Here is a 110,155-nt window from a genome sequence, read left to right on the forward strand (position 1 = left end):
ACCTCCACTGCTGGGACTAATCTAATTGGAGTGGATGCAGACTCCCCGACTGCTAAAGAACAAGGGAAGACAGACATGTCTGGGAGATCTTCTTTAATCAATAATTATCTACAGATTACTTCATATTATCTTCATTCATACATTCACTCTATCTAAAATAAAAAAGTCAAGTCAGCATGCACGTTTCATGATTTTTCATCAAATTACTGAGAAAAAATGTTGGGGTTTTTTCTGCTCACTGAAGACTGAAAGCCCAGTCATTTCGAGGTCGTTGTCCTCACTGCTGTTAAACTGGGCTTACACTGTGTGGAAAGTATGACATTATGAAGCCCACATGCTCTCCATGAGGCTCAGCAACAGATTTAGATTTAGAAATATGACTCAGGGAAGGCAGTGCAGGGTTTGTTGAACGGGGGACATCAGCTGTGGCGAAAGTCTGTTATTTAAAGCTCTGAAAGTTTGGAAATCATGTTATAAACAAACATATTTACTACAACTGAACCCTGATACTTGTCGTGCGTGGAGATTGAGAAGCTCTTGCATCAAGTAGACAGCGTTAATTACTCAAGCATGAATTATTTAGCTTCTAAACGATTGAGGGAAATAAAAATGCCTGCAGTCGATAGTTGTTAACACTTGAGAAGACTTTGGACTCCCTGTGGGGGGATTCCACAGTCAGTGATGGGTTTCATCTTATACACAGGACCAGAAAATGATACCACAGCTAAATCTTTAGCTGGCATGCTGAATCAGCATCCAGGGTCCCTGAATGCATCATTGTCTCGAGTATTGACTGACCATATTGAATGATCGGTAGAGGGTGTGAGGACAACAGGTAGAAAGAAAAAACATTGGACAATTTGGGGTAAGTTCACATGATGTTTAGCTTGTGATTGCTTTAAATAATATAAATAATTATCAATATATCTTATTGTTAATACTTTACATACTGTTCTCTAACATGGGCAAATAAATTAAGAATAGTGCAGAATAAACACTTTTGATCTCAGGTACATCGGTTCTATGAAATGTGTTGGGTACTGACAGGACAGGTCCCATCTCCCTTCAAAACAATAACTGTATAACTGTATCAGGGATGGGTATGTAATGCCAGGTCAACAGGTCTGAGGTATATATAGGGGCAGGTCCATTTAAAGCTCTGAAGGTGAACAGAAAGATTTTAAACTCAGACATGCAGTGAACTTTATGTGTCCAGCTGGTTGTGAATGAAAGACATTCACAACCAGCTGGAGAGCAAAGATTTGACCCAGTGGAGTTGAATTTGTCCCAACAAACGAGCAAATAAAATTTTTAACTAAGTTTTTATGTTTACATTAAAAAGTATTTTAATTTACAATGTATTTTAGTAAAAATATCCACACAATAAACAGATGCCGACTTTTTCAGTCTGTCAATTTCCATTTATGCATTTACACAGCTGTAAGAACTACTGTCGTCATTAACCTTTTGGACTTGTTCATCATGAACTAATACTAACTAATATTTCTGTGGAGGTTTTTCTATCAAATCTTCTTAATGCCATCTGAATTTAGTTATATTATGTGAACCATAAACTGAAAGCATGAAAGACAATGCAACAGTATATCCTGAACTGTGTATTTCCTAAACTATTCTGAAGAGATTTAGTTCAGTTATTGAAAAAGGAGTGAGACTTGATGTTTCTGCAGTGAACCTCGTCTGACAAGTGATGTGGCGCCACCTTGTGGTAAATCCTTCCAAGTACATTTTTTAAATTCCTCTGGCTTGGCTTTATGCACTAGAGATGTTTAAATTTTAGGTTTTTCTAAAGAGATGGCAGCATTTACATTTAATTCACATTTCCTTTTGAGAATATAAATATTCCATTAAAAAAAAACAACATTGGAAAAAAAAACATTTTTTTTAAATAAAGTCCTGCTCAATTCATGCCTGGACCTCAATGAAGTTATATTTATTTAATACAAAACTGTTTTTCTGTTCCATAATGGTCACCACTATTCAAATATGTCACCACGGTATACAATTAGTATGAAAACTAATGCAAATAATAAAAAAACACTTTATTATTATTGTCAACAAGCTTTTTCATGTCCATTATTTTAGTTTCTTAAAACTTGTGAACATGAAGAAAACACAAAGCATTGGGTGGCTTTTTTCAGTTATGTCACCCAATCCAAATCATATATTAGTGACAAATACATATAGAGCAATTTGTAAAATTGTGCTATATTTATCCTTTACTTTTTATTATTTATGCAGATTTTTTTTCTCTCTGCAAAATGTCTCAATGTCTCACATTGAGGCCTTTTACTTTGTGCTCCAGCAGTTTAGGATAAACCATAAAGAAAAAATCAAGGAAAAAAAGGGTTAATTTGCTTCCATAAGCAAAGAGAAATCATGACAAAGTTTCACAAGATCCCTGCAACCTTTTCAGTTTCTGTAACAGTATGCACTCTCCCTGCCCTGACTGACTTGTAGCTCAACATTGTTTCATTGCCATTATTTGTCAGTCAACACATTTGATACAACTGCAATTTTTTGTTCACATGGATGTTGACTCAGTCAGGCAGATTGTTTTTCTTTTTCTCTGAACAAGCACACATCAAATTGTGAGTCCAAGTGTGCAAACACGGGGTTGTACTTTGGAGCTGTGGCCCAAAGTGTTTCTGTTGGATTTACACTAAAAGTTAGGATGGCACGAGCTTTTCTGTTTTTGCTGCTTTTGGACTTTCACCTTGGCTCGACAGGTATTAAACAACTTTCAAAAAAAAAAATTTTTAATGGTAATAAGAAGACCCAGTCTGTGTATTGTGTTTTATATCTAGCCTCCAACACTGTGCTCCTCTCTGAGAAGACAGCCGACAGCTTCCTCAAGAGACACAAACGTGAGAACGCTGGGATGTTCGAGGAGTTTCTGCAGGGAAACTTGGAAAGAGAATGTATAGAAGAGAAATGTAACCTGGAAGAAGCCAGGGAGATATTTGAGAATGATGAAAAAACTGTGAGTATTTTATCATTATATTTGGAACAAATTCTCATAGTTTGTGGCCGTGGTCATGACTTACTCTGTGTTTTAGATGGCATTTTGGTCAACATATGTAGGTAAGGGATCTTTTCAATCTGATATTTTAGGTAGAAGAAAGTGTTTATTTCAGGATAACATGGATGACAAAAAGTTTAAATCCTGTGTTTGACTTTCTTCAGATGGCAATCAGTGCGCCTCGAGCCCATGTCTGAACCAGGGGTCATGCAAAGACCATCTGGGCTACTACATCTGCACATGTGTGTCTGGCTTCACTGGCACAAACTGTGAGATCGGTGAGGGCATTTTTCTTTAGCCCCACTCAAGTTTTTTGTTTTTTTACCTAAGAAAATTTGATTTTTCTCTGGCATACAATCCAAATTTGTTTACAGCAAGGTATCAGTGTCAAAGAATGAAAAAACTATTTCTCTTGTTTCTAAATTGTTTCTAAATTGAATCAGAGACTCATATTGAGCATCAGTCTGGCTTTGGGTTACAGTATTGGATTGTTTGTCTTTCTCAATGTTCTGAAAACAACGACTGAATGTTTTGTGAGCTGCAGTCAAACTGAAAATGTTTTGTTTCTTTTGCAGCATGATAGGTAGCAAAATAATTTTTTTAATTGCAATAAACAAATGTGTGATGACAGACATACAAAGTGCAGTTTGTCACAAGACGTGTAATAAATACAGATGAGACCCAATATGGCCTGAATAGTACAATACATGCCACATTTTATAGGTAGTGCATATTAGCTTGAACACATTAGTCCATGATGAAACATGTTGGTGGCAGGATCAAGCTGTAGTGATGTGTGGGAAAGCTGGTCAAATCTGAGGGTTGGTGTTGCTAAATAAAAGGTAACTTCTTTATAAAATCTTATTAAAAACGAAGCTATATTTGAAATTCCTAAAATTGTAATTGATTCTTGTGAGTTTATAAAAAATGAATACCATACTTCTTAGACATTTTTAAAGGATTTAGCGCCAGGTCTTTGAAGGCAGTGTGAAAGGAGAAGCTTAATCCCGGTTCTTTTTTTCTTGTCTACACAGTCTTACAAAAAAGATGTGACATAAACAATGGAGACTGCAAACATTTCTGTGGCACAATAGGAACCTTTGGGGCAAAATGCTTCTGCGCGACAGGATATGAGTTGATGTCGGATGGGGTCAGCTGTAAAGCAACAGGTTTGGAGTTAAACAGCTGAATATCATGAAAAAGTAGAATTGGTTCCTATTAAAACCTCTTTTCCTTCTTTATCAGTTGAATTCCCCTGTGGGAAAACTGGACTAACCGTTGTGAAGCCAGTCGTAAGGTCTTTCTACAACCCTGGGCTGTCAGACCACCTGAACGCCACGTCTCCAACCAACATGACGCCTGCAGCAGCACCCAGCACCACAGAGCCAGATCTGGATTTGTATGACTATGATGACTTTGGTCAGAATCAGTCTCTTAGTGACCTGCTTTTATTGGAATTCAATCGCGCTGAAAACATCTCTTTGGAGCCACAAACACCTTTCAAACGTATAGTTGGTGGGAGGTTAGTCGCTCCAGGAGAGATTCCCTGGCAGGTACCGTTTAGACGCACAAATATCAGGAACACTGTGGCATCCAGATTCTGTTTCTATCCCCTAGTGTGTTCATCAGCTTTATTTTTCCAGGTCGGACTGATAGCAAAACCCAGTGGTCAGTTATTTTGCGGGGGCTCCATCCTCTCAGAGCGCTGGGTCATCACTGCTGCTCATTGTCTGAAGGAGGTGACTGGCTCCTTCTCAGTCAGAGTGGGTAAGAATCACAGACGACACACTGAGCTGCTATTTAAAGCTAAATATCTGCAACAATACAGCCCTTTCCAGTTCCCTTTCTTCCCTGATAAATACATTTACTCAATTTTAAATCGGATTTTCTGGTGTGAGATTCTTTGCAACAATATAATTTACTTAGTGGCTTTTTTTTCCCAGGTGGGCAGAAATTGTAAAAGCCACTGTACATGCAGAAAAATTTTATTTCTTTTTCTATTTATTGCTGTCAATTGTACTTCATATGATTTCTTTTCAAGAGCACAAACGGTGGTTAATTTGTACGGAGCTTAATTCATATTAAATTTCTCTGCCAACAGGGGAACATAATACTCAAATCACGGAGGGCCGAGAGCAAGACTATGAGGTGTTGGAGGAACACGCACACCCACGCTACAACGCAACCTTAGACACGTACAACCACGACATTGCCTTGCTCTACCTCAAAGACCCCATCAGCTTCTCAGCAGCGGTCCGACCGATCTGCATCGGGCCCATGGCTTTCATCGAGGCCTTGGTGAAGCAACCTTCCCCGGCTACGGTGAGCGGCTGGGGCCGCACTCGCTTCCTGGGGTTCACTTCCAACATTCTGCAGAAGATCGAGGTTCCCTTCATAGATCAGACTGAGTGTAAAAAAAGCAGCAACGAAAGGATCACTCCTGTCATGTTCTGCGCTGGATTCTACAATGTGGCCAAAGATGCCTGTCAGGGCGACAGCGGAGGTCCTCACGCTAAGAGCTACCTTAACACTTGGTTCCTGACGGGGATTGTAAGTTGGGGGGAGGAATGTGCAAAAGAAGGGAAGTACGGCGTGTACACCCGGGTTTCTGTTTACTACAGCTGGATAAAGTATGTGATGAGTGTAACTAAACGCAGGCTGTCTTCCGATGTGGAATACCCAGACTCATGACTTGCATGGATGTTGATATACAGCGCAGGCCACATTTTTGGCACATCGATTAGCAAATCACCTTAAAATAAAGCAATCTTTCATTACAGCAGCATAGGATCACACCGAAAAGAAAGTGGAAGAATCCAACTTAATTGTTTTTCAGTGAGATGTAAATATGAGACGAACCATTTCCAAAACTTTGCTGGTAATACCATACCAAAAAAATATTTATGCAATACGAAAAGCACTTTGTCGTATTCTAAAATGTTTTTGCATTCTTTTTTATTCTCTCTTTAAATCATGAGTCTAACTCCAGTCCTCCACTTCTAATGTCCTGCATTGTTCTGAATCAAACGGCTGGGTCACAAGCAGACCTTGGTAGAACCTGATTGGTGAACAGGATGGTGGTCGTCCAGGTGTGGAGTTTGACATCTATGCTTTAATATTCTACAGTCCTCTCTTTAGATCACCTCTCAGGGTTTGTAACAGATTGTGGACTGAGACGGTCTTGGAAGAATATTGAATGTGTTTCTGGTCAATCATTTCTATTGTGTGTTTTGGAGTAAGGACCCAATAATTATGCTTCTTAAAACAGTTTGTGAGACCAATGCCATGAACTCTAAAGGGCTCCCACTGAATTTGGATGAAAAAGAGGCCCAAAGCGTTACAGATCCTCCACCGTACATTTTAACGTAATTGTCATTTGCTTCACTTCACACCAGGGATCTGCTAAAGAAGAAACTTTTTACAAAACTTTTAACATTTATCTTTATTTTAAAATCTTGAAAGAAATAAAGATGTTGGTTCTTTAATAGTAGTTTTTATTGGACATTTAAAATATCTCATATTACATTTGCAGCTCTAAGCGAGTCATATTTACCTTTATGAAGGCATAACTGGTTCTTTGGAGTGTAAAGGTTGCAGATCCCTGTTCTGGACCCATCGGGAGTGTTTGTTGCCAAAAACTCAGAAATAAAAACGTTTGCAATTAAAGTTTACGTTCATAACAGTGAGAATGGAAAGTTGTTTTTTGTTTGGCGTCTATCCCAATCAAGCAGTTGAGTTGGTGGCTTCAATGTGTTTTTTTCTACAGTTCTCTAAAGATCTATAAGGACAAAAACATGAGTAAGTTTAAGAATAAATAAACTGCGATAGCTAAATCTTTATACAACAGTAAAGCAGCAAGAGCAACAAATAGAAGCCACCAGCCAAATGAAAGAAAACAAACCTTTCAAGGCCAAAGCTTCAGATACTTTCCAAACAATTTTAAAAATATCCAGGATAGATTTATTATTTACATGTTTTTCTGAAACAAGAATACAGACATATTAGTTTACATCCATTGTGTTACCAATGAAATTCAACTACACTAAAAACTGTTATTGCAGTGTATGTGTTAATATTATTAGATTACTTTTAAAAGAACCAAAGATATTTTAAAAAATCAAATTTAAACTGCCATGCATTTTCAGTATAAAAACAAATGTTCAGCAACAAGCATATGTTACATGGCTCAGCAGGATTCAAGCAACTTTTTTGCCTTCTGTAGCGACATCTGTGCAAATTGTGCAGCATTTTGGATTAAAAAAAAGGGAAACCATCTTGATATTGTCACATCCCTTTAACTAAATGTCTAAATAGTTATGCATAGCTTATTTGAACATATGGAGGTGTGATTTCCTTAGGGACTTAACAGATACTTCACAATATGACAGAAAAATAAAGAAATTACCATTTTAGGAGGTGCGAGGTGTGCAGCAGTCACTGCCACTTTCTGGACTCGTTTCCATTTCAACAACAGCCTATGACAGCCACTCAGTTTGGTGTGATGAATTGTATAAATCTGTAATCAATATTTAATTAAGTGTTCAACACAAAGCATATAAATTTCATGTTGGCTCTAAGGGATCCCTTTTAACGGGGAAAGAAAGAGTTACTGAGCTATAATGCTAAGAGAGGATTCATTTTTCTTCTGTTGATTGAGCACAGCATCGTTTTCTCTCACCCCTCCTACATCCTTCTTATCTGTGCTGTGAATGACGGTCACCTCTCTGGAAATCTTCAGTAAGATGACAGCATCTTGCGCTCGGCTACCCTCCAAGGAAAACGGTACCTTCAGTCTCTATCATGTTAATCAGTGTCTTACAATATCATCCTCCAAGTGCCAACTGCTGCCATCTATGCAGGGCGGTATTGTCTCCCCTGCATTTCCAATACCTCAAACATTTGGGGATAAACAAAGAAGCACAGCAAGAATAACAGAAACACAGTGAAAGAGGTAAAGCAGCAAGCAAAGAGCACATTCAGTAGAGAAAAGGTGGATTTGTAGTTAAAGGCCAAAGATCAACAAATTTTATGGCTGGAATACCTAAAAATGTTGAAAGAATGAAAAAAATAAATCACAGTGAGTTTTTGCATTGGTTTTCCAACGAGACAGGGACATTTAAAACACACTTTTATAATAAAAAGTAGTTTAAAACATCTGGAAGCATTTCTGCTTCCACAGATTTTGCTGCGTCTCCAAATTACAAACTCCCAGACAACATTTAAACCCATTTCTTCCACATAACTTTACAAATCGGCATACAGATCTTTACTTGAAGAACTCACATTCCAGCTTGAGACATCACTCTCTCTACTTTCCCTTTGGGTGGACATTGTGCCATGCAGTGGCACCTGCCTTTGGCATTAAACCATAGCATCATCCATCTTCAGCAACTCTTAACTGCATTCTTAATTTGTTTTTGCTTTTCTTTCATAGTTCTCAATTTGAGAGTATAATATATATGATGAGCTACAAGCCTAAATGCAGCAATAATGATAAATGGCCTTGAAACATAACAAAGCCACCTTTTTAAAGTGCCTGATGATGTTTTGTGAGGTCAGTTAGAACCAAGAAAACGTACATACAAAGACTTTTAAAGAGCAGGAATAAAAAGGCAATAAGGCATGGCACATTTTGGCATTTAAACTCTTAACTGTACAGAAGAGTGGCGACATGAGGAAAAAAGAATATTTTACACAGACATGAACATGAAATACATTAAAAGTTTTTTAAAAAAGGATGCAATTTGTAAAACAGTTTAAGGATTAAATCCTGGCTTTCATCCTTTCGAAATAAAGCGAAAAGACAAGCTTTTAGAAACAACCTCAAGTATTTGCTGGGAAACACTGAGTCCACAGTTTGTGAAATGAGACACTGCTGCAGTGGCAAACTCACATGCTGACTGCATATGTTGCAGAGGAAGCGCCAGAAGAACAAGAGTTATCACCCATCAAAAAGTGGGAAGAACATGAACCAGGTCAGCTGTTGATTGTCCAGTAGGGCTTTAAGTGCTCTTGTGATCGCTACAGTGATCTTTATCATCAGAAAACGTCTGTTCACGAGGTCAAAAATAAAAACCGAGGGAGGAAATCGGCTCATTTGATTCTGCCTCTTCTTTTAAAGAACTGAAGTGTGCTGAAGGAAGCAGCCTCTATGAGGAGAGGAGATATTGGCAGCCTCAGTTATGAGACAGTAATGACTCAGTCTGCTCATCATCCAGCATGAGATTCATCCTCTGTTCTTTGTTCTCTATGGGGAGCTCAGCTTTCTCACCTTTAGGTTCCCGGGGTCTGCAAGAATAAAGCGCAGGTTTTGTAAAGAAGAAATCAAAATAAAATGGTATCCATGACTCAACAAAGAAGATAGCGTTTCTTTACCTCCCAGTCTGGGAGAGCGCTCGTGGCTGCTGCTTCCTATAATGAGCTGCAGGCTGGCAGCTGCTATGAAGCCCTCCTGCTGCCGACTCAGATTTTTCACAAGCCTTTCCACCACCATGATGAATGGGGGAATTGTTTTGAGAAATATGATGAATGAACACAGTGCATTTTGTGTAGTTTCATTGTTTTCAGAGGCTCTTTAAGCCTAGTTTATTGAACATTCCAGTGAGGCTCACCAGCGCCCCCTGTTGTCTTCACATTGTAGATGGATGACATCTCCACGCTTGATGATGATGCTGCCTGGTCCGTTTTGGGGACAGTCAGCCATAGCTCTGTACTTGCCTGGAGTCTAAAACAGATTTTAAAAATACCTAGTGACAAACAAAAACCTAATTCAACAGAAAATTGTATGGTTTTAAAATATACAAGAGGCACATGGTAACGGGACGTGCAGCACAGATTTACAGTTCAGATGTTGACTGGATAACTATTAGTTGTGCACTCTATAAATCAGGCATTTATTGAAGAGTGGCTACACAAAAAAGCAATAAAACTTTCAACTCATAGTGTGTCAAATTATCTAGTAAATAAAAAAAAAAACATCTGGAAGTAGGTGCTGGGGTTGTCAGTTTTGAAAATGTCACCTATAAAAACATTTTGTTTGGTGAGAAAGTGTAGCACATCTCCCTGAACACATCTCCATGGTGAAATATGACTGTTGGTTTGTCCTGCAATATTTGCAGGAAAAAACATTTCTGTCATTTCTGCATAGAATGACACTAAAAGTACCATTAGGAAATTGTTAAACTTGTTGTTGAAATGATGTAGAATCTATCTGCCTTTCACATCATTTTCCATCCCATAGAAGAAGAAAAAGGTCTGTCGTCTTTTTGCTAAATTTTATGTTTATCTTTCAATTAAATCAGAAAAATACAGACAAAATGTTGGTTCTTGAAGGAATGACAGCAAATTTTCTAGAGTAGATATTTATCTAAAATCCTAAGTTGACTTTTTTCAAAGAAATATTTTGACATTTATGGTGCTAAACAAGTTAAATTTGGCTGACCAGAGAGTGGAAATGGCACTTTAGGATGTAAAGGTTGCAGATGCCTGTACTACTGAATGACATCCTGAGCAAAGGATGCTGATATGTTAGAGCAGCCTAGCCAAAGTCCAAACCCTAATCGTACTTACAACCTGAATGAACTTAAATTATCTTGCAATAAAAAAATGGGAAAATCTCTAAATCTCCAGATGTGATACCATACATTGCTGCAAAAAGTGGTTCAAATGCACATGACTTTAAAAATGCTGATTGTAAAAGATCTTTAAAAACCATGCATCCTGCATGTGCTATATTGCACTTGTCCATTACATCTGGAGAGCAAATGCCTTTGCAAGACAATGTAAACAGGAATTTACTTTTTTTTTTCCCCCTTACCAGTTTGACCATGTTTTTCTCCTCCGTCTCAGATGGGAGGAAGGCGTCCTGATCTCCAGGCCACTCCTCCAGACCCTCGCAGATGTCTACCGAGTGATGAGCTCCGGGCCAACCTGGAGACAGACGTTCTGCTAAAGCTTCTCAAAAAGCCTTTTGTTTCTGCAGTACACCATAACCAGCACCATGTAGATACTTAGTAACTATGTTGACATTAAAACTTACTGGGACATTAAAAAGAATGTAGAATCAAAAGCTAATCTCAGTAGCTTTTTCCCACAAAGTCCTCGATGTACCTGGTTCTTCAGATCAAAGTACACCTGAACTGCTGAGGATGAAAAGTCAAATATCTAAATTAGTTTATGGCGGCGGGGCAAATCAGCACTGCAGCAGTGTGCAAAGCAAATATGTTGGGCATCAGCTCCCCTAAAATTGATTTCTATGATTTTGTTACTAAGTATCTACTTGATTATAAAACATGAATGTTGCAGCAGAGACATTTTACTCACTCCGACGGTTCGGCTGGTGTTTAGGGGAGTGAGACTGGGGCTCTGGACTGCTCCTCCCTGACTCAGTGTCCTCTGAGCTCACCGACGCCCTCTGCTGTTTGCTATGAAAACAAACAAATAAAAACACATCACAGTCAGGCTCAGGATAAATGTCTTCCTCAGGGGTTTGCTTTATAATAGATAATTATCAATAACAGCTCTGTCCTCATGTTTCTCACACAGCCACAATCAAATATGCACCAGCCAGGTTACACAGAGCCTAGACAGCCATTTTTAAGCCTCCCAGTTCAACGCAGGAAGCAAAATTTACAGATCTTTAACAGAGTGATCCCTCAGGATTCACATGTTCACAACAGCTAAGATCTGGTCTCGATTTATAAGGATCCAAATTTAAGGAATTGATTGTCTTTTTTTATTAACTACTTGGTAAATAAATCATTGATCTTCAACACTGCAAAATCAAGCAAAAGAAACTTTCCAAGTACTTTTATTTAGTTTATAGAGAAAATATCTTAGTGTATTTGAAATAAGATAAAACTAAAGTTTCAGCAAGAAATAGGAGCTTGTTTTAAGTTGTTAATGTCAATGAAAAAGTTCTAGTTCTACTGGCAGATTATTTAACTTACGACATCGGAAAAATGTTTTAAATGTAATAATCTACCAGTGGAACAAGTACGTTTTCATCAATAATAACGACTTTTGGACTTAAAAGAAGCTCCTATATTTTGCTAAAAAGTTACTTTTAAGTTAGTTTTGTCTTATTTCAAGTGTACTACGATATTTGAACTAGAAACTAATTGGAAGGATTTTGTGTTTTGCAGGGAAGAACAGTCTCCCTGCCTAAATTTGAAAAGCTCTTACCTAAAAAAACAAGCCCAATCTTGATAAAATAACACAAAAACAAATAAAAGTAAACTAAAACTCCATATTTTGCATAGCATGCAAATCAGCAGTTCTAAAATCCCCCCAAATTAGGGAGTTTTTGATACAAAGCGACAAAGCCATGGAGGACCTGCCAAGACACAGATGCTGCAAGGTGAAATGAGTTTTAAACCACAGTGGAGGCCATAGGAAAGTAAGGGGGAGCAGAAAAGGTTTTGTAGTGCAAAAACACAGCGGCGAAGGGTTTCCTGTCCTCATGCCATGATGAGGCGAGCCAGGCAAAGTTTACCACTGAGCGTTACGGCAGGTCAGCAGCGCTGGGAGCAGCGGGGGCGCGGCCGGGGCCGTTGCCTGGGGCTCCGGGGACGGGGGCTCCGGGACCGCAGGCACACAAACACATCAGCTGACAGAGAGACAAAGTCCAGCCCCGGCAGACAGCCCCTGGGGGCCCCTCTGGACGGTCGCATGCCCCTGCAGGGTGGGGATTTGAAGGAGTGGGGATAGGCAACTACACAGCAGTGGACATGAACAGAGACGGGCCTTTGCCTGTTCACATAAAGTCACCATGGCAACATGAAAAAGAAATCACATTCACTGAAACTTTGATCTCCTATGACAAAGCAAATAGTCTTGCACAGGGATGCCTTTGTGCTTTGGCTGTATATTTTTATGCTTATACAACCCACATTCACGCTCCTACCGCACTAACAGCTTCCAACGGTACTGACCTCTCAGTGAGCGAAGGAGAGAGCTGCATGTGTTCAGCCACGGGGCCGTGTTGATATGCTTCATCTAGGAGAAGGAGAGGAGCAGCTGGTTGTGAGGAGACATACACAGAGCTTTTTCTAAAAAAAGACTTCAAAGATGCTATTTCAAGAAAGAAAGAAACGTGTCAGCAGAAAAATCCAGTCTGTAATCTTATAATTTTGAACATTTTGTTAACATGTCTATGTGCAAAGGAAATTAGTTAGTGTCTTTAAAGGCCAAATTCATTGTATTTTTATGAAAATATGAAAAGACATCTAAAATTAAATTTTTAGCAAAACCGTCAAAGTAAAGGTTTTTTGCCATATTTTTATATTTCTTACCTTAGTTTGGATATGCGTGCTTCAATTTACAGTTACCATGCTGCTGATACACCTGCATATCCCCACTGTGAGACAATAAAAGATATTCTACCCTATTCTATATTTTAATATTCCAGGTTGTTGACGAACCTCTAAGCAGCTTCTGTTGGTTGGTCAAAATTCGACGAAGTTCATTGAGCCAGGCCATCTTTACCTCCATTGTGGGAGCCTGAAAGACAGCCCAATTAAAAATCATTCCTATTTTATGAACAAATATATTCTGATTATTTGATGATTCTCATTATTTTGTAACATTTTGGTGCTTAAAATGAAAATGTTGCCTGAAAATCAATCATTTAATACAATCAAACCTCTTACCTGAACCACATAAACTTCCTCCCTGCCGCTGTACCAGATCTCAAACTTCTTCACATCACCTTTGACATTTTCTGTGATCCCCACAGCAGTCATCTGCCCAAAGACAGACACAAGGAGTTTTAGGACGAGCAACACAAACAATGCATCAGAATTACACCACACAGCACATCTGTCCCGTTTCAACCCAGAAACTCCTGCTCTTTCAGTCACAAAGCGCTTCCTTCCCACATACTCAATAATAAATCAAGGAGATGCAGTTGGTGAGAATAATACACCAGATGTGACTCTCTGCACATCAACAGATTAAAAAAAAAGTGTCAAAGGAAGACATCCTGCTCTGTGGCCAGGAGGGTGGCTCCATGTTGAAGACACTAAGACTGACACCACTTTGATCTGAGTTATCTGCAAACAGCTTCCCTTCATCTCTATGTGATTAGTGAAGGGAAATGAATTTGGAGGATTTTATGAGTGTGTAAAATTTAAGATTCTTCATAAAACAGTGTCTGAAACTTGTGGCAGTCTATGTTCTAAACAGGTTTACAAATCTAGAAAGACAACATCCAGAAGTTCCACCAGGATTAACCTGTATATGGGAGGACTGCACATTTATCTGCAACATAATTTTACACATTAATTTTGTGAATTCCCTCGGATGCAGTAAATGTTAGCTAGTTATTTAAGAACCATACTTTAAGGCTCTCTGTGTCTTCAACACTTCTCATGGATCTGCATTCAGCCCTTTTACTCTGATCCACCTAAATAAAATACAGCCATCTGCCTTTAGCTGTAACTTAATTGCTTAATGCGTATCTATGATTTCATTTCAGAAAAATGTTTACAGGGCTGCACAGTGGCGCAGTTGGTCGAGCTGTTGCCTTGCAGCAAGAAGGTCCTGGGTTCGATTCCCGGCCGGGGATCTTTCTGCATGGAGTTTGCATGTTCTCCCTGTGCATGGTGGGTTCTCTCCGGGTTCTCCGGCTTCCTCCCACAGTCCAAAAACATGACTGTCAGGTTAATTGGGCTCTCTAAATTCTCCCTAGGTGTGAGTGTGTGTGTGAATGGTTGTGTGTCCTGTCTGTTTTCTGTGTTGCCCTGCGACAGACTGGCGACCTGTCCAGGGTGACCCCCGCCTCTTGCCCGGGACGCAGCTGGAGATAGACACCAGCAACCCTCCCGACCCCATTAGGGAAGAAGGTTGTTCAGATAATGGCTGGATGGATGGAAAAATGTTTACAATTATGGGCTACTTTGTGTTAAATCACACAAAATCTACAATTAAACACAGTGACATTTGTTTTTGTAACAAGACAAATTGAAGAGGTGTGAACACAAGGCGGTGCATCATCCATGAATTAATAGATTATGATGGAGGAGAGTTTTAGAAAATAACAGTATTCAGAGGTTAAATGTGTTTGGCTTCTCCTTTTAATAATTCTCTCAAGATTGTGATGATTGATGGGAACAAATAAATGCTCTGTCATCATCTCCTTGTCCAAGGCTGGTGAATCACGGCCAAACACTTCAATCCAAAGCAGTGCACAGACCAACCTTGAGACAATGCTTGAAGCTGTAGGAAGGCGTCTTGTCGCTGCCGTCTCCATGATCCTCCCTGCGTTTACACAAAAGCAGAGCCCTCTCATACAAGAAGAAGTGTCTCTGCATTGGTTTGAAGCGAGCCAACTCCTTCATGCGTGTGGGGCCTCTCTTGTGGCTGATCCACACGCTGAAAGAGCCCTGCATCAGCACGCGGCCCAGCTCGCAGATTTCCCCCTGAGGTGGAGAGGGAAGGATTTCAGGTTTTTGTAAATAATACTGAGAATTAAATACAAGATAGGAATTAAGACAAGAGAAGAAAAATAATACTTTAACCTCGTATCCTGTAATGGCAATCTGATGCATGGAGTCATTGACTGATTTGAGCAGATCTAGCATGGCTGTCAGCGCCCCCTGCAGTTCAGAAGTGCCTTCACAATCTGGACTGTACTTCAGGAGTTCCTGAGAATATAAACATGCAGACATATTGGAAAAGATGCACATAAAATCACATAAAACACATAAAATATTAAGACTAAGATATTTAAATTAGATGTTTGGGTTTTTTGGAATTGGAAATTGTATATTTAATGAATAAAGCAGCTCATGAATTTCCAACCTTGAGAAGCAGCTGGTATTTTGTGAGGCGCTGGACCGGTTTGAGCAGGTAGGAATCCAGGCCCAGTTTGTGCTCCAGCTTCTTCTGACACTCCTTCATGTGGAAGATGAACATGACGATCAGATGCAGCTCTGGTTTTAACTTACTGAGTTAATCACATTTATTTAAATTATTAGCATTTGTTAAACACACACTGTGCAACAACTACACAAATATTTTCTGAAATATTTCTTTGATATTCTTTTTTATTTTTACTATTATTTGTTTTCATTTATACAAACATTTTTAAAGTAATTTTTAAAAACTTAAAGTTTCCCCAGACAACAATAAGCCAGTTGAAAAGAGTAATAAATCTGAAAAACCTACCTGAAAATAGGCACAGTCTGAGAATTGTCTCCATAGCGCTTCAGAACGTGGCTTATTCTGACAGTACATCTCATACATCTGGAAGCTTTCTTTCTGAAGATTGAGAAGAAATGCATTTTTTAATAAAAAAGGAGAAAAATTCCCAAAAAATAATAAAATATATATATTTTTAAAAATATTTATAATCTCACCCGCTGTAGAAAACAAGCTCCAACAGTTTCAGGAGCCTCCAGGCATCCTTCAAGGTCTTGTAAGAAAACTCTGAATTATCAAAAAGATTTTTTTAAAAGCAGCACATTTATTCTCAAGACAAAGCTAGTGAAATAAATATGAATTATATCCTGTAACTCCGCTTTCAGATATAGAAAAATACCAGAAATTGATAAATCTCCACTCCACCAATATCAGTCATAAATAAACCTCTTGGATATTTTATTCAGTATGAAGCTTGAACAGTTAATTGTCGTCTCGTTAATGTTAATTTAATTTAGCTGATTTTATAGTGTTGTAATTGTACTTAATTTTTATATTTTTTTCCTATTGTATTTACTTTATTTATTAATAAGTATTTTTTAACACTCTGGCAAAGGGTATATTGTTTTATATGTTTTATATGTTTAACAGATACATGATTTAACCAATAATCAACAAAAGATGAAAGATCAGAAACTCTAAAACAACAACTTCAAATAGATATTGTACGTATTGATATTTTATTATGTTTTACTTTGTTTATTTGGCTGCAATGACAAAAGTCAATAAGTGATACAGACAATTATTTTGATAAGTTTCAAAATTTTAACTAATATTCCAACTCAGATGGTAGCCCTAAGCAAAATTACTCCTAATAAATCTAGAAATTAAAATTGAAGTGAAATTAAAGTTGCATTTACTAAAAAGCTTGTTGTTTTTCACTGGAACTGACAAGTATGGACAATTTAGATATAATAGGTTTGATATTTGTATTTTTGTATTTATCTGTTTAATTAAGACATGAAGCTTTACAAAATGTGTAGTAAGGTCTTAAAACCTTACTGAATCATTTTGTAATGTAACATAGTTTAGATGTTCAGTAAGCTTGTGACTTTCCAACAACAGCGCCAGTGTTACTCTGTTTTGGGACTCGTTAATAAAACACACCTGCTGTGAAAGTTGTAGATCTCAGGCATGTTTCCAAAGAGAATGTCTTTCTTACTGCGTAGTACTGGCGGAAGAAGCCCCGACAGAGCTGGGTTATCCATTTCAGCTCTGTAACCCTGCAGTTTTTAAGAGCAGCAAAGTGTGTTCAAGGAACAAATATAGGTGACAAAAACAAATATCATGAGGTAAAATCCAACTATGAGCCTCTTTGAACTGATTCCTACCAGCAGCACTGACAGCAGCTCCTCCACATAGATTCTCTCAGTCTCTATAAGTTCCCTCATTACACGTCTGAGACACAAACAAACGTAGGAAGACAGAGAAAGACAGCCAGAGGCCATCGTTGGCACAAAGCAAAGAGAACCACAGACTAAACATCAAAAGCAGTGCTGAGGACAGACAGACAGACTAACAGATGGATGGACAGATTTCTCCTTCTTACCGCTTTAAGAAATCCGGGCTGTCGTCTCCATCCAGACTGTATGAGACGCAGCTCCGACTCTCCTGGTAGTCATGAATCACCTCGATCTGAACAGACCGGAGAAAAGTCAGCACTGAATTCACTGTCTCATATTAGAGGGATAGCTGAACTTTTGGAGTTAGGCTCAAACGTTACAGGCAGTTAACGTCATTCTTGCAGTGGAATCATTTTTAGTATAAATTCAGATTAGTTGGAACAGGAGGGTAAAGCTAACGGCTACTTTGCAAGGTAATCAAAAAGATCTTCAAATAAAACAACTTTAATTTCAGCAGCTTCACAGTGGTTTGACCTCCAATACATCAAACTGTTGTCACATTTCCACTGGCAAGTTTTTTCATTTTATTTTTTATTTTTATGGAGACGAACATTTGTGGCTTTTACTCGCACATCGTCTCACCAGATTCTGTCAATAACTACCATATGCAAAAGCGATGATGATCTAAAGCAGAAAAACTTGCTGACATGCCAAGGAGGTAAATCAAATAGCTGGATTACCAGGAGATCTTATCTACTGCAGGTAAGATATTAAATCTCACCTCACAACTCCTGAACTATCCTTTTAAGGAAAATATCATTAGATTAAACTGACAGTTGATATAAAATTTTGTAGTTCTAATCAGGAGTAAAAATGAAGGAACAAAGTTTTCTCACTTTTCTGGGATTTGGACTTTTCCGGGATGATTTCTTGCCAGGAAGTGAAATGTCAAATGTGAACTTCAAGCCATCACCTGTAAAACCCACAATGATTAATAACAGTTTAATAACTGTGTTAATAGGAGTCAAACTGAGAAGAGAACCTATTTAAAACCCCAAGTTCAGAACATAAGACAATAAGTGTGAATGCAGAAGACTCAAATGGATTCCCAAGCTGATAAAAGAGAAACAGATCAACAGTATATCTTCCCCAAAAATGAAAATATCTGAAGATGTTCTTGCATTAAAAGGTTTTAGCTAACCTTTGGCTCTACTGTATGTTTGTTTTGTTCAGCCTCTCTAGAGACACAAGATGAGACAAAAAGTTATTTAAGTACATAAACAATTAAAGGTTGTTTAATGGAAGCTATTGAGCAGTCACTTGTTTCCTTCTGAACTGACTGATGACAATATCTGTCTTTTTCCTAACTCATTTGTAGGGGCGGCAGTGCAAACCCCCAAGGCCATTCAGGCAGACTGTGGAGAGGACCTGTGATGTGATAATCTAACCATGGGAGAAAAACTGCTGTCACTGTGATAGGAGTTGGATTGGACACTATGTCGAATCTAAAAAAACATCAAAGAGGTTACAAGAGTCGAATGCACAAGTTGCCAGTCGGGTTACCTGCCAGTGAAGATCAGTTTTATAATATGTCTCTGTGTGTTTACTAATAAAACCTGGTCTAATTTGAATACCGTGTTTAGGGGAGAAGAGCGGTGACTTGGAGCGAGGTTGGTTCTCGGGTCTGGGGGCCACCAGCTGGATTGGTCGCACATGTTTGTCAGCCAGCTTCCTTAAAGAAGCTTGTCGGTTCTGGATCATCTGCTGTACTGCTGCATGCTTTTCAAAAACATTCCCAATCTGAGTCTGACAAGGAGACAAAAGAAAGCAAAGATGAAGAGGAGAAAAGAGAAAATGTTGATTAGACTTTTTAGATAATGACTTGTAGCCAACCTGTAGCTGAGGCGTGATGACAGCCTCATATTCAATAGCCAGAATATCATGACCTGAGCTCAAAACAGACGGCGCCCCCTCCAGGAACTTCTCAATTTCCCTGAGAGACATCTGGGCACCTTCCTTAGACTGGGACTTGTCTAATAATTGGTTTGCTAACAAATACGCTCCATCATCACACCAAGTCTGGGCCTGGAGGCAGAGAGCAGAAAGATGCTTTGCAATTTCTCCACGTCTTTGTGTTTTTTTAAAAGTAAAAAGTGTGTTTTTTAATACCTGCCCGAGACAAAGCAGCAGTTGGTGTGTTTGCATCAGAAAAGAGTGCTTGGACTTCAACGCAGCAGAGAGTGTGTCACAGTGGTGGCGGAGCTCATTGCAGCGCTGCATGATGAGCCCCATGGCGTAATGGTGACCCGCTGACAGCTGGTGTCCGTGGAGGATGATGATCTGGGCTCGAGACATCACTTCCTGGTAGAGGCAAAAGGAAAATATATATTTTATCCGGATTTTATTTCATAGACCAAATGAAAGTGGAGCAAAAAGTTCCTTTACATATAGAAATCTGAAGAGTGTGACATGTTTGCATTCAACCTTCTTTTCTCTGAAAGTCCAAAGTAAAATGTGGTCCAATCAAATACCAACTTTGCAGCTGACAAAGAAAATTTCCATGGTAGGAAGTTAAACTGAACATCAAATTACTCTATCTGTAATGGCAGCATCATGATCTGGAGATCATGACGACTAAAGAGCACAGCAGACAGGGAAAATGTAAAAGTGTGGAAAAGTCTGAAATAGGGCTAGGCTATAAAATAATATTCTAAGCTTTGGACATTTTACCAAGTGAAGATTATGAAACAACGGCAAATCCACCTGGGAATGCAGCTTCACCTAACCTTACAGGCCAATAAGGAAATAAATTCAGCCCTCTTAAATTAATCCTAAAACTAGATAACTTTTAGAATCAAGTGAAGTAAAAATGCAGTACTTGATGACATGACATATTAAGATATAAAATCAAAATAATCTATATTTGTTTGGTTAAAAAACACATTAAATACATGAAATAAGAAACTGGAAATCAGACTTTAACATTGTAACTGGAGAAACACTGACCTGTGCATTAGTTTCCAGGTCGTTGAGTCTTTTCAGAAGCTGCTCTGTTTGAGCTGGAGTGTTCACATTTATGGACAATTCTCTCTCCTGATGCATGAGATGTTCAAGACACAATTCCATCTAAACAAACAGATAAATCAGACATGCAAACATTAAACATTAGTGTTAAAACCCTGCTTTTAACAGGTATCTTAAAGCACATCTGCTACTATTGCCTGCTTAAAACTTCAGAATTGACTGGTACAGAAAAAAAAATAGACATATTTCTGTCTTTCTGTCTGTAAGATATTTGGCCAATTTCTGGTTTGCAAAGACCTAAAGACCTGCAATAAAAGTCAACATAAGATATAATTTTCCCTTTTTATTGTTTTGCATACTTCACACAATTAGTTTTTTTGCATATTTTTATCAAATGACAACCTCAGGAATTGTACACAGATTTCCCTCTACTGCTCTAACAGTGAAAATGACGTAACAACATCACCTCCTGAAAGCTTTGCTCATATCTGAGCAGCTGAAGGTACTGATGCAGTTTCAGATGATGCTTCTCAAAGAAGCCATCGAAAGCCGACTCCATGTCTCTGAGCTGTGCAAGAAGCCTAAAAGAGGAACTGTCAGTCCATTGTAGCAGAGATGTAGTGAATAAACATATTATATGGATGCAGGGAATATTAAAGACACCATTTACCTCTGTACTGTCTCCCAGTCCAGCTTCACATCCCACTGGGAATCATCATCCTTCCCAGTTGTTTCCAAGTTGGACAGAAGATGGCGACCCTCCTTTGAAACCGACCTTATTGCATCCTTCCAGAGACCAATTTACGTTAAAAAATGCAGATCGAGATCAGATTTGGTAATGTAAGTAAATGGACCTTGCATGTAGCCTTACCTTGAGCTTTTTGTACTTTTCAGTGTGTGTCTCTAGGAGTTGCTCGATGGCTTTCCCCTCATCCGGCAGCTCTGCTTCTGCCAGCTCAGTGCCAAAGCCCTGCAGCATCTGAGCGATGTCTTTCACCGTCACGGCAAAACTTTCAATAGCCTGTAGTGAAAAGCAAACAAAAAAGAATGTTAAATTCTCTGAGATTTCTTAGACGAAAAAATCCTGTGATGACTTAATAAAACTGTTAATAGTTATAAATTAATGTTGGCCTCAAGCTTGTTAGTGAATCCTTTTACCGTCCGTAAAACAATCCAGTCACTGTGACAGTAGTCCAAAGTGCCTCCAAACTCTGATGTCAGCTGGTTTTCATCAATGTAGCGCAGCAGGTCTGTGACAGAACTCAGCATCACCACCTAAACATTAAGACAAATCTGAGAGCTCACAAAAAGACCTGCTTTCACATGACTTTTTAAGTCTTCAGTTATTCAAAAACATTGTTCAAAATGGTCATTTTTTTTTATTTATGCCCTGTTTATCCAATATGATGGATAATATGAAATTTTTTTTCACTTTGAACTACCAAAAATCTGCCAAATATCCCAAGGCAGCATGGTATAGTGTGATAAAACCAAATATTGAAACTGAAATTAGTTTACCAGAAAACATTTGACTCATGGAGCTCCCGTTTGTAACAATAATGAGGTGTACCTTGTCATGAAGTGAGACAAATTTGGTAACTGAAGAGTAGCTGCCTTACTGGCATCTTGAGCATGAAGTCATCCTGGCTGAAGCGGAAACCAATATCTGTTACAGTACGGTGGAAGAAGCTGGTGGGTCGGAGCACCAAGACCAGGTGGAGGTTCCCAGGAAAGGAGGCCTTGATGAGAGAAAAGAAGAACCAAATATAATCACACAGTTTAGCCCTTGGTGGACATCATGTTACCAATAACCCAACTCATTGTTCTTTTATGAATGCATCACTCCTGATATTTTCATCGACTTTCTCAAATGTAGTCTCAGATGCACTGTACTCCATTGTGCACTTTTATTTTTACTTTTGTTTTTACTGCAGTGTATGAGACTTTGTTGCTTAAGCAGTTGCATTTGATCTGGATTTGAAGTTCAGTTCCCACCTTTTTTTAAACACCATTTCAACCCTCGGTTGGTTGAGGTCATTGCTTGACCCCCAGACGGCATTCAGACACAATGAGGTCTAATGAAGACAGCAGCACCCGCCTACCGCACAGTATACTGAACCTATAGAAAATTGAGTGAGCCTAAAGTAAAGTCAAGGTTTTTTTTAAGCTAACTCATGCAGCAACATTTGAACGTGTGGTCATTACGCAATGCTCTATCTTTGTTTTAGCAGGTTGCAACTTCTTAGATTCCTTTAGCCTGACGCATTTTTACCTCCTTATTTGGAGATAAATATGTTATCTAGGAATCGGTTTTGTGCAGGACGTGCAGACAGCCAGCTGCATGACGAAGCAGAAGCTCCCTCTGCACCGCAGTGCTACAGTTTGCGCCGCTGCAGCATACACCCTGCCCGTCTAAAAACTTAACCCCAAACTCTTAACACCGAGAACCACAATACAGAAGGCGCTCGTTACCGGGCTCCTCCGGATCTTTGGCATCCCTCGGTGAAAAAAACAATCAGTCATTGTGTCGGAAGCCATTTCTAGTCAATATAATTTCCCGGTTGACCGCTGGAAATCGGTGCCAAGATAAGATGTGCGGCTCCTTCCCCCGACCGCCTGGCAACAGCCGGAGCTCTGCTGCCGCCCTGTGCCTCTGCGATGGAGGGCGGCAGCACATCTCTGCAACATTTCCTCCGCCCGCCCGGCTTCCTCCTCATCCTTTCTCCCCGCCTGAGCTTCCCGCGTCATCGCACAGTTTTTGCTTATTCATGCATTTGCAGCGATATGCAAACGGGACTCTCCCAACAGACGGCATGAACAGGATCCCCATTAAAACAATGCTTCACCAAAATTAAACAAGTTTAACATTAATATGCATAAATGAGAGGAGGAAAACTTGACCTAACAAAGATCTGCGTCAGGACCATGGACAGCAACTCCTCAATACAGGGTTCGGTTTAAATTCAAACCTTTTCCAGACTCACATTTTCCTGGGTTCATTTTTAAAAAATAATACACAACTGCACAGTGAATTTATATCAAATATGCAACCTGTAAAAGCAGACAACAAGAGAAAGACACAGCATGAAAGAAAGAAGAAACAAACAAAAACAAAGAAAGGAAAACAGCAAAAGAAACAAATAAACAAACAAAGAGAAAGAAAGAGAGAACTTACTGCTATCCTGGCTAGAGCGGTTTTGATAGAGGCCCATGTATCCAGTCTTCGGTCTAAAATTATGATAAATTTCACTCCTGGTTGTCTTGTTCTACAAACAAAAATATGCAACCTTGCTGTTACTTTCAGTTATTACATTTATGGCTTATTATACAAACAAAAACATGAATTCAAATAATACTATTTTATGTAATACCATACTAAGTGTTCTTCATCTAAATGGATTACAGTCTTTGAATAGAACATTTGAGAGGATAATAAGCCTCTGACCTTACAGTCTTCCCTAATCTCCAGAGAGATGAGGTTATGACAAAAAGGGCATCAGTAGGACATTTGACTCTGAGCTACAGATCAGCAGCGCCTGCTGTGCTCAGAATACAAGGGTTTGGTGCAGTGCAGAAAGAGGGAGAGAGTCAGGGAGGAAGAGCGGCTAAATGATGGAGGACGCACCGAGGGATGAGGGTGAGGTAGGTAAAGACTTTGGCTAAAGATTCCTCTGGAATGTCACTGAACGCTGAGCATTCTGGGAGGGTGATGATGACGCTTGAGTCTTCCCCGCGCCCTCCTGGAAAAAAACAAAAGCATAAGCATCACTTTTTATAACACATACAATATGTGGCACAGGTAACTGAATCACGAAGAAGAACATACCTGACAGATATGCAACTTGTTTCTCTATATATCCTCCCACTTCCTTCAGGCTCAAAGGGACAGTCACCTCTACACATGACACAAGTAGAAAGAAACTTGAGATGCACCACAGTGATACTAAGTGGGGATATTTATGAATTAATTCAAGTGTTCCTTAAGCCAATCAGTATTTAATCAAATTAAAAAGATTTAAACCAACACAATTTATTTTATATACTTTACTTCCAATGAGTCAGACCTCTTGTAATTTTTCAAAGTGGTTTTGAATTACTGCTCCTGAAAGATTTCTCTTTGACTCATTTTTGGTCTGTTCTCCAGAGCCAGGTTTCCAGAAAACAACTCTTTGGGGATCACCTTGTTGATGCTAAAATACGGCTTCAATTCCCATCTTTCAAACTCCACAGTTCCAGTGATGAAATGGAAATGCATGTCATTTTGACATTTCAGTCCAGGTAAAACTTGGTGAATAAAACTGATTCTAATTCAGATTACTATTTCTCAAAAACACACATGGTGCCCACTGAAAATATAAAATAAATACTTTGTTTATACAGGATGTGATGTTTAAATCAGTCTCATTTTTTCCTCATGAAGTCATGTATCTTGCACTTGGAACTGCAAAATATTTTATTTACTTTTAAGAGTTAGTTTAAGAGTTTCTCTAAAGTACGACTTCAAAAGGGCAAATAATGTAACAAAAATCCTAGTAGCACATCTGACTGCTGGATGCTAAAACTGAATCAAGGACTGATTTCTCAGGATCTTACATTAAAGGTGTGCACATTTATCCAACCTCATATTTTTTTTACTTAATCCCAAAAAATGTTTTTCGGTTTAATTATGCAGGATGTATATCACTCTGAAGGCAGAAAAAGTTGATAAATTGTTTAATTGTTGTGTACACATTTAAGGGTCTATCATTTAAGATCTCGAGTCCCTGCCTGCATTAAGAGAACATTGTACAGCAACATATTCTAGGATAAAGCAGCATTTAGATGGCCATCTTAATTCAGTTGATGTTCCTCTCAGTACTGGAGAGATAGTCATTGTAATTTATCCCAGGCTATTGTCTGCACACTGCAGTGCTCAGTCTGATAGACAGCAGATGCACAATATTGTCATGTCACTGTTAGCAAAGGTTAAAGTTGCGCTTCTAGTGCAGATCCTGGTTGATCCTCAAAGTAAAGAGAAATGCAGCAGGGATGTATTAGTTTATTCGAGTCTTACAAAATGTTCCCTTCAGCTGCAGCAGATCAGAGTGCAATGATTCGCTCAAATTTCATCATTTCCTCATAAAAAATTAATCAGTGCAGAGGAGCAGAAATAGACTAAAAAAGACGAGGAAAGGCTGGAGAGCGATTACAGGAGCAAACTAGGTGTTATTTTCCATGAGGCAACTGCAGTAATCCTGTGCAAGTAATAAGCTCCACTAGTAGCTGCTGAATATTTCATGTGTGTCAGTAACAGAGAGAAGCTGAGCCAAGTCAGACCAAACCAGCAGAACTGGATGCTGTGGAGAGACACACATCCAGGATAAAGTTACTGTCACACTTGAATAGCTGTGTGATCATTAATATCCAACCCTGGAAGACAACAGCATAAAGCGATATTATAGATTATTATTAATTCAATCTATGCTGTATGGTGGAAGTGCAGGGTTAAGTTTTTGCATAAACTGGAACAGATAAGTAGAAACTTTGTAAGCACATTTTCCTGACCTTAAGAGGGAAGTCAGCCTAATTAAGTCAACTTAAAAAGTGCAGAGCTCCAGGGTCTATCAAATGAAGGATGCCCTATGCAGCAAACCGCAGTGCTGTTAATAAACTTTGTAATTTTATGGAAACACCACACTCGCTCTTGACCCTGAAATACTAGCAGCTCCTTTAAAGATTGATTGCTTTGTGCTACTTCAGCGATCTTGCATGCTACTACCATAGCAACCTATCTATATAGTGTGCCTTTCATAACACTTATTCATCAGTATTCATAATACTTTTTCACATTTTGTCATGTTTCAAGAACAAAATATTTTTGCTTATTTCATGTCACAGATAAATTGAAATTAATGCATATTAGTAATAATAGAAATCTGGGATATGATTTCTGCTCCATAGCTCCATTTTTCCCCCTTTACTCAGACAACCCTAAATAAAATAAAGCATGACCAGTTCAGATGGGAGGAGCAGCCAAAAGTCATATGGTAACCACCAGTTGGTAGAGTAAGAATCCATAAGCTAGGGCAAAACCCAAACTGCTGCTACACTAGGTTAACAAGTTGTTGCTAGGTAACCAAACAGAAAGTAAATTAATTGATGCCACAAACCTTCTTAGCTGGCCATTACAGGTTTGGCGGCTGAAGTCTTTCATGTGCCTACATCACCCAGAATGCTGTGTAGTTCAGTGAAACAATTGAATATTCTATCAGGAGTATTATCTATTGATAATGTGTGTATTGTGATCTGTAGTGTTCTTGATTTATGGTCCAGCCCTACTGTAAGCTGTAATAATCACAATTACTTGAAGGAAATGCTTGCAATATTTCACTATACATCTCTTTGTAATATACAACTTTCACTTTCTGAAATGAGTGATTAAAAGTATTAAACTATTTTGGGATATTCAGATTTTTTAAGCTGCACTTGTATGTATGACTTTGTGTATTAAAAAAATTAAAAGAATATCAACCCCTTTCCGTTTTATTAAAAACAAACCTGGATGGGCTTTTTTCACATTGGAAATGTTTGAACATGACCTCTTTAGCCGACATGCAGCACAATGTAGGACACAGTGTCCAAAGCTCTGCTTGCTCTTCTGTTCTTACATATATAGAAAAAAGAAAAGTTTGCCAGTGTGAATGGAAACAGTGATTTACTTCAGACCAATCCCTCCAGTGTGCTTACAAAGCTAAGGACAGGAAGCTTATCTCTGTTGTCCAAACAATGATAACCATCTACATTTACTTCATCACATGCTGCACCTGTAACAAGCATTCTAACATTATATAACACCTCTTTTGATCCATAACATATATTAAAAATTACAATAAAATCATCAGTGAAGAAAATAAGAGAGAGCAACCATTTTCATTTTGTGTGCTCCCGGTTCCAAACATTGACAAAGAAGATCCAGTGAAGTGAAGAGGGTCTGGTTGAATGTAGAGAGAACAAACCCATAAATGCTGCATCCGCTCTGATTTCACAGACACCCAAAAGCAGAACCTCTTAATCCATAGCAGGCTAAGAAGCACACTCTCACACACAAACACTTTCATAAAACGCTGAGGCTGAGCCTCATACTGATTTTAGGTCATGAGGTTTTTGCTAAATGAAGCTTTAAATGCTTAAGGGATTAGATTGGTTGGTGGCAGGATTCTGGTAGGAACCAAAGTGGAGAAAAAAATCCACTAGGATACATGAAAGCTAGATTGGTTTTAGATCAGAAAAGCCAGAAGAAGAAACTGTACAGAACAGCACTGTGAAGTGGAGATGATGCTTTAAATTTTCTCTTTTATGGCCCTGCATCCAATAAAACAGTGGTCTCAAACTTCAACTTTTAGATGTGGCCCCTCTCCTACATGCTTGAATTAAATGGTAAAGCTGCTTACTAGCATCTACTGAGGTCCAAATGAGCTAACATATGAGCCAAGTGTGCTCAAAGTTGCAGGACTGGAGTTTGAAACCACTGCAATAAAATAATTTTCCTGCAGTTTTTAAGGATTTTGTCTTTATAGTAGTGTCATTTAAGTTGTTCTTAGAGCAAAGCCTCCATTATTACAAGCAGTGTGCTCCATCAACTGTAGATGAAAAAAATGCATTGATTTTCTTGAATGCTTTTTGCTCTTGCGTTTTCTAATTTCTGACTTCCAGCAAACCAAGCCAATATACACAAATGGAGAAAACATGGAACAGGAACCTTCCAAGAAATGGCCAGCTGATTTAAACTAATAGAAGAACGTGTTGACAACTCATCCACGAAGCCACAAAGAACCTAGAAAAATGTTTAAAAAATTTAAGGCAAATGAGGCTTGAAGCAACATCAACATTAATGACGTAACAATAAGAAAGATATTGAGCAAAAATGGAACTAATGGGGAAAGTTTCAAGGTGGAAACCACTGCCAACTAAAAATAAAACAAAACCCTGTCTCAAGAAAAAATATCTTTGTGGTCACCAAGACTGTTTGGAAAATGTTCAGTGCATTGATGAGAAAACTAACAAGATTTTACAACCAGGAGATAACATGAACAGTCAAACAGTGATATTAATGTGATGGTTTGGCATAATTTGTTGCTTTAACCAATTTAATCTTAAATTATCCTCTCAACAAAAAAATCCTTCAGTAAAATGCCCACTTAGGTTAATCAGCAAGACAATTAATCTCGATTGAGATTCTTGCCAATAAAAAAAACAACTAGTTGACTTCAGGAGGAGGTTAATTCTAAGGCAGATTTTGGTTTGGATAGCTTATTTTGCCAGAGTAAAGACTGTATCATATATTCACTCTATTTACCTTTGATAGTCCAAATTTGTTTGACGATCTGTGACCATGTGAAACAGTTCTACACACACTCTGTAAGAAGATTAGGGTGAATAGTGAGTGGAAAATGTCAGCGTATTACTCTCAGAAAGGCATTTTCTCTTTCAGCTGTCAAATCCAGGCCAGATTCAACAAGCAGAAAATGTCAAAAAATGAATCAGCCAAGCACTTTTTCAGTCTATTCTTCATTTTTCAATGTAAATCTCAATGGCCTTGTGCCCTAACAATAAATATCAACTTGGTCATACCTACTTTTATGAATATTTGATGAAAACTACAGGGAACATTAATCTCTGCAATAGTAATCTACAATATACTGATTCCGGCTACAAATCTTTCCTATAGATTGAAAATACATCCATCTGGGGTGGCTGAAAATAGCTCACATAATCCCTTCGCTGGTCCACTGCTGAAGCAAAGCTACAGGAACTAGTACATCAATAATAGTGAAGCTGCACATCTCCAGTTACCGTCTGTCGGAACTTGGGCTTAAAGTAAGCGGAGATGTGTTGCACCGAGTCTCTTTTTGTTAAATTGTGAAGAAGAGGATGAAATTCATAAAGGACTGTACTGAAAAGCATGATATAATTCATAAGGTCTGACAGCATCGATAACTTACGCTGCAGGGTGCTCTCCAGCTGGGAGCCGGCCTGCAGAAGGCAGCGGTAGCACTCCATCTCCGCAGACTCTTTGGCCAGGTCCCTCTCCTCCTGCAGCGAGGCCGGGCCCATTCCCTCTGCTTCTGCCACAGAATCAGGCTGGGATGACCGCTTTCTCACATCGTCTTCTTGCTGGTCCGGCCTTCCATACTACAAGTTTACCGACACCTTTATGTGCTACCACAAGAAATCCATGAAGTTCCCTAAAAGGTTGTCGACCTTGAAGCTGCAGAGAGCGCCTCCACACTGAAACACACGATTACATCACAAACACACAGCAGCAGCAGCAGTTCGTTGACCCGTCGCAGCCCCGACTGGGTGTGATGTCTTGTTCTCCTCTGGTTGATACACACCAGTCGACAGTGTGTCCTGCTCTCAGCAGCAGTTAGCTGCTTCAAAACAAACAGAGCTCCATCTGGCCACGGCTGCTTGTCCCTTCCCCTCCCCTCCCGGAGCATTAGTGCGTCAGCTCTGCACCGAGCAAAGCTCAAGAGTCCGCTCCTGACCGGCTGCCAGCTCCCTCCCTACTTTCCCTCACACTTCTTCATGCACTCTCTATGCAGGCCTCACTGTTTAAGAAAGCTGCCTATCAGTTAATCTCCTGTTTTATTATATAATAAATGCATGTTGAAAAGAACAGATTGACTGTTGAAAATAAACATCTTTCTCTCCCTCTGCCAACAAGTTTGGCCCATGTGAAACACAGGCTTTAATACAGAAATCACATTCAAAACCGCAGAACAAATAAGAAAGGGTGTCATTGTGTACATACTGTTACAGAGAGTCTTTCTCAGCTGAGCTGCCCACTGCTCAGCCCACATCTCATCTAAATGGATCAGCACTCAGCAGCTTTATACACACTAAAAAAGAAAGACACAGAGGTATGGAAATCTCAAAGATCAGGGTGGAGGTTTTCTTCCTTTGAGGCCACACACGGAGCAGCGGCACGCCGACCTAATACGGCGGCCACTCAGCTGATCCAGCTTAGCCTCTCGCCCATCTCATTACTGCACAGCATCTGCTGAGGGTGGCTACAAACCCTGCACACACACACACACACACACGCACACGCATATCTTTGCACCAGACACAAACTGCTGCCACACCTTCTACCATGATAAATCACAAAAGAAGGTTTCTTTAAAACGTTCAGCTTTATTACAGAAAATCTTCAGTTATTTTTGATATTTCAAAGAGGTACATTCAGCTCAGAGGTTTGGAGCGGTGAAGCTGGAGACTCAAAAGGCTGGAGGCGGCAAGGAATCCCTGCCTGAGGTGCCTGAAAGTGTCCACCTCCACAGACAGACTGACACCCACAGAGCCTCTTTCTCTCTCTCTTTTGTTGTTTTTTTTTTTTTCATATATATATTTTTTTCTTTAAAAAAAGTGCCTGGAAAAAAGTTGCATTAAAAATACAATCCATTCATTTTTAACAGGCAAAATATTAGATTCAAACATATTTAAGCTCTGAAAATAGCATTTCTGAAGTTATTTAAAGGTTTCTCATTTGTTAAAGCAGGCAGCCCCATCCAATGTGACCTTTTACTTCCTGTATTTTCAGTGACGGCTTAAGATTTTCTGTTCTAAATCTTTTATCATAGTGAGTAACAACCTAAAGATTTAAACAAGAAAAACACACAAAGACTGTTACAAGAGCTGGGACACAAATCATAAGCAGTAATCAATTTTACCTAAGTATTACAGTTCTGGTTAAACGTTTACATACACACTTCATCTGCAAGAGTGTTAATAATTGTGGGCTTTTAAAGACCAATTTCTAATCAATATTGCCAGAAGTATCTATAAAGCCCCACTAATATTTGGTTGAATGCATTTTAGCTTCTCTGACTTTTTACGACCTTCTGGTGTTATCTGAATTGGACATGTGAACATTCATCAAATCAGAACTGGGCGAGCTCATTTAAATTAGTTGATTTCCTGGTACTGACAGCAGAGTTCAGACATTTGGAATATGATTAAATATTCCAGAATCCTGATTAATCCTTTCCAAAACCAGTTTTGATGTGTGTTGTTTGGGATTGTTGTCCTGTAAGAACAAAGCTTAAAGCTGTCGATTTGAGGAGAAAAATTTAGACACATTCTCCTTCCTTCATGATTCCTATCAGTAACACTGGCAGTAAAACAATCCCACAGCATGATGCTACTACCACCAGGTTTGATAGTTGATTTCTCAAGTTTAAAAGCTTCTTAGCCATTGGTAGCACAATTATATTATTTTATCACTTTTTTTAAGCATAGTCTCTGCTGCTATTCCTCGTTTTCTTGCACTGTCCCTTCTCTTATTTCAATTATTGATTTATTTTTGCACTCAGCAGGGTAAAGGAACATATATATATAAAGTAAAAGTAACATCAAAATAACAGATTCGTCCTGTCAATGTTTTGTGATTTGTAACGTAAATACGCATGATCAGCAATACATTTATCTTGAATTGACCCCAAACACACCAAAACTAATTCTGGAAGGTCAACTACAAACATCCTGAATGAGCCTCACTTCAGTCACATTGAAAACCTAAGAATTAATCTTACAGAAGGACAATTAATTTTAATGAAATACACATGGTTAAATATCCAAGTGGGTACATTATATTCTCTTTGATGATTGCAAAGAGAATATAATTTAGGTGGGGCTTGATAGAATACACACGTTAGTGGAGGTGTTTGAATACATTTCAACTTATATACACAATTTCAATTTGTGCACCAAATTTTTTGTTTTTAAAAATGACTATACATGCTTTAGTATCCTTACATTTCGGCCGAAAAACAAGTGATATAAATTCACTTTATAAACAGAGGTGGGCATTTATATTGAAGAATGTACTATGATAAAAATTATGATTTTTATCAATAATTGATCTTAAATGAAAAACTGACAGCATGTTCGGAAAAATTATTGATGTTATGTTTTGCTATTTTCTCCACTGCTAATATAAGGAAATAAAAAAAAGATTAAATATGCACTCTATAGTTATAAAGGACATTTTTAAGTAAGTGGTGTCCCGAAGATGCCTGTTGTAAATGGGAATATTTTTCAAGAATATTAAAGTTACCCAAAAAAATCCATAATAAATAGTTTTTATTTTAATCATAATGCTTATTGCTATTACTGTAATGCCACTATATATATATATATATTTAAAAATATCTGATTTAATTCCCACCATTATCTATAAAGCTTCAAATTAAGATCACATTAAGGCCACAGTGAGCGAATGTAAACCTATGGCCAGGACTGTACTTACATAGGAAGATGAACAGAATTGGATATTGAATTGGGGAGTCGGGGAGTGTATTGGGAAGGGGCTGCCTGGTCTTTACAGACACAACACAGACTACTGAATGGGACTGATATTGTCTCGAGTTAGAGCCAGACAACAACATATGAGCTCTACTGGTACAAAGCTTAACATTCTCTGAATAATAAAAAGATACATGTAATAAAAATATAACCTCAGTGAGAAAAATTACACTTAAGAATAATAAATATGACAAGTAGATTTAATATGATAACGAGAGAAAGTAAAAGATATTACAAAAAGAGTATCAAAGTGTCTGAAATCATGTTATGCTTGGATGGAATGTATAAAGAACTACAGATTAAAAGTTAAAGGAGGAAATGTGAACAGTTCCCGCTATCAGCACCTCACAGTGACTTTAAGCTGTGCTGATTCTGCTCAGACACTTCAAACCGAAACTCATCCAAGGAAACAAAAATATAAACACTAATGAATATAAATATCTTATTGGCTATGTGACATTCTCTTATCTAACAGATACCGTATGCAAGTGATTCGATTAATCTAACATGACCAGATTCATAACAAAGAAACCAATTTCCCTAATAGTGCAGAAAATGTCAAACTGACCCGAATCAATGAAGTTCAAGTACACCTGCGCTTCTTTACACGCAGGCATTTGTGGCTATTCTCATCCAACACACGTATGCACTTCAGTACGACACAAACACACGATATGCACACAGGCCTGTCACCATAAAGGCCCAACCTGATTGCACTGCGTTCATCATTTTGGCTTTGAGCAGATGTTAACATACGTGTCTAAGCTATGTACATTACAGCACATATATTAATTTTCTTATCACCTACTGGAACCTATTAAATTATCTTTGAGGCTAGAAGATTTCAGCTCACGCGCCAAGTAACGTTTCATTGCTGGAGCTTGCGTTGAGTCTTAAATCTACTGCTCAATCTCACACAAACACACTTTTTGGGCTGAATAATAATATTTGACCTTTCTTATAAATTATCATTTGAAACTCCTCTTTATCCACAAAAACAAAGAAATAAGCTAAAACTAACACTAACAGTCTGTGTGCTGCTTTCAGCTGCACTGATATCACATTTAGTAATGTTTTACCTGGAATGATTTGGATTGGAAGGTGTGAATATTTAATTAAATTTTAAAATAATTGAAGAAAAGGAAAAAATATTGCAAAAATACAAGTGCAGCGATTAAGTTTAAATAAAAAGATTTGCAAAACACAGTGACTAAATATCAGAGAAGTGTTGTTTTTTTTGTTGTTTTTTTTCTTTAGCCTTCATGCAGATGTACCATTCTTGGAGTGGATATTACAACTGCTTAATGGATCAAAGTAGTTGTACTTAGCTACTGGCAAGGCAGAGCTTATTTGTAAGCAAATATCAAAAAAGTAAAAGGAAGAAGACTCATGCCCATCATCAGAGTTATTTTTATAAAATATAGAAGAGCACTGCTCTGCAGGCATGCGCTGGGCAACGTGACTGGGCAAAAACAAACAAAAAAAAAGGAACAGAAGTCAAAAGACTTCAAACACAATTTCAACTTCTCCCCCAAGTCTTTAAATTTCTATGATGTTTTTCATCCTCTTCATCTTGATCTCTTGTTTCATCTTTTAATATTTCTCCACCCTTTGAAGTTGCTTTCACTATGAAAGAAAATCAAAATGAGGAGGATTTCAGTGCCGTGTCCAGGCTGTCTTTTACTCGCGCTCCTTCAGGTGCTTGTAGGAAAGTGGTGTGACAGCAGCGATCTGGAAACAACACAAGACGACAGACTTTTACTTTGTGCTTTCAATCAGGAGCTGGAGGCGACAGGAGAAAATTGAGCCATGTAATGAGCTTAAAACACCACAGAATCAACAGTGAGTGGCTACAAAACAATGAAGAAGAAAGCTACAGTGATTACAGCATCTACACCACCGACAGCTGACACATATTAGTAAAGAAAATCATCCCATTTTCCCCTCCTGTCAGCTGATCTATTGAAGCTCAGAAGGCAGATCACGACACATAGTTAGCGCTGCCGTTGAGGTTTACCTGGAAGCTTGTAGGAGGCCACCCTCTGCCAGCTACAGGGAGAATAAAAACCAGGTTAAAAGTCAAACATTTTTACAAGAAGCTGCGTGCTACTGCTAGGCAGCCAGGGACACTGGTGAACAGTGGCAGTGAAGTGTGACCAATCTCCTTAGCATCAGGGGACAGACAGGTATAAACGTACAATGACCTGTTAAGGTTATTTACTGACATTTTTTGCATTTTGTCTTTTAACAACTACAATCTTCTATGTAAATTATTGTGATTTTAGACCAAATCAGATTAGTGCAGAACTGTGATGAGGATGAAAAATTACACATTGTTTTGGACATTAGATATAATTGAAAAATGTTTCACGATATAAGGGTTTCACATCAGTCGATATCAGTGATTATTGATTAGTTTTTGTTTTAAATATCTGAAACACTGCCAAACTGTTGAGATAGTCTTTTCAATGTTTTATCCACCTTCCTCTCGAGCTGTTGCACTCATTTTCTCCCTTCAATCCATATTGCTGTTTTAAAATTTTTACACAGTTATGAACAATGGAGGCAAAACCTTGAACTGCTGCTGTGCAAGTTACTCAACAGGTCGTTGCTAGGTAACCAAAGAGAGAGTGAGTTCATGCCACCAACCTTCCTTAGCTGGCTGTGAGAAGTTTAGTGGCTAAAGTCTTTCCTCTGCCTACATCCCCCAGAAGGCTTTGTGGCTCTGGGTCAGAACTCAGTGACATTGTTGATTATTATATCAAATGTATTATCTACTAATATTGATTACATGTCCATCACATCTAGATACATCTCTCAACTACCTAAGTTTGGGATCTCATAACATGAGCATCTCTCAAAATACTCCACAGCTACCAGTATTTTCCTGACCTGCCTAGTATTCATCAATGTCCCCAAACAAACCTCTGCAGACTTCACAGAACAGCTGAATCCTAACGGTAATTGGCTGAAGTAGATTTCACTTAAAGGTACCAGAGTAAAGGGAGCCAAATATAGTTGCGTAATACAAGTTTCAGATTTTTATGGGTATAATTAAAAAAAGGGTTTCCTTCCAGTGTATAATCATGTTTATCTTTGTGTTTGTGACTGTAAAAAGACAAGATGTAAAAAATTTCAGCTGGTATAAATCCTTTAGCAAGGATATATAAAAACACATTGAGGGACAAAGGAGTTTTTGGAAGTTTTGTCCATTTTTTCGTAATTTGGATGTCTGCATCCCATAATTCAGCAACATTTAGGCTAAGTTTGCATCAGAGAAACTTCATGCACCAAACCCAAGGACAAACAAGCACAAATGCATCCATTATTTACCAAACAAACAAGCAGACGGTGAATAACAGAGACGCCCTAACCCAAAGAAACAAAGGCAACATTGCAAATGGCACAAAAATACTGGAAAGTGGAGTGGTACAGTGACCAGCCCTGTAGTTTGACACCATGAGATACGAAGGAAAAAGAAGGACAGCTCAGACACCAAATCAGGAAAACAACTGACTGGAAGAAGGTAAATAAAGACGGAGACATCAACAGCACATGCAAATAGAAATTTAAGCTTTGCATCAAAAGGAAGGCTGAAAGGAGCATGTGTCTGTGCAAAAATGTGAACCCAAGTTTGCAATCATAGATGAAATACATGCATTATTTAACCATATCATACAAACGTTTTGGTCCAGAATGACAGAAATACAATAAGTGCCTCTCTTCAGCCAGCCTATCCAGCTTACACAACACAGACAAGAAGAAAAGCACTTGTTCATTATTGAATATGGTTTATAGGTCGTTGGGGTTTTGATTACCTTATTAGAACTTAGCATTAAAAATAAGATGGGCAGCTAGAGGGGTTTAAAATCAAGTGTGAGTCCCTGATTAAGTTGAATGACCTAAAAGTGGGATGGTACCTGTTTAAATGACAGTATTGGATTCATCTGAAAAGGTTCTCGTGAGCAGGGGCCTGGCTGAAGACTGGGGAGACTGGGGGTCCCCCACACTCGACTTTTTCTAGAAGGGTGAGGCAGAACAGACTGTTGACTTCACTACGCCGCCAGGCACAAACATGCTTCTCTTTCTCCGTATTCTCCTTCCTCTAGTAGACTTACACACAAACATATACATTCACACGACACTAAAAGTAGACAAATGGGCAATAAAAGTTAGTCCACGTGTCTTTCTAGACAACTCTTTGCAAAGTAGAAAAAAAACCTTCAGTTAAACAATTTTTTATAATGTATTTTTTCATATACTTGGATATTTCTCAAAACAAAATTCATGAGACTAAACATAGAGAAAGCTGTGGGCTGTGGGTTGAGGATCCAGGATGAGGTTGTGGACTCGTGCCTCATGCAGTTGCGTTTGGGTGCTTTGAGGTGCTGCAGTCACCCGATGAGACATGCAGAGGCAGCAGGCATTGGAGCAGCAAGGCAGCTGGGAGGAGACACTGAATAATAAAACTGGACAGACAAGGATGAAAGACTGACTGCACGCTCAGCACAGACTCCCTGTCCTACTCCACACTGCAGGAAGAGCTGGCAGCGCACCACTCCTCCCAATTTAATAAATTATAACTAGATTAAGCCATTTGAATCAATGTTTAAAACAGAGGCTTCCAAGCCAGCTTGAATAAATTTATATACCGAAGGAGACAGTGGGAGAGGGAGGACACAGTGAGAAGGAAACAAGCAAGTTTCCAAGGAAACAGAAAATCCTCAGAACGAGAATACAGTTTAAATGTCAACAGAGAGAAAACAGGAGACCTCAATCGCTCCATGAGAAGCTGTGAGTGCTAGCTGTCTGAGACAGCATGAAGATAGTAGAAGTCCCCGAGGACGGAAGGCGATGCTTCATCTTTGGGGAGGAAAGTACAGAGAGGAAGAGAAGGAAAAATAGGAAGGTGACAGGTAAGAATGTGTGACAGCACAGAGAAATCAGATTGGAAGCTAAAAAAAGTCAAGGTAAATAGGAGAACCAAGAACTTAAAAATCGACTGTAAGGAAATCAGTTAATCATAGAAGCAACAGTGCTACAAATCAAGCAAATCTTACATTTCCAATGGTGGTTTATAAGAGTAAAAAGGATCAAATGTTCAAGCAAATGTACCCTGTTATTCCAGTGCGAACATAAGGCTGACAGGATGCAAACTGGAAAGATTTGTGGTCCTTTACCTGGTTCTGTCAATTAGTATGAGTGACTCTTCTCTGCATTTTGAAGGTCAAAAAACTTTTGATAATTCTTTACCTCCAACAAAATTTCCAACAAATTCAGAATTATACAATTTTTCAGACTCAAATGTAGAAAGTACCTAATTTTTCAACAAACAGTAATTACTGTGAATAATTTCACAGAACACCACTTTGAAAAAAAACACACAAACTAAGACGATGGGTACATTCTGCACATATTCCAAAGATAAATTATGCAATCTAAAAATACATTAATTTAAAAAGATTAAAGTCTTCAAACAAATTTTCATGCTTGGTTTTGTTATATTGAAGAATACAGAAATGGAAAACTATCAGAAATTTTAAGTCTGAAGTCTGATCTTAATACATGTGCAAAAAGTATTAAAAAATTTGAGCCTACTGAACTCATTTATAAACACAGCACTAAATGTTGAAACAGATTAATTAAATGTGTGCAGCAGGTGGTTATAAAACATCAGTAGAAGTCAGCTACCAAAATATTACATATAGCTCTCTTGGTTTTCTATCTTACATTTTAAAACTGCAAGTAAGTTCTGTATTATGTTGTGCATGCACTTTAGAGATAGCTAGTCATAACAGCTACCTGTGAAACTTAGCATTAGCTGTAAATATCAGTCATAAATCTAGTCAATCATCCTTCAAAAGGTATTCCAAATGACTCAACTAGAAAATGTACCAACATAGCCCTGAGGAAACAAATTAATTTGCCAAAATGAGCGTTGAAAGTACACAGAAAAAAAATATTTTAAAAAATTGGTGTGAGTGTACGTGCAGTTCAGCGTTACCTGTCGAGCGTGGGGTCCACGGGGCTTGCGGAGCACCACAAGCAGGAGCTCTGGCAGTAGACTGAGGAGGATGAGCAAGATGATGACGAGCCACGCTGACACAGAGCTCAGCATGTTGGCGAACACAAAGTACAAACGCTGGTGCTTCAGGAAAGGCCTGCTGAAGAATACACACTTCAGATCACATTATCTGTTTCTGATAGCTGACAAAAGGTCGGCTGCAACAAAATTTTCTGTGAATTTTCTGACCATATGATTCCTCCCCAGAAGAAGCTGAAAAACACATAAAAAGCCAGGGAGCCCCATATTACAAAGTGGTTGATCCATGTCCAATGCCGTGTGTCCAGAGCCAGCTGTAAAAATTAAGAGAAGTTGATTAAAAACTACACACAAAAAACATGTTTACACCACAAAATCCTAATTTTACTCTGCTTTTAGTCTCTTGTTTGAGTTAAAGTTACAGCTTAGAACAGGGAATACATTTACCTTTAGCGTTACAGTGAAGACGAGGACAGTGAACACAATCGTTCCATATGACCAGTTTCCAAAAACCTGGACCCAAAAAAAGACAAACAGGGTGTGGTGAGGAGTCGGAGATTAATCGATCCGTTTGTCTCATTTATGTTCAGCAGTTGAGTGAAATCAAACCTGGCCATTGTCCTGCAGAGCTGGGTTACTGAACAAAAACCGAACACCAAAGAAGAAGACTAATCCATGGAAGATTCCAAGCGCAGTCCAATAAAGGAATAGCTTCCACCGCAACATTGCATTCTTAGCAATGTCTCTGAAAAGAATTAAAAGGGAGGAAAAAAAAATTGAGTAACTTTATGAACATTTACAACAGTGAGTTTAGGGTATGTTGTTTAGAGCTAATTAAGTAGCTTTTAAATACTTTAAAATATATCTTTCTAATAGTTTTTTTTATTAAAAGCACTATAAAAGTGGAGCTGAGGGACCAAAACCAAACCTTTATTTTGCAGAGGCTAAACTTAAAGTTGTAGCCAAAGGTTTACAAGCATTCATCTGCATAAATATGAAGTTTTAATGTTGAATTTGAACTTTTATTATTATTATTATTATTATTATTATTATTATTATTATTATTATTATTATTATTATAAAATGAATGAATAAATAAGATAAAACTGGAGTGTTCTTTTTTTAAACAAAAGAACTGGGTGGACAAGTTTGAATCTTTGGTGTATTTTCTCAAATCCACTGTCAAAATTATACATAAAGGCTGAAATATACATGCACTCCCACATCTTCTTAAATGTACTATGGAAACCACATAACTTCTGCAGCCATCATAGTTCTGGTTAGACATTTAACTAGTCTTACTAGAAGAACTGGCAGAGTCAGTTTAAATTGGTTGCTTTCCTGGCATGGAAAATACTTTCAAAGATGAACCAAACTTCCAATACAGTTCACTTTATGGTTACAAGAAAGGCATTAATATATACATTTATTCAGTCGTTAATAAACCCAGTAATTAGGTATACTTACTTAAGCATGTCTGTATAATGGATTTGGGAAAATTGTTAAAGGTTGATTGTTTGATTTTACAGTCAATTCACAAAAAATATTAAAAATGGATAGTTCAAAACCCCAAATCAATTTGAAAATAATGAGCACATAAAAACCACTAACAAGACCTGCAGTTTTAAAAAGGTGCAATACCACCAACTTACCTGTAGAGGGTGGAGTGTTCCAAAAGAACCTCAATGCAAATGTGCTGCTCCAAAAGGCTGTAAGCCAGGATGGGCATAGAGGTGAAGCAGATGTTGTACATCGTCAGATAGGCTGCATCATACAGGGGCTGGGGAGGACGGACCAGGAGGAAGGATTGAAGGGGGAGGATGGAGGATGGAGGAAGAAGGGGTGGGGTGACTGGGGATTAATATAAAGGAGTAGAAAAAAAACTCAAAACACCTAAAGGAACCCTTCCTTAAAAGGAAGCCATCTGGGGAAGCATAAATATTACTTTGAGGAACTTATAACAGATCTGTTTGTGGGTCACAAGAAAGAATAGCAGAGGCATGAAAAAGTGTTTGACGCTTTACAGACTTTTTCATTTTTGCATTTTCAGCACTTAGAGTCGGTGATATCTCAGTAAATATAAGTGATGATGCTGTTTGGAAGGGGGAAAGATCTACACCAATCTTTCCCTAAATGAAAATATGATTTGAGAGAAGAAGAAAAAAACCCAATCACACACCAATAGTAAAGCATAGTGGTGGCAGTGTGATGGTCTTGGTATGATTTGCTTATGCAGGGCCTGAAAAACTTGCCTCAATTGATGCAACTATGAATTATACTCTGTTGGAAAACATCCATCCATCACCTTGCCTTAAGATGAAGCACACTTGGGTTTTGATCTAAATGATCCAAAACACACCGACAAGACACGGCCGAAAATCCTCCACTGTTAGTTTGGACAGTTTTTTTCCTGTGGTGTATCCATATCAAAATTCTTGTTACACCTTCATAATGATTTGATTGCACAAACACATCACCAGGAATGTGATGTATGGATTTTTATTATTTCAACAAAAGTCAAAGGTCACAGGGCCAGTGGGGGGTGGGGTAATTTGAGGGAAACGGGCTCAGTCACCTTTAATGATCGCAAAATTTTCAAACCTCATTGTCACCAAGGAAAAACTCACTTGCTGGGAATAGCCACAGAAGAACTGGTACAGAAACTGAGGTAAGATGAAGCAAAGATTCTGTGGAAAAAAAATAGGAAAACGTTGTTCAAAGTTATGAGTAGTTTAATTTTAACTCAAAGGTTTGTCGTTTTGTTGTTTCTCGCATCAAGTCATTAGAACATTAAAAAGGCAAATTCAGTTTTGGTTACCTTGTAAAAGAAGTACTGCACGAGGTGTGCAATGCGAACGTAGTAAAGATGTCCATGAGCCAACAAAAGTTTCTTGAGGTGTTTGAGTTTGGGGATAGCGTAATCACTGTTCTTTACTGCCTGCCGACCCTCTTTACCCTTAATACCTGAAACACCAGAGCCAAACAAAGACAAAAATATACAGAGGGTCAACGTAACCAGCACCAAATGATAGTAGTTCCCCACATTTACATTAATTTCTTACCAATGCCAACATGAGCTTCCAAGATCATGCTAACATCATTTGCTCCATCACCAATGGAAAGAGTGATTGGGTTGCCTTTGGAGTTCTTCACCAGTTTAACAATCTACAGATGGGAGGGAATCAGAGAGCTACATGTTGCCAAGCATTTGTTGTAAAACAGATAAATCCACTTTACTGAAATAACCGGATCTGACCTGAGCCTTCTGCAGAGGGGCCATGCGGCAGCAAAGAACAGCTGTGCAGTTCTGACAGATCTGCAGAAACAGGTTCTTGTATCTTCTGGAGTTTGGTTCAGACGAAGAGCTGAGAACCATCGACAAAGAGGCTCCATCGATGATGAAACCGTAATCATGTCCGGCTACAGACCAACTCCTGCAACAAACAGCAGGGGAAAAAAGGGAATGAGTTACAACTTCTGATACAAAAACCTTTTAATAACTTTACACAAGCCAACTTCTTCACATTTTGTTGTTCCACAAACATAATATTCAAAGAGTTGCTATTTTTTGTCCTGTGAAGCGTTGATGAGAAGATTTATCAAAGTGAGAATGTACGGCAAAATTTGAAAAATGATTTTCACAAGCTTTTTCCATCCAATCTGAGCTTGAGCTGTTTTGCAAATAAAAATGGGAAAAATTGCTAGTCTTTTGATGTGCACAGCTGTCTTAAAACATGTATAGCTCTAACGGTATTAGTGACTCAGGGTATAGTCTCACATTTAAGATGTTTATTTGTGGAACATTTGAGAACTATGAATTGTTTTCCTTCCACTTTGCAGATTTGTGTTGGTCAATCGCACAAAATCTCCATAAAACACATTGAATTTTGTGGTTGTAATGGGACAAAATGTGAAAACGTTTAGTGTTTTTTGCAAGGCACTGAATAGGGGTAATGGTAAGATACCAACCTAGTAATTCCTAATTTCACAGGTGGGGCATCTTGAACAGCTTTCTTATGGTACTCAAGTAACAGATCATGCAGCCTTTCCTCACGACTCCTTCCTCCATCCTCAAGTGTGCGCAGCGTTAACTCCAGCAGTTCTGTGTTTTTCTTAAACAATCCACATGCATAGCAGGTGGACTTGGCCGTCTCCATCTTGTCCCCTGTCAGAACCCAAACCTTCATGCCTGCTCCCTGCAGAGCTTCCATGGTCTGCGCCGCCTCGTCCTGAAGCCTTTTGGGTAAAAAGAGACACATTAGAGGAGAATGAGCACACTTTGCTAAGTAAAACACAAAAAAGGAGTTACACCCATTTATGTTAATTGTGCCCAACAAGTTGAGCTAAACTGATCAATATTTTGGAAGTTTTGTTTTATTAATTCTGAAAATATTTAACATATAAAACCAATAATTTGTTTTAGCATTTTGACAACTTAAGATGGTGAAGCAGTACACAACCACATGGTGGCAGTGTAAGATGATAGAGTTAGGGGCACAAGCTAATGTTAAAGAAAATTTAACAGAAGAAACTCCTAACTGTAAGACAAAAGAAGGACACTTAGAAAACCTTGTCAATAGCTTTAGATTTTAAATGAGATCATTTGTAACTTATAAAACCTTTTAAAGTAAAATACAATATGGATGACAAGACATGCTTTTTAAAACACTACTTCATCAGTGTTTGACTACAGTATGTGTAGTTAGCACCCACTGATCTTCCACAGCAGTAGCTCCTATTAGAATCATATCAGTCTCCACTCGGTTGTAAACAGCCATAAGCTTCTCCTCTCTGTCCTGGAGAGCCAGTCTAGCTTCTCTCAAGTCTGCATCTGCTCTGGCGTACTCCTGTGCATTGAGATGTTTGTAGGCTACACACAACGTGCGATAGCCTTCCTGAACAGAGAGAAAAAGAAAAATGTTACCACAGAAAACCTTGACACTGTTTGGAGAAGAAGCTACAACGGTTTGTTTTTCACTCACGGTCGCGTTGCGTTCCACATGCATGCGTATCCTCTCCACCTCCTCCTGTCTGACTTGAGGGAAAATAGAAGAATCTGCCCCCTTACAGAAAAGCAATATGTCACCTGAACACAAACATAAACAATTACAGACATGGTGAACGCAGAAAATCAACAGTAAATCAAATAAAAATGCAGCAAATTAAAGTCTCACCTGTTTTGGATCTGACCATTACACTCATCCGCCTTCTCACAGGGTCAAAGTTTAACACATGAAGTAGTTCATACCTTCAAGTAACACAAAACTGAAATTAAGTTTAAAAAAAAACAAAAAACACAAGCATCAATTATGACAATCCAAATGTTATTGACTTACGTTTCAACATCTTTATTTCTGTTAAGAATTTTCATGTTTTTACTTTCAAGGCCCAGAAACGTGAAGCCATACCTGCAGATGGAGACAAATGACTGAAAATGTGCCATTTCTTACTCATGTATTTGTGTGATTTGTGCTTTACTTTGGGCTAAATTTGATAATTTAGTACAATAGCCTTAAAACTACTTAACACTCAAAAATCAGTATCTTAGAAAATATAAATATTACACACCATCATTCAAGAGTTGCTCAATGCAGACATATTAATGTCCTAGTGAATCATGTGTGAGACTGCTGACTTGACAGTAATAGTCACAAAACCTCATTATTTAAGTTGCTGACTGTTCAGAGTTCAGAATTAAAGCATATTAATGCAAAATTAGGGGGAAGGAAAAGATGTAACAGCAACAAATCCAACTCTGAAAGGATTGTGCAATGAATCCGACAAGAACAATCCTTTGTTCTTCTTTGATCAGCTTAACTTTGTGTTTCATTAGCTGTCAACCATAATCAAATAAATTACTTGAAATTAACACTTGAAATCTTTGTGTAATTTGCTGAGATGCGACATTACATGAAATTTGTTATTTTTTTCTTCAAAACAATATCAACTCAAATTGATTATTTCACAGCAGCTCTCATCTTTTTTACCTCATGGCTCCCTTAACCAGAGCAATCTCATCGGGCGAGGAAGCTATGAAGCCCATTTCCTTCTGTGGTGGGTGCAGAAACTCATGATCGACCCCTAAGCCATCGACCTGGTCTATCTGGTCTATCTGGTCAATCTGGTCAATCTGGTCTTGTCTGTGCTTTGTAGACTCCTTTATCTGAACAGTGTGGCACAGACACAGGGCACGAAGGAAAAGCTCCTCCCTCTCCTAACAACAAAACAAAAATACAACTCATTAAAGGAAACTAAAATCAAACTAGTTAGCTCATTTCAACACGACTAAAATTACTTTTTTATCAAAACAACTTCTACAAATAATTATCAGGTGCTTCTTTCCAGAGTAAACATTTTTCCCACTTCATGTTAGCTGCATATGTTGACATGTCAGAGGTTACACGTGGGTGACCTATGAAGGATCTTTCTGACCAATGAGCTATGTAATGGTCATATGTTAATGCCGGCATGACTTCTTGTACCAGATGGTGGGGCAACACAACACTCACCCTGCCAGCTTTCTGCTGGATTTTGTTTACAGGTCCATCTGTGACGCAAAACCCGTCCAACTCTGAGCTCCCGTCCCCATGCTTGTACTGGAAGCCGTCGATGCAGCACTCTATGAACTCCATGTTGTTCTGAGTGAGAGTGCCAGTCTTGTCTGTGAAGATGTACTCCACCTGCAGTAAACATATTCATTTCATTCAATACAAAGAAAAAAAAATTCAATACAAAAAAAAAAAAATTAATTTAAAAATGAAATGAACAGCATGTATCAAATTGGTAAGATGCAAATTCTTGTATTTATTTTAAATGCTAGGTGTAGCTGCTCAAAAAAAGCACTTTTTGTGTTGATCAGATATATAAAAAGAGAATTAATTGCCTGTGTTGCAAATCGACTGCTATGCAACTTTTCTCTTTCTTTTTTTTTTTTTTACTGTAACAGGAGTCACTCATTATTCAACTTAGATTTTTTTTTTCCCAAGTGTGCTAATTTTCTGGAATCTCTGCAACAAAAGTTGAGAAAACTCAAAATTTTTTATTTATTTCTAAATTTCATGCCAACGTTTCAATATTCTTATGGGAAAGAAATAAATCCCATATGTCTACGAATTTGATATGCTGCACAATAGAGTTTATTAATTCCAAGAAAAAATTGCTTATTTGTATCCAAAGTACTAAATATTAGCAATTACAAATATAACTATAAGTTAGATAGAATTGGTAAAAGTTAAAAGATAATGTGACTGAAGCTGTATAGTGCATAGAGTAAGCCAGTACCACATTTGCTCTACCTATTGCTACACACTGCCAGTCTGCTGGCTGAAAAAGGAAACTTGCATTTTGTTGTTTTGTTTTTTTTTTTGCTTACACAAATTTAAACCCAGTTTTAATGTGTAAATAAGTGAGTGAAGCATAATCCATCACTCCTGTTGCAGTAACATTGTTGTAATATTATATCTGTCAAGCTCCTAGCTGCAGGCTCTACTAGAGCAGGTAGCGCCACTAATCAACATCAGCTTGTTTTACTCCTTGTGTTATTTTATTAAAAGCAGAGTAGCAAAAAGTTAAATTCCTTGCACAACACAACTAGTAATAAATGTCTATCACATGTTTATTCTTTCTACTTAGAAATGTGTGTTTAGATAACAATGTTACAAGAAACAACATAAAAAAGAAAAACAGTCAATCAAAAGTGTTATTTGAATGTGTCTTGCGGCCTGACCTGTCCCAACTCCTCATTAAGGTCTGATGTGTTGACCAGCGCCCCCTCTTGGATTTCAGGGTCAAAGAAATCTTTGTCCCACGTAATAAAAAAGGACCCCAAGAACTTTTGCATCTCAACCGTGACGTACATGGACACCGGAATGATGAAGTTGAAGAGCACCATGAAGGACAGGAAGTCTGTGAACATTTTTAGGTACTGTTGATAAAAAAAAAATTTAATTAAAAAAAAAGTTAAAATGAGACACAGGTTTCAAAAACAATAAAACAAACAACTTTTCTACAGTTGAAACTTTTGCTTGTTAGATTTGATTAGTTACAAAACAAAATGATACATAATAAAAAAAAAATAGAGCATTTAATTGATATAAAATGTAAACAAACATGCTGTCAGAACTAGTGTTGAGTACTAGTTTTAATCCAGAATGTTTTTATATGTTTGTGCTTTAAAAAATAACAAATGTATATATTGCAAATGCAAATAATAACTATGTCCTACCACTATTTTTTATATACAACTACAATATTTTTATTTTAAAAGATTGATTTGTAACATTGCAAACAATGTAGCATTGATTTATTATTAGGAAACAGGAACTAGATCCATAAAACTAAATTCTGCCCCATTTTCAAGATAAAGGCACCATGTTGGGTAACTTGTCTTAAGCAACTGACTTTATAAAACTGTGGGTCAATACCAGTGACAAAAAATAAAATAAAATCAGCACCATTCAGTACAATGTCAAAGAAAGTACAGTAACGGCACTTGATTTTTTTTAAGAAGTTGACTTTGTGAAATTTTGATTGATCTGTGCTCAGTGTTCAGAACATTTAGTTTTTCAGCTGAAATCAGCTCCCCCACACAAAGGTTTATACAGCAAATAAGGAACAAGCTTCACAGTTAACTAAAGAACAAATACGAAGAGAAAGGAGCCTGTTGTGATGCAGGTCAGCAATGGCTAATTCACAAGTTTTCTTTGCGTCACACCGTGTAAAACATTATAGATGGAGCACTGGCCCAAAGGCTGAAGCAATTATTTAACCAAAGAGTTAGTAAGAGTGAATAAATAAAAAGTTGAAGACTTTCCAGAAGGTTGCACTTAGGTGACAATTATAAAAAAATAAATAAATAAAGTTTCAGTTTAACATTTAATTTATTTCGTTAGCAAACAACTTGCCTTGCAAAATTACTCAACTGTTTTGCTTTTTTTTTTTTTCTCATTAGTGCCGCAAACTGCAACTTAGATTATTTGGATTCCATGGGATAGACACACACATCGTTTTCAAACTGTCTACAACAATCTGTGTTTCCATTATAGGCAATAATAACTTCTGTAAATGCAACTGAGTCATACCGACTTCTAAACCGAGTTGAAAAATAATAAGTTTTTTTTTTTGTTTCACATCATTTTTTTTCTCTTTCAAAAGAAATTGAAAGCTCATTTTCTTATATGACAGTATAAAAAATTTGAAAATATAACTATGTCACACTGTTGTAAAGAAACTGTAGTTATTCACAGGGCAGATTTACACAAATCCACTGTTAAGTTATAGCTTAAAACATAAACTATGTTTTATAAATCATTTTTGGTTGATGTTTTGTAGGGACAACAATGCATCAGTTTTAAAATCGTGTACAGACGTTTTTTTAATGTTTTTCAAAACAAAGTTAACAGCACCTGATTAGTGTCCTTCTCCTTCTGCGTTTTCTCGTTGTACCACGGCTCATCATGTTTGCTCTGCCACACATACTTAAGTGTGGTGCACACAAGCGCTTTGCTCACCAGGATGAAAAGGTAAACCAGAAGGAAGGCGTTGATAGACCTGAAATAAGAGTATTAGTTACAACAAGCAGTAAACCAGTCATGCTTAATCTTGTCTACAGTTCTTGCTACAGACATACTTCTCCACAGCGGACCGTTTTTGCGACTTTCCCTGGTAGTTGAGAGCCATTTTTGTCTCCATTCCAGTGTAAACTGCGACACCTTGAGATGAAAAACAGTAAAAAAAGGATCAGCTTTCAGCATAAAAGCCCACTGAGTGACACTACTTTCATTTGACTCACCACATATCTTCTGAGTGTTCTTCAAATTTGCTCCTTTCAGCAGCAAGTTTTCTGGGCCTAAAGATCTGCACAATCACATCAGTGGATTAAACACTTGTGTTGCAATTCAGGAGCTGTGCAAACCACACACTCCTCTATTCTGTAAATGGGAACCTGGCAGGGCATCTGGCATCTGTTCTAAAATACGCAGTGACAGCGGGGCTGCAGTCCAGGTTTACACCCATTCCAGTGCTCTTCAGAAGGACACTGGAATTTGTTTGTGGCTATTACAAAGTAGTCAATGAGAAATGCCAGTGGGAGTGCTTTGGAAGCAGTGGCTAAACCCCTGCCAGCCTGTTTTAATGTTAATGCTTGTTTGCAATGAAGGATCAATAGAGAAGTGATTTGTTAGAGATGCAAAAGGAAACAAATGGGTGCTTAAGGAACCATGTTTTGATTTTGCTCCCATTTAAAGTGGATTGAGATTGCTGTGCATGAGAGCTCTCACCTCACATCAGGCTCCTGACTGTTTCTGTAAATGTGCATACGGCCGACAAATCTGGAACAGAATAACATCCACTTAATATATACAATGGAAACCAGATATTTAAATACACTCCATAGAAAGACTGATGACCTTCTCTCACTATCTGAAATTAAATCGAACTAAATCTTTGCTAATTATCAGCAAAATGGGAGAATATTTTTATGTATTTATTAAAATTTTGAACTTTATGTACACTAAATCCATCATGTCTATGAACAATTTGGGAAAACCCTACTGATGATGTCATGGACTGAGAAGCCACCCAGAGAGCAAGAAGAAAGCAATCTGGAAAAGTTAGCATTTGCAAAGGGACTCACGGATAAGAAACTTAACTTGTGTTTGAGCAAAGCAGCATAAAATATGGAGTTTTTTTTTTTTACTTTGCCAGTCAATCATGACTGGCAAAGTAAGAACTGCCAACTATGATTGAGTAAGGTTTCTCAGCATAAAATATGATTTAGTTTCAGCAGTTCTGCCAGGAGGAATGGGTCAAAATTCAAATAAATTACTGTGAGAAGCTTGTGGAAGGAAATCCTAAAAGCTTGACCAAAGTCACACAGCTTAGAGCAATCATTTCAAATAAATCTCTAAAATGTTTTGTCAAATTTTGTGGTATTTAGAAAATAAAAATAGTGCTTGTTATCAACCTCAAACAGGAAGTTGAGCTTTAATTATTGTCAAACAGTGATAAAAAAGTTATATTTCTTTCCATAAAGAGCATAAAAATATCTGATTTCAGCTGTCGGTGTATCGTCTTCATCTTATTGTTAGACATCAGGCTAGCATTTTCAAAAGACATCATAATCATGTAGTGTAAATCTGTTCAGACCACCTGGTGACTGACTTACTTGTAAAGGTCAGGCTGAGGCTGTTCACACTCAATGGTGGCACTGAGATACTGCAGATCACTCTCTAGGTCTGCCACTGTGTGGTGTGTCTAGAAGATGGAACAAACAAACAGAGTAAGAACTGAAAGCCAGGACTGAGTAAGGTCAAACGGTCTTTTTAGCTTCCTGTTCTCTTTCTCACTCAGCTAGAGAAAGAGTGGGAGTTTAAAAAAGATACTAAAATGCTGTGACAAATGAATATGAACATAATAATGTAACAGATGAGAGAAGCATGTGATGACTCAATGATATCAGATTTGTAACTCTAAGACCTTCAGATGACACAAGGCTTATAAATAGGGATTAGGAGATGAGTAGCAGTGCATCTCACTTTATGGTTGGACTCTCCATCCAGACTTGCTGTGGTAACAAAACATGTGCCATCATCTCGGCTGGACTGCAGCAGTATTAGATCACAGGGAAAGGTCTCATCTTCTTCTACTTCCACAATATCTCCAACCTTAAAGCACCAGACAACAAAAGACCCAATAACAATAAGTAAAACAGCATAATGAAGTAGAATAACAGACAACATACACAACAATAATTAATGTAAATAAAACAGTAGATTCAATTGGAAATGCAATAGGAATCATAAATGTTGGACAGAATCAGATTTCACAAGGATTTAAGAAACGGTAAATATCAGTGATTTTGCATTTCGTGTCCTTAGTATTCTGAGGCGTGTAAGGGTGAATGTTTGCAGGCAGTCACATGCATCATAACCGTCGAAAACGTCATCACAAAGAATAGCAGAACATCTAAACTAAATCATTTCCTAGAAGTTTAATTTTAGCTTAGCTTGCATACTGAAAAATAACAGTAGTGTGACAGCTTGAAACCTTGGTATACTCGCATATAAAGCCCGACGTATAAACAACACCAGTTTATTTTAAATTTTTCAGCCTCCGTGTGCTGGAATAATTTTACAGGTTGCTTAACAAACAAAGCAAACCCAACTCTTCATATTGACATTAAATCAAAGTGAACAGCAACAGAAGACACATATTGATTATCATCAGCCCTCTCATTCTAACAACTTCTCACTGCAAAAATATTGTTATTTTTATTCCTACTGATCCAAGTTAGGATGTGTGTGCAAAAAGGTACCTTGATTTTAGCACTCATTTTCCGTATCGTCCGGCCATCCTCTAGTACGGACACCCAGTACTCATTCACCTCCCGGTCAGCCTTGTGCCGCAGCCAGTCCTCATATCCCTGTGGCAACGTGTCAAAAAAACTTAAATTGGTTTAACTGCTGAGCAAACAAAAAATGGTAAACTTTCACTGACCCATTAATACCCTTGAGATACTAATAGCTGTAAGATCAATATGAAGTCACAAAATGCAGAAAAAGTGGGGTATGAACACAACTATGACCTCTGAAGGAAAGAGAAAACAATTCCTGTAAGGTGACTGGTTAATTGCCCAAAAGAACTACTAAACAGCAGATCATAAAGATCTACTAAACCAGGTACAAAATAATGCACATTCTGCAGTCAAGTAAGAAATAAAATCTGGTTTATTCTTAAAATGCAGTGATGAAAGTACAAGAGATGCTGTGGGTAGAAAGAAAGAGTTCAGTCCATGCCCACACTGATCTCGAGCCAAAATGTGAGATTACAGGGAAAGGTGATGGGGAGAGAAAGTCTGGTTGATTAACAGAGGAAAAACGCCAGGGAGAGAATAAAGAGAGGCAGCAGAAATCACTTCAGTCACAGTAATAAAGTTGGGCAGACCTCCTTGGAATCTCTCATCAAAAACTGGCTGAAAGTGCTCCGCTAATATGAGTGGTTCCCTTTTATTTTTGCAGGGAAATCCACCCACTATTGTCCATTTCAAAGTCCCAGCAGTGGTGCAACTAAAGAGCTGATCCTAAAACAATACATCTGACACTGGGATGTTGCAGCAACAGAGAGGAAGAAATGGACACTCCCTTGATAATTTGTGTCTCTGTAAAAGACTGGCTCGCTCATTCGCTCTACATTTACTCACAATTCCCAGGAGCCCATTGCATCTTCACCCCAATCAGAACTCATCAGCAAAGCACATTAATACAGAACCCAAGAGAGCATTAGTTGAGTACTTTATACAAAAAACAATGTGGGAGTTATAAAGACAACAGAATTTAATGTGCTTTGCGGAGAGTGGGGGGCATAATGCAGTAGAAGACAATGAGGACATTGCAATGGAGAGCTAATAATATTTCTGTTATCAGCACTGATCTGACTCATTAGGCAGGGTCTTACCTGTTTGATAGCAGTTACAGTGATGACAAAAAATAAAGGTAGGCCACTGGTGACTGGGCTGGTAGGGGTGTCCACTATCACCTGCAGGGAAACAACAAAAGGAAAACAGTGTGCATTTAAAGCATTAATTATAAATTCCCACTGCTGTGTGTTATTTCTATGGCAGGGACATTATGTGGTGATAGTTGAAAGGATTGGGTTAACCCTCTGAATTCAGGATGTAATCCATTTCTCTAAGATGCTTACACCATACCACATATTTGGCCATAAGGAGAAACATGAGGGAGACATTTATATTTTGGAGGGAAGCAAAGGAGGTTCTGGGCCAAAGAACTTTTAATCAAGAGAGCCTGGGACAGAGTGCTTAATCTGCAGGCATGCCAACACTTTTGTGTCCCTGCCAAGGCATAGTAGAAGGCCAGCAAGGAGCTTTGTCAAATTCCCGTTACCTGTCCCCCCCACCCCCTGCGCAATGTGGAGGGGAGTACAATGTGTGCTTCCACTGAAGCTCTATGCATCTTATGAGTTTAGATCTGGTAATATCCCAACCAATCACATCAAAAAAGGCTCCAACTAAAGTCTAATGAGACAATCAGTTCTATGTACTCATGTGTCCCTATAAACCAACTAATGGATTTACTCTGGCATTCTTGATCCCGCATAATGCAGATTTGCCCCCCTACATCGCACCACCTAAGTCTCCTTTCTGGCGGAACAGTCAGTTTCAATATGACAGCATGCACAGACGTGGCATAATCAACTCATTTATATTCAGGCAACAACTAGAAAGTTTTATGCTTCTGTGTTTCTCACTTGCATGACCTAAAACTGGAGCAATATTTCCAAATCAACAGGAATGCAAAGCCACAATAAATAGGGAGTAAGAAACCTGTTCACATGCACACGTAAAAATGTTGTCAAGTCTAACAAAAATAACAAATAATTTGGACATTAACTAATTTGACACACAGTGGTGCCAAATTTATAACAGCAGACCTCTTGGTTCTAAAAGAACTGAAGTAAATACTCATAAATCATCCTTAAGTCATCCAGATGCGATAGGTTTAAACAAAAACACTCCAAACTTTGAATGCATAAAAATGATAAACATGCATCTGCTTCAAGTGTCTCAAAGCTGCAAGTTACTGTGAGCTGGTGGATTACTGAATTGAGTAACACATTGTTCTCTAATCATTTAAGTTATGCACTGATTAACAAGCTCGTGCGTCATGTTCCAAAACATTATTGTGATTAAAACAGAAGCAATTGAAGCAATCTATACCCCCTTTTGAAATCTAACATTTCTTCGGACAATTTTTAGCACTACCAAACTAACACAAACAAAAAGGGACAACTCAAATAAAGCTAAATCTTTTATGAGTTTGGAAGAGAAGTACATCAAAAAACTTTTTTAGATGCCGGCTGCTGATGCCGCTTCTTCTTAAAAGAAATTTTGTTGCAGCAGGATGAAACACAACACCCAAAATGTACAGTTTAAAGGCAGTTCTGTCAAATAATGAATTAATTTATGTAGCTCTCTGAATTAATTGAAAGCAATAAATTATCTCTGGAATTTACCAAGCGTAAATAATTCTGACCTAAAACGTTTAGGTCAGTTTAGTGTGGTTTAATGTCGGATGTCGAGAAAAAAGTGGTTATTTCTAGTCTATTCACACAATGTAAGTAAACACAACTTGCATAATAAGATGTGATGTTTTACAAAATGGGCTACACTTATTCACATTTGGAGCCACATACAAAGCATTTTTACACATGCCAACAAACAACTTTGCAAGACAATAAAGCAAACTAAAATATCCCAATTTTCAAGAACCCTTCACAATATTTAAATATCAAATACAAGTGGGAACAACCACAACCACCAAGAAGAGGACACGCAGATAATGATGCATTCAGAAGGCCACACACAGATCAGACTGGCACTAAAGCATGCAAAGCAATCTTTACACTGCACTTTGCGTCTTTTAAAGCTATTTTTAAACTACAGAACTTTGGTCAGGAGCAGTTGTTTAAACTATGGTTTATAAATAGCCTTTACTTGAACAATCTCAGCACTACTTTGGTGTATCTTAAGTGTACAATAAAGGACTAAAAAAAGAAACTGTGGATGGTAGGGGCTTTTTTTAGTCTGGGTATAAAAGTTAGATCTAAAAGAGTACTTTTATTCTCTTTTCACAACAAAACTTGAAGCTTGAGTTGACAAGCTTCTCACACTCAAAAGCATCATAATTCAAACAGGAACAGCAAAAACAAGGCTGTAGCTGGTTTCCATTACATTAATTGTTTTGTTAATATGTGCAGATTTTTGTTATTAAAGGGTCTTTTAGTCCTTATTGTCGGGATAGACAATCTGAACAAGATAAAACTAAAAAATATTAATCTTAAAGAAAGAGGTCTTGGAAAGAAAGACATAATAAAATAAAGATTATTTTTAGTAAATAACACTGTAATGAGTAAACAGACTTTGTAAGTTGTACATTATCAACAGTTTTTCTTGATGAGCTGGGCAACCAGCTTTGTTAGATAACCCACTGAAAGCTAGAACTAATAATTGACCTAAACTTCAGATACCTCAAATATCTGTGTATTTGAAGTAGAAGAAGTAATAGAGTATGTGAGAAATGCTCCTTTTCAAGTTTTAAAGTATTATTAAAAACTAAGCCTTTCCATTGAACCATCTAACATGCAGAATGCCTTGCTAAATTTAACTCAACATGCTTTCAGGCAGCTGTTTTAATAGAACAGCAGAATTTAACTTTAGAAGAACTGCAGTAATATGGAAAACACTTTGCATTTAAAATAGCTTAATGGTGATGACTGATGTCACCATTTGTGAGTGGATAATTCAATCCATTCTGTGGTGTCTATAAAATGGTCCAGAACCTACAAAGGTTTATAATAAATTTTTCACAAAAATTATTCTTATTAGTTTTTACTTAACTCCAAAGGTGAACAACGCACACTAAGATTTTCTGACTGTGTTTGTAGCATTTTATAACTGCGATCAGTAAAAAACTGATCGTTACACAATAAATGATCAGTTATATGATTTGAATAAGATGGTGATGGTGTTTTATGATAAAAAAAAATAATAATATGGAGATGTCTAAACATATAAAATCCTGTGTTTGAGTTGTAATTGAATACAGTAAAATGTAGACGGAGGAACTCGTCTCAACACTACATTTTCACTGTGTTGTTCATAATGTCAAGTATGTTTACATTTAGGTAAATCCATCCGAAGTGAGACAACTACATGTTTTACTGCTGTAGGTAAATAAAGAAAAAGCTTTAGTACAATCCACCTTTTTTTCTCCACACACTGTCTCCCAGGTGGAACAGGTCAAGGAGGGAAACTCATTTCGCTCCCTGTTGACACCTCCAATCCATTCTGGAGGATCACAAGCCATTCACAGGTCAGAACAGATTATCCCTACAGTGAGTTCTGGGTCTGCACCAATGAGTCCTGGTAGAACATGTCTGGAAATCCTGATCAGACGGCCGAACAACCTCATTCAGTTTATTTCTATGAAGAGGAACAGCAATAAAGTGGTGGGACAACAGCAGTAATGCAAAAGGTACAGCCACCCTTCAGAAAAAGTCAATTTCAGCCATTTGTATCCGGTATCTTGTTCTTTTGGTCATGATTTGATATCTTGAAGAGGAAGGCCGGAGCGCAAACATGTCACTACATCAAGATGTTCGCATAACGTGCCATTTTCCATGTCACTGAGAAATTGTAATGCCAAGTAAGAGTCCTTAAACTCTGACTTTGCTATTCCCTAGACTGTTGAGTTCTGGTTTCACTCCAAGTTGCTACCTTTTAAAAAAAAAATTAAAAATCGCACAAAGGGTCTTGGAGTTTCACATTAAAGTTCCCCATCAATAGAGTTCCCTGCATGATTAGAATTATAAAGACACTGAGTTTATATGCCTGTATTTTAGACCACTATCCAGGATTTCTAACAATTAAAATGTACAAGGCTAAAACCTTCATTGTTACCCAAGGCTTGGTGAATTCCACAAATATCTAAAGGTTTAGAGTGTCATGGCTCATCACTCTGCTCTGTGTCAAACAATCCAAACCCTCTGAAAAACCTGTGGTGGTGCTACACCAAGAACTACTGACGTAAACAACAGCCAAACTTCCAAAGAAGACTTTTCTTCTTCACCAAATATAAACAAAAATGGAGTGGCGTCAGATTTCAACGGTTGTAGGATTTATCTTTTATCTTTGGTATCAAACCACGAGCCATTTCTTCCAGCAGCACTGGACTCGCTGTCTGGGTTGTATTTACCCAAAATGGACTGCGCTGTAGTTCTCATCCTGCTTTTGGAGTGGACTCTGGTCCACTTGTCATTCACATATGCATTCAAACTGCACCAGAGTTCGCTTCAACCAAACTGAGACAGAGACTTTTAGGTGAACCAGAGTTTGATTGCACTTTCACACCTCCTCAAACAATCCGGACTTTCTAGGCAAACAAACTAAATTTGGATTGAAGCGGATGAAACAGGGCTAGTTCGAATGCACCCTAAGAAAACTAAAATCTATGCAAGTCTTTCAGGTTCAGTGATTTTGCCAAACAGTCCTCAGTCAGCAAAAATATTACGCACATCATGTTTCCTGCACAAAAAACACTTTCAGTTCTCCCACCACTTTTCTCCAATGCACCAAATGCAATGCCAGAAAATATATAAATAAATAAAGTAAAACTCTGCAGTATGAGTGAACTGTGTACTCCTGCTGATATGCGGGTGTGATTTCAGAGCAGCAGAGCACAGCACCACTTCATCTGATGCAGGAAATGTGTCAGGGTGAGCAACAGACAGCAGGTCTCCGGGGTCCCCCATTTCTGTGCCGTGGGTCTTGATGTCCTACCCCGGCACCCCCCGTCCCCTCCCGCTCTCCCGTTCTCATTTTCAGTTTCTGTCTCTCACAGTGCTCTATTCCTGTTCGACTGAACTCTCAGGCAAAGACATTCAGGGGCTATTTATAGAAGAGTGGTGCTTTTTTATCAGCCTGTGTCTATTTGTGTCGCTGTGAAGTACAGAGGGCTCCCTGGCTGCTGACGTCAGCAGTGCAGCGCTGCAGAGACACGGTGGGATAAAGACTGAAAAAGAACAATGGCAACCCTGAGAATAAAAAGGGGATATAAAAGATTCATGGAATGGAGTCGGGGGTTGGATGGCATTAATGTTAGGGTATTTGTATATAGTCTCTCTCAGGGGATGTGAGACGATTTATTTCTGTCAGAAAAAAATTGAAGTGCGAATCAGCGGCACGACGTGTGTACCTGTCCCTCGCTGTCTAAAATCCCGGTGAAACAGAACTGAGGGCTCACCATAAGGAGCTTCCTGCAAAGGACGGCTTTAGCAAAGAAGTGCCAATCATGCTTCAGCATCAGTAAACACCGTTAACAATCTGGGGAAACCCACTGACTCATATGTCCAGGGGGAAAAAAAGCAGAAATGTTCTTGTACATTCTCTACACCAGAAATCTGCATCATGTGGCAGCATGCAACTGAAGAAAACATTTATGTTGGCTTACACACACAACTTTGTGCACCCTTAACACCTGCTTTTTTTTCCCACTAATTCACCTGAGGAAAAAAAAACACCTGCTTAGGTCAAATTTGAAGCAAACTGATAAGCTGAAAAGCATAAATCCAGAGAAGGTGTTAAAGATGATCAAGGGGTTGGGAGGAACTTTAATTATTTGGCTCAATTTAAGATAGTGAGAAATGTCAAAAACAGAACGATGATCTGCCTCTTCTGGCTACAGAACTGGACTGAAAGGAGCTGTCAGTTTCAGCTCATTTAGTCAGTATGACACCTGAGAAAGAAGATCCAGCCCCATGAGCAAGCCCAAACTAGAATCTGTCTACTTTAGAGAAAGTTCAAGTCCCTTTTAATGGGGGAGTAGATAGTTCCCACTTTAAGGGATCAGAAAAGAGACACGAGAGCTAACAGAGGAACAAAAACAGACGCGCTCTCAAAACTCTTCTTCACTTTTGATACCACACAAGAGGAGAACATTAGCGTCTGTACAAATAGATCCTTAGGTTAAAAGCTATTCAGAAACTGTTTTACCTAAAACATCTAAATCCGAAGCTGTAACAGAATACCACCTACAGGTAAGTGGATATATTTATAGGTAGTACTTAATGTTTACTTAATGTAATCAGTCAAAGCTTTTTTTTCATTTTTCATTTGACTCTCATATTAATACTTACTCTGTGTATTTACTTCTTTACACATATGTTTCTTAAAACATAAGACATCAAAAATATCCAAGGTTATACATGTGTAATACGAGCTGAATGGAAACATTTGTGCTTCTAAACCATTACAGACGTACAAATTTCACACATCCTGTAAAAATGGGTGTTGTTAGCATATATAGTTGCAACAACCCGATACTGCTTCACACCTTTTGCTTGTGCAAATATACATTCCACAACTACTGTGTAACAGGCTTCACTGTGTCCTTAAAGGCACGGATCCACCCAGACACGCACATGCACTATCAAACCTTTTTATTGGTTTAAACATACTGAAAGTTTGAACTTACCTGTACCAGGAAGATGATAAGGAAGTAAAAATTGGCAATTCTTCGAAATTGTTCAAACAAGTTCTTTGGTAGAAAATTCCAAACTGTATACTGCAAAAAAAAAAACAAAAACAAAAAAAAAACACATAAATGCGAGTCAGATATTTACTTATTCATTTGATTATTTAGTGCTTTTATTTACATTTTAACAGGATATTTGAACAAACTTAATTTGGTAAAAGAAAAACCAGCAAAGGAAAGTGACATTCAAAACATTGTAGCTTATAAACCTTCTTGATGTAGTCATCAAGAAAATAGGACTCCCAAATGATATTCAGTTTTTAATTAAGAAATGTTGATATACAGATGTCTATTATTTTTATTCATCTCTGGAAAAGAAAGGAAAGAAGATTTAATTGCAGGAAGAAACAAAATATAAAATCTATTTGGACTGAAGAAGGTTTGCCCCACTCCTCACTTTCAGCTGAGTTGATGTTTTGAGGATCTCTTGCATTAAAGCCTCGTCGTATCAACACAGCTTCTCATTAAGATCAAACCTTCTTCTCAGTCAGTTCTGGATGGATTTTATGTTATGTTTTGAGTCCTTGTCATGCTGCAATGTTCACTTTTGCTTAAGCTTCATTTATTTGTTTATTTATTTTACATATCTCACTATTTCATCAAGCACCAGCTACATGGTAAAACTCATGGTGAGCCATTACATTTCCAACTCTGTGCTTCGGTCTGTATGAGGTTCTGTGGGGAATGCTATATGTAATGCATGTTTGTTTTTAGCTAGATTGTTGTTTTATTTACCTGCTAATCATGTAAAGCACTGTAAAATTGTCTAATTGATGTAAATGTGTTATACCAATACAATTACCTTGCCTACATTTGGCTGATGTCAAACATGCCTTCTGTTCTGGTGTCCAAATAATTACATTTTAGACTAATGTGCCCAAAGAACATTACTCTTCTGTTCAAATTTGTGTCTGTCAGTCATAGGCAAGTTGGAAGAGGTTTTGAATGTCCTCCACCTAGACAAAGTAATGCATGATTTCTAATTCTTTGGATAGAGATGTAATGGACCATGAATTTGAACAAAAACTATTTACAAATACCCTTGTATGCAGCTTGTTTATGTTTGGAAAGCTTATGCTCTGCCATAAAAAGTGTTACCAAAACAAACTAGAGAACTCCCAGCTATGAGGAAAATCAGCTTTGGGGAACTTGCTACATTGACAATGGAGAACAAAAGTTGGTGCACCAACGCTTAATGTCAATGTTCTTCATAATTCTCTCTACACTGAAGTTAAACATTACAATTACAGAGAAGAGAACAGAACACATGCTTCTGGCAGACATGCTCACAGAAGCAGACATGAAGCCAGACATCGGTAATATGCCAAGGCAAGTCTGTCCGACATATCGTGGGAAATAATAAGAGCCGTTTCCCACACAAGTGAAATTTCACAGTTCATTCCAAGACAACCGGATCGTTATGTAGGATGAGGAATACCCAGTAAGTTTAATGGTCACTTATAGAAATGCTCGAACATTTTGATCAAATTATTGCGACAGAGGAAAGCAGGTGGCTCACTGGTAGAGCCAGTACCCCCAATGAAGAGACTACAGTCGTCAGAGCACCTGTCCCAGGTTCGATTCCCAGCTCTCCTTCTCTAACAGACCTCCTCCGATTTGAACTACTAACGAGTAAAGGTCACCAGTGCCAAAAACACTTTGAGAAAATGTTAGAAGATTTTGACATTCCTTGCTTAATAAAGAAGAAATCAGATTTCTGTTTATACATTTCTCCTTGTTTATCTTGCTTGAAAGATACCAAAAACATAAATTTTTACTTTAAAGCTTTAAAGTTGTAACAAAACTGGAAATTATGTGTACAGTTACACACTTACTTTTGAGATCTCCCTAAATCCCTTACCAGACATCGTATTTTACATTACTTCAAATGTTAAATATTGTTAGAATTCAAATTTGATTCAATTTAAAAATACCTTATTGATCCCAAAGGGAAATTGAATTTCAGTAATAAATGTCCAAATTTGCTGCCTAATATTTGTCTAAAGTTTTTAATTGTGTTTTTAGCTGCTCTATGTGCTATATATCAAGTTTTAGCATTACTTTTAAACAACTTTGCCTATGTAAAAGAAATAACAGCAAAGCAGTGACATTTGAAATGATAAATATTCATACATCTATGTATAGGCTTATTGTATGGGAGTCAGAAAAATAATTAGCTTCAGTCACTATTTTAGTTCTTAGTAGCTGGCCAAACAAAGACCTAGAAGGACATCACTGATTTAGATTGCTGATTTATGTCTTTTATTTGGGAACTCTTAGATGTGGAGCGAACCACAGTATCAAGTCATTTTTGCTCTTGTTTAAGTGACCATGACCACTGATACTACTGGCCATAAAGAAACACATTTTATCTGCTTGACTTTCTGTGAACAAGTCTCAACAAGAAGCAACTGATCTGCAAAACAATGCAACACAAATGCTAACACATGCCTGCAAATACATTTACAACACACTTGCACAGAAACAGCATGGAGGCACTGATTATATAGGAAAAAGTCTGCTTGGGGAGTGTTGAAATGCAGTGGCAGCAGAAAAGCCCATCTCATTCTGCTAGAGAGAAAAGAGAGTAAAAGTAATGAGAAGAAAGGGGGGATGGCAGCAGTCGGTGGGGGTTGAGAGTGGTGGTGCAGAAGAAGCAAAAGCAAGAGAGGAAATGCATGTTTTGGTCATTGCAGAGTGCAAAACCAAAAAGATGATGGAGTCCAGAGGAAACGGTGAACATAAACACTACAGCCGGAGTAATTAAAGGCTGTTTATCTTGACATGTCGGCAGGAGCCAATTGATTGGCCCCTGTATACTGAAACCGTCTGCACCACCATAAATCTCATGACTGTCTCTCTCACGCAAACGTCTTCACCTCCCCATCCCCGTCACTGATGATGCCACAGAGCCAGTCAGCGATACGAGTCTGAGCTTGCTGTTGATACAGGAAAGGTAGAATATTGGTGGGGGGAGTCTAAGTATATGGGGAAAACAACCAATTTCGCATGCTTCAAGTTCATTGTGAGCAACCATGCATTTCACTGCCAGTCAGTGCTCCCTTGACAGACAAATGAGCACCCTTGGTTGGGAGCAAAGACAAGCGTGAGAACAGGAAGATGGAGGAGGAACAAAGATACAGGAATGCTTCAGAGTGCTCATTTTGGATTCAGGGAGTTAAACAAGTGAAGAAAATGCCTTAAGGCAAGTAAAGCACAATTCACAGTCAAGTACAGGAGAAAAAAAAATCTGTTTGGCTTTTATATTCTGTTGGTATTTCTGGTCTTGCAGTGGTGACAAATTTCTTCAGCAACTTGAACCAGCCATTATAATTCATCACGTGACATTTAAAAGAAGAGTCAGTTGTTGTGTAAAACAGGCTAAAAACTTGTTAACCAGTGTATTATAATCTAAACAGACTACCTCCTAATGTGACTTTGAGCTGACAGTTTTCTCTGCATCGTAACGGATCTTTGGCGCATTCAAATTAGAGCCCTTTTCACAAAGGATCGGCTCTTGTAAGGTGAATGTTAATGCTAGTTCTGAGCAGAGCCAAAGTGTGTTTCTTACCTTAGAGGACACAATCCTGTTATCGCAAAACTTGGGCGGGATATAAGCCTCATTGGGGGGACAGGACTTATGGCCAACGTAGATCGTCCTGCTGTGAACTCGTCCCTCATCACCACCAAACTAGAGGTGAAATTAGGGGACAGAGGGGAGGAGAGGGAAAGAAGCAAAACAGAAGAGAAGATATATTTATAATTTATAAGTTTAGGTACTAAATAAGCAATGTGGAAAAAAAAGATTCACCTTGTTTGAAAAAAAGTTACAGAATTGAGAAGTGCTTAACTAAACTTCTGAAAGCACTCTATTGGAAATCAGTTGGACACAAGCCAGGGGAGTATGACAAAGGACAGTGGGCCAAAAATGCAATTTGTATGGGTGCTTAATTTATTTTTTCCCAACTGGTGACTTATAAATGCAAAGAGATATTAAACTGAAGAAGCCAGGCAAAACAATACTGCTTAGATTTATGAGTAGAGTTTCTTTTTCATGACGCAGCAAATGTTATTATATTTCCATGATGCATGGATACACTAACATATCAACCTTTTAAAAAGACCTTACGGAGCTCCAAACATGCCATGCTCTCTCAGAAAGTATTCACTGTTTTGATTGTTTTCCACAAAATAAGATACAGAAACCCGGTCTGTAAAGACACATAATTCTTTCAATCCCAGATCCACACATGGACACCTTCAACCGTGCATTAAAGTAGACTGTGTAATTTTATTTTCATTTATTATTTAATGGAAACACAGTAATTGTTAAATTTGTGGGTTTTTTCAGCATTAGTAGAATTTAGACAAAGATTTACACACATTTTTAATGGAAACAGCTTCTCTTACAGATAACACAATGAGGAGGATGTATGACTTTGCTTGTACTTAAAAGCACACAGTGTATTTCAGCAACCAATATAAACTCAGTCACATCTTACCAAGTGCAGGGGAAATCCATAAAACAGATGTTATGCATAGCGCTTATTTCAGTGCAATATATTATTCATCACTCCCTTTTGCAATATGCCTCCATGTTTTGCAAGCACACAGTTCTAGGTTGAAAATAAAGGCAAAGTGAGCTTGAAAGAGGGTCTCATGTTTTCATGTTTATCACATAACTTTGATCTAATAGTAGCCTGTGGTAACCTTCCGAGATCTTTGGTGTATTATGCAATTCTCAAAACAAAAACAAGTTACATAAGCAGCCTCAAAAGAACATGAAAATTCTAATGAATCAAAGGAATAAATTCTTTCTCGTTAATGATCTATAACCAAGCATAACCTCTTGACTGCAAGAGAAAATATCTGATTAGTTTCTAGCCCACAATTATCTAGCCATTAAATTGGCAGTTCTGGGGAAAAAGACAATTTACTGTAACTGCAGTAACTGAAATGTAATGTGCTTAGACTGGGATCTCCAGAGTAACTCTGTCACTGACAAGTTGAAAAAAAAACCATTAAAATTAATGGAGTGCACTTTCAGAAGACTTGTCATGTTTAGAATAAAAACCAAAGATGAAAGAATAAATTTAAATGGTAATTACTCAAACACATCCACAGTTGTGAAGGACTGAATCACTTTCAGCAGGATTAGCTTATTCATTCTGCAAACAATGTCCTGCTGTTCTACTCTGACAGTCAAAACATTATCCAAGTAGCTGCCATTCACATTTCTTAAATAACATTATCACTTCCAGCACAAGCTGTACTGTACAGCAACTTTTATGTTGCTGAATTATCATTATTATTCTACTGGCAGGGGATCTGAAGCATGTGGGGTGAGAGGACAGATTACCATGAACATCTGATCCTGGACAAACGCCAGAGAAGGTGCGAATGGCGGCCACCTGGACTGCAGGCTGCACAAAGGCTGTTTCTGACAAGAAGTTACATTAAAAAATATCCTCACTTGGAAGAATAATTCATACACAATAATGACACTGCCAATATGACCTCCACTTAAACAGTTACTTAATTTTAATTATGAGCAAAACAACATCAAATAAATCCAAATTCGTAATGCTTATTTTGAGACAATTCCCCCTTTTTCTACAGATCAAGCTGGAGAAGGGAGCCAACATGGTTATATAATGCAGCCATGTTCACACCTCAGTATTGATGTCAAGATTAACATCCAACTAAGTATACTGACGCTCCTTCAGCAGCACCGGATGGACCTGGCTGCCAAAAAAGAGGCGAAGAAAGCAGAAGTGTGAGGAAAAAAAGGAAGTGTAACAAGATCTGACGACTCATGAATAACCAGCTTAATATGTGAAACGGCAACCAAGACCAGCTATATGGCTCACAGCTGATCCACTGATTGGCTGGACTCAGATTTTAGAAACTTTTGAATTACTAAGGGTTACTAAGCGATGCACGGATATGATACATTTGGGCCGAGAGCCATAACTAATATTAATAATGCTTTTATGGTCGTTAACTGACATTTACCAATAGTCTTCCTAACCTTTCCACATAATTTCGACACATCCCCAATCCTGCAGTGCATCATCAAAACACAAACCACAACAAGAGGGAAATAGCTGTTACTATCAGCACTCTTTAACTTATGGGACCAAAATAGGGTGTAAAACATCGTCTTTTACCAATATATAGCGTGTATCTCTACTTTTAGGGTGTTTTCGCATCTGATAATTTGGTAAACTCGGTTAAATTGGGCACCCAAGTTGTAACACTTGTTACATTTTCAGTTGGTACGGTTCACTTTCTGACTACATTATGTCAGAAGAACCAAACCTTTGAAAAGTCTGTTCCCTCCCCTTCACTGGCTGCTCCAACAACCAGTGAAGGAAACAAGATGAAGACTTCTGAAGAAGACACTCAGAGCAACTTTCTTCTTCACAAAATGCAAATAAAAATGGAGAGGCATCAGATTTGAGTGGTTGTAGGATTTCTCCTGTCTTTAGCAAAAGACAATAAACCTTTGCTAAACAAGCATTTTTGTTTTGGTTATATTTCCCAAGAATCCCTTCTATTATAGTTCACTTCCTGCTTTTGGAGCAGTTTAAAGTCAGCCTGCATTCACACATGCATTCGAAACCCACCAGAGTTCACTTCAACTGAACCAAAATTTAGATTTATAGCTGGCCCTGAGTTTTTCTGGTCCACCTCAAAGCTCGATGCAGATCACCCTAAAGCAGGGGTGCGCACTCCTGGTCCTAAAAGGCTACTGTCCTGCAACTTTTAGAGGTATTTCTACTTCAACACACCTGAGTCAAATAATGAGATCCTTAGCAGGACTCTGGAGAACCTGACTGCACTTGGGAGGTGATTCAGCTGTTGGATTCACATGTGTTGGACAAGGGAGACATCTAAGAGAAGCAGGACACTGGCCCTCGAGGACCAGGAGTGCCCACCCCTGGCATAAAGGAACCAGACATTCAAAGCAAACATAATATAGTTCAGTAAAAGCTAACCAAACAGGGCTGGAGAGAATGCATCCATAAGTTAATATAGCTATTAATAAAAGACAAGATAAGCATTCATCATTCACTGGGATATGAACAAAACTCTAATAAAAAGTTAAATCTCCAAGCTTAAGCCTCAAGTCAAAGCACAGGCGAAGGAGTCTCAACTTACAGGTCAGGAAGTTAAAACTGGTAATTGGCTGGTCTTTACAAGTTTCAATTAGTCCCTAACACCTAACACTAAAGACCAAATAGTGTAAAAGTCATGCTAATGTTCTCTTGTTCTGAAGTTAAGAGTCTCTCTAGTAGAGTGACCAGACTTAAGTGGATTGGGTCAGCTCCAGAGATATACAACAACCTGCAGATACCCCCAATCTCTATTCTCCTTAAAAACAAAACAACAACAAAAAAGATTTGGATAGCAACCAACTGATGCTAAAAGCAGAAGAAAATGAGGTAGTACTTGTTGCAGTAAGCCGTTAGCATTACAGTACATGTATTCAGTGGTCCATTAACTGTGGAATATAATGAAGGTCAGATGACAGGCCACACTTCATTTTTAAGCAAATACGTGAATCCAATACACATATGAACACTAGCTAGTTGAGAGACAAACTTGAAATGCTAACGTAAGGAAAAAAACTGCACTACTTTCTTCATATTTGCTTCATCGTCAAAGGTCAAACAGAGCCACTCGAAGCCAATGACATTAGCAAGTAAGAAAAACAGTCAGCTGTCAGTATGTCAATATCAGACTGTAGATTTATTCTTAATGAAACAGCATCAGCATAGATCAATAAAGCAAGCATGAGCCAGAAAAATGGTGCATTAGAGAATTAACTGAGGTTGAAACTTTACATTGAGTTATGCTCTAAAGTGAATTATGAACACATTGTGAAATGAGCAGGGAGCAAAAGCAAGAAGGAAAGATGCTCCACAGAGAGCTGGGAGAATGCAAAGCTGCACTGAGCTACTGCCAAACTCCTGGTGATGACTCTGGTCTGATGACACTGCGTCCTGTCGCACCATCTCCCTGTTCAGTGACTATCCTCCTTTTTTCCCCTCACAATACCCATTCATCCAGTTACCAAACAATAACTGAGGGGAAAATGTCAAAGCTTTCAATGTTTAATTATCCATAACATGTGTAACTTTGATTAGGATAAATTAAATTTATTAACATGTTTTCGGCTGACCTGCTCATGCATCCCAAAAGAAAAAAAAAATTACTGATGATAGATTACAGCAGTTTATTGGGAAAACTTGATTTATGTAAATATTTATATTATATTAAGGCAGTCAACAAAAAGCAAAAGGTCCTAATAAACATAACATACTGTAGATTAAATGCCACTCATCACTTTTATCTCTGTGTACATTTCCAAATTAAATTTTAATCCATTCAATTCAATTTATTTCCCCACCATGTCACTACACAATTTACTGGCACACCTTCTACATGATAGCTATAAATAGCTAAAGAGCAATGGAGTAAAAAAAAAAATCAAAATCATTTCAGAAACTTTATGACTGGAATAAAGTTCAATATGCAAACCTCAAACATTTCCTTCCTAAACAAAGTTGTGTAATAAAATTTAAATCATATTAAACTGAAAATACTGTTGAACACTAATAGAAGCTTCCTAATTTCCCTGTAAGGAGTTGTATAAGTAAAAAAAAGAAATGTGAGCATCACTACTTAATGTTAGTTATAGATACAACAAACTATTTGCTGGCCTGGGTGAAAAAGAAATCAGCCAAAAACAAAAGTATATTAAACCAATAAATAACTCTCAGTCCCTTTAGTCTCAACCTATAATGTCTTGAATGTTCATATATAACTCCTTGAAGCTGGGAGTCTTTTGATTCAATCTAGAGTTACTTTAGGAGAACTATAAATTTGGTATCCGAGTCCTAAATGCTCCCTTGGGAAAGTTTAAGCACTCCTATGCAATCTTAACAGACAAACCAACACAAGCGCAAAACACCACATCTAACTGTCTTTGTCATAGTTGTCATGTAAAGATGTACACATTTTGATAATTATGGTCTTCAATTTGGCAGAAAACATTTTATTACGCGTTTTATAATTTGCATGTTTAATGTTAAGGTGAACGTCAAGATTTACATGGATTTGGCTCCTACAGTTTACATGTTCAGGCTTAAAGTTGACACAAGGATGTGCAGATGCAAAACAAGATTAGACACAAGTGTTACAGTGGTATATCATCATTTAATCTGACACTTATAGGTTTGCGGCCAACAAAAAATTGATTTTCGCAGCATTTTCTAACAAAAGTGCTGAATCAAATTGAAAATTGTAACCCTAGAAGAATAGAATAGATCCAATTTTGCTCTCATCAATCTTCTTTTGTGGTTTTCCAGCCGTGTGTCGAGTAAGAAAGAAAAAAAAAAAAAGAAAAAAAAAACAGGCTTCAAGAAAGCACAGGACCTATGCCATTAAGAAAACCACTCAGAAAAAAAACTACTTCAACACATTAAATTAGGAGGGAGCAGTGTAACCAACATCTGCATGGGTAAATCTTCTTTACTCCCTGCACATGTACTTACAACACTGCAATGAGATGAGTCATTAATTATTAGGTCATGTTGCCATAGGAGCATAGAATCTGTGCCATGCAATTTTATGCAAATAAGAACCAGGTTGATAACGGAAAAAAGGTGACAGTGAGAGCGTAAATGACCGAGATCTTTTATGGCTTACAATATCTGCTCCAGCTGCCTCTCATCGATTCCATCAAGTCTTTTTTATGACGATGCTCTCAGTTCGAGTGGATTTCTAACAGGCCAACTTTACTGTCTCATGCTATTAAATGTAGCATGAGACAGTGATTTTATAATCTCGTTGCACAGGAGGGACGTTTCACAAGGCAACGCCAATCTTTGATGCTGGATATAAAATGTAGGTAAACGTTTAATGGCGAGAAATGAAAAAAATAAAAGTGGGATCAAATGTCACCAAAAATGTAGTTTTTATTCAAAGAGGGAATTGTGCATTGTTTGGAGTCAGAGTAGTAATGAATATTGCAGTCTTCCTCTGTTTCTCCCTAACACCATCACTTCTTATTACTTTTAACTATGGCTGTGTCATATGATAATATAACGAGGGATGAAAGTGTGCTGACAAAATGCCTAATAAAATTTTCTGCAAGGTAGATTCTGCTCTGTGCTATTTCCATGGTCTTGTGAAGATGCATCACTTTTATTTCCCTCCTTTCACTGGAACGTCATAACAGTTTACGTGAAAAGTAGGTCAATGACAAACATTAAGATACACAGAGGTCTTAAAATTTACAGATTCAAAACTACAAAAGTTTTCCATTATGCTGTTCCTACGATGAAAAGTCGTTTTAATGAGCTGTCAGAGAAAACGAGTTTTCTTCAGGTGCAGAGTAGCCCCTCCCACACCTATTGCTGCAAACTGCAAGTCAACTGGCAGGGAGAAGACTTCAACACATTTCATTTGCTTACAAAATATACTTTGTATAATTGTTTTATGTCACAAAACATACCAACTGCAAACATCTCTGATTTGAGAAAACAAGCTACCAGGGCATACAGCCCAATTACTTAACTCCTAAAATTTCTTTATTTTGACAAAGTAGCACCTGTGATAAAAAAAAAATATATATATATATATATATATATATATATATTTTTATCACAGGTGCTTTGAGAATAAAGAAAATATATATATATTTTATATATTTTATATATATATAAGAAAATATATATATATATTTGAAATATATATATATATTTCAAATATATATATATGAAATATATATATATTTCATATATATATATATATATATATATATATATATATATATATATATATATATACTGTATATATATGTAATATTATTTAAAGAGCACCATGACAAAAGAGTGCAATATTTTGTGCAAAAAGAATGCAAAATTCCAATTATATTAAGCAGCTGTTGTTCCATAATTTGCCTACGTACCTTAAGAAAAAAAAAATGTTATAGCTTAAGAACTAAGCACAAATGTAACTAACGATGTTAAGTTATTTTAGCTGTTTTCACAGTGATATTTGATTAACAGCAATTTGAAGATGTTATGGATTTGGTCTACATGCTGTGTTTTACTTAGCTGGATGTTTTTCACTTTTTAAAGTCAAAATCCAGTTTTTCAGTTAGTTTGATGGTACGGTAAAAAAGAAGGATTTTAAAAATTCCAACTGTCAAATTTTCATTCTTTCCTAAATTTGATGCACTTCTGTCCCATTGGGGCACCCAATCACAAGTTTATTTACTGAAATAACTTGATTTAAATTATACCTTCGCAGGAACAGATTACATCTATTGTCTGGAGACAATCAAGAGTGAAAAAAGGAACTGCTAACAAAGACAGGAAGCAGGCATGAACAATAGCTACATTATTCACCTGTAAATCAATCAAACGCAATCGTCTTCATATATTCATTAATTAGACATTTGGAAAGAGGCTCAAAACTTTTTAAAAGTATTTAGCAACTAAACAAGTCCCATAATGCAAGAGATCTTCACATAATACACAGTGACAGATGGTAAGAACAAATACAATACATAAATAAAATTTAATGGTTTTACAAAAAGGATCAACATCAATGAAACACCAAATATGAGATTTATAGTTAACCCTTAACAATGTTTACCTTCATTCTGGATTCACCAACACCTGGTCTGTGTATAAAAGCCACATATCAAAGCCAGAAATCCCTGCTGTCTGCTGTCTGCACACAGTGATGAATAACCTCACAGAGGAGCGACGGTCCAGCTTGAACTGAGAGCTGATCCTAAGGAGCTGTTGTGGATAGGCAAAGGCTCATTGTTCTTCTAGCATCCCTACAGCAGCACAAAACACAAAGTGTACAGTACCATTGGCTGGTACTGGCCTACATTAGAGTATGTCCCTCGACAATGTGGAGGAGGGGAACTCATCGAGACTTCACACTGCAACTTGCTTGCTCAATCATTTGGCTGCCTCGAAACGCCACAGATATTTCGCAAATTATTTCTGCAATACCAAGAGTTAAAAAGAAGTTTTGAAAAGTCAAATGACTACCACATGGTACTACCAACAGCAACAAGTGGAAAAGATGCACAACTGACTTTAAACTACAGTCGAGGCCAGAAGTTTACATGCACCAAAAAAAAAAACATGCCATTTTTTTCCCCTCACTATCTAAATTAGCTCAGCTACAATTAACAACATTTTTTTCTATTTTCTAAATGCCACACTAATAAGAGAAAGAAACTGTCAGAGATTTATTTACTAATGTCATCAGTAGTTTACATACAGAATGATTATTGTGTCTTTAAATAATGAAAGAAATTCCAGCTGATGATGTCATGGTTTTGGAAACTTCTGATAGGTTAAATGACACATTGAGTAAAGTGGAGACACACCAATATATTCCAACTAGGTTTGTCAAAATAATCAATATTTCAACATAACTGGTACAATAATTTGCATTAGAATTGACACAAACTTTTTTCCAAATTGTCACATTCCCTCCAACAATAACAGACATTCAGCTCATTTCCTCTCCAAGCTAGAAGTTGCTTCAAGTTTTAAACCAACATGGCAAACACATCAAAAACAAAATACATGACCCCTTTTAACCAACATGGTAAACACAAAAGCGTTGTTGGGAGGTACTTTCCTTCAGAGACAGACAGACAGAAACTATTGACAGATGCCACATCCTATCTGTGCCAACACTTAGAGCTAACACTACAATACTGATGTTTGAGAGCACCGTCAAAAGGTCAGTAAAGCTCCTGTACCGGCATCAGTGAAGTAGTAAACATAATATGCCATTGTCTGTTTAAATATTAGCTTCACAAACACAAACAGCCTAATGACAGACCTCTGTTGTTCTGAGCTCTGTCAGGATGCACTTCTGAGCCGACAGGTTATGAATCCCGCAATGTTCCTTTCTACTGCAGTACGAATTAATGCAGGAAAATGTTAATCAGCTGACAGCTCAGTTGGCTACGACATTGTGAATCAACTACATAAACCAGTGTAACCTACCCTGGTGCTCTAGTTGATCTCTAAAAAAATATGCTTTCCATATGGCATGTCCATGTTTGTTTCAAAGCACAATTCATTTATAAAATAACCAAACTTCCATAATAGCTGTCAAGAGGGAGAAGGTTATTGCTGTTACTAAATTGGTAATTAGAGCTGAAAGAAACTCTGATCACAATGGCATCTCAATAAAAAGACTCTAAATTGAAGGAAAAGTATTTCAGAATGTTTTTGCGGTTTTGAAATGGCAACATTTTAAAACCTTGATTTACCTTAACAGTAGTATCCATACCTGTACACGATTCAAACCTTATTCACATACAAGTTCAGAGACTTGTTGTCCCAAAAAGTCCTACATAGATAGTTTTCACAGGCTATTTTCTAGAACCCCTGAACATGTTGTTTTAAGGTCATAAAAAATTAGACAATTTTAAGCTGCAGCCTAGTAACACTTATCTATAATTAAAGAGAGTTTAAAGCGGTGTCGTCTTAAATGGAGTATGGCATTTCCAGGCAAGTGCACACAATTCCTTCCCTTCATTCGTGTGTGTGTGTGTGTGTGTGTGTGTGTGTGTGTGTGTGTGTGTGTGTAGGTATGTGACAAACTCTGGCACTTGGACAAAGGTGCTTGATCTGGCCGCTGTTTTCATGTGGTGCTTGGGTTGAAACTTAACTAAACTGCACACTACAATAGCTTTCTCCTCCCACCGGTGGCTGGCATGGAGCCAGGCAATACCAACGAGAAGGCAATTACAGTACATCCCACTGCTGACGAGCTTTAAAAATCTCCATCTCAGCTACAGCCCTACTGATGACATTATCTTTAATAACGGGCTGTGCTACACTAGCTGTAATTGCTATTCAATTAATTATCCTTGGACACCACTTTGGAGGGCAACAAGACTAATGACAAAAATCAATGTGGCTTTTTTTCCTTTCAATACTAAGGGCACCTGGTTGATTGTGGTTTTCTCAACAGGCATTTCCTCCAAAAGAAGTGTAACATTAAAAACTGAAAATTTCTCGCTGTGACCAAGATACAGTACAGGCTTGGCTGGGACTATATTGCAGAGATAAACAGTACAACATACACCAGAGGATTTTTTTTAAAAGAAATATTACTCGTTAAATCTCACATTCTTAAATCCAGACGACGTCTTCATTAGATTGTTTCATTACTAGAATGACAAAACGTCACAGATGTTGACACCTCTACCCTGTTTCAACATCCTGAGACAGAAAGAGAAATAGCTGCACACAGTCCAAACACACACAGCTCAAAATTCTCTTCACATCTCACTGCGAACACTCCGACTAACGCTGCGGCTGGAGTCGGCAGAAGGGAACCTCTGGACGACTGTTTATACATATATGGATGATTTGGAGGACTTCTAAGTGCTACTAGTCTGAAGAAAATATAGAGATTGAGAAAGGGGTGGAGCAATGTGAGGGGAATTGTAGCGCATCTGCGTGGTAAAATAAATGAAGTTAGCTGAATTATTTAGAGGTACAAACTGAGAATTCAATCTGGCTTCTGGTTGGAAGTAGAAACTGCCACAAAAAGCTATCTTTGGTCACGTAACCAGAACCACCCCATTCCTACGTTATCCACACCTGAAAAAGTCTGTCCATTAGGCAGAAAAAGTGACAGAAGAGGTGCAAAAAGGCAAGGGTGTACCCCTCCGGTTTTCCTCTTGCTTTTAAGTGAGTCACGCAGGGCTTTGCAGTCTCCTCCACCATATTTCATCCGGTTTTTTCTTCACACCGCCTTCCTCACCACACTAAATATATTTATTATCCCGCTGCGTGTTGCAGATGAGCTCCTTTGGCTGCATTTCCATTATTGGACAGAGTGCAAGAGGCCAGACGGAGAACGGAGAGAAGAGAAAGAAATCACAGTAAGCAATTCTGATCGCCAGCAGCAGGTTCACGGCTGCAAGAATGATGGCGGCAAAACTGCACGGCTCTGATCAATACACATTTTTCCTGATCAAACAGGCCAGATGAATCAAGTACCTCTACTTTCCAAGCATGGTTTGTGGCCCCACAAATAAACTATTATGTGCTCAACCGAGGGACTCAATCAAACTTGTTTCCAGAAACAAATCAGCATTTTTTTCATCAAAACTGAGTTATGAATATTGTACATTTTAACCATTACAGAACATTCAGCAAAACCAAGATATCAAAATCATGACAGTCCTGTGAAAAGGCATATTCCCCTTTACAGTTTGGTTCAAGTGATGAGAAAGTAAGAAAGTAAATACAAAATGTGGGTTTCAGGTTTTCATATTCATTAATGAAATACAAATTTCCTTAGAATAACAAAAAGCAGCCACACCATCCTGGCCTTGAGTGTTTTGCTGTACAGCTGCCATTAACCATTTGAGTCTTTCATATCATCAAAGAGAAATTTTAGCCCACTTTTATTAGTAAATTTGCTGAATTCTAGCCACAAAATTTAACCAGTCCTCTCCAAACCTACCTTCTTCTTTTTCAAAGCCACTTGTGGAGTTGCTCATGATTTAGGTAAGGAACTGGTGATCTAAAATTGTCTTCCAAGATTTTCTGGTAGAGAACAAGTCTCTACCAGACTTGTAGAGACTTGTCTGGTAGAGACAAGAGCATCATACTACCACCACCAGGTTTGTCTGATGCCTGATGTTCGTTTTCTAAACTGTGGATGACTTTTACAATAGAAGTGACAAAGATCTTCCAAAACGTTTTTCTTGTCTATCCAAAGGATTGTTAATATGGCCTTTATTTTATTTTATTTGTTTATTGTTTGGTGAAACAGGAATACAATTTTCTGCTGTCTAGCTCTTCATATTGAATAATAAACACAAAGTAAGTGAGGCCTGCGACCTACCATTTAAGTGCATCCATGCACTTCTTAGAATAATGTTAAGAGTAGAAAAGAGCAAGAAAGTCACATTTTCTCCATGTCTGGAAAATGGCACTCACTGTGGTTTGCTGGAGTCCCAAAGCCTTAAAAATGGTTTTGTAATCTTTTCCAGGTGCTAGATCTCAGTTAGAGCTTTTCCACCAGAGCGGTTCGACTGCTTAACCAGAGTTATTTAACAACCCGAGAACCCACTCGGAGTTGCGTCATTGCATCATAAACACCTCATCCAGTAAATGTTTGTACAAATCAAAATAACAGACATATACAAACTATAAGCTAAAAACCTTATTGTTAATAAAATGGAAATTTGGTTTAGATCATTTGTCAGATCCCTCCCATAAAAACAGCACATATAAAACATCATAAACATTAATTACAAAAAAAATTATTCATCAAAGATAAGACAACTAATAATGTCTTATAATGTGTAGGTTTTTTATGTTATTTTTCAGTAATAGTAATGTGTTAAAGTAAAGCAATCAGATCATGTTTTACATTTGTTTAGTGAAAATATGCTGTGAAATGGTGGCAACAGGAAAATCTCTTGTTGGTCTAACGTAGTCAGTGTAATGGAGCCTGCAGTCTTTTATTAAACAAAATTATCACCGGCTTATTTGAGTTTGGTTGTTTACATAAAAACTGATCACTCTGAGACAGTTTGTTCACATGTGCACCTCACAGTGCGGCGCCACTCAGCAGGCCAGATGGTAAGAAATGAAAACAGTCCTACCCCTACTGCTTTTCTGGCAACTGAGGTCACAAGAAAGTAGCTAAGATATGTCCAAAAAAAACAACAACTTATTTTTGGATACTGTAGATGTGAACGATGCTGCAGCTTGCTAGTGTTTTCTAACCAATACAGGAGAAAGATGATGATGAGAAACTAAACTGTTTGAGAGGAGAGGAATACGCTGCAGGGAGACAGTGACAGCTGACAGAACTTTAGTGCAAGCAAAGTGGTTACCCATTGGCAAGGTTTGCTGTCATAATCCATCAATAGAATGAACTACAATATTAAAAAGGTAACGTCGTGGCTGTTATGTTTATTGTAGTATATTTACTTTGCATAAACTGCAGTAACCAGTATGTCAGAAAACATGCACCCACATGCGTTACTCTTCAAAATGTAACTGTGTATAACAGTCCTGAGGTGTCGTCGTTCCTGACCTGAAACCCAGCTTGATACAACACAGAAGCTTTAAAATACAGGCAATTCTTCACACTTTTTCCACAAACCAACACCTTGTGGTAAATAAGGGTCTCCGGCAAGAAGAGGCATTGTAAATGTAGGCTTCAATAAATATAGCTTCAAGATGACGGGAAACTTAACATGGCAAGAAGAGGTGGACGTAAAACAGAAACCGTATACAACTAGAATAAACAAACTACATGATTTAAAGGTCAAACTCCTCAGCATGCATTTCAATCAAAGTACAAACCATTCTTGAAATTAATCAGCTCTTTCTAAACAGATCTACCATTTTATACTCACAGTGCTATAAAGTAACATAATTATCAGAATAAACAAAGTCCATCAATTGCAAATGTATGATGTGACCTAGATGTGGCAGAATGCATGGAAATGTGGACATGGATGATTCTGACTTCATTAACAAACTTAATTATCTTAATGTTCATTTAAGACCTAATTATGAGGAAAACTTTGAAGAGCTAAGTGCGGTACCCAGGAACAGAAAAACCACTCAGATAAGATGTGTGCCATGTGTAGGGTGTGTGAAACCAAACCACAATCTTCAAATTGCTACACTATTACATGTCTGAACCCAGACGTGCAAAACAGAGTGAACTTCATGCCTTCATCAAAAGGCGCTTGCAAACATTACTTTAAGCTTTATTTTTCATAAGCAAACACCATTTTTCATTTCTTCAGTTTAGAGTTACAGGTGGTACATGTCACATTGATTTTAGGCACACTTTGTGTCTTGTACAATAAGCACCACAGCTTACTACTGTTGATGTGAGGAGCAGCCATATCAAAAAGTAAAGTCTTACAAGTTATAACTGTGGGTGGTTGGAGTTTTTCACACTTTTCCTGTGGGAAATCAGGTTTCAGATGCCGTTCCAGTTGATTTTTCTAACTGGAACGCAACACGTCTTCTCCTCTTGTGCATCCTAAGTAGCCTCATTTCCAGCATATCCACACAGATCTTTTTATAATATGGACCAAAAGTGGGGGGATGAATGACCCAAGCAGCAGCAGCAGCAGTCAAATGCTCTTTCACCACCATCACGTCGCTGAATGATTTTTTTATGCGGTCCTAAAATCCATGTGATCTGCAGAGAACGCTCATATCCACACTGTTGTTCGGTGAAAGAATGTGTGTGTTGGGCGGATCTCTTGTACTTTGACTCTCAGCTTGTTTATTTTTAAATGTCTTCAAAGAACTTGTGTTTGGTTTCATAGTGATGTTTAATATTCCCGTTTTTGGTAAACTCCTGAGACAAAGGTTTGGAAAATGAACCCAAACTGGTGAGATTGGCTTCTCTAACCAACTATAAACAGTACACATACCATAATGACTGCTTTATCTCCACAGTTTTACAATAAAACACAAGGTGCTCTTTCAATTTTTGAAGACGGAGCTAACCTCCCTCTTCTATAACGCCAGTTTTACAATGGAACTGGGAAGACTTTAGGAGCCATAAAAATTCTGTGGGAAATTTTTCTGCATTTCCTGTTCTCACATGAGCTTCGAAACAGCAATTTTACTGCGAAGATAAAAACAAACTTGCAGGTCAAGAATAGAAGAGTGTTTCTGCCTATAGTACACAAGAGGAAGGACATGATGCATGAATGTAATGTACAGAGCAAAATTAAACAATTGGTGGAAACAGCAGCTAAGATTTTTTGTGTTGGTTTAAACTATAGTTTATTATAAGGTAACTGGGTGGATTAGTTTTACAACAATTAGATGCAATTTAGGGACATGTGCTTCAAAACATGTACATTTCTGCAATCACTCCCTTTTCTATTAAGTTCAAAATTGCCGCCATCATGTATCTTGTAGCACATTTTCTTGTTGTTGAGGCTTTTTCTTATAGCTATAGGCATGTATGAGTAGCAGTACCTGCCAACCAACAACGGTACTAAAAATAATCTGGAGGGAAAATGTTAGGAAGCAACATGATGATCCAATTTACTCCTGCACACAGAATTAGGCAAGAATAAGTATTCTAGACTTCACAAATAACTATTAGGTGGATTTTTTTTTTTTATAGAACAATGTTCTTTTTTTAACTGAAAACAAACATCAATTGTGTTTATGTCTGACAATTTCCTACCATTGTGCACAAGATGAAGGCACCTGGAGAGATTTTATCTTCTTCTCCAAAAAAGTCTAGTCAAACTTCAGCACTAAGGGTACAATATGGTCTGATTCACTAAAAGTTGAAATATAAAGTAGAAACTTGATGCGTAATTTCACTGACCTAGTGAGTAGGAGGAGATTTAATAGTTACCATGGTGCAAAAAGAAATTGTTTTTTATGTGAATGTTCTACAATCCGGTGACTGAAGGCAGGGGCTCCCACAAAGAATACTATCAAATTTCCACCAGGCTCCACCTCTCACAGATCACACTGCTGCCTTCAAGGCCTTGAACGAACATCAAAGGAAGCTGTGGGTTTTTTTGCATTCCTGTCAAGAGCATTACAACCGCTGGAGCCTCCCTTCCTCTCAAGGAGCCCTGCACCACACATTCCCTCAGCCATGTTTCATGAAAAGCGTCAAGCAGGACACAAAAAGCTTCCTCTGTTTCATTCGGTTTGAGCAGTGACTCTCGATCTTTCTACCGATTCGTGATGCTTGCGCACCTCCCGTGGGCAAGGGGAGGGTGCTGTGAATCAAGACGAAGAGAGCCAGAGTCTGAGATAACGGCACGGTGCGCATCAGTGACAGTGTAGCTGGCTGCTCTGCACAAAATATTATTTACAGCTCACACTGAGGAGAAATTACAGGAGCAATCCTCTTCAGGAGCCGGAAAATCAGCTGACCTGGCAACACTTAGAGTGGGGCTAGGAGGAGGGTCAGGCACTATAATTATTATATTGCCTCTCCTTCTTCACTGTCAGTATCTATACTGCTCACACAGCGTGCTGAGGATTCAGCCCACCGGTGACAACAAGTAACTGGTGCATTAGTGAATGATAAAGTGGCAGTAAAGGGGCTTTAGCATTCATAAACCCTGCAGATAGTTACCCACTTTCAGGAAGCATTCTAATGATTACCACAGGAGATAGAAACGGCTTTATGTTAATTAAATCTTTGTGTACATGATATTGTTGGCTTAAGGAGGAAAAAAGTAATTAAGCGCCTATAATAAACCATTAGACGCAAACATAAAGTCATAATAGCAATAGCCTCACTAAACAACTATCAGCTTTTAAAGTAGAGTAATAATGTCTGTTACGATAGTGTAGTTTAAATTGCATTGCAGTTGTTTTTAGAACTGTCACTAACTCTATGATCTGTGTGTCATAATTATCAAGTCCATCCATCCATCCATCCATCCATTTTCCATACACCGTTTATCCTTGATGGGGTCGGGAGGGTTGCTGGTGCCAATCCCCAGCTAACGTTCCGGGCGAGAGGCAGGGCTCACCCTGGACAGGTCGCCAGTCTGTCGCAGTAATTATCAAGTCCAAATATGAAATATGAGGGTCCTTAAATGTCACTGAACTACAGCAGAGAAAGATCTGCAAGAAGTCAAAGGAATGTAGAAATAGTCTTAAAAACATAATGCTTCCTTTGAGTCTCCCAGCAGATGATTGGTTCAATTACAGACATCTTAGAAGTTTAAGTAATTTACTTAAGTCTCTGTAGCCTAAATTTGAGTGGACGGCTTTGTTCTTGCTTGTTGTTTATCTTATGAATAGTTATGATAAAAAAGAAAAAATTCCCTCTGGTGGGGATGTGCATTTGATCAACTTTGTATTCTAATTTAGATTTTCTTAGAAAATTAAAGGAAAAAAAACATTTCCTCAAATTTTCTGTTTGTCAGCGTGTAGAAAACACAGATGAAGAAATCCACTGTAAAACTAGACTATTGTGATTTTCTTTCAAATAATTGGATGTAATGAGTTTTCCAAACAAATAAATTGTTTATCCATATAGTGTCTAAGATATCAATCTATAAATTGTTTTCCAGATTGTAAGATATTTGAATTTACCAACAAGTGAAAACTAAATGAAACCCCAAATATGTGCAAAATCTGTAAACTGCATTTGAAAAAGAGGCATACTTTCTTTTCATTATGAGTGTGCATATACACCTACACAGATTATGAAAGTTCTGGATGAAAAAGCACATCATAAAAACTCAAAAGCAGTGGGTGAGAAGCTCTGCAGAGCACCATAAAACCTGTGCTGCCATCTAGACACAGATATGGAGTTTTTTTAAAAACAAAATGCAAAACACAACATGTGAGGGTACAATCATGTCTCCACATGTCTCCACTGGTTTCTACATCAGGTTATGTGAGCTCCCAGCCTCATGCAAAGCTGTCAGACACTGACAACTCCCTGAAAACCCGCCACTCTTCCCACTTTGTTCCGTGGGAATCATGGTAGGTGTGGCAGCCTTTTGCAAATCAGGTCATTTACATCACTGCTGTGCATGTGTAGCAAACTACACCCATAACAAATCCCCCTTGTGTGTCCTTAGCCTACTTTGCAAATAAATATATGAAGTTATTATTTGTTATCAAAATAAATTAATATTTGGAAGGAAATTATACATTAAAGGCTGGGTGAATGGACAGTCATATACTCTAATAACAGAAATATTAATATTTAGGCAGAGTGGTGCAGGAAACATGATCATGGAAAAAAGGACAAAGAAAAATAAGGGTCCATATGTACTGATAACAATATTGTAATATTAAACAATATCACAGCTCAATATTTTCTTAAAATCTTGCAGCCTAAATGTAAATACACAGGTATGGTCCTCTCAAGTTCCAACACAAACCTTTCATTAAAACTAACTAAAGCCAATTCATATCAAAGTCCAATATTCACTCTTTAAAATGGGGGAAATTCCCCTTTACATACTTCACTGTGGGGGATTGATATTCTTTGGGAGCAGGGCTTGTCTGCAGGTCATATATTAATATTAATTTGTTGTCTCTTTCTGCCTTCCTGTTTGTCACTTTAGCTGCCCTCTCTTGTTTCTTTGCCTGTTTCGTTCTCTCTGCTTCATAACACGTCGGTTTAAGGAAAATTATATATGTTAGCAAGAAAACTATTGAGGAATAAATGTTACTACAGTTTTACTTTAGTTGAAGACATTAATTTATGTTCCTTCTTTCTATACTTTTCCTATAATTGTCCTTCTCAGTTGTCTCCTCTCTATAGAAACAACTTTGTTGGAAAAAAAATACTTTAAGAAAGTAGGCAAATTTTAGATATGTTGAAGTATTCACATTCTTATTTTATTGCCTTTTTCATCAACTCTTTTGGTTGACTTTATCTGTTTTTTCTCATTCCCTTGCTTCATTTATTTCCAAAAATAATTGTTTCCGCAATAAATTAGCCAGATGCTTCATTGTTCTATGGAGGACTGATCCTGCCAAAATTGGCAATAAAACTAGGAATAAGTAAATGGCTTGATAATGCAATTAAAGTAGCAAGTATTGCATCCAAAAAATAAAAAGTTTTCCAACTTAGAAGCTGACTCTGAATTTCCACCCATCAAGCTTATTTTCCCTACACAAAGAGATCAGAAGCAAAAACAAAAAAGGAAACAAAAACTATAAATCAATAAATAAACAGAGAAAGTAGAAGGGGAAAAAAAATCCCAGTGGAAATGCTGCAGCTGGAAATAAATCAATATATAAATGAAATAAGTGACAGTAAATTAAAAACATTTTTTCAAATAAATACAGGCTATAAAATACAGGACCTTAGCTCAGATGAAAAAAAAAACTTCTGACATCTATACCCTACCAGTTGTAGTCTGTCACCTGGATATGTGGGGGTGGATATATGTGTGTGTGTGCGTGTGCGTGTGTGTGTGTGTGTTCTATCCTGAAGAAATGACGCCATGAAAATCACCCTCAAACTATAAATGGGGGTTTGGCTCCGCTATCCTCTCAAGCTGCCGTTTCTCCTGTAACTTACTCACCTTTTTTGCTGCACTTTATCCTTCCACTAAACTTTTCTTTTATGTGTCTGGATGCAGCACTCTGTGACTACCCATTTTATTGAGCAATGACTTGTTGTGGGTTACATTCTTGTGGATTGACTGTCAGCTGAATAACAGTCAAGTCAGGCGTTTTCTTTGTGATTTTGTTGGCCATACAATAATATTTCTGGAACATTAAAAATCTAATCAAGCTAGAGTTAAACTTACCAGAAATACATATCCTTCTGATAGTAAGGACGTAATTTGCTACAAGTTCCACTTTTTTAAATGTAATTACTGAAATAAATTAACTTGCTTAAGTTGGTTGTAGATGCACATTTTTAAGTGAAGAAGCTGCCCAGAGCTTAATAAATTAAAGCGCTATCTTGCGTCACCTGCTGTCAGCATTAAATGGTCCTTTACTTTAGTATGTGCACTGTTTAATGGAAAGCCTTCGGGGAGAACTAAAATAAAAGTAAATCCAAGTTCTTGAGAGAGAAACTTTTCAGAGCTAGAACCCCAGCCTGATGAGCCCCTTCAGGAGGTCAAAACAAAACTAAACCACATGGCGCCGGAGTGAATGTCCACTAGTGACCTGAGTGGATGGACTTCACTTTACATCCGCATACTTGTGTAGTAAAATTCCTGGTAGATAACAGGAAAAATGCATAAAAGCTGCCTGGTTACCCAGTGAGAGCTGGGAAGTGCCTGCAACAGTGTCTGCTGTAAAAACAAACACGACGTGTTGTGCCATTCTGGCGGTCTTTAACGATCATAAACACAGCCTCTATAACTGGAAGTCCAGCCTTAGCTTCCTGTCGTTCCAGATTTTATCCATGGAGTTCAAGACAGCTGGGTGTCATAAGCTAATAACGTGTGCGTAATAATGATGCCAATCAAACATACCAAGCGGTTCAGTCTCCTCCGAAGCATCCTCTTGTTTCTTCCTCCTGTCCGCACTGATGAACTCCTCTGACACCTCCTGACTGGGCTCCGCTTCAGCTCCTCCGGGGAATAACTTTACATGTATATATGTTAGTTACTGCGCTAGCTCCTTGGCTATCTACTCTCTACTCTAACGTTAGTTCTAGCTATATGGAAGGCTGGAGCGATGCTACATGGTTTCCATTTTGTTTGGTTTCGGTATCTTCGCACCATTCGCATTCTCTCCGCCGCGTTGAATGTTTTCCGCGTTGCGGTGTACTAGTCGCGCTCTCCGCGGATCAGGGCTGAAACAGTCGCTGACATTTCGCTCCGTGCCCTGTTGCTGCTTTGACTCCGACAAATCATTTGTCGCTCCCGGGTTGGCCTCGCTGCTGACCGAAAAGCTGCCCGCCGATGCGGTCTTGCAACAACTAACTTATCGTGTCAGTCCCTGAGCGCAGGTCTCCTCTTCTCCTGTCAAACAATTTTCACTCAGCAGCAACCCACGGACGTTCCCTCGTTTGCAAGCTCCACCCGGCGAAGGTGCGGTGACTAAAGCTCGCACTGCATTCTGGGTGATGTAGTCCACACTCAGGATTTCCACACGTTCTTGAGAAGCAACTTTTGGCTCCTGTGGCTCTCATAAAACCAAATAAGAAATGTGTTTCATTATCAGGGACAGTTTTAGCAATATTTTTGCATAAAATATTTTAAACAGGAAGGCTACAAAGTACAAGGCTTCAAACTATGTGTTTTATATTTTAAAGTGGACAGTGGATCTTTATTTTCTTTGCGATATTGATTGAAAGGCCTCACTGAGCTGGTCTCATTTTACAAAATATTTTTTCCCCTTTAAAAAGATTAGATTTTCTAAAGTCTGAAAATAGAAATCAATTTTAGTTTAGCTTCCTCAGATTTAAGAATACATATTTTATGTAGTAGAGGTTGACAAAATCTTTTATGGCTCTAGCCAGTTTTTATTTTGTTGTGTTGGTGACAAAAGCGGCTCTGAAATTAAATGTTTCTTGACAAAAAAAGCAACAAGAATTAATCAAAAAGGACAATTAAATGAAGCATCATTAAACACGCAATAAAGAGCACAAATACTATTTGAAAAAATATATATCATGGCTGAAATTTTCAATTTGATCATTAAAAGTCAAAGTCAAAATGTTGAACGTTTTATTGTTCTAAAAGTATTTCCCAAGTGCCTGAAACAGTGGAAAAATTTTAATGCAGCTTATTTATTTTTAATTAACATTGCACATTGTCTCCCAAAATATTTACACTCTTAGCAAATTTAGGTTTAAATTAATCTTTTAATTTTAACAACATGTTTCCTCTGACTGGAAGCAATATTAAAGTTTTTGGATGGCCCAGCCAGACCAACTTGGTCTGGCTGTTATTTTCAACTGGAAATACTTGGAGTTCATTACCAAAGACAAAAAGCAAGAATCTGGTCAGCAATCAAAGGGTTTGTTGTCATGCAAATAAAGATTTTTTTTTTTCACTGATTATTGAGAAAGATAAATTTTAATATACCATTTTTATGTAAGAGATCAAATTAGAGAAATATCTTTTTTTTTATTATTCATAAGTTATTTACATTGTTTTATTATTTTTATGACTGCCTCATTTCAAATTGGAATATACTTCCTAAAGCTTTGGAAATTATTTGAAAACTTGATCAGTGTGGGGGTATGAGTAATTTTAGGCTTAATTGTCAAACCTTTTTGAATAGTTCCATTTTTCTACACAGCAGAAAATAAGAATACTCCACAGGAGCCATCTGGTTGAAAAAATCACTTCCCTCAGGAAATGAGCTTTTTAATGAGCGCTGAGTTACATTTGTAAAGCTCAAAGCTTGAAAAATGAACGATCTAACCTCGCAAAGTAGCAGGAGAAGGATCAATAAAGACATCACAGCATTTCAAAGTGTCAACAAATGGAGTGAGAAGCATCAAGACATTCAAAGAGAACCACATGGCACAGAACCAGCCTGACAGGGGAAGGAAGTAAAACATTTCAAAGACCCTGGAAAGAAAACCAGCGAGAGATGTCCCTAAAGACCTCTGAACAACTTCACAAGTTAGAGCTGAAAACTTAAGTTACCAACTGCATTATTCATGTCATAATCTAGAAAGGTGTGGTATAAAAGAAATCAAGACCAATTTAAATCTAATTACATACATTCATGTATGTAAATCCAGTTATTGTACTCCAACTATTCCGATATTGTAATCTAATTCAATATAATCCAGTCCCTCCCATCCAGTCCAGTGCATGTATTTCGAGTTACAAATTGCATAATTTTTATTTTTATTTTTTCCAAGAAAAGATAATGAAAGTAGTGTTACCAGCTCTGACAACAATGTTAATATGCTTCAGTTTTAATTTTCAGGTGCATCCAGCAAGAACATATATGATTCTTCAGAGGAAATATGATTTGCTGATTGCTTATTTGCATTATGTGCCAACTGTGTGACCTGAGCTGCTTTGCTTGTGAGTTTGCATTTTTCCTCTGGTAAATCCATGGATTAAAACAAAACAAGGATGTTGTCAAAGGTCAGATGATTGCAAAAGAGTAAAAGGATTAATAGAAAGGATAATTGTAATTAGTTCATGAATGTACATACAACTGAAACAAGAAAGACAATTTTATCCTCAATGTTTTGCATTAAATCAATTCTAACCTTTAGGATAATAAGCATTTGCTAAATGAAGAAATAATTGATTTTTTAACATATTCTTTTTCTTAAGATTAAAACTGTTTAAATTTATTTCCTGATAGAAATGCATTTAAAACTGCATGACTTGGCCAAACATTTTGGGTTTAATTTTACAAACTTCTTGCATTATCTCACTGCAATCCCGGCCCATTTCCCTGGACTGGTTTTACTGGTTCAGACTTTTCCGCTCTGCACCTTGACTATGTCACAGTTGCAATAACGTCAGGACTGCAAACTTCCCCTCTTTCCTCTAAATGTAAATATTATAAGGACAGTCAAACGCCTCAAAATCACCTCCAAAACGTAAGACTGTAGTCCCTGAGAGTATCTGGAAACTGTAATCTGGCATTTTCAGTTGACTTTTGAGTGGGATGGTTTTCTTTCTATTGAGAGCCTTTTAAAAATCTGTTTTTATGCTTTTATTCTGTGGTTGGTTCACATGTGGCACAAAAATACACTCATGTCTAGGACAAAAAGTATGATGACTCAACATTACCATGCTGTTTGTGACTGTTTATCCAGTAATTGTTTGAAAAGATGAATAAGGCATCGTCAAGCATCTGGAAATCAAGCTCTTAGTACTCTTTGTAAATCACATGTTGTCTGAGTTGTGCCTAATTTGCATCCACAGGTGCCAGAGAACTCAGATGATCTGAAGGAACCTATTAGAAGCTTAGAAAGCCGTGACATCATACTCGTGACTTTCCCAAATAGCTTAAAGGTGCAGTAATCTTTACTGTTGACGTGAGTTTGGAGAAAGTCTTACATATAACAAAAACAAATGATGTTTATAATAAGAAACAAAGTAGATACCAATATCAATTTTTCAATTGTTTGTCTCAAATTCATTCTATGTATTTTAAATAATTGTACATTTCCAGGCACATTCAACCAACAAACTAAATGAAAATTACTGAAGCAATTCCAATTTGTTCTTAAACAGATTTTGAACCTGGTGAAAAAATATTTAAAATGCTTAAACTCCTTTTTTGCTAATTCGAAAAGTACTGTTCAATACTTCTTTTTACCTTATCAATAATTTGAGACCATTCGTACAGGAAATTGCATAAAATACCACATAATAATGCTTCTGTATTAAATATTAATATAAGGTTAGTTTTTTTTCTACATCAAGTTTTGTTCTTTGTATTATGTGGTATCCCTGAAAATTACTTAAGTATATATTTTCCAATACTTTAAGTGACGAAAATAAATACGTGGAGGAGAAGCAGCCACAAAGATGGACGTATTGCATAACAAGGAAGTGTTACATCACACCACATCAGCTGAAATACCCACACTCTAAAGTTAAACTATATCCCCATCTAGTGGATAGATAAAGCATTGCACCCATCTGTTGGTAGATTCAATATTGTTTGAAAATACCTGTTTTAAGAAACCGGCAGACTGTCCCAATGTTACGGAAGAAGATTAGGGCCACCAAAAAATAAAAAATAAAAAAATTCTGAAATTATTCTGACAGAATTCTGAAATTAAAGTCAGAATTCTGAGATTGAAGTCAGAAAGTCAGAATTCTGACTTTAATCTCAGAATTCTGTCAGAATAATGTCAGAATTTTTTTATTTTATTTATTTTTTTTTGGTGGCCCTAATCCTCTTCCGTACAATGTTACTATAGGGGGACAGCTAACTATTGAAAAATAGAAGCTTGCAGTCAATCAGTTTTTAATCACCAATTTATCTATAAATAAGCACAATTTTACACAGATTGACATGGGCATTGTTTCATCTAAACTAATTACTAAACCCAGAGAAAAGCAGTCTTGTTTTGTTTTTGATCTGCTTACTTCAACAAACGGTTAGGTAGAGACTAACTGAGTTATTTTTTAAAGGAAGAAACAGTCATAGTTCCATATTTTTTAGTTCTACACACATGCTCCTGAAGAGCTTTCCAACTATTAATTCACTCTTTAAAAAGATGATAGTTTGTTTCATTGCACATGACGTAACAAAATGCAGAGATTCAAACTGGTGATGGGAAATCCCATTAAGTCCTGTGTCAAAGAGTAAGTAACTTTTCCACAGCCAAAGAAATCTAACACAATAATTTAAAAAAAATTAAAGCAAAAACTATGTAAATTATTTTATTTTAGACTTTTTTCATTACAAGAGACCAAAAAGGTTGTTTCCACTTAGAGAATTGGTAATACACTAATAAAAGGAAACGTGAAAAATATTTTTGCTGCATGTAAATGTATAATTTTGTTTTTCTTTGAGAATAAATTATGTGAAATGCTTGTAGCTCAGGTTGTCCACATGGTGGCATCCATGGAACATCTATGAGAAGTCACACTTGTTGCACTGAGAGTAAGACCCCAAAAAAGTGCTGCTTTACCCATATTTATTATTATTATTATTATTATTATTATTATTATTATTATTATTATTATTATTATTATTATTATTATTATTATTATTATTATTATTATTATTATTATTATTAGCTAAATATGACTGTGGAATTTGGAGTAAATGGAAGCTAAATAAATTATAAAGTTTATAACAACAGTGAGTTTGTAGATAAATCTCCATGTTCCAGTTTGGTACATTTTTGGATGGAAAATGACTGAATATAATCTGTTATAATGAAAGATTGGACAGTATGTTTCTACCTGGTCACATTAAATTTTATGTTAGAACTTTTGCTGAATAATTCAGATTTCTTTTTTTAAAAAGACACCATGTCATGATGAATTAAATGAAAGGCAAAATCTAGTTTTTCATAAACAGTTTTATTCATTTGAACATTCATATCCAGAGACAATTGAGCAGATAAGCTTTTATCTCACTCTGTGATTTTAAGTGAGGCTAAAATTATTTTCATTTGCTAAATGAAATTTAAAAATGTGTATTTTTTCACATAGACAAGGATAATGCTTCCTTTCAACTTCTTCGAGGTTAATTAACAACAGTCGAGTTAATTGGAGACATTCTTGGAAGTATGGGTCAACCTTAGTTACAATTTCGGTATGTTTGAAGATGTTCCATTCATTTGATGAATCCTTAATAGAAGTAAAAACACTGTATGTATGTCATTTTCTGTATCTGAGAGATTAACATGTGAATAAAACACAAAACAAAAGCAAAAGTCTTTGGGGAGATGTCGACTGAATCGAATGCATTCAAGGCCGAAATAGAAAAACAGTTTGCATATCCACTCAGAAACCAAGACTATAATGTTTAGAGAGATTTACCAGCATTTGGCTATAAAGGTGATTGTTGCATTTAAAAGGAAGGCATTTGCCATCCTGAGAATATCCTCCTGACTGAAATAAGAGCAGTAGAATAAATTTGTGTTTCTTTTTTTTACTGCAGGAGGTACTGGTGCACTTTACAAACTAGATGGTATCAAGACGAAAAAACATTATTTGGAATTGCTAAAGAAACATCTAAAAAAAATCCACCAGAAAGTTACGGCTTGAGAGCAAACATGTCTTCCTAATAGCTAGTGACTGCAAACAAACTGCCAGACTGAATATAATCAGTCTTCTGGATCATTAGATCAAAGTTTAAGAGTAGACACCACAAAAACTTTAATCTCAGTTCCACACAAAATGAATGAATGAAAGCATGAACGAATGAATAAATAAATAAATAAATAAATAAATAAATAAATAAATAAATAAATAAATAAATAAATAAATAAATAAATAAATAAAGTGAAATGTTCAGAAAAGATGTGTGTAAGCAATGAAACCTAATGGCCTGACCCAGTCACACCAGTTCTCTCTGGAGAAATGGGTCAAAACTCCAGTTTGTCTGAAAGCCCAAATTCAAAGCTACTGTGAGAATATTTATGAGACGTTTCTCAAAATGTTTTAGCCAGACAGTTTTAAATACAATTCAAACCAATACTAAGAAAATGTAAATCTTACAAAAAAATATCTTTAAGAAATTCTATCTCTTGTTATTCTGAGGTTTGGTAAGAACTTGGAAAAACACAATTTAAGTCAAGAGAACAAAAGTTACAGTTTTTACAGAGTGTAAGTAAATATCTGTAAAGTAAGGGCGTTTCAAACAGCTGATCTCAGACAGCTGGAGATTTACCGCTCTAATGTTCAGAGCAGCGCAGAATCTGGTTCTGTTTGCTCATTTTCTGTGTGTTTTATCACTAAACCAAATCACAAATCTTTTCTCCAGGTTTGATGATGATTCTGTTGAAGCAATAATCTAAAACAAGAACAGAGAAACAGAATGGTGTTCCACCAACAATATGACAAAAAGAACCAGCAATCAAGTAACAACTGCTATATTTAAATATGTGAAAAATTTTTATTTATTTAATCATTGTTGCTTTATGTTTTCTTGGGAAATTTCCAAATAATTACTATTTTTATTGTCACGCTTTGCAGAAACAAATTAGCCTTTCAAATCAAGATGTACATTTTTTTTTCTTCATCCTATGAAATAATGCTGGAAACTATGAGTTTCAGTCAGTATCCCCTTCTCAACAAATGTCCTATACAAAGTTCAGAGACAACAGGTTGGGTTTTCTTCTTGGCGAGGCCTTCTGGATGTAACGTACAGTAGCTGCCGAGGTTGTTGGGCATTCCTCTAGTGGTTCTAGCCCTGGTTGTCTCATTCGTAGATCTGAATTCAAACTGACAGCCCCTGCAGAGGAGTCGGGAGACTTCCCCAGCCATCTGTCTTAAAGCGGCCCCCCTCTTCTCTCCCTCCACACATCCCTCATTCCCACACTGGGTCTTTGTCAGCAGTTCCTGTCCCTGGACTAGGCGTGGCGTGCGCTGAGGCCAGGGCGACCGTGGGTGCTTTCAGAGGCACCTGCAGATGGGACAAAGGGCCAAGGGTGCTGGGGCTGAAGACAGATTGATGCTTTGTGCACTGAGGATGGAGAGAGCCCGAGTGGGAGAGAGGGGGGATAGTTAGCTGAGAAGTTTTCAGGGAGAGGATTTTAGGGGGAACAGGGCCGAAGGAGGGGGGAGGTCTGTCACTCCGGTCTGTGTGAGTCCAAGCTTTGGAGGACCCGGGAGAGATTGACAGCTTTTGTGGACTGCATCCCCGCACAATGGTTGCGCTTTAATGGGCGGTAAAGCAGGAGCAGGGCTTTGAGGAAGGTCCGGAGGGGAGGCGGTTTTCGGTCGTGGTTGTGAGGGTGGCGGTGCGGGGAGGCTCAGAGATGGGGGGCAAAGGCTTTACTGCTTTGCTTGGTGGGGACCAATTCATGGGTATTCAGTCCAAGGCTCGTTATTCACTGAATGCATCCAGTGGAGGAATGCAGTAGCATCAATTAGAATGTGTTAGCAGATAGCAAAGCAGAGAAGAAAAACCTTTCTTTCCCTTTTGCTTGCAGGACAACACGGTCCCACTATAGGAGGTGTCAGAGCCACAAAGCCTTTTTTTGGGTCTCTCTCCATTACACTACCACCGCAATATGTAAGGTGGGGACTCTTTTGATTTAAATTAAGTGGAAAAAACACTAAATCCCATTTTTATTCAGCAAGGATAATGGTGTTATACTCTATAAAGGTCTTTAACTACTTATGTGTGGCTTAAAATCTTCCCCGGCTCCCTTTTCACTCCACCTCAGTGTCTTATTCTCATTGGGGGCATTATATTTATTCAGTGGTGGAGGGTCAAAGACAGACTGTTAAACAAAGTTGCTTGTAGCCTTAACTGCCGCATCACTTCTAATTGTGTATCAGTGGGTCAGCGGTTTGTTGTGTTGTCCTGCGGTAAGAAAGGAAGAGCGGATATGAATTTAAACAGTGTCTTGTAAGGTATTGTCTGGAGTGGGCACAGGCCGCCACTTCAGACACAGAGGGCCTTTTAGAGGAGAATTTTCTTTAACTTTTAGGACAGTGATATAAAAGAAGAGGATGGAGAGGAAAAGTGTTTGATGGTGATCACATGTTGGGGCTGACGCATCATTCTGTTTTACAGGTGTAGTAAGAGCCATCGCACATGCTGTTCAAACTCATGATAGCGCATTTAGACTAATATTTTTTAAAACATGACTTCAAAAAACATTCATATTTTTTAAATGTTTGGTATTTATTACTTTGGGAAACATTATACTTACACAATTTAAAGTATTTAATGCATTTTGCATCAAACGAGTTACAGGAGGTTCTTCCTCTCTGCAGATAGTAGACTATGACCCTCACTGCTCCCAATAAATTTAATAAGTGTTAACATACATGGTGTATCTGCACAACCTTACTACTGCAATGTTTTTTATTGTCACTACTTATAAATAGACTGTCTTTTAATGCTCAAAGAGACATACAAATTATGAATATTTTTCATTTAACTCAGTTGCACGTTCCTCTGAACAGGAGAATTTTTTTATAACTGCACAGTGTTTGTATTGAAATTTTGTTCTTTGCCTGTTATCAGGCTTTTTAAACTCACTGTAATATAAGGTTTTGTGTACTTTCTATTGCATGTGATAAAAGTGTTTTCAATGTCTTATTCTTAATTCATGTGACTTTTTAAAATGGTGTTGAAGGAAACTTAATGAGAACATAATTCATTAAATTCTTTTTTTTTTCTATTTCTACAGTTTTTCTGTGAACGTTTGCTGGAGAACTTTAGTGAACAAACAGTAACAAGGAACACATCCGTCATGTCAGGGAAAATGTTTTATGTTAGAAAACATTGTCCACATATTTGACCATCTCACAGAGCACTGAATCATTCATCATAAATAAGATCTAAAGAGGATTCCACAACTGCAAACCAAGGTAATTATGGAGGAACGTGCTCTGGTCAGATAAAAACAAAATGTAGCTTTTAATCCACCAGCAAAAAAAGCTACATGTGATGAAAAAGTTGAATATTACCCTATTTTCCATGTTTGCTATTGTGGTGACAGCGTCATACAGTGGGAAGAAAAACTGGTCAGAGTGGAGATGACTAGAGCTAAATACAGATCAATCTCCTGTTAGAAGCTGCAAGAGTCTAGAGACTGGAGCTGAGTTTCTCTTTGCAGCAGGACAACACAAAACAAACAGAAACACAAATTAATAATTTAAATCAAAAGGACTCCATCAAATTGAGTTTGATCTATTTTGTAAAGAATTGGCCAAAGTGCCAGTCTCTAGAAACAATGTCAGAAAGACACACTGGAGACACACCCTCAATTAAGACATTAATTAATATGGGATGAGAATCTAAATAAAATACATTGAAGTTTGTGGTTTTAACATGGCAACATGTGAAGAAGTTGCAAGGATATAAATACTGCTGTATGGCACTCAGTAGTATTTGTCTCTAAGTTTAATTGTGAGAAATTTCCACAACCAGCATCACTTTGGAGAAGGTTTCTCTTCCCTGACAAACTTGCACAAACTGATTTTCACATTTTCCATCCATGCACTCTGCGTCCATTTAGACTCAGATTTCCAAGCTTTCACCACAAGAAGACACAGATGGCAAACGCACTGAAATGAAATTGTGAATTTTTGTTCTCCTTCGGTTTAATGAGAACTAACTGGAAGGAACCTCTCATAGAAAGGTGTGGATTTCAATGTGAGCAATTATGGTTCATTTGAAGCCAAATGAGCCAAATTTGCATCCCCTGAAAAGACAACCAGAGTTAAACTGTATGAAAAGTGCAGTAAATTGGGGCAAACATCGCAACATGCAGAAATGCATCTCCGCTGTAATTGTGTAATTGTAGAAGAGCTCTAAATGCAAGGCCCAATTAAACTTGCTTCTTCTGCAAGGCAAAGAATTGGCAGGTTATTATGCAGGAAAGTATCAGCACGGTTAAATAGCTGCCTCCTTCGTGGGTGGGGATGGAGCGTGAAATCATTTGCAGCAAAATGGAATATCTGATCAAATATGGACAGATGTCTTCATACATGTCGAGCGGCAGTGAATTGGATTGGAAGAGGCAAGATGGATGGATGGCCTCCTCTAAGAGATAGAGCTTCCTGCCCTGAGTGCTGAGGGGGCACAAGAGGAAGAGGGTGAAAGAGGGGGAAGGTTATGCTCTCAATGGGGGGAGACATTTCCCTGAAACACCAGTTGATGGGTTTCTCCCACAAAGGGTGGAATGACGCAGTCTGCACTGCTGCATAACAGCCTGGTCTCTGTCTGGATTAGGCCCTGCATCTCACAAAAGAGAGCTCAAGTAAACGGTTCATGAATGTTGATTAATTGATGCCATTTCTTTGCAGCGTGCCATGGAGATTCAGAGTACAGGGAGCGCAAACGCTCAAAATGTAAACTGTACTTTAAAAATATACAAATCTAAAATGGTTACTAAAAAGCATGAACTGGCATGATTTCGATTCATAACTTTGGTGGAAATTCCTCGAGCTTTTTTCCACTTTGATAAGAATGATGCTTTGTGGGGAAAAAGTTCAAAAAGCTTCAGCTTTCTTTGGCGGCTTTGACTCCCAGCAGTGCCTGTCAGATGTGCCCAGCTGGCATGGAGAGCAGCTCAGGTGGCGGAGGCAGCAAGGAGGTTCCCACGATGAGGTTTAGGGGTACAGGTGTCCTGGGAGAGTGAGGGTGGCCCATGGCGTGGAGGGGGGAAGCACTGGCCCATAGCCCACCTCAATGGAAGGATCCCAGGGGCCAGCTCAATAGCCTGGGTTCCACTTGATGGAGAGAGAAAGGAGCGTTTCAGCCGCTGCCCAGCAGGAAAGATCTGGTTGTGGGAGACCTCTTTCAGGACTTACTGTTTGTCTGAAGGCTGTCACAGCAGATGAGTACTCAGCAAACAGCGTGAACAAGGATTTGAACCAGAAAACCAACAGAGCCTTGACAATATTGTGATTGGGCCTTGTCTCTTTAGAGGGGGCTGAAAGCCGAATTGAGAGCGGTAACAAGTGCACATTCAGCTCCGGACGGGGATGCCTTTGGGTTGTGTTTTATGGTTTTGTGGCCTGTATGTGGTGGATAAAGCAAAATCATGTTAATCTCTCTTTTCAGCAGCTTAAAAGCAAAAGGAGTGAACCTGTGGCACTTTAATGGTCCAACCAAAGTCTTACAAAGTCATTCTTCAGTCAAACTTGGATAAGACCTCTGTAATCTCTCGTCCTAAAACAATGGTGCATTTTAATTACATAAATATGAGACAAGAGAATAAAACAGGGTTGTTTCAAACTTTTTTTCATCCCAATATTTTTATGAGCTGCACAGTCCTGCAGCTTGCAGTGATCATGTTACAGCTAAGAGGGGACATAAAACTGAGGAGGATTTCATGCACATTTTGAAGATATGCATACAATTACTTTATCCAACCAACTTTGTGAATTGTTACAACTTTCATAGCTACCGTTGCTCCTTATTTTGTCCAAAAGGAGTTTGAAATTCAAGGAAATTGCCCTAATGAAAACAGCCATTCAGATTTTGACCAACTTTCTTTCTTCATTCAAGCACCTGTTTATTCTCACTTGTTTGACTTTGGAAGCTGTTTTTCAAGATGTCTTCTCTGTTAATGTCCATCAATCTCCTCTTGAGGATTTGGCGAAATCCAACCAAACTTAAAACAAACCAATTATATGCTTCGGTTTTGTTTCCCATCTGACTTTGTATACTTTTATTGACCTATTTATCTGTCCGATGGTGGGTGAAAAGAGGGCACAACAAAGAGCGATGTTGTCTTTTGGAGGAGTTTGGGCTAACTCGCGAGGTTTCTGAAGAGAGAGGGGCTTGTGATGGAATGGGCCGGGAAGGACTGTGACTTCTCCATTGAGAGCAGAGGGGCACGCTGGATTAGCTTGATTTGCCTGTGAATGGGCACTTTCCATTATTCTTGTTAGGGAGCTGTCACATCGAATTGAGAAAGTGAAAACCTCCCTTTATCAACCTTTTCCAAGTGAAACTGAGCAGGCAATCAATAACTGAATTCAGACCCAGGAGAAAGTCAAGCAGAATGATATGGGACTGCTATAAAGGGGGGATTTGTCATATTGCTAATGTGGAAAATGGATAACTGATGTAAATTTGGCTCCAAATGCTTTTGAGTATAAAAGACGAAAAAAAAGGAAAATATAGTATTTCGGGCATAACGGGACAAAAATAGTTTGGTTCTGAGCAACAATTTAATAACTTTTATCAAAATAACTTCTGCAACTGGCAGAAATACAGATAAAAGCATTGATATTTAATATTTTCATACAATTTTATAATCCAAATTTAACTTTAAAGAGATAAAAAGAAAAAGAAGCTACTTCAGACATTTAGATTTCACCCTTAAATGTTTTTATTTGAATAAAAATTATTTATAACGGTTTTACATTCTGTCCTGCATAACCCAAACAACATTACAAGGCTAAACAAATCAAGAGCGGCTTGTGTTTTATTGTATAAATGGCACCATATTGTTTTGGAGTTTCATTATATTGACCTTATTGTGCCATTGTGCTTGTTCTGACACCATGATAATGCCTGAATACAGAGGGAATTATGCCCTGTATAAATAGATCCCATAGTCAAAGATCGCCTCAATTATCCCTCTACACATTGACAACATGAACAGAATAAAAACTAAAGCCTCAGACCAAGCTGGTCTCAAGGCGCTCTTCAAACATTGTTCGGCCCATTGTTGGAGGGGTAGAGGAACATCATCAGCATCAATAGCAGGAGAGAAAAGAATTATATTCATCTGATATATTAACCTGTTTTATGCAATGCAATGAATTGAAGGAGGAAAACACATACATGCAACTAAAAAATTTATTCTACTCCACTTTAGCAACATTGCCTTCTATTTACAGACATGCATAATGATTAATTTCTGCATAAACCTATTCATGGTGTAGGTGGGCCTGGACACAGGATGAATGGATGTGCCTATTAAAAAACAGTTTAGCTGTGTTCTTTTACGTAGTAAAGAACATATTTTATTCTGAAGCTCTTTTAGCACATTCACACTATCAATCAACAAATTGCCTCACATTGCAGCTCCCCGTTTTTTCCGCTGGATGAAGAAAATTAATCGGATCATTTGCCCTCATCAATCAAACCGGTAATTGATGTCTTAATCATTATACACTTAAGTGAGCACCTTCGTTCAAAGCACACAGACAGACACAGGAGCATGAAACATTAAGGAGGATTTCAAACTCATTTTATTGGGGGGTTTTTATTATTAGTGTTAAATGTGGCGACTTTCCCTCATTTAAAAAAAAATACGGAGAAAACATTTTAAATGAAACAGATTTTGCTTGTTGTGGAGACAAAACTCGCTCTGAAATGATGACATAATGATTTTGTTGAGTGTGCGAACCCCAGCTATGTGAGGTTATCATTATAATTGTCATCCATCCATCTTCTGTGCACAGTGAGTTGATAACAGCCAATGAAAAATGACTCATGGCTGTAATGAGTGTCTCACCTCTTAGCTTTAAGCAGGTTCACAGCCCTCCACGGAGCACCAATTCTCCATTTATTCCACTTCACTGTCTATACTTCACCTCATATATATTCCTGCCCTTAATTTTTTATATAAGAAAAAAAAGCCTCTCTTTTATGCACAGCCATTCCTAATATTAGTAAAACACTGAAGGCCTGGGTGATTTAAGAGTCAGCTTTCATACAAACATACTCTGTATGTTACAGATCGAAGCAGAATCCTTAATTGATTCACAGAATACTTTGATTACGACTGTTTCCAACCTTCCTGCGCTGTAACACAATATGAGCCAGCAAGGAAGGAAGAAAAAAAATCCTCCCAGCATAAGCCCTGGAGTGCAGCTGCGACGTAATTATCATCAAGCACCCCTGCATCTGTGTACAAACAATCTCACAGCTGCTGCCATTGATACTGTACATGCAAAAGAGAACAGGTTGACCCCCCCGGTCTCCAGCGCCGCCTCGGAGAGCCGTGACCCTCTCATTTGGGAGGAATTTGTGACACCTACAAACCACTCAACCTGCGTGCAGATTTAAAAGAGCTGGCACCTGTGATTTACCACAATATTTTCTGCTCTTTGTTGCTACAGAACAAGAACATTAGCAGGTTTATGCTTGGAAGAATGACGGTAATTACATGGTACCTACAGAGGAGCAGCTCTAAGGTGCCAAAACCTGTCTGTCCAACATGCTACCCTCACACAGGTCTAATTTAGAAAATATCTTTGAAATGTGGAGAGATGAGAGAAACAGTAGGTGCGAATAGAAACACATTTAAAACTCAGTGTTCATTTCCTTCAAAGGGACAGTTCAGAGCATTTTACAGGATGATCTGGGAAGTTGTTTGTTTCCCAGCTTGTTGGAGACAGATGTCATTTCCTCTGTGTTTGACAAAAGGTGAAGAGATAGTAAGAGAACATCAAATGCCAGTCAGAATGGTCCCCTGTTTTAGATAATGCTTAGCTTAGTTCAGTAGTTTAAACAAGTTAAACTAAAACATATCCGCCATTAAAAAAAATCTTTATTTATATCTGTTCACAAATTACACTGAACTCTTTTATACATTTTTTTAATTTCTTAAAATTGGGGTTTTTGTGGTGTCCAATCCAAAACATTTACTTTGTTGTCCATGAATCATAATTTTAGCTAATGTGGTGGAAGGATGAAGCTAATTTGATGACCCATTTATTCCAAAGTTCTAACTTTGGAATGAAGTTATTTCCACATAATTTATTTTTTCTTGAAGCCATTTATTTTGCGAAGTACACAAAATTGTTTGCAGTAAAACACAGATATAAGAGGCCACCCAATGTTTTACTTCCAAATACACCAATGCAGCAGTTATTATGGCCTAATATTTTAATTTTAGTTTTATCAAACTACAAATTGTAAATGGACTTGTGCACAAAGACCTTGATTTTTTGGTAATACCTCTTCTGCTCTGCCTTTCTTGTTCTGTACCTGGAAAAACAGCTTCTTCTCTGAGCAATGTTTTAGCAGACGCACTTTTTCACTGTGGATAAATGACACTCTAACCAGTAACACCAAGCATCTGCATAAGGTCATGTGCTTTTGTTCTGAGGTTGATTTGCACATTTTGCACTAAATCTCTCTTTTTCTCTGGGACACAGAAACTGTCTCCTCTTTGGAGGGTGTGGTGGCTGGAGATTCATGGTGTTTATACAGTGATACAACTCTTTGAATGGATGAATGTGACATCTGCGGACAGCTGATATCTTTGTTGATTTCCTGAGATTTTACTTCAAGGTGTTTCCTTAAAACATGTCCACAGGTGTGCCTCTAATCTTGTGAATTAGATTGAGTGAGATTGATTTTTTTTCAAAAGTCAGAGCTAGGAAATAAATCATAGTAGAAGTTTACAAAAGCATGAGATTATCATCTGAGCCTCCCTGGTGTATTTAAAGGCTTTGCAGTCTTGTTTGAAGAAAGTAAACATCCTTCAATGCATGTTTTGCCTCTTTGGTGGTTTGAGTGAAAGTCAGTTAGTTTAATTGAAATAGACCATTTGTTGCTTTGTCCCTTACAATAGAAAATGATTTACTTTTACAATCAAAATGGAGAAAAAAAGCATCTTGGAAGCAAAATACATTAATCTTGAATTATTCCCGCATTTTTTTCAAATAATGAGTTGTAGTGAACTGTTAAATGTAAGATTCAATGTTAGTTTTCATTTTGATGGAATCTGAATTCTGAGCTGATAATTAAGCAAATGTTTATGTTTTAAAATTGATAAAACAGATTTTTGGTGGACAGTCACTTGAGACCCACAACATAAAATTAGGTTGAAATAAACTTTTCTTCTTAACTTCAGTAGCTAATAAAAAAATGTTTTGGTGGAATGAAGCAGCCTGTAGCAAATCAACAAATATGACTGGAGCAAAAATGGCAGCCACTGACTGCTGCAAGTATTAGACCTTGTTTTTATTTGAGGTCATTGTATATTTACACTTTTACAACAAACTAAAATAATAATAATAAAAATTTAAATGTTTTTCCAGCTAACCAACTCCTGCTACTACACTAACTTCTCAATGGTCAATGTTCCTGACTGCATCGATCTTATTTTTACTTATTTATTTCATTAATTTACAGTTAAACATGAACATGCTACATGTTGACATAAACAAATGCTTTAAATGAAAAGGAGTTCGAAGAAAAAAAATCTTCTACAGTTTACCTCTTCTTTGAAAAGTCAATTAGCTATACCATAAGCAACTAAGAATCAAGAAAAGTTTACCATTCATCTTTAAATGCAAAACAGGCAATATATATATATGTAATAACAAATAAGAAAAAAAAAGATCTACTGAATCAATGTGCTTCCTTATACCTAATTTTCTTTGTGCATGTCACGGTGCAGTCAGTTAATATCCACAAATAAATCACATTATTTAAACATATTCAGTCTGAGTCATTTCAAACTGTTAAAAAGTTTCAACAGTCTATGCAATGTTTCAATTATGCCTTTACACTTCTGGGCATTTCTTTATTTTCTCACCAGGTTTACAGGCGTATTAAAAAACATTTAATCATTGCTGCGGGATTCTTTGTTCACCGCCAGGGTGGGCAAATGTGTGTCCAAGATGGATGAATGTGTGTGACCAAGAATGTGAGTGGGCCAGTGAGGGTGCTTGAGCTGTGAGGGGAGCGCTGTGGGATAGAAGAGAGACGGTGGATGACTTTATGACACGAAGGGGACGCGATCAGGGGCAGAAACACAGAGCGGAGAGGGTCTGCCCAAGCTGTCAGCTCTGAGGGGCTGCTGGAAGGCTCAGCGGGAGCCCAGCGTGGCCCCCAGGATGCCTTGTCACCACGGCGAGGCCCTGGAATGCGCCGGCACACAATGAGCTCCCGGGGCTTAGAGGGCACTCCGATTTGATAACCACATTAAAGTCCTAGCAACATCTGTTGGGGCGCAGGAGAAAGGACTACTGGCAAGCTTTAACCCCCGAAACTGGAATCATTAACCCTCACCCCTGTGAGAGAAGGGGGACAACAGCCCCCTATTTGTCAGCAGCTCTGCACAAGGGCCATGGGGGCTAATATTTTACCAAAAACAGCGTGAGAAGAGAAGCAGCCCTGGGCACCAGGAGGAGTGCTTCCAAAACACACATTACCAAGAAAACTGGGTCTTATTTCTTTAACATTTTGTAAAAAATACCTTTGAATACTTCTGTGTATAAGTCACTGAATGGCTTATCACCAAAAATACATTAAAGGCCTGATGTTGTTGTAGCAACCATCCAGACCCCTCAAGTCTTCTGGTTCTGGTTTGGTCTGCATTTCCAGAACCAGAACCAAATATAGAGAAGCAGCATTCAGCTTCTTTGCACCACAAATCTGGAGCAAACTGCAAGAAAACGACAAAACAGCTGAAACACTGAGTTCCTTTAAACGAAGGCTAAGTCTTTTTTAGTGCTGCCTTTGATTCATAGTAAATTGGACACTGATATACACATTTGATGTTTAATGATGACTTTGATTGTGGTATTTGACAAAATGCAATGTTTATATTTGGTGACACTAAGTTGTTTTTATGATGTAAAGAACTTTGAACTGCCTAGTTGTACAACAAATACATACAAATAATTGAGAGGTCTTCTTTCATGCAACTAATAACATATTTGCCTGATCGCCTGAAATAAGGCCTTCAGAAAATTTTGCTGATTTATAAGGTGGATAAAAAGTAAGTTTTTCATGCTGTCATCATTTTGTTTCTTTAAAATGTTATCCTAATTTAATTGCACTGCAAAAACAGAAAATCTTACTAAGTATTTTTGTCTCGTTTCTATTGTAAATATATTAGTACGCTTGAAATAAGACCAAACTAATTTACAAGTAACTTTTCATCAAAATGTAGGACCTGGTTTTAAATAAATTATTTCTTAACATTAATAAAAAAAAGAACTAGTTTTACTGGCAGATTATTTCACTTATAACATGGAATAAAATGTCATTTTGCAAGAGAAACTTGACCTTTTTCATCATCATCAGGGATTATTTACTTAAAACAAACTCTGATATATTGCTGAAGGTTAAATTAATTTGTCTTATTTAAAGTGTATGAAGATATTTGGTCTAGAAACAGGACAAAAATACTTGGAAATATATGTTTTTGCATCTATAATATAAGGGCTTAAGGGGAGAAAAGGCAAAGTTGATGGAGGATGGAGAAATAACAGGTGTCCTGTCACAAAGAGACGTCTCAGGCTGCAGGATGCTCTGTGTTTCATGGGTCAGCCCCAAGCCCATCCACCTCCACAGGTTTCAAAGCAAAGGCCACTTCTCAGTAATGAATAATTAAGAAAACAAAAGCCTTCCACCGACCTCCCCCCCGGCCCTTTCCGAAGGGGTGAGAGCTCAGGAGAGGAGATGGAAGCGTCGGAGGGCCTAATGCAACCAGACCAGATGTGATGAGAAGAGCTGAGGTTTTTGGCCCCTTCGCTTCATCAAAAACATCAACCTAAATGTGTTCCCTGGAGATGAGGGCCTGCAGGAGGTGCCCCAGCGTGCGGGGTCTTCAAGTACCTCCACACAAGTAATTCCATTCACTGCACCTCATTACATGGGCAATTAAGTGCTGGGGTGGAGGAGGGAGGCAGGGTACAGGGGCGATGGCAGGGACTATGTATGTGCGCATGTTTGAATGTAAGTGTATGAGGAGCGATGCTTACTGGCCCATCGTTGGGCTTAAGGATCGAAACCCCCTACCGATCTCATTCCCCGTCATCTGGCGTCGCCTTTGCCCGCCGACCCCCTCCTCTCTCCTTCACCTGGGCGGAATCTCTGTGGACACCTGCCTCTCCTAATGAAGATCCATGTCTTCATTTCCATTTCTGGAGTCATATCAGAGGCTGCCAAGCACAAAACAGGCCTGTTTCCTCAGAGGCCTGGAGAGCCGGATAGAATGACACCGCTAAGTGCTCTGGCAGAGCAGGGCAGCTGCAGAGCCTGAAAATGGGATTTGGTTGAGGGTTCTGAAGTGGGGGGCTCGGATGGAGAGAACCCGATGTTTGGATTGGCCTCAATGCCAGCCGTGTGCTACCTCAGCAGCTCCTTGGTACTAATGAGGCTTACTGCAGGGCTGGGAAGAAGGGAGGAGAGGGTGCGAGGAGGTGGAGATAAGGAGAAAACAGGAGTGCACCACGCACCTACCTCCCACACCTCCTTCATCTCCTTACATATGCTAACCCTTGAGGACAAACACCAAGGATCCTCTCTTTGACACAGAAACGTATTCACTCGCTCATAAACACTTAAAGGTGTCAAGACTCATGTATTCTCCGCAGCAGCTGGTTTTGCTCTGTGGTGATAAAAGTTTGTTTGCAGGGCAGCTGACAGAACTTCAAAAGTTTAAGAATTATGAAAACAACCAAAGAGAGGAATCAAATATTACAGATGTAGTATAAATAGTAGGATAAGCTAACATTACCCCTTCCACATTTTCACTTGTGTGACCACTTATTTAATTTTACTATAGAAAAGTAGAGTAAAAAATAAACTCTTTTTCTACTAGGAAGTAGAAAAAGAGATGAAGAGGAGGAAGAGGGATGAGTTGAGATCTGGATGAGGGTAAGGAAGAGTGTGGTTGAAAGAACAAGATGAAGAGTGAACTTTGTAAAAGTAGATTGTTGGATGAGTAGAGGTGTGGTTGAGGTGTTGCGTTGCTCCCAGACCTTTGAGACAATCACTTTATCTCAAAAGTTCAGGAGATATAGAATTAGATGTTGTTCATATATTGTTTTATAACCTGATCCACTTTAAACCTCTCCACAACTTTATCTGATTTTCTATTTGTAAGGAAAATCAAGTTCTTGTTTTCCTTCGATTTAATATTTTTCCCTGACTTTGTGTTATAGATTGATACATTAAAGCTTGAAGTTGTGCCATGACGAAAAGTCCCAGAAGCCCAAATCACTACTTTTCTGAGGTTCACTAAATATTCCAGTTCAGACCTATAACAAAGTCACTGAGAACAAAAACACAATTTTTCTGCAAAAAAAAAAAAAAATCCATATAAAAGTCACCAAAACAATATATTCATTTTCATAATTTAAAACATGATTTCAAGCGTTTCACTTTTCCATTGCCACCATGTGTTCCCCCTCCCTCCTACAGAGACCATGTGTGTCTTTCAATACAGTGGTTAAGGCTGGCCTTGTTAACATGTTCTAGCTCACTGACTCCTCTCAGCACCCCGGGGTAAAGACGCAGCGCCGAGCCAGGTGAGGAAGAGCAAGAAAGGAAAAACAAACAAGGTGACACCTTAGTCAGATCACAGCTGCCTGCTTCAGCAACACACTTTGCCCAGAACATACAGTAAAATTTAACACATATTTAAAATATTTCTATTATATTTATACTTATATTTAAAAGAACAAAGGCAATAGTTTAATAGAAAAGCAAGTTTTATTGAGATTTTTAATAATAATAATAGCAATAATAGTTCATTTGAATAGACCCTATTTAAACAAGTGTTACAAAGTTAACATTCAAAAGATCTACTAAAACACAATTATAGATGATACAAAACGATTCAAAAAGTTTACATCAAATTAATTTAATTTAAAAAAACAATTTAACCAATGATCTGAAAGAAGACAATAATGGGCCTCCTCTACAAACTGGAGTTCTGACCTTATGCATTTAATCACAGGTACCACTGACTTCAGTGAACCCCACTGAAAACCTCCTGGTTTTTCCACCAAATACTTATTTCTGAACTCTTCCCGAGTTAAGACATTAGTATTATTGATTCTGATTGAATATGAAATTGTTTTCTTCGCATTATTTGAGGTCTGAAAGCACTGCATCTTTTTCTCTATTTCGACCGTTTCTCATTTTCTGCAAATAAAAACTAAATTTTTGCTTGGGATTTCAGAGACATGCTGTCAGTAGTTCATTTTACTTAAACATATACCTAATCAGAGAAACCGATCATGTTAAGTTTTCCTGAACTGTATATATGGAAATATAAATGTGCACTTTAAAACCCTAAGTGCACATATGCACTCAAAGGCACAAATGTGAAGAACCAGGTCATTCATGAACCATAAAGGTTACCTGTTTGTGGGTACATGGGGCGGAGCCTAAAATGGAGGGAAGGGGTTTTAGGTAAAGATTGTGTTTGGTGTCATTTTTCAGGCCCCTCTGCACTCACCTGGAACAGAGCACTTCCCCTCCCCGAGTCTTATCAGTTCCCAGAGGAAATACCTGCTGCAGGTAAACACGACCCTTCGACCCCGCTTCCATCCACTCTGAGTGGACCGACCTCCACGTCTAGGAGCGCTTCAGAGTCCAAATGCAGGGATTAGCTCTGCGACAACCTCCAACACCCAGTTTAGAGACTTATGTCTGTGTTCAGACCAGGTCTGGTGACATCCTCTTGGCCTCCTGCCCCAACCAACTTAGATGTTGTTCTTCATGCACGAATGAGGAAACCTTTATACCGACTCCACCCCAACCCATCCTCCAGCCCCTCAACCCTCTGTCTCAAATTTAATCTTATCTACATATCAGCAGGTGTAACCGAATATCCCTGTTATCAACCATGGTCTGCTCAGCTCTGTTTAGCATTGTCAGAGGAGTGATTTATTCAGGAGGAAACCAGATTAAATACTACATCATGTGTCAAAGGAATGGCTGTGTTTGTGATGGAAGTTGGCTTCATTAGAGTGTGAGGAATATGATAAACTTTCAAAGTGAACACATTAAAGAATGGTTGTAATTAAAGCAGAGACGTACTCTACTTTTAATGACTTTAGAGTATAATTAATTCTCCTCCAGTATCTCTAACAGATTTTTCTAATAAATGTGTGGGTGGGGATTTATATTTAATTACTTCTCTATGAATTTTGAAATAAGGGTTGATCTATGAAATTTGACAGTTGCGCAGGGACAAACGCCTCTCCCTCATCATTTTAGATATGACAAGCATGCAGAACGTGGAGAGAGGCTTTTGCAACGTTGTGATTCAACATAGTTTAATGCAGGGATCAAAAAGGCTGGCAGAAATAGGATTGATAAAAGCACAAATACAAATATTTTCAATTCTATGTTTTGACATAACTAAAATTATCTGGACATCGCAAGCTTCAAAAAGCACAAAATATTTTTACAATATCAGTATTTATAAAACAAATATTAAGTTAAAGTGGAGAAAATGATTCTGGAAACACAGAATAACCCTTTGCTGTTTCTATAGAGTTGGGGAAGGGTTGCCTGGACCATACAGGTGTGTGTTAATGCAGTTAGAAATTATGGATCAGACCTGAAATCTGGGTGTAATGAGGGATTCAGACCAAAAAATTCAGAAACATATAAAGACAATTACAAAATCAGCCTTCTATCATTGGAGGAATATTTCCAGGATTGAAGGACTAATGTCTTAGCAGGATCTAGAGAAACTCATCTAAGTGTTTATTTTTAGTCGCGTTAAACTGCAATTATTACTTCACAGGTCTGCCAAGAAAAATCCTCCAGCTGCAGCTGATTCACAACGCTGCAGCTGGCGTTCTCACTAAAACCAGGAAGATAGAGCACATCACGCCAGTTCTAAAATCCTAATACTAGGTCATTGAAGCTCAGAAAACAGACTATAGATTACTTTGGTTAATTTATAAGTCACTAAACAGCTTAGCACCAAAATACGTTAAAGGTCTGTTTTAATTGTATCATCCTTCCTCAGGTCTTTAACAGCTAAAATCTGGTCCAAAATCTGATCACAGGACAGTGTTTCCATACCCTGTTACAACTCCACAACAAAAATGGCTATAAAGGAAAAAAGAATCAATGAGCTGAAATAGTCCAGTCAAAATTCAGACTCAACTTGTTGGAAATGCTATGGATGGTAAAAAAAGAAAAAAAAACATGTTGGTGGAGCTGATGTGCTAATAGATTTCACTTCGTAAAAGGATTTATATGAATGGTTGGAAAATTATTATAGTTCCACAATAATATAACAATATCTATTCACAAAAATAATAAATTATCTACAAATGAAAAATCTATTTAGTAACTTGCAAAATGTAAAGTATTTAATTGTTTCATATCTCAAAACTGTAAAAAGCTAATGTAGGATTTCCTAGCAGGCTAAATTAAATCAAAAGTGAAAGTCTGACTGACAGCAGAGACCTTTATACCTAAAAGAATGAAAATACACTTGAACAAGATGAATTAATCACAGCTACAAACACAAAATAAACCCTGAAATCCTGAGGATTTAACCAGATTCTGCTGAAACCAAACCACAAGCAATCCCTTTGGATTTAACTAACAATCAGGCTCTCAACAAAATAACAGATATGAACGCTCAGAGATCTGAGTCAGCAAATATTGTCATTTAAGATAGAGATTTCAGTTTTGGTCCAAGTTTTCTTTCAGCTGTAGTTGTCACCATTATCAACTTCATCACCATAGCAATCAAAAACACTCCTTCATTTTCTATAGTGGGGGTAACATTAAAGTCAGTGATGCTGATTAACCAAATATTTATTAATTTTCCTTAGCAACCCCTTATGATTGGGTATTTATCTGCACTTTCTGGTCTATCATCCCAAAACAGAAATCGGAGTCAGTCGGGTAAATTCACAGTTTAATAGGAATCAGTTTGTGGAGTTTTGAGTAAATAATTCAGGATTGAACCACAGTCACCTGGATGTGATAGCAGCGGCCTCCACCTATTTACAGTTTGCCTATTTAAAGAAATGTTTTCAGAATATAACTCCCAGTTGCTTGTTCAAAATTAATTTTGTATATATATGTAAAATATTTCAAAAACATTACAAGCTAAAATACCAAACTGGCATTTGCAAAGTAGCCAATCAATCCAGCAGTGACATTTATTTTCCTTGCTGTTGACTGACTGTGGATGTTAGCTTCTGCGGTAGCGCCAAGACAGTTTTCACTATGTATAGTAATGCATACCAACGTGTATTTCATGTTTGAACTATTAAAATAGGAAACTATAATAGATTTTAGAGGGGGTCTCAAGCACATGGGTCATAATAATTTAATCCTGTGATGTTGTCAGCAAGGAAACGGGAAGAAGATGAGTTTGGGACTTTTGTTAATGCCACCAAGAAAAGGTTTGTGGACCTGTTAACTATTTTATCCGACTCCTCTTTAACCAGCCAACCTAGTATGATTGGTGGCTCACCAGCACTACTGTAACCTAGGTCAGGGTTACTTTCTCACCAGTGGCTCTCCAACGTACCCCGCCAGTCCAGTCCCCAGCCCCTCCTCCATCGTCACCTGAGCCACACAGGTAAATGCTTGACTTTATTTGATGGATGTGGTTTCCCACGGTGACAGTGATGTATGCAGGCACATCGTCCCCTCCCCCTGTATAGTGGAGGCTCGTACTGGAGTGGTGATTTCAAGATGATAACCTCCTTGGCGCACCTATTTGCCAGCAGAGGCGAGGGAAACCGGAGAGGACAAGACATCCTGTGTGAAGCACCTGAGTGAACGCCTCATCAGGCTGAAACAAAGGGACCTCCTATCTGAAAGACACAAACAAACCTGTTAAAATAATACATTTAGGTCATGAATGGCTCTTAATTAGTCTCTCATTTCTTCATATTTTGGCTCCTAGAAAGAAGCTGATGACCAGAGAAAGAAAGGATTTCCTCTGGCATTCAGTGGTGCAACAGAGTGCAGTGAGGTGGGCAGAGGCCCCAAAGAGTTTACTCAATTAAAAGTAACACTACTTCAATACATTTTTACTCAAGTAAAAGTATAAACAATCTGCACTTTTAAATAATTTGTTATTTTTTAGATTATGTATCGTCCTGTGGAATATATGTTATGAATCCGTGTCTAATTTTTAAAGGCATTATCTTTAGATACTGTTTGTGTCTTTTCTTAAAAGCCTGACACTTGTTCTTTTGTATTTAATTTGTCTAGTTTACAAACCTTTTGAACAAATATGAGCCTGAGTCCAAAGAAAAACTCAGAAAAACCTTCACAAGAGCTTTGGGCCCAAACTCCAGCTTAATTAACAAAAACACAACAACATGGTTTTGGTTCCTACTTGATACAAACTCTCCCTGTATCTCCACCTCTCTCCTCCTCGTCATTAGCAGAAAGCCCCACATTAGAGATAAGCAGCGACAATGGCTGGTGTGAAGGCCTGGATCTCAGTTGTTTTTATCTCTCACTTCATCTGCAGCCTGTGGCGTCTCTGTCAGAGGATGTTGTTTAACCAAGTCAAACATTCAAACATCCTGTGGCATCATCCTGCTTCAGTGTCTCACACAGACTTAGACACAATCCACGTTTTATGGTACTTCACACATTGCTGAGGTCTGGCCCTGTGGACAGTTCACAGGGTTGGGGTCAGGCGACATACAGCAGACGATTTATTACTGTTATTTGGAATAAATAAATTAGTTTTATTTACACATTTACACGCTTTATTACCAAAAAATTTTTAAATGAAAGCCCCCCAGTATTTGATATGTCTTGTCAGCAGATGAAAAGCACATGAACGTAATTGTATATGCAATGAATAGTTTTTATCCTGATCAATGGCAAAAATCATCCTCCAAACATTCATGTCTAGATTTCTGATTGCTGATAATCTTTGAAAGCTGGCAAAACTCAGAACCATCATTAATTACTTTTAAACTACATTTAAAAATAAGATACTGAACAAGATTCGATGAACAAACAAGAGTATAAATAAATATATGCTTTAGGAAAACATTTTGGAATTTCTTCTATTAGTTTTGCATTTGCAATGCTTTGTTTTTTGCTTTTGAAGAAAAAATATGTACTTTTATTGGATAAGGAAAATTAATTACAGCCAAAAAGCATTCCCACAGTACCATGCTGCCACTACTATGTTTCATTGTGGGAATGGGGGCATTCAGTGTTGTGGCAGCAGGATTTTTGTTACCACAAAGAGCATTTCACATGCAGGATCTGCTGCTATTGCTCTATAACTGTGTAAAATAATAATTATAACAATAAATTATGAACCCTTAGCCTCAGGGTGTCCAAAGTGAGGCACGAGGGCCATTTGTGGTCATTGGACAGATTTTTTTTGGCCTCCAAATGCAGTTCAAGTATTACACTAATTTGTTTATTAAACTTTATATTTTTAATCAGGGTAAAATAATAATTTTCTTGCATTGAAAAATTTAAAGTAAAACACAAAGTATTTATACAGAAACATTTACTGAAAAGCCAACTTTGCTGCACCCTAATCAGCTTTTATCTCATTTATTAAACTCAGCTATAGCGTTTTGAAAGAGAATTACCCAAATCCTGTTTTAATAACTGGGAACAAATTTGTTTAGCCAGGCCGGAAAGAATTTGAAAACTAAATCCTTTTTAAGTTTTGAATTTACAATGGTTCCGTTTCCTACAAAAAACTAAACATTTAAAAAATTCAGATGACTTCACTTGGTGGATTTTAT

General features: G+C 37.8%; 3 protein-coding genes across 15 annotated transcripts; 1 reads left to right on the forward strand and 2 right to left on the reverse strand.

Moving 5' to 3' along the window:
* The first annotated feature begins 2,563 nt into the window (after positions 1-2,563).
* Positions 2,564-7,738, forward strand: f9a (coagulation factor IXa). Its single transcript, XM_044127196.1, has 8 exons — positions 2,564-2,747; positions 2,826-3,001; positions 3,078-3,102; positions 3,205-3,318; positions 4,075-4,209; positions 4,286-4,593; positions 4,684-4,807; positions 5,142-7,738. Exons 1-8 carry the CDS (start codon positions 2,693-2,695, stop codon positions 5,729-5,731), a joined length of 1,527 nt encoding a protein of 508 aa, XP_043983131.1. The 5' UTR covers positions 2,564-2,692; the 3' UTR covers positions 5,732-7,738.
* Positions 7,739-7,887: 149 nt separating this feature from the next.
* Positions 7,888-30,085, reverse strand: mcf2a (MCF.2 cell line derived transforming sequence a). 6 transcript variants are annotated; one of them, XM_044127192.1, is made up of 30 exons: positions 29,589-30,083; positions 24,434-24,502; positions 24,233-24,347; positions 23,783-23,873; positions 22,227-22,346; positions 21,766-21,882; positions 21,479-21,628; positions 21,278-21,393; positions 21,074-21,200; positions 20,590-20,709; positions 19,753-19,944; positions 19,477-19,668; positions 19,218-19,389; positions 18,480-18,556; positions 17,790-17,875; positions 17,572-17,638; positions 17,348-17,463; positions 16,399-16,468; positions 16,208-16,300; positions 15,842-15,934; positions 15,559-15,684; positions 15,238-15,459; positions 13,690-13,782; positions 13,462-13,540; positions 12,973-13,036; positions 11,363-11,463; positions 10,857-10,969; positions 9,652-9,764; positions 9,416-9,519; positions 7,888-9,328 (listed from the first exon to the last, which is right to left on the reverse strand). In XM_044127192.1, exons 1-30 carry the CDS (start codon positions 29,698-29,700, stop codon positions 9,288-9,290), a joined length of 3,351 nt encoding a protein of 1,116 aa, XP_043983127.1. In that variant the 5' UTR covers positions 29,701-30,083; the 3' UTR covers positions 7,888-9,287. The 6 variants fall into 6 exon arrangements, with proteins under 6 accessions (XP_043983127.1, XP_043983126.1, XP_043983125.1 ...); XM_044127191.1 differs by having other exon boundaries at positions 15,238-15,684; positions 21,074-21,188; positions 29,589-30,084; XM_044127190.1 differs by having other exon boundaries at positions 15,238-15,684; positions 29,589-30,084.
* Positions 30,086-30,763: 678 nt separating this feature from the next.
* Positions 30,764-83,672, reverse strand: atp11c (ATPase phospholipid transporting 11C). 8 transcript variants are annotated; one of them, XM_044126760.1, is made up of 31 exons: positions 83,114-83,672; positions 62,675-62,794; positions 59,044-59,133; positions 52,448-52,528; positions 51,309-51,416; positions 50,530-50,658; positions 50,160-50,248; positions 49,273-49,323; positions 48,786-48,850; positions 48,624-48,705; positions 48,400-48,544; positions 46,722-46,919; positions 45,505-45,675; positions 44,983-45,209; positions 44,332-44,403; positions 44,170-44,243; positions 43,978-44,081; positions 43,709-43,890; positions 42,965-43,231; positions 42,252-42,429; positions 42,058-42,160; positions 41,814-41,959; positions 41,623-41,682; positions 40,648-40,775; positions 39,605-39,740; positions 39,443-39,508; positions 39,206-39,309; positions 38,957-39,113; positions 36,873-36,972; positions 34,970-35,001; positions 30,764-34,683 (listed from the first exon to the last, which is right to left on the reverse strand). In XM_044126760.1, the coding sequence occupies exons 1-29, from the start codon at positions 83,138-83,140 to the stop codon at positions 36,877-36,879; spliced, it is 3,456 nt and encodes a 1,151-aa protein (XP_043982695.1). In that variant the 5' UTR covers positions 83,141-83,672; the 3' UTR covers positions 30,764-34,683; positions 34,970-35,001; positions 36,873-36,876. The 8 variants fall into 8 exon arrangements, 7 of the variants coding, with proteins under 7 accessions (XP_043982695.1, XP_043982692.1, XP_043982696.1 ...); XM_044126757.1 differs by having other exon boundaries at positions 38,957-39,116; XM_044126761.1 differs by lacking the exon at positions 36,873-36,972 and adding an exon at positions 37,725-37,815 and having other exon boundaries at positions 38,957-39,116.
* Positions 83,673-110,155: the final 26,483 nt, after the last annotated feature.

This window comes from Gambusia affinis, linkage group LG09 (assembly GCF_019740435.1).
Source record: "Gambusia affinis linkage group LG09, SWU_Gaff_1.0, whole genome shotgun sequence".
Taxonomy (NCBI): Eukaryota; Metazoa; Chordata; class Actinopteri; order Cyprinodontiformes; family Poeciliidae; genus Gambusia; species Gambusia affinis.

Excerpts from the sequence above, each read along its gene's own strand:
- mcf2a (XM_044127190.1), bottom strand. The coding sequence starts at position 29,700 with ATGGGCCCGGCCTCGCTGCAGGAGGAGAGGGACCTGGCCAAAGAGTCT. Across the intron at positions 18,557-19,217 it reads GCTCTTCTCCCCTAAACACG|GTGATGGCTTGAAGTTCACA; the intron begins GTATTCAAATTA and ends TGGGTTTTACAG. Across the intron at positions 10,970-11,362 it reads ACACCAGCCGAACCGTCGGA|GTTGGCCCGGAGCTCATCAC; the intron begins GTGAGTAAAATG and ends GTCTGTCTCCAG.
- atp11c (XM_044126759.1), bottom strand. The coding sequence starts at position 83,140 with ATGCTTCGGAGGAGACTGAACCGCTTG. Across the intron at positions 59,134-62,674 it reads ACAGGATTGTGTCCTCTAAG|TATACAGTTTGGAATTTTCT; the intron begins GTAAGAAACACA and ends TTTTTTTTGCAG. Across the intron at positions 36,973-38,956 it reads GTGGACCCCACGCTCGACAG|AAAAAGTCGAGTGTGGGGGA; the intron begins GTAACGCTGAAC and ends TCACCCTTCTAG.
- f9a (XM_044127196.1), top strand. The coding sequence starts at position 2,693 with ATGGCACGAGCTTTTCTGTTTTTGCTGCTTTTGGACTTTCACCTTGGC. Across the intron at positions 3,002-3,077 it reads TTGAGAATGATGAAAAAACT|ATGGCATTTTGGTCAACATA; the intron begins GTGAGTATTTTA and ends TCTGTGTTTTAG. Across the intron at positions 3,319-4,074 it reads TGGCACAAACTGTGAGATCG|TCTTACAAAAAAGATGTGAC; the intron begins GTGAGGGCATTT and ends TTGTCTACACAG.